Consider the following 144,179-nt stretch of genomic DNA (forward strand, 5'->3'; position numbering starts at 1 on the left):
ACAGTTCTTCAAGCTGTTGTTGCCTCTGGAGAAGAGCCTGTTCCCTTTCCTTAGCTTCTTGCTGCTGCTGTGCCATCTGTTTCTTCAGAAGCTTACACAACCTTGCTTCTCTGGTCAAGTAATCCGTTTCTAAGAAGAAAGGCTGGTTTGCCAGGAGCAGTGTAGAACTTCTTACTCTAAGACTCTGATTCAGATTTTCCATTAGCCTTCTGACTGAGGCTTGCTTGACTCTGATGCATTTAGCCTTGATCTCTTCAATAAGCTCAGCTGCCCGGTTCTGAAGAGATGCCCAGGAGTCTTCATATGCACTTGTGAGATCAATTGTCTTTCGTTGATCCACAAGATTATGCAACTGACTCAGGATTGTGAGAAGCTCAGCATTGATATATCCAGATTCCAGGATGTTTGTGGGTGGATGTTCAAGGGTTTCAAGATCAGAATCACTGATTTCCAGATCTTGAACAGGGTTAGGAACTGGAATGGTAAGGTGTGTTTGTGTGTTTGAAGATGAAGGCTGGGCAGAGGCTTGAACATTGACTAGAGAGTTGTCAACATCCATGGGAGTTGGTTGTGGGGAGTGTTCAATTTCAGTTGGTGGTTGTTGTGGTGAAGTTGATGTTTGAGTGTTGAGTTGGAGGTCAATGGTAGCTGTTGGTGATTGTGGGGGTGTTGTGGGTTTATGTGGTTCAAGTGTTTGTTGATGGGGGTTTTCTGAAACAACATTTTCAGAAGCAGCTGCTTCTGGAGTTGCTTCAGAGGCCTTTTCTGAAGTAGATTTGACTATGGGTAACTCACCTGAGTAGTGGAGAGCAAGATTGTCTAAGACAGAAGTGTCTTCTATTGGTTCAGGTACAGATGGTGAAGAAGGTGAAATGGGGATAGAGGTGACTGGAATCTGAATTACCTGATCTGCAGGGCCAGCTTCAGAAGTGATCTTCTGTGGATCAGCAGCTTGAGGAACTACTTCTGAAGTTCCCTCTTCTGGAGCATTTTCAAAAATGAGCATCATATCGTCTTCCTCATTGTCTTCAGTGGGCTTACCAGCAATGGCTCTTACTTCAGCCAATTTATCTTTGTAGAACCTATCACAGTCTTCCAATCCCAAAGCCTTGAGCTTTTCATCTCTTTGATGAGTGTATTGTGCTTTTAGATCCTTTTTGTCTGAAATAAGTTCAGAAGCACGTTCATCTGCCATCCTTTTCCTTATTGGAGTCATCTCAACCATAGGACTCACAAGTTGAAGGGGAGCCTTCTTCTTCTTCAGCTTGGGATCAGCCTCTTCTTTCTCCATTTCTTCAAGAGCTTCCTCCAGCTGCTCTTGAGTGGTTACCAAGTCTGCCTTACCTTTTCTTCTCTTCTGAGGAATAGAAGCAGCACCAATCTTCTGCATCTTTCCTTTATCCTTGATAGAAACAGGTTTAGCTTCAGACTTAGCAACTTTAGCAATAGCAGCTTCTGACTCAGTACTGGTTCTGGCCTTCTTTCCTTTAGTAGGAGCAGCATCAGATTCAGAACTAGTTCTGGCCCTTTTCCCTTTAGGTGCATCAGAAACAGCAGCTTCTGACACAGCAACTGCTTTGGCCTTCTTGCCTTTCCCTTTAGCAAGAGCAGCTTCCTCCTGAGACCTCGCATCTTCCTCCAAGACGTACTCAGCTACTAATCTAGCTAAGTGTTCAGGATTACTTTCCTTAACTATGGAAGGAAAGTCCCTGATAATCTCAGATTCTTCTGTGGTCAACTCCAACCATTTCTCATCTTTAGGAGCTGTCTTGAAAAAGTGCATTGAATGCAAAGTCTTGCTACTGATAGTCTTCTCTGCAGTAGAAACTTCGAAGCATTTATCAGAAGCATCCCTTGTTCTTCTCAACAAATCCAGCACTTTCCCTTGATAAAAGATCTCAGAGAGCAATCTTCCATAGGGCACTTGTTTCCTTCCTTTGACTGTGCTTTCATTAATAGCCCAGCAGAGATGATCCAATACATATCTTGGAAAGTTTATCTTTTCCAGATTGGTCATGAAATAGATTGCTAGCTTCTGTTGGTTGTTGGGTTGATCAGACCCACCTGCTCTTTGAAAGAAGCAATCGTTGCTGAATTTCACCAACATTCTATTGTGAATCTCCATTTCAGAAGGCTTAGCATCTTTGTTACCACCCAGAAGAGTGTTGTAGTAGTTTTGCAGCAGGACATCATCCTTCTTAACAATTTCTTGAAACATTCCTTCTGCATCCATTCTACAAGCTTTAGCAACTATCTCCTCTGTGATGATTACGGGAATACCCATCACTTCAGACCTTATCTCAAGGCTACTGAAGGAAGTGGGATTCAACTCAATCTCCTTCTTTCCTTTCTTCAACCCAGCTGGTTTATCTGCTGCCTTCACAGACTTTCTATTGACAATTTCAGCCCTTAACCCGAAATCTTTGACCAAGTTCACATATGTTGGCCCATTTAGCATGTTGAAGTAGCCAGACAGTTTCTGAGTTTCTACGTAACCTTCCATGTCCACTTCGTACTTCTTAAGTGAAGTGAAGTCCACTGGCGATTCTATTTGGACGATTAAGGAATTCCATGGAATATCCATAGTCTTCTCTTTGTAGATGGACCCAGATTCTGATACGCTTTGCTTGTTTGATGTAGATTCTGAAACTTTTGAGCTTGATGAATCCATTTGATGATTGACGAAGATTTGAAGAAGATGAAGATTTTAGGGTTCTAAGTTTGAGAGAATGCGCTTACTTCGCAAGAGGTTTGAGAGCAAATGTGTTTGTTGTGAGTGAGTAGTGTGTGAATTGTCAAAGTGTTAAAAGTAAAACGATTGCAATTCAAAAGAGACAAACAAACATAACATTAATGACAAAATTGGGGGCGCGTGAAAAGTACTTTCAAAGCTATTAAATCATCATTGCCCTTTTAGTTATACACCAACACATACAGGCCACGTAAGAAGTTCACAGAGTAACTACCAAATTAGTGGGCCAGAAGTTACTTTAAAAAGTAACTCCCAACGTTTCCACTAATTCAACTATTCAGAAGCAATAAATCCAGCTTCTGGACTTCAGATGCTGACGTCATCAGAAGCGAGTTTTCCTCAGAACCTCAATAAAGAGCTTCTGATGGACTATTGCTTCTGAACTAACTTCAGAACTTAAAATCCTATTCAGGAGCAAGCAAACATCTAATCAGACACGTAATGCATGTTCAAATTTTTCTTTATAAAATCAAATCTTTCAACAGTTAAAGGCTTAGTAAATATATCAGCCCATTGATTTTCAGTATCAATGAATTGTATATCTAAAATTCCTTTTTGAACATAATCTCTGATAAAATGGTGTTTGATTTCAATGTGCTTCGCTCTTGAATGCAAAATTGGATTTTTAGACAAACAAATAGCAGCAGTATTATCACAATAAATGGGAATACTGTTAGCAGTTATCTGATAATCTTCCAACTGATGTTTCATCCAAAGTAGTTGTGTACAACAACTTGCAGCTGAAATGTATTCTGCTTCTGCTGTAGACATAGCAATAGTTGTTTGTCTTTTGCTAGCCCAGGATATAAGATTATCACCCAGAAATTGACAATTGCCACTGGTTGACTTTCTTTCAATCCTATCACCAGCATAATTAGCATCACAGAATCCAATTAGCTTATAATCTAAGGATTTCCTATAAAGGAGTCCAAGATTAGTTGTTCCTTTCAAATACCTGAAGATTCTCTTGACAGCAGTCATATGAGATTCTCTAGGATCTGATTGGAATCTTGCACACAAGCATACACTGAATAAAATATCTGGCCTAGATGCAGTGAGGTATAACAAAGAACCAATCATACCTCTATACAGCTTCTGATCTACTTTAGCTCCTTCATCTTCTTTGCTTAAGGTGCACGTAGGGTGCATTGGAGTGTTCATCACTTTACAATCTTCAAGTTTGAACTTCTTCAGAAGCTCCTTTGTGTACTTTGATTGATGAACATAGACTCCATCTTTGCATTGATTGATTTGAATGCCCAGGAAGAACTTCAGCTCTCCCATCATGCTCATTTCAAATTCATCCTGCATTAACTCAGAAAATTCCTTGCAAAGAGATGCATTAGTAGAACCAAATATTATATCATCAACATATATTTGCACAACAAGAATATCTTTCTCAAGGGTCCTTCTGAAGAGTGTAGTATCAACATGTCCTCTTTTAAAATCATTTTTGATTAAGAAATTACTTAGTCTATCATACCAAGCTCTGGGAGCTTGTTTCAAGCCATATAGTGATTTCTTTAGTTTAAAAACATGGTCAGGATATTTAATATCCTCAAATCCAGGAGGTTGCTTGACATACACTTCTTCTTCTATGACACCATTTAGAAATGCACTCTTGACATCCATTTGATATAATATTATGCCATGATTAACTGCATAGGAAAGAAGTAACCTGATTGCTTCCAATCTTGCAACTGGAGCAAACGTTTCAGTGTAATCAATGCCTTCTTGTTGACTATACCCTTGTGCAACAAGCCTGGCTTTGTTTCTTGTTACTTCACCTTGCTCATTCAGCTTGTTTCTGAATACCCATTTTGTTCCAATAATGTTCTTGTGCTGAGGTTTGGGTACCAGATCCCACACATCATTTCTTTAAAATTGATTCAACTCTTCTTGCATGGCTAGGATCCATCCATCATCTGAAAGTGCTTCATCAACTGTTGTAGGTTCAATCATTGAGATTAGTCCAATCATTGACTTCTCTTGTCTGAAATGTGATCTTGTTCTTCTTGGACTATCTTTGTTTCCAATGATTAGCTCCTCAGGATGTGAAGACTTGTGTTTGAATGTGTTTCTGGGAGGATCTGCTTGATGTGAGCCATCTTGTGCTTCATCAGAAGCAGCTTCATCTTGTGCTTCTGATGTGGGTTCAGCTTCTGGACTATCTTCAGATTCAGCTATCTGATCAGGTTCTGGAGTAGCTTCAGGAACCTGTATCTCTGCAGAACTTTCACCTTGCTTTGAAGTTTTATCTTCAAGCTCCTTGTCATCAAATTTAACGTGCATAGATTCTTCAACACAAAGTGTTTCTGAATTATACACTCTGTATGCCTTTGACCTTTCAGAGTAACCTAAAAAGATTCCTCTTTGGGCCTTGGCATCAAATTTCTTTAGGTAGAGCTTGTTGTTCAGAATGTAACATGTACATCCAAATTGATGAAAGTAAGAGATATTGGGTTTTCTTCCTTTAAAGAGTTCATATGCTGTTTTCTCCAAAATAGGTCTAATATAGATCCTGTTTTGAACATAGCATGCTGTATTCACTGCTTCTGCCCAAAAATGTTTTGGTAAATTGTTTTCATGAATCATGGTTCTGGCCATTTCTTGTAAAGTTCTATTCTTTCTCTCTACAACCCCATTTTGTTGTGGTGTTCTAGGAGAAGAGAACTCATGGAAAATTCCATGTTTTTCACAAAAAGCTTCAAATGGCTCATTTTCAAATTCTCCACCATGATCACTTCTGACTTTCAAAATTTTTTATTCTTTTTCAGATTGAATTTGAGTGCAGAAGCTACTGAATACATCACACGCAACATCTTTACTCTTTATGAATTTCACCCAAGTCCATCTGCTGTAATCATCAACAATGACTAATCCATATCTACTTCCATATAGGGATGCAATACTCACTGGTCCAAATAAATCAATATGGAGTAATTCTAAAGGTCTTGAGGTTGAAACAATGTCTTTGATTTTAAAAGATGATTTCACAATTTTCCCTCTCTGACATGCACCACAGAGTGCATCTGAATGATAGTCAATGTCTGGTAGCCCTTTCACAAGTTGTAACTTACTAAGCTTAGAGATTAACCTCCAGTTAGCATGTCCCAACCTTCTGTGCCACATCCATTTCTTATCATTCACTGATAATAGGCAAACCACCTTCTGATCAGCCAGTTCAGAAAAATTGATTTTATAGACATTGTCAACTCTCTTTCCCTTGAACACAATGGATTTGTCTTCCTTGTTGATTACTGTACAGTTGGGTTTTTCAAAAAGCACATCATAACCATTATCACAAAATTGACTAATGCTCAAAAGGTTATGTTCAAGACCATCTACCAACCATACATTATTAATTGAGGTAGAGGAATTACCAATAGTTCCTGTACCTATGATCTTGCCTGACTGGTTGCCCCCAAATTTCACATTTCCTCCCTCTTTCATTGTTAGGCTGAGGAACATGGACTTGTCTCCTGTCATGTGTCTTGAGCAACCGCTGTCTAGGTACCATGATCTTTGCTTTGGCACTGCTCTTAGACATACCTGCATCATTGACATTTTTAGATTTAGGTACCCATTGTTCTATGGGTCCTGGAAGGTCAGTACTTAAGGCTTTACTCTTCACTTCTTGTACCTTGTGCTGTGAGTTGGGTTGCTTCTGATTAACCATCACCTTAGGTTTTGGTACTTCAGAAGCAGTAACTATCTTCTTCTGAAACTTAGACTTCAGAACCCCAGATTTTGGTTTCACCAGACTCTGAGGAATAGGTTCTGATCTTTTCAGGATCCTGACCTTTGAAGTCTTGGAATCAGATTTGATCATGGCCTTTGACTTAGAGTTCTTTGGCGTTGAAGTAATCTTAGCCTTAGGACTAGAAGCTTCAGGTTCTGATTGAACAACAGTTTCCAACTCAGCCCCTTCTGGTACAAAGAATGTTTTCAGACCTTCCTTGATGCATTCACAACAAGATTTTAGATTGGTTTTCTCAAGTTTCACTTCTGGAAAACCAATTCCTCTGCCGTTGTTCTTGTAAATGCTATAAATCATAGAAGCCACTCTGCTTCTGTCAATGCCAGATATAATAAAATCTTCAAGAGCAATTTCATGGTTACTTAAAGGTTTTTCATTACACTTTTCTTGTAGCTTCTGACATAAGAACCTGAGCTGATCTTCATATGTTTTACACATGAAGTCAAAGACCCTAAGTCCTTGTTCAGAAGCTTTCAGATCCAATAGAGTTGATTTTTGCTGTTGTACCAAATCAGCATATTTTTCTTTTAAATCCTTCAACTCATTGGTTCTTACTTCAAAATGTGTAAGAAGTTCTTTAAGTGACTCAACAAGTTCATCTCTGGGAATTTTGGAATATACCTCGTTTTCATCTTCTGAGTCTGAATCTGATCCAGCTTCTGAAGTTGCTGTTGCTACCAACCCAACAGCTACCTTTGCATCTTCATCAGCTTCCTCTTTATCAGATCCAGATTCACTACCCAAATCATCCCAGGTTGCCATTAAACTCTGCTTAATCTTCTTCTTGAGTTTGCTTGGTTTGAGTGTAGACCTCTTTGACTTGTCCTTTGACTTTTCTCTTTGAAGATCAGGGCATTCAGCAATGAAGTGTCCAGGCTTCTTACAGTTGAAGCATCCCTTCTGATCTTCTTTCTTTGAGCTTCTGGAGTTACCCCTTCTGGAGAGAAACTTTCTGTTATTCTTGGCCAGATATTGAAGTCTGTTTGAGAGCATGGCCATTTCAGCAGCATCTGGTTCAGAATCTGAACTTGACTGTTCTTCCTCTTCAGATTCAATTACTTTGAGAGCTTTTGATGACTTGCCTTTGGATGGAAGAGCTATTGATTTACTCTTCTTAGTAGACTCATGTTCATTAAGACTTAACTCATGAACTTTGAGAGAACTAACAAGATCTTCGACACTTAAAGTGTTTAAATCTTTAGCTTCCTCAATGGTAGTCACCTTTGGTCTCCATCTGGCAGGTAAGCTTCTGAGTATCTTGCTTACATGATCAGAAGCAACATAGCTCTTCTTTAGAATCTGTAGCCCAGAAACTAAGGTTTGAAACCTTGAGTACATCTCCTCAATAGTTTCATCATCCCTCATCTTGAATAACTCATACTGATGTACAAGCAGGAGAGCCTTTGCTTCTTTGACCTTCTTGCTTCCTTCATAATTTGAACAGAGAGAAGCAAACATAGCTTTAGCAGTGGATTTGTCACTCATCTTCATGTATTCTGCTTTGGGTATGGCAGTGACAAGAGCTCCTCTGATAATATGATGCTTCTTGTAAAGTTTCCTCAGTTCTGGAGTATGTTTCTTTCTATCCACAGCAGCTCCTTCTTCATCAAGGACTAAATCACCAACACCATCTTCCAGAATATCCCATAATTCTTCATCCAGGCTCATGATGTAACTGTAAAAGTTGGTCTTCCACCAAGAGAACTCTTCAGCATCTCCATTGAACTTTGGAACTTTTCCAACACTGGTTTTCTTACTATCACTATAATCATGTGAGACATGTTTATAGCTAGTATCACTAGAACCAGTAGGAGGAGGAGTAGACATGTTTTTCTCAGATCTTTGACTGTTGCACGGTTAAGTGTTACACAACAGACCAAGGCTCTAGATACCAATTGAAGGTGAGAAAAACACAAGAAGGGGGGTTGAATTGTGTTTTTAAAAATTCTTCGTTTCTCTTAAAAACTGAACACACTGATCAGAAGCTAGGTGAGACAGCTTCTGAAGTGATAATCAGAATCTAAATGCAGTGGAATAAAACAGAGAGAGAGAAGAAGAACGACACAAAGCAATTATACTGGTTCCTTCCACAATCCGGAAGTAGTCCAGTCCCCCTTGCACTTCCAAGGAGATTTCACTATGAGTAATATCTGATTACAAATGCTCAAGCACACAAGCAAGAGACTTCCAATGCTCAAGCACACAAGCAAGAGACTTCCTTTGCTCAAGAACACAATCAAGAGACTTCCTGCTCAAGCACAACTGCAAGAGACTTCCTAACTAAACAAAATTACACAGAAAATTGTTTAAGGTTGAACACTTGATATACAATCAGAGGTGCTCACAATACAAATCAGATACAGACTCAATGGACTTAAGAATTTCTAAGATATGACTTTGAGACACAAAAATTCTAAGTGAATGCAGAACAATTTCAGCAGAGGTTTGGTACTTGTGAAAATCTTGTGAGTCTTTCGTTTAGCGTTCTTGCATTACCAAATCTCTAGGTCTTCACTCCTTTATATAGAGGTGTGAAAGAGACGTTGTGAAATTGCCAGCACACCAAAGAGTCGTTGTTGAAGCTTGATCTTTCACCAATGATCTTTTGCCTGATTTGGTTGTTGTCCTATGAAGAACAAATTTGAAATCCATTCCTTATCCAAAGGAACATCTATGCAGGCGAGACCGTATTCTGGAGCTGTTTTCTTGTCCTGTAGCGTGGACACAAAACAGAGTAGTGGAGAACGTGGTTGTACAATTCGTACAAAGTACAATGTCAACGCTTTCGTCCAAATTGCAAACACGCGCCTTCAAACACCTTTGAAATGACCGTTGCAAACTCCACTAATCCTTTGTTTGTGTTTTCGAATCCAATAGACAGCTTTTGCAATGTAGATTCTTCAATCTTTGAATGTTCTTGCAAATCCAGTTGATCTTCAGCTTCTGGTGAAATAGCTTCTGATGAGGCAGCTTCTGATGATGCAGCTTCTGATGAAGTGACTTCTGCAGCTTCTGATGGTGCAGCTTCTGATGATGTGGCTTCTGGACCTCTTGTCTTCAGAAGCATTATTCTTCAGGAGCAGCTTTACTTCAGGAGCGGTATTTCTTCAGGAGCAGCTTGACTTCAGGAGCGCTTTGCCTTCAGAATCATCTAAGCTTCATTTTCTTTTGCTCTTTATTTGCTCATTCAGAACCAATGATGATGTAACTTTATAATTATGGTCATGTACACTTGAACAAATATTAGCTAGTCCAATTTACAATTTTTAATACCTTGTTATCATCAAAACTCTTTAAGGTTCATTGTTAAACACATTTTGTTCCAACAGTTTTCAGCTTACTCTCATAAATTCTCCAAGATAGCTTATAAAAATAACTTTTAGCTTATACAAAAATATTTTTAATTTATTTTATCTTTTTATGGAAACAACTTATACATAAGTGATTATCATATGATAAACACTTGTACTAATCAGCTGTTTATCCAAATGACGTCTAAGTTGTTTATACAAACAAGACCTATAACTTATACATATAAGTTTATATGTATCCAAATAACGTCTAAGTTGTTTATTCAAACAAGACCTATAGCTTATATTTTTTTTTTTAAGGAAGCCTATAGTTTATACATATAAGTTTATATGAATAAGTTAGTTCTTTTTTGTTTTGGGTACAAAAGAGGGCCAAAGGCCCTGAATAAGTTAGTTCTATTACTTAAGATAAAATAAAGTCAAATGAATACGCACGGAATAACGCTTCTGCCAATTAAGTTGTTTAGTGTCTGTCTGATAGAAAACCAAAAAGTTGCCTGGTTTTGTAATTGTTGTGGACTGTCTACATTCCTAAAGACACAAGTACCCTCAAGAAGGGTCCCCTAAAGCTTGGGCATTTCCCTCCAATAGACACTGCCCCCTAACAAACATCTGAAAACACAATAAACTCATGTGATTAATCAACCCCGGAAAATCATCACTTCGCCTTGTCCCAAATCTCGTGCTTGGGGGGTTGTGGACCGTCAATATATTCGTAAAGGGCCTAAAAGCTCTCTAGAAAGGCTTAGGTTCCCTTCAGAAGAGCTTCTGAAGCCTAGGCGCGCGTTTCCAAAGGCGCCGCCTTAGTCAACTTCTAGAAGCGTCTAGAATCGGATAAAAAGACTTGAAGCCCAGCTTACTTGAAGCTTAAGTCATGATAAAACAAGCCCACAAGGGGCTTTAAATACCACCGGTGGGATCATTCTCAAGGCATCTCATAAATAGTTTAAACCCTAGATACGATTATTGTACTCCTGCAAGTACATGTTGCTCTAGGGCTTTTGTTTCTATCTATCTAGGGACCAAATAGTAATAATAATCCCTTAAAAATAATATTAATAAACTTAAAAGAAATGACTCTTAAAAAAAAGTTAAGAGAAATGATATTTATAAATCGTTTTTTACAATTTTTTGGGATAATTTTCTCTTTCTTATTCTTATTATGTGTTTATTCTCTATTTCTTTTTCTATTGGTTTTGTCCAATAAAAATAGAGAAAAAAGATTGTCTCAAAAGTTACTTTTAGTAAGAGTTTAGCCTCTTTTTAAAAAATAAATAGGTTAAATTACACCGGAGGTCCAGTTTGAGTTTTGTAACAGATTGGTCCTTTAAGTTATTTTGGTCACACATAAGTCTATTAAGTTTGAGGTTTGTAACAAATTGGTCATTTAAGTTATTTTGGTTACACATAAGTCCTTTAAGTTTGTAACCGTTTTCAATTTAGTTCTTCTGTTAACCAAACATTACACAAACAATGATGTGGCAGAAGGATTAGATCGAAAACGTTTACAAACTTAAAGGACTTATGTGTGACCAAAATAACTTAAAGACCAATATATTATAAACTTCAAACTTAAAACTATTGTGTGACTAAAATAACTTAAAAAATCATTATGTTATTCAAACTTATAGGACACGTGATGTAATTTTGCCAAATAAATAATTAAAATTCAGGATGAGGAGAAGGTTAAAAATCATAGATTCAAAATCTATCTTTCTGCCATCCGAATAGTGGTAGATTTACTTTATTATTTTGAGAGAAGTAGCAGATTTAGGGTCTGTTTGGCAAGGCCATCAAACGAGCTTATAGTTTATAGCGGATAACTTATAATCTCGTTTGACCAAAAAAACTTTGTTTGGTAGTCTTTTCACCACAAGCTTATAACTTATTTCACGAACTGATTAGTAAATTCAGAGACGAAAATTCAAATGACTTATATTTGCAGGGACGAAAAATCTATTTAAGTTAAAATAAAACAATAATTAATGGTAGTATAATAAAGGGTTAATTATGTTTCTAGTCCCTATAAAATAGCGACCTTGTAAGTTTAGTCCCTACTTAATTTTAATAGCATTTTTAGTCCCTATAAAAAAAAAATTTACTTATAATTTTAGTCCCTGCTAAAACAAAGTTTGATTAATTATCCTTAAACTCTTAAATTTTTGAACGATTTTTTTGAGACAAGATTATAACACTATGAAAGGTTCGTTTACTAAAATTTAGAATTTTCTGACATGAAATGAATTAAATATGAATTTTTTAAAACGACAAAAGTTAAAGATAAAAAGTAATAAAATCTGGATGTAGAAATCAAATTTTGCAATAATTTTTTGCGGACGAACTTTTAGTAATGTTCTAAACATGTCTGCAAAAAATTGTTCAAAAATTTAAGAGTTTAAGCATAAATTAAACAAATTTGAATTGAGTAGGGACTAATACTCAGTGCAGAAAAACAAAATTAGGGACTAAAAATGCTATTAAAATTAAGTAGGGACTAAACTTAGAAGGTCGCTATTTTATAGGGACTAGAAACATAATTAACCCTATAATAAATGTGTCATTCATCACCCCTTTTCAACTTTCTCCTTCGGGTGATAGTCACTTTGGTCCCTGAATGTGTAATGATTAGTCATTTTAGTCCTTCATTGTATCAAAATTTCAAAATTGTCCTTGATTGTGCATTATGTTGGTCAAAATAGTCTTTGACACTAAAATAACCTTTCAATGCTCACAATAACTCTTTTCATGTAGGGACTAAAATGACAATAAACATGTACTTATAAGGACTAATATGATAATAAGTAAGTATACTGAAGGACTAATCTGACAATATTAATTAAACATTTTAACATCAAGGACTATTTTGACTAACAAAATGCATAATCATGGACTATTTTGAAGTTTTGATACATTGAAGGACTATTTTGACTACTCATTACAATTTCAGAGATCAAAATGACTATTACCCTTTTCTCCTTTCATCGTGTTCTGCACAAAAGTTTTTTCCGGTACAATCCGGTTTTTTTTCCGGTTTAATGACATCTTCATCGGTTTTTAAAACTCTGCTAACACAACACTGATCGAGTGGTATAAATAGGAAACCCTTACTGTAAAATTAGCGTTTTGAAGATGATAGAGAGCACGGAGGAGGAGAAGAAGAAGAAGAAGACACTGCCTCATCTTCCTCATGAATTGATTATTCAAATCTTGATGTGGTTGCCGGTGAAGTCTCTTATTCATTTCAAATGCGTTTGTAAGCTATGGTTTTCTCTTATCTCAGATCCCCAATTTGCAAATTCACATTTTCAACTCACCACCACAACGCACACTCCTAGAATTATGTGCATATCATCTCTATCTCATGAAATTCGATCTATAGGTTTTGAAGCATTTCTTAACGATGATGATCCTGCTTCACTGAACCTTAATTTTTCGCTTCCAGAATCTTATTTTCCGGTTGAAATTAGAGGTTCATGTAGAGGGTTTATACTTTTGTACCAACGTCCATACATCTACATATGGAATCCATCCACTGGAATTAAAAAACAATTACCCGTGTCTCCTTTTGATTCCAAATTAGTAGCACAATGTCGCGTTCATGTACATGGTTTTGGTTATGACCGGTCAAGAGATGATTACTTGGTGGTTTCATTGTCCTATGATCCATCCGTAGCTAATGCTGTTTCAACACATTTGAAGTTTTTCTCAGTTAGAGATAATACATGGAAAGTAATTGAGGGTACTCACTTCCCTTCTGCTGTTGTTCCTTATCACAGAAAAGGGTGTCTATTTAATGGGGCTATTCATTGGTTGGCTTTGCTTCCTAATTTACGTTGGAATGTAATTGTTGCCTTTGATTTAATGGAAAGGAAATTGTTTGAGATGCCTCTTCCAGGTGATTTTAAGCTTTTACTTAATTCTGGTTTTTGGGTATTTGGAGAATTTCTCAGTCTATGGGCTGTGGACTATGATAAGGATACAGTTGAAATATGGGTGATGAAAGAATACAAAGTGCATTCGTCTTGGAATAAAATTCTTGTTCTTTCTGTTCATGCCATTCCTGATCGCTATTTTCACCCTATACACTCTACAAAAAACGGTGATATTATTGTAAGAAATCTTAGTTATAGATTGGTCATGTATAATGATAAAGGATAGTTATTAAGGCATCACTCCTTCTTTAATAGTCCATCTGATGTTGTCATGTATACGGAGTCTCTACTTTCACTCCCTGGTGACAATGAGCAAGTTTAAGAAAGATCACACAAACAAGAAGACTGAGGTTGTGAAATATTCTCAACCATTTTCTTCATAATTATAGTTATATTGTATTATGAACTCTTAGGTAACTGCATTAGTAGAGTAATATGTGTTTGACTGTATTGGTAATTGCATTTGTAACATGAGCTAGTATGTAAATGAGCTGAACCATTATGTCATGGAATGTTTATTGGTTAATTATTTGTCATATGCTTATTGGAAATATTGACAACTTTGTTTGTGATGTGTAACTCAATCTGTCACTGCTTGAAATTGTTTTATATGGTAAATTAATCTTATGAGTTTATACATTTTGAAGGAAAAAATAAAGTTTTGTTCTCTAATATCAGTGGACTTGTCATTCTATTAACTTTGGCCCTTGCCAATTCTCTGTTTTAAACCAGGAAAACTTTCGCCCTTGCCAATTCTCTGTTTTAAACCAGGAAAAAAAGAACTAATTTATAAAATTAACGAGTTACACATGAATTCATGAAATTATAAGACTTTAGATCAGAAAAAACATCAATATTAAATCACCCAATGATCCAAAATAGTGCTACAATTACAAATTAAAGTCTTAACGGCAGACTTTATTCAATGAATAAAGCATGTATTCACTCTCTCTGATCTCCATGTATAAGTCAAGCTTGATAATGAGAACTTCAGTCTTCTTGGAGAAGAGAGCCTTAAATTGCCAAAGATTTCACCAACTTCCACCGATGGATCTAATGTTTGCATCAAAGTTCTTGCTAAATTGACATTTGGCCTCTAATATAGAAAGAGTTTACTCATAAATCATAGATTCTCTTGTAGGCTTTAACTTTCTGTTTTTTTTTTTTTTTTTGTGTTAGCCTGTATCATTATCATAACTTTCTTCATCAGTCACATTTTCTATTATTTGTATTTTTATCTACTGTAATAAAAGTGATTCAGATTCCGAGCCTTTTGTGGTTCTGAGTTCTGTCGTGCATTGAGGAGTTTGCAGTTGAAACTAAAGGTTTATAAATAATTCAGCGAGCAGAATTAAGGTTTTAGAAGTCTCTGCTGTGGTTAAGGCCTTGTTATTAAAATGTGATTCTATACAATATATCAAGCAGGTTAGTAAACATTCTTCTGCCTTATACTTCATGGCAGTATTGTTTAAATTGTTGACATTATGGCCATGTTGGTTGTTGGTTTTCATGACTTGACTGATTCTTTCTTTTTTGTTTGTATCTTTGGTATCATTGGTTTGAACTTTGAAAGGGATCAGGTCTAATTGTGAAGCTCTTTGGTCTTCACTTAGTGTTTGTGGATTTTATCGCACTTATTTCATGTTAAGTTTAAGGGTAAACTACACTAACTTCCCTTGAGAAATATCAAAATGTCACTCACGCCCCCTTTAGTTTTCCAAGAGCACTCTCATCCCCTCATTTTAACATACTGAAGTTTCCATTTGAGAAATAGCAAAGTACATGGATGCTCTTACCGCTCTTCGCAAATAACAGAATATGTGAACTTATTTCAGTACCATTGGTGATGCCTTTTAATTTTATAAACAAAAAAGTGCTTTTGTTTTTCATTTTTCTTTTGATGCAGAAAGTGCTTTTGTTGGTGACTTTCATTAACATATCTCAGTTTCATTGATAATGGCTTTCAAATAATACCTTATTATTTGGCAGTGCTTTTGACACTATGTCATATATTAGTTGCAGCCACATTGATAGTCACAATTTCACATTACAGGGGAGACTGTTAGAGATGCAAAAGAGACTTGTCTCCACACAACCATTGATTTGTTTTCATGATTTTCGATTCAGCTGGTATGTTCAAACGTGTAATGTTTTGATGATAAAAACATACCATGCATATTGATAAATGTCTAATTGACTTTAGGTGTTAACATGTCTCTATCAGAAAAAGTTACAGAACAAATTTTGGGTGAAAGCGGGGGAGTTAACAGATTATTAACGGTGTTAAGTTGTAAGGGAAGTGTGTGTCAATTTAAAAGAAAAATGAAGGCAATATGCTCTGGGATTGAATAATTCTTATGAGAAAATGAAGGCATCTTTTGTTCAAACTAATAATCCATTTTCTGAAAATCGTCTAATGGAAGTGTTACATTATGAGAAGAAAGAACCAGAAGGGGCTAATTATTTTATAATTTATAATAATGAAGGAACCAGATGGTTTTAATTTATTTTTTAATCATTGTCTTGTCACATTAAATTGTACAAAAAAATAATAATGTTATAGCCAAATCCACTGTTTGATGTGATATGATTCTTCCAATGTGAAATATCATTGAACCATCTTCTTGCTGTGATCGAACCGGAGAAACGCGACATCACGTGAAAGAAGTTAGCTTTGCTTCTTCTCATGCTCCATATGTTGGAATCAACACCAACATGTACTCAACAACTTCCTTCCTAAGAGGAGGTTCAGCTATACCAAGGCTCATTGCTACAATATTCATTGCTTGCTAACTTCAGCTGTCAAGTTGATTAACTGTGAAAGGTTTTAAATAATGCATCTTTTGGAGTAAAGGTTGGCCATAGATATGAAAAATGTTTGCCAGTGAAAGTGCAGTGAACCTCTCGGTATGTTTTATTGTCTTTCAAGCCTAATCCTTACCTTTCCAGTGATGATACTATTTTTAACCTTGATCTGCCTTCTAATATGGTTTGTCCCTTCTTCTGCATGAACTGGTTATCAGAAGCAAAAGGAGAATAAAAGAAGCAAAATAAACATATGGTAGTTATAAAGTTATTGTGGAAATGTAGACTAGGTGACTATGATGCATATGCATTAAAATGTTTAGAGACTTAAGCTTAATTAACCATTTGTATCAGGTTTAAAGCTTGAAGCTTTCATTTGATGACTTACAGCAGGATTAACTGACCTAAGCTTTTATTTTAATTGATTCCTAAGATTTACACATGAGCTTTGTTTGCAGGGAAGAATTCATCATTCATTATCTTCACTATATGTCAAGTCCCACCTTCAGATTCTTTCGCTCAGTATATTCAAAAGTTCCATCCACTTTAACTCTTCTGTTCTTCACCTCAGTATCCCATGTACATGGTAACTTTGCCCCTGGACATTCTCAAGGGGCTATAAATACCACTCGTGGGATCATTCTCCAGGCATCTCATAAACAATCTAAACCCTAGATACGATTATTGTACTCCTGCAAGTACATGTTGCTCTAGGGCTTTTGTTTCTATCTATCTAAAGACCAAATAATAATAATAATCTCCTAAAAATAATATTAATAAAATTAAGAGAAATGACCCTTAAAAAAGTTAAGAGAAATGATATTTATAAACTATTTTTTACAATTTTTAGGGATAATTTTCTCTTTCTTATTATTATTATGTGTTTACTCTCTATTTCTTTTTCTATTGTTTTTGTCCAATAAAAATAGATAATTTTAAAAAATAAATAGGTTAAATTACACCAGAGGTCCAGTTTGAGTTTTGTAACAGATTGGTCCTTTAAGTTATTTTGGTCACACATAAGTCTTTTAAGTTTGAGGTTTGTAACAAATTGGTGATTTAACTTATTTTGGTTACAAATAAGTGTGCTTTAAGTTTGTAACCTTTTTCAATTTAGTTCTTTTGTTAACCAAACATTACATAAACAATGATGTGGCAGAAGGATTAAATCGTAAACGTTTCCAAACTTAAAGGACTTATATGTGACCAAAATAACTTAAAGACCAATATGTTACAAACTTCAAACTTAAAGGACTTATGCATAACTAAAATAACTAAAAATTAAATTTAAAGGACTCCTGATGTAATTTAGTCAAATAAATACGTAAAATTCAGGATGAAGGGGGTTTAAACTCACATATTATCTTTTTACCATCCGACTAGTGGTAGATTTCTTTTATTTTTTTTGAGAGAACTATTAGATTTACTAAAAAAATATTCCCGTGAGCTTAGCTCAGTTGGTAGGAATATTGCATATTATATCAGAGGCCGAGGTTTGAACCCCGGACACTCCACTTCTCCACAATTTAATTGTGTGAGCTCTAGCCACTAGGCTACTTGACAAAAAAAAAAAGATTTACTAAAAAAATAAAATAATAATTAATGGTAGTATAAATGTGGGCAAAATCACACTTTTAATCCCTTAACTTAATTTCAGGTAATAGTTTGGTCATTTATCTTTTTTTTTCATTTTAATTTGGTCCTTTTTGTCCATTTTCATATACATTTCCAAGCTTCAAATTTAATATTCTTATGTAAACATAGAAAATGATCATAGATTTGAAGACCGAAAGACCATAAGAAAATAAAATCATGAATTTTAAGTTTAAAAATTCATATGTAAATGGATCAAAAGGACAAAATTGAAATAAAACAAAAAGATGACTAAACTGTTATCTAAAATACTCCCTCCGGTCTGAAATATAAGAAAAGATTCCTTTTTAAGGTTCATTGAATAATTAATGTATTTGCTTTACAATGTAGACTATACACCCTCCGGTCACTATTATAAGCAAAAATCAACATTTTAGATTCATTCATTAAATGATGTATGTGGTCTATAATAAAGACTACATACATCATTAATTGAATGAATGTAAAATGTAGTTTTTTTGCTTATAATAGTGACCGGAGGGTGTATACATTAACTACTCAATGAACCTAAAAAAGGAATCTTTTCTTATATTTGAGACCGGAGGGAGTAAAATTAAGGGACTAAAAATGTAATTTTGGCCATAAATGTGTCATTCATCACCCCCTTTTCAACTTTCTCCTTTCATCGTGTTCTGCACAAAAGTTTTTTCCGGTTCAATCCGGTTTTTTCCCGGTTTAATGCATCATCATCATCGGTTTTTAAAACTCTGCTTATATAACACTGATCGAGTGGTAAATTGGAAACCCTTGTTCTAAAATTAGGGTTTACGAGATGGTAGAGAGCTCGGAGGAGAAGAAGAAGACGACACTGCCGTATCTTTCTCATGAATTGATTATTCAAATCCTGACGTGGTTACCGGTGAAGTCTCTTACACGTTTCAAATGCGTTTGTAAGTTGTGGTTTTCTCTTATCTCTGATCCCCATTTTGCAAATTCACATTTTCAACTTACTGCCGCAACTCACGCTCCTAGAGTTATGTGCATATCATATCCATCTCATGAAATTCAATCTATAGATTTTGAAGCATTTCTTAATGATGACCCTGCTTCACAGAACCTTAATTTTTCGCTTCCAGAATCTTATTTTCCGGTTGAAATTAGAGGTTCATGTAGAGGATTTATACTTTTGTACCGTCGTCCAAACATCTACATATGGAATCCATCCACTGGATTTAAAAAACAAATACCTGTGTTTCCTTTTGATTCCAAATTATTAGCACATTGTCATGGTTTTGGTTATGACCAGTCTAGAGATGATTACTTGGTGGTTTCATTGTCCTATAATCCAACCATACCTAATGCTGTTTCAACACATTTGAAGTTTTTCTCATTTAGAGATAATGCATGGAAAGAAATTGAGGGTACTCACTTCCCTTATGCTGTTCCTGGTAATCACAGAAAAGGGTGTCTATTTAATGGGGCTATTCATTGGATGGCTATGCGTCGTGATTTACGTAGGAATGTAATTGTTGCCTTTGATTTAACGGAAAGGAAATTGTTTGAGATGCCTCTTCCAGGTGATTTTAACCATTTACTTAATTCTGGTTTTTGGGTATTTGGAGAATTTCTCAGTCTATGGGCTGTGGACTATGATAAGGATACAGTTGAAATATGGGTGATGAAAGAATACAAAGTGCATTCGTCCTGGAATAAAATTCTTGTTTTTCTGTTCATGCCATTCCTGATCGCTATTTTCACCCTATGTACTCCACAAAAAATGGTGATATTATCGGAGGAAATCTTAATTCTAGATTGGTCAAGTATAATGATAAAGGACAGCTATTAAGGCATCACTCCTTCTGTAATAGTCAATCCGATGTTGTCATGTATACGGAGTCTCTACTTTCACTCCCTGGTGACAATGAGCAAATTTAAGAAAGATCACACAAACAAGAAGACCGAGGTTGTGAAATATTCTCAACCATTTTCTTCATAATTATAGTTATATTATATTATGAACTCTTAGGTGGCTGCATTAGTAGAGTAATATGTTTGACTGTATTGGTAATTGCATTTGTAACATGAGCTAGTATGTAAATGAGCTGAACCATTATGTCATGGAATGTTTATTGGTTAACTATTTGTCATATGCTTATGGAAATATTGACAACTTTGTTTGCGATGTGTAGCTCGATCTGTCACTGCTTGAAATTGTTTTATATGGTAAATTAATCTGATGAGTTTATACATGTTGAACGAAAAAATAAAGTTTTGTTCTCTAATATCAGTGGACTTGTCATTCTATTAACTTTAGCCCTTGCCAATTCTCTGTTTTAAACAAGGAAAAATAAAACTAATTTAAAATTAATGAGTTACACATGAATTCATGAATTTATAAGACTTCAGATCAGAAGAAACATCAATATTAAATCACCCAATGATCCTAAATAGTGCTAGAATTACAACTTAAAGTCTTAACGCTAGACTTTATTCAATGAATAAGGCATGTATTCACTCTCTTTGGTCTCCATGTACAAGTCAAGCTTGATGAAGAGAGCTTCAATATTCTTGGAGAAAATTGCCAAAGATTTCACTAACTTCCACAGATGGATCTAATGTTTGCATCAAAGTTCTAGCAAAATTGAAATTGGCCTCTAGTATTGACATAGAGTTTACTCATTAATCATAGATTCTCTTGCAGGCTTTAACTTTTCTGTTATTTTTGTGTTAGCCTTCATCATTATCATAATGTTCTTCATCAGTCACATTTTCTCTTATTTGTTTTTTTTTTTTTGTTCAGTTTTATTGTCATTCCTTGATTATTGATTCATGTGTGTTTGACCCTTTTCTATGATTCACCTGTTTTAATTAAATAGTTATTATTTGTATTTTTATCTACTGTAATAAATAAAAGTGATTCAGATTCCGAGCCTTTTGTGGTTCTTAGTTATGTCGTGCATTGAGGAGTTTGCAGTCGAAACTAAAGGTTTATATATAATTCAGCGAGCAGAATTAAGGTTTTAGAAGTCTCTGCTGTGGTTAAGGCCTTGTTATTAAAATGTGATTCTATACAATATATCAAGCAGGTTAGTAAACATTCTTCTGCCTTCTACTTCATGGCAGTATTGTTTAGTTGTAAGGGAGGTGTGTGTCAATTTAAAAGAAAAATAAGGGAGGTCAGTGTTTACATAAAAATTAGAGGGGGGTGATTGTGCAGTTTAGAAAGACCTTAGGGGAGGTCAATGTAATTTTCCCTAAGTTTAATACATGAGTGGAAAATTTGGTATGGTGATGAATGAATGTTGTAAAATATACCATAATAATATACTAGGAACAACAAACCGACACTTTTCGAGAAATATGGAGATAATGGGAGAACCAGTTTTCAAATCAGTGTTGGTATGGTGATGAATTTGGTATTGGACATAGATATGAAAAATATTGGCTAGTGAGAGGGCAGTGAACCTCACTGAGTTGAAGCTCACCCATTTTCTTAACTCCATATTGGTGTAAAACAAGTGGATAAGAATTGGTGTAAGTTTTATTGGCTTCAAGTGTTGATATCCTAATCCTTACCTTTCCTATTCTTGAGTCTTTGATTGAATTGGTGTAAGTTTTATTGGCTAGATTATGTTTCATGCATGTCTTACTCATTTGGCTGTTTTTGGCATTCTTGGGGTAATTAATATACCACCTTCAGTTTTTTCAATTTTTATTACTCATCATTTCTTGATGCTAAATTAAGATTTTGAAAAGATCATGATACTAATGCACCAATTGTCATTGCCATAATAAATATATGCATGTCTTAACGAGGTACTTATTGCAAAAATTATTTGGACCGGATGGTGTTGGTGTAACCAGTGATCATACTATTTTTAACCTTGATCTGCCTTCTAATATGGTTTGTCCCTTCTTCTGCATGAACTAGGTATCAGAATTCAGAAGCAAAAGTAGAATAAAAGAAGAAAAATAAACATATGGTAGTTATAACGTTATTGTGGAAATGTAGAAGACTAGATGGATCACTTGGTACTACTATGATGCATATGCATTAAAATGTTTAGAGACTTAAGCTTAATTAACCATTTGTATCAGGTTTAAAGCTTGAAGCTCTCATTTGATGACTTACAGCAGGATTAACTGACCTAAGCTTTTATTTTAATTGATTCCTAAGATTTACAAATGAGCTTTGTTTGCAGGGAAGAATTCATCTTTCATTATCTTCACTATATGTCATGTCCCACCTTCATATTCTTCCACTCAGTATATTCAAAAGTTCCATCCACTTTTAACTCTTCTGTTGTTCAACAATTATCCTGTGCACATGGTAACTTTGCCCGGGACACTCTTGACTTTGGTTCCATCTTCAAGATACTTGGTTCCAACCTTTTAGGATAGCCCTCCCTACTCTATAAATTCATATCAATTCAATATAATTCATCAGAATATAATTTGAAACATTGAAACAAACAGAGGAAGAAGCGTAGATCACGACGGTCAGAGGAAGATGAAGTGTTTGTTGTGTTTTCGTGGCGACAAAAATGAGAGAAGAGAAAAATGTTGGAAATCCGCAAAATACCCTCCAACTTTTTTTTTTAAAAATCAGGGTCATTTTTGGTTTTTCCCAATTAAAATGAAATAGCGATTTTGGAATCGCTACGCAATTTTGCTATAGCAGCCGGCGCGACTGCTATTTCAAACCGCCACGCTACGATGCCAAATCTTAGTAGTCCGTCCCGACTATTGACTACTATGGATTAGAGGCATATCATGTAATCATCAACCAAACCCTAATTCTGCAGATCACACATTATAAGATTTAACTCGCACTATGAGAATGTTTGGAATGACTTGTCTAAACTTATCTACCGGAATAAGTACTTATGAGATTCTTTGAGGAAAACTTATGAAAACAATTAATGATGGATCCATAAAACTGTTTTTAACTTATTTTCAAAAGTTCTCCAAGATAGCTTATACTAAAATAATTTCAGTTTATTTTATCATATGAAATAGAAATAACTTATTTATACAAGATTCTATAATAAGGGCTTGTTTGGATTGGTTTATTTGAGTTTATCTAAAGACATAAGTTTTGTGATATTGTTTCAGAGAACTTCTTAAAACATCTTATGTCATTCTTCATAAGTTGTTTTCAGCTTACTCTCATAAATTCTCCAAGATAGCTTATAAAAATAACTTTTAGCTTATGCAACAATAATTTTAACTTATTTTATCTTTTTTTTATATAGAAACAACTTATACATAAGTGCTTATCATGATAAACATGTGTGCTATTCAAACAAGACCTATAGCTTATACATAAAAGTTTATATGTATCCTATTAACATCTAAATTGTTTATTCAAACAAGACCTATCACTTATACAAATAAGTTTATATAAATAAGTTAGTTCTATTACACAACATAAAATAAAGTCAAATGAATACGCACGGAACGTGTGCCTGCCAATTAAGTTGTTTAGTGTCTGTATGATAGAAAACAAAAAAGCATCCCTCAAAAAAAATCAAAAAAGCTGCTTGGTTTTGTAATTGTTGCTCTAGGGCTTTTGTCTCTATCTATCTAGAGGCCAAATAGTAATAATAATCCCCTAAAAAAATATTAATGAAATTAAGAGAAATTAACCTTAAAAAAAGTTAAGAGAAATGATATTTACAAACCATTTTCTGGGATAATTTTCTCTTTTTTATTCTTATTATGTGTTTACTCTCTATTTCTTTTTCTATTGTTTTTCTCCAATCAAATTAGAGAAAAACAAAATTGTCCCAAAAATTGTTTTTAGCAAGAGTTTAGCCTCTTTTTGAAAAATAAATAATTAAAATTCAAGATGAGGGGAGGGTTTAAACTTAGACCATCCACAATGACAGGTGCTTAACCTATTTAGTTAGCACCACATCAAATAGACACATTCATTGTGGAGTAAAACATATGAATGCCCATGGAGAAGGGTGGCTATGAAGCACCCTCTCTCTCTCTCTCTCTCTCTCTCTCTCTCTCTCTCTCTCTCTCTCCATTTTTTGTTGGTCCTATTTAATAAATCTTAATAAATTTTGTTGAAATGTAATGATATAGAATTATCTGTGGGACCTATTTAATAATTTCTCTTGAGTTGCTGAGTTGGAGAAAATTTGTGTTTATTAAGTTTTATGGTAAAATTAATGATGTAGACACAAGGGACTCATTTAAGCACCCAATTTGGGGTGCTCTGTTGTGGATGATCTTAGAAATTCAAAATCTACTCTCTCTGTTTCAAAATGAGTTCACTTTAGCAAAAATAATTTGTTTCAAAATGAATGTCATTCTCACTTTTCAATGTATTATTAATTACTTTTCAAAATGAGTTCCTCTTAATTATTATTATCCACACAACTTCCAAATATCATTTTATACTTTAATTTATAATGATGGCAAATGCATCAATAGCTAACGAGACTATTTTAGTAAAACTATCATATCTTTGGACAACATTATTTCATTGCTTACTCTGTGTGCAATTGGTTAAAGTGACACTCATTTTGAAACGAAGTGAGTTTATTACCATCAGACCAACTTTGTTTGGGAGTTTGGAGGGGAAGGGAGAGGAAGGCTTGGGAAAAAAGGAATGAGTAAGTGGAAGAAATAGAGGAAAATGGGAGAGGAGGGCTTTGGAGGGTTAACTTTTCTTCATGATACAAAACCCTCCTCATTTGGAGGAACTAAAAAATTGTATTGGAGGAGGGTTTTGGGGGGTTATGGAGGGTTAATAAGAATTTTTCAAATTTAATCTATGTTGTTATAATATTTTTAAAATTAAAATAAAGTAATCATATGCATTAAATTATCATTCTCTAAAAAACTACTCTTTTAAATTTTTTGAAAGATTTCTCTATTTTTCCTCATATTTTGCACCCCTCAAAGTCTTTCCTTTTCTTCCCCTACAAACTCTCAAACAAAGCCTTCGAGTTAAATAATTAGTGGTAGATTAACTTAAAAAAAATAATAATAATTAACTAGTGGTAGATACAGTATCAATGTTCATCGCCCGCCCCTTTTCAACTTTCTCCTTTCGTCCTCATGAACTGATTATCCCGATCTTCCTCATGAACTGATTATCCCGATCCTAATGTGGTTACCAGTGAAGTATCTCATACGTTTCAAATGTGTTTGTAAGTTATGGTTTTCTCTTATCTCAAATCCCCATTTTGCAAATTCACATTTTCAACTTACCACTGCAAGACACGCTTCTAGAATTATGTTTATATCAACTCTATCTCATGAAACTAGATCTATAGATTTGGAAGCATTTCTTAACAATGATGATCCTGCTTCACTCAACATTACTTTTTCGCTTCCCCGATCTTATTTTCCAGTTGAAATTAGAGGTTCATGTAGAGGGTTTATACTTTTGCACCAACGTCCAAACATCTACATATGGAATCCATCCACTGGATTTAAAAAACAAATACCTGTGTCTCCTTTTCGTTCCAAATTAGTAGTAGAACATGGTCATGGTTTTGGTTATGACCAGTCAAGAGATGATTACTTGGTAGTTTCATTGCCCTATAATCAAATCGTAACTAATGCTGTTTCACCACATTTGGAGTTTTTCTCGTTTAGAGATAATACATGGAAACAAATTGAGGGTAATCACTTCCCTTATGCTGCCATCTCTTCTTGCAGTTGCAGAAAAGGGTTGCTATTTAATGGGGTTATTCATTGGTTGGCTTTGCATTGTGATTTAGGTTGGTATGTCATTGTTGCCTTTGATTTAATGGAAAGGAAGTTGTTTGAGATGCCTATTCCAAGTGATTTTGACTACAGAGCATTAGTACATTCTGGTTTGTGGGTATTTGGAGAATTTCTCAGTCTATGGGCTATGGACTATGATAATGATAATTATACAGTTGAAATATGGGTGATGAAAGAATACAAAGTGCATTCGTCTTGGAATAAAACTCTTGACCTTTCTGTTGATGCCATTCCTGATTACTACTTTCAACCTATACACTCTACAAAAAACGGCGATATTATTGTAAGAAATCTTAGTTCTAGATTGGTGAAGTATAATGATAAAGGACAACTATTAAGGCATCACTCCTTCTTTAATAGTCCATCTGAAGTTGTCATGTATACGGAGTCTCTGCTTTCACTCCCCGGTGACAATGAGCAAGTTTAAGAAAGATCACACAAACAAGAAGACTGAGGTTGTGAAATATTCTAAACCATTTTCTTCATATTTATAATTATATTGTATTTTGAACTCTTGGGTGGTTGCATTTGTAGGGTAATATATGTTTGACTGTATTGGTAAATGCATTTGTAACATGATGTAGTATGTAAATGAGGTGAACCAATATGTCATGGAATGTTTATTGGTTAACTATTTGTCATATGCTTATTGGAAATATTGACAACTTTGTTTGTGATGTATTAGTTGATCTGTCACTACTTTAAATTGTTTTATATGATGAGTTTATGCATGTTGAAGGAAAGAGAAAGTTTTGTTCTCTAATATCAGTGGCCTCTGTCATTCTATTAACTTTTGCCCTTGCCATTTCTCTGTTTCAAAGCAGGAAAAAAAAACTAATTTAAAATTAATGAGTTACACATGAATTTATAAGACTTTAGATCAGAAGAAACATCAATATTAAATCATCCAATGATCCTAAATAGTGATACAATTATAACTTAAAGTTTCAACGCTAGACTTTACTCATTGAATAAAGCATATATTCACTGTGTGTGAGTGTGTGTGTGTGGTAAACATGGCAACAATACCCGTCCCCATGGATACCCGCCCAAACCCATCCCGATTTGACGGGTTTTCCCCGCTTTGACTGGGTTTGGGTATGGGTTTGGGTTTTCCCCGATTTCAAAACACGGGTATGGGACGGGTAACAGGGTTATATGTACCCACCCCGAACCCATACACATACCCGTCCCAAATGTAAAAAATTATTTTTTTTACCCCTTTTTATATAAATAGAAACACAATCCTAGATCATGTTATGTTATTTGGTTTAATAATTCCCATGTTATAAAAATTGCCTTTGATTTTTAAAGGAGCAACCAAATTATTATGTTAAGGAAATGTTAAAGGGAACATAATGCTTTACAAAATTGCCATTGGGGTTGGAAAAAAAAACTTTTTTTTATTAAAAAATAATTCACTGCGGGTACGGGGATGGGGATGGGATCCCCGAACCCGTCGGGGACGCGGGGATGGGGTTCGATTTCTCATCCCCATTGGGTATGGGTAGGGTAACGGGTAAGTATATGAGAATAGGGTATGGGGATGGGGAAGGTAAAACCCGTCCCCACCCCGCCCCATTGCCATGCCTAGTGTGTGTGTGTGTGTGTGTGGGGGGGGGGGGGGGGGGGTTAACACATCTGCATGTTTAAATTTTACACAACTTGAAGTCTTACCACTGTGGAAAGCTTTATGCATGATTCAGATTCCGAGCCTTTTGTGGTTCTGAGTTCTGTTGTGCATTGAGGAGTTTGCAGTCGAAACTAAAGTTTGAAAAGTAATTCAGCGAGCAGTATTAAGGTTTTAGAAGTCTCTGCTGTGGTTAAGGCCTTGTTATTAAAATGTGATTCTACACAATATATCAAGCAGGTTAATATACATTCTTCTGCCTTCTACTTCATGGCAGTATTGTTTAAATAGTTGACATAATTGGCATGTTGGTTGTTGGTTTTCATGACCGATTCTATCTTTTTTGTTTGTATCTTCGGTTTCATTGGTTCGAAAGGATCAGGTCTAATTGTGAAGCTTTGTGGTCTTGACTTAGTGTTTGTGGACTTTATCGCGCTTATTTCATGTTAAGTTTAAGGGTAAATTACACTAACTTCCCTTGAGAAATATCAAAATGTCGCTCACACCCTCTTTAGTTTTCCAAGAGCACTCTCGTCCCCTCATTTTAACATTGTGAAGTTTCCATTTGGGAAATAACAACGTACATGGATGCTCTTGCAGCTCTTTGCAAATAACAGAGTCTGTGAACTTATTTTAGTACCATTGGTGACACCTTTTAATTTTATATAACAAAAATGTGCTTTTGTTTTTCATTTTTCATTTGATGCAGAAAGTGCTTTTGTTGGTGACTTTCAATAACATGTCTCAGTTTCATTGAATAATACCTTATTAGTTGGCGGCACTTTTGACGCTATGTCATATATTAGTTGCAGCCACATTGATATTCACAATTTCACATTACAGGGGAGACTGTTAAGAGATGCAAAAGAGACTTGTCTCCACACAACCATTGATTTCTTTTCATGATTTTCGATTCAGCTGGTATGTTCAAACGTGTAATGTTTTGATGATAAAAACATACCATGCATATTGATAAATGTCTAATTGACTTTAGGTGTTAACATGTCTCTATCAGAAAAAGTCACAGAACAAATTTTGGGTGAAAGCGGGGGTGTTAACAGTGTTAAGTTGTAAGGGAGGTTAGTGTGTGCATTAAAATTAGAGGGGGTTTTTGTGCAATTTAGAAAGACCTTAGGGGAGGTCAGTATAATTTTCTCTAAGTTTAATACATGAGTGGAAAATTTGGTATGGTGAAGAATGAATGTTGTAAAATATACCATAATATACTAGGAACGAGAAACAGACACTTTAAGAGAAAAATGGAGATCATGGGAGAACCAGTTTTCAACTCAGTGTTGAGTAGGTTTAACGATTTTCCGCATCAAATTGGGACAACCTCTGAAACCTTAAGCACTATCCTTGAATTGAAATGCCGGCCTGAAATTAAAGAGTAAGCTTTGAGCTCTTCCATTGAAGAATCCTTGGAGGAAAGATACCATGATCTTGAATTTGTAGAGTTAATGAGGAGAATAGAGCAATATGCTATGAGATTGAATAAATCTTATCAGAAAATGAAGGCATCTTTTGTTCAAACTGATAATCCATTTTCTGAAAATCATCTAATGGAAGTGTTACATTATGAGAAGAAAGAACCAGAAGGGACTAACTATTTTTTAATTTATAATAATGAAGGAACCAGAAGGTTTTAATTTATTTTTTAATTATTGACTTGTCACATTAAATTGTACAAAAAAATAATAATGTTATAGCCAAATCCACTGTTTGATGTGATATGATTCTTCCAATGTGAAATATCATTGAACCATCTTCTTGCTGTGATCGAACCGGAGAAATGCGACATCACGTGAAAGAAGTTAGCTTTGCTTCTTCTCATGCTCCATATTTTGGAATCAACATCCAATATGTATTCTACTAATTCCTTCCTAAGACGAGGTTCAGCTATACCAAGGCTCATTGCTACAATATTCATTGCTTGCTAACTTCAGCTGTCAAGTTGATTAACTGTGAAAGGTTTTAAATAATGCATCTTTTGGAGTAAAGGTTGACCATAGATATGAAAAATGTTTGCAAGTGAAAGTGCAGTGAACCTCTTGGTAAGTTTTATTGGCTTTCAAGCCTAATCCTTACCTTTCCAGTGATGATACTATTTTTAACCTTGATCTGCCTTCTAATATGGTTTGTCCCTTCTTCTGCATGAACTGGTTATCAGAAGCAAAAGGAGAATAAAAGAAGCAAAATAAACATATGGTAGTTATAAAGTTATTGTGGAAATGTAGACTAGGTGACTATGATGCATATGCATTAAAATGTTTAGAGACATAAGCTTAATTAACCATTTGTATCAGGTTTAAAGCTTGAAGCTTTCATTTGATGACTTACAGCAGGATTAACTGACCTAAGCTTTTATTTTAATTGATTCCTAAGATTTACACATGAGCTTTGTTTGCAGGGAAGAATTCATCATTCATTATCTTCACTATATGTCATGTCCCACCTTAGGAGGACTTCATTAAGAGAAATGACCCTTAAAAAAGTTAAGAGAAATGATATTTATAAACTATTTTTTACAATTTTTTGGGATAATTTTCTCTTTCTTATTTTTATTATGTGTTTACTCTCTATTTCTTTTTCTATTGTTTTTGTCCAATAAAAATAGATAAAAAAAAGATTGTCTCAAAAGTTATTTTTAGTAAGAGTTTAGCCTCTTTTTAAAAAATAAATAGGTTAAATTACACCAGAGGTCCAGTTTGAGTTTTGTAACAAATTGGTCCTTTAAGTTATTTTGGTCACACATAAGTCTTTTAAGTTTGAGGTTTGTAACAAATTGGTGATTTAAGTTATTTTGGTTACACGTGCTTTAAGTTTGTAACCTTTTTCAATTTAGTTCTTTTGTTAACCAAACATTACACAAACAATGATGTGGCAGAAGGATTAAATCGTAAACGTTTCCAAACTTAAAGGACTTATATCTGACCAAAATAACTTAAAGACCAATATGTTACAAACTTCAAACTTAAAGGACTTATGTATAACTAAAATAACTAAAAATCAAACTTAAATGACTCCTGATGTAATTCAGTCAAATAAATACATAAAATTCAGGATAAGGGGGTTTAAACTCCCAGATTATCTTTTTACCATCCGACTAGTGGTAGATTTCTTTTTTTTTTTTTTGAGAGAACTATTAGATTCATAGTTTTAAAAACCGGACCGGCCGGTTGGACTGTGAACCGGTGGGGTGTCCGGTCCGAAAAACTTAATGGATCGGTTATGTAATTAGACCGGTGAGAACCGGAGCGGATCGATTAAAACCGGCCAAAACCGGTGACTCGGCCGGTTTACAGAACCGCCGGTCCAATGCTTCGCTTTGAAACAAAACAGAAACTGGAGAAGAAGAAAAAAACTGAAACAGAATGAAGAAAGGTCAGGAGACGGTGCAGAATCCGCATACTTTCAATTGAAACTCCATCTAAGACTCAAAGTAGAAGAACTAACAGTAACAGAGAAAGAAAAAAGAAAAACGTGTGGCGGCTGTTGTTTGTAATGATGTTGGTACAAGTTACAACTATTAGATAACTAGGGTTTTCACTTTTGGTTGATGGGCTTGTGAAATAAGCCCAATTCACATGTTTCATGAACGAGCATTTACAAAGCCCATGTCAAGAAAAATTGTTAAGCATCTTTTAAAAATAAAATCAAGGGGAATTCTTCCCTACCCATGCCATTATAATGGGTACCATACCCATCCTTATTTCTCAAACAATAAGTGGTCCACGTGAAAAGATTTTATCAAAAAAATGACAAAAACCTTTAAAACCAGTTTTCACAAAAACCGACTTAGAAAGTCTAAATTAAAAATAAAAATAAAAAAATATTGGTATATTAAAAATCCAAAAGGAAAAATTACTCGTCAACCTTTTATTCTAAATCCAAATTATCAAGAGATTACAATAGTAAAATCACAAATTAAATGGTGCAAAGAAACAGCTTTGTATTATTTAAAAGAAGATTTTAATTATTTCCTTTTTAAGGAATATGTAGAAAAACATGAGCTTTTAAAAGAAGGACTTAAAAAAAATTAGCTAGATAAATCATGTATGGGCTAATAAATCCGTTTGGAAAAGTAATACCCCAACCATTTATATTACGTCCAAATCACCAAAATATTTATTTAGCAAAAAATCAAATAAAATGGTGTAGAGATACAGCCTTTTATTTCTCAATAATTGACTATGATTATTTTTTATTCATAAACTTTGAGAATTTAGCAAATGAAATCGAAGAAAGAATAAAAAACCTAGTCAATGGCTAATAAAGAACACAACACTCTTTCAACAAGAGTTGAAGCTCTACTTGACGAAACCAAAAGATTAAATGAGAAATTTGAAAGACAAATTTCTTTTCTCGAAACCTTACCTCAAATCTTTAAACAAAATAGTTTATTTACAAAAGATTATGAGCAAGGATTAGAAAGACCACATGAAACCTGGGTAAACATGGAAAAGGATTTTTCATGTTATGAGAAAAATGAGAATCATAAATATCCTCATATATATCATTCTTTTAACCCTCAGTTAAACAATATAACTGACATGATTAATTATATAAAAATTGTTGTTGTAAACAACATAATTCTCTTCAACTAGAGAAGGGGAGAAGAATAAGGAAAAAATTGAAACATCTTTATTTACTCACTATAAAAAATGAGTATAGAAGAAAACATAGAATATCAACTTGAAAAATTAGACCAACTTATGGCTACTTTAGACATAAGTGAAAAAGATTCTATTAAGGAAGAACCTGAACCTAAGGAATTAGATAATTATGTCTATGATTTTAGTTCTGATGATGAATCTAAAGACGATGAAAATTTCGTCAAATTAGAAGAATTAGAAATGGGCGAAAGCTCAGGAACAAAAAGAGGACTTCCATATAATTGGAACATGGATTTCCATAGGGAATTTTCAAAAGCTAAATACCAAAAGGTACCAATGAATTATGTTCCAAAACATAGTGTTAACGACCGAAGCGGAATTCTAAATATTGACTGCGTTGACAATCTTGTCCAAGCTATAAGAAATTGGTATAATAGAAATACCATCTCATTACAATTAGATAATGATCTAAAGAATCTAAATCCAAAACAAATTTTTAATTATCTTTTGTGTAGAACAGAAGGTAATGCATACAAATTTCTGGCTGAAAAACCTGATGAAGAATTAATTTCAGAAAATAGTATGGGAATGATTAATAAAGTCTTTGAATGGCTTTTAGAAGAATTTAAAGGATGGCAAGATACGGTTGACTCTAATACCGCCTTTAATACTGAAAAAATATGGAGAATTATGAATTTATCCATATGCAACCCCTGTTACATAGAAAATTATATTTGTGAATTTTCACAATTATATTATGATATAAATAAAACAATTAGAGAAAGTCAAAAGATTGTTGATTTATTTTACCAAAAATTGCCCATGGCAATGTCTCAAACAATTCAAAATGAATTTAATAATGCAGTTTCTTCAGGAAAAGTTAAAAATACTCTAGGAGCTAGAATTTCTATTCTTAGAAATTGGATGCAAGAACAGTGCCTAAAGAAACAATCAAAACGAGATGCACGAATAGGATTGTGCTGTGATAAACTCCAAGAAAGAGTTGGAGCTTATGGATGTGAAAAAACTAAGAGAAAAAGAAAATATCCTAGAAGGAAGAAATTTAAAAAATTTACCTATGATAAAAGGAAACATAGGAAGAAGAAGTTCTATAGATGAAAAAGAAATTACCCTAGAAAGAATAAAACTTGTCCTAAAGGGAAAAAATCTTGTACATGTTGGCTATGTCATGAAACAGGACATTATGCTAATGAATGTCCAAAGAAGGTTTCTAAGGAAAAGAAACAAGTTTTAAACATGATCTATAAAATAGGTTATGAACCGGTAGAATCAGATTCAGACTCTGATTGGGAGCAACAAAGTTTCTATGAACTTTGTACAGACTCAGAAGAAGACCAAGATCTTGAGTAAAGGTAACCCTAGTGCTACCTTTATCAAAGTAAAACTTCGTAAGAAAGAAATTTTAGCCTATCTAGATACAGGCGCAACATTATGTTTTGGAAAACGAAACATAGCTAGAAACTGGGAAGAATTAGAAAAACCCAAAGAAATAATTGTTGCAGATAAGTCAAAACATCAAATATGGTTTGTTTTGAAAGACATTTCAATTACTATAGAAGGTTATGAATTTTTCATACCAACAATTTATCTCCATGATTCAGGGTTAGATTTAATCATTGGAAATAACTTTTTAAAGTTATATGCACCGTTTGTACAAAATGTCAAAACTATTTCTTTGCTTTGGAAAAATCTAGCAAACCCCAAAGAAAAGACAAAAGTTATAACAACAAAAATTATAACTAGAAATGAGATTATTCAATTAATCTCTGAAAATCTTATAAATCTAAAAAGTATTTGGGAAGAAGGAAAATTCTTTTTAAATCTTGAAGAAATAGAACAAAAACTTGATACTGTATGTTCAGAAGATCCTTTGGATAATCTGAAAAATACAAATCATGAACTTGTTACCATTAAGTTACGTGATCCCAATAAGGAGATCAATGTAAAATATAAAATGCCTTATTCAGTAAGTGATGAGTCTATATTTAGTCTATTTTTATGTATTATTTAGTTTCGTTTTATTTAGATTTAGTTTTATTTTATTTAAATATTGTTTCCTTTTTGAGCTATTTTACTTTAATTGCATATTTTATATTTTAGGAACGAATATTGGATGGAAGGAGTCTTGGAGCAAAAGAAAGGAGTCTGGAGCTGATTTGGAGCTAATACGAAGATTCGGAGACAAAAATAAGTCTCCCCCAAGTCAGAAGCTTGGCACGGCCCGTGCTAAGGTTGGCACGGCCGTGCCACCTCTCTGGATGACTTTTGCTGCTTTTGCTTTAGGCCCAAGTTACTCTGTTTTAGTTTTACCAAAAAGCCCTTGTAATTGCTTAGATTTTAAGTCGATTGTAAAGCTATAAATAGAGTAGCTCTCCATCACAAATATTCATCTTTTGTTCTTGGAATAAAAGTTCACTTTTATATTATTGTTCTTTTACTTTATTGCTTTCTCTCTTCTTCCCCCATGTCTACAATGAACGTTAGTGAGTAGACTCTTCTTTGTCTTGGGATTGTTGGATAAGTCTAATGACGTAATCAGGATCAAGCCAAGCCTTAAACCCTAATTATATGTTACCTTAATTCCTAATCTAAATTCACCGTTTTAACATGAATTAATTATTATCAAACTTTGGAAGCGAACGCGGAGGGTTTGATAATGGTTAATTCATCATCACAGATATCAATTCATAAAGCGAACGCGGAGCTTTGATATCCGAACAAGTGAATTTAGACAAGGTTTGAGAAACATGAGAATAGTCTAGCAAACCTTGGGACACATAAAGTTTCGATCTTCAAGGGTCCCAAAGGCAATCATCCATGAGAATAGGTGTGGTTGTTGGAGGGATACACTCACTGACTTCGAGAGAAGCTGTGATATGCTAAAGAGAAACTTGTCCTTAGAAATTAAGATTAACGCATAATTATAAGTTTAAGGCTTGCTTGTGAAAAGATTCGTTGTTATGATGAACCAATAATCCCAAGGCTCTTTTATTATTATTATTATTGTTATTTACCTTCAGCAACTAAACCTCCCTTTTTATAATCTTTCTTCTTTTCTAATCATTCTCTAAAAGTTAATCGAATTCATAACTCCCTAGCGGAACGATACTCTTTTACTACTATTACTTCGATAGACCGTGCACTTGCGGTTTGGCCTATCAGTAAGTGATAAATTAGAATTTCAAAAAGATATAAAAGAACTTCAAGAAAAGAAGTTAATTACTCCTTCTGCAAGTCCACATTCAGCACCCGCTTTTTATGTGACAAACCACAATGAAATAAAAAGAGGAAAAGCTAGAATGGTGATAAATTATAAGAAACTCAATGATGCTACAATCGGAGATTCTTATAAATTACCACGAAAGGATTATATTCTGCAGAAAATAAAAGGTTGTGATTGGTTTTCATCATTTGATGCAAAATCAGGATATTATCAAATACGACTTTCTGAAGAAACTAAGCCTTTAACAGCTTTTTCATGTCCACAAGGTCACTACCAATGGAATATTCTTCCATTTGGATTAAAACAAGCACCATCTATATACCAAAGATTTATGGATAATGCTCTTAGAGGATTAGAACATATATGTTTGGCATATATTGATGATATTTTAGTTTTTACAAAAGGAACTAAAGAACAACATCTTAAAGATGTAGAGATTGTTTTAAATAGAATTTCAGAAAAAGGAATTGTTATTTCAAAAAAGAAATCACAATTAGCTAAAAAAGAAATCAAGTATTTAGGCCTCATTTTTAAAGAAAATGGCACTCTCGATTTATATCCACATGTTCAGGAAAAGATTCAAGCATTTCCTGATGAATTACAAGATCAAAAACAAATTCAAAGATTTTTAGGATGTTTGAATTATATTGCTAATGAAGGATTTTTCAAAAACTTGGCAAATGAAAGAAAGATTTTACAGAAAAAGATAGCTATCAAAAGAAAAATTGAAGTTTTACCCAGCTTATACAATCCAACAAAAAATGATTTTTTAATTGTTGAGATTGATGCTGATAAAACAACCTGGGGAGGTTGTATGAGAGCTCTACCTAATGGTAAAGCGATACTGAATCTAAATGATTCAGGAGACTATGTTGATGATGCAACCCGTCAACAAGGAATAAAAGATACTGGAGCAACCCAGTACGCTAAGTCTGATAGCTCGAAAGAGAAATTAGACAAACTATCTAATTTATCAGAAAAATTAGTATCAAAAGATACTAAGATTGATTATTCTTATCAATATATTAAAAATAAGATAAAAGATAAAGATCTTTTACTTTGTAAATATGTTTCAGGATCATTCACAGACACTGAAACAAGATATCCAATTCATGAATTAGAAACATTAAGTTGTGTTAAAGTTTTAACAAAATGGCAAATGAAATTAATTCCAACCAGATTTTTATTAAGAACAGATTCCAAATATGTAACCGGATTTTGGAAATATGACCTTCGTGTCAATTATAAATATGGAAGACTTGTAAGATGGCAGATGAAACTCCAGCCGTTTCACCCATATATTGAATACATAAAATCTGAAGAAAAAAAAATTGTTTCGCAGATGCATTGACAAGATAATGGAAGCAGCTATAAAGACATTGCAGAATTCTCTTAGGCAAAAGCAGGAGCAAATCGCCTCTGCAAAAAATTGTCTAGAAACTCTTCTTTCTGAAGAGGGGGAGATGATATTAACAATACAAAACCTTGAGAAACTTTGTAAAAAAGAAACATCAACAGTTTCAGAACCTAAAAATAAAGAAAACTGGGATCTATTAGGACAAGATTCTGGAAAATATAACTACTATGTCAAATACACAGTCCCAAAAGAATCAGAAACCCCAATTGAGTCAATAGTATCAAGTGGATGGAATTCAACAGCTAAAGATCAGAAACCTTTAGAGAAAACCCCAACAACTGTCCTTGCAGATTTACCAAAGACATCTTGGGCTGATAAAGTCGAAGAAGATGAAAGAAAAAATGGAAAAGAAGAAGAATCCACCAACCAACAGATAAGCCGAAAAATTGACAGTCAACTTGGAGGCAAAAAGCAAGCTTATGTGATTTTTGATGGACCTATGAAAGGTATCTACCAAAACTGGGAAACCACAAAGTTACATACAAATGGCAAAAATGTCAGATACAAAGGTTATGAGACTCTTGAAGAAGCAAAAGCAGCCTACAACGCTGTCTACAAAGAAGTTGTAACAGCCAGCAACATAGTCCAACCATCAAAAATGGAGACTAAAAAGAAAATATCTGTAGATAGAATTATCTATGGAGAAAGCAAATTTGTTAAAGAAGTCACCATTGGAGACTATTACAAAAACTGGAGATGGTTAACCAACTACTTAAGAAGAATTAAAAATAGAATGTTTTTATCCTAGCAACAACGGGATAGAAGTAAAAGCTGTAACAGTCCCAGGTGTAAGTAAAGAATTAGTCAGATCATTCTATGATTGCGGAATGATTAAAACAATGTATCTTCAAGAAGATGCAGGAAGAAAAATCTATGAATTAGAACTTCTTCCAAAAGATATAGGCGAAATCGCTTATAAATTCAACAATAGCTTCGCAAAAGGTAAAGAGTTCTTTTTATCTTTTACTTCAACTTATCCATGGTTTGAAGACGATGAAGTTATTAAAGCCAGACACTTAATCAAGATTGGCATTTCAAATCATTCATATCCAACAAATGATGGAAGAGATGTGGATCCTAGACCAGAATGCTTTTTGCATCAAATGGAAAAAATTTATGATACTCTCATCAGATTTGGAGTAAAATTATCAAACTTCAGGGTAATTACTGCAAAGGAAAGTTTTCTAGTCTATAGTGATTCAAGAAAACAAGCAAGAGAAGAGCATCTTCAGCAAATTCTAAAGTTCGAAGAAAACTTTAGTGGGCTTGAAGCAGACTTGGGCCGTTTACCCGACCCAATCCAACAAGAATGCTGCCGACACTTTCAAAAATACAAAGGACACCAATGCAAGTGGTGTGCAAAGGACATGAAAAACGTGGCCGACAAAGAATCGTTGTATGACAGTGACGTATCACCAAACAACGAAGAAAATGTAGAAAGTTAGTGGGTATGAGACCCATTTAGAGATAAGTCTTATCTCTAAGGCAATTATGTAATCTACTTTTCTGTATTTTCTTTATTTCTTTTGTCGCATAGTAAGCTGTAGCCAGCTGTAAGGATGGAGACGTAGTACTTATCTGTGAGTTTCTATGCCTATAAATAAGAGCCTTGAAGCTCATTTGTAACCACCATGTTTTGAGATATTCAAGTAATATAAGTTTTTCATAAACTTTGCCTCTTAGTTTTTCTTTAAAACTAATGGTCCTATAGTGGTAAAACACTATAGTTGAGAATTCTTGAGGTAATACCCTGGAGGAATTCGCCCTGAGTTGGGATAAACACAACACAAGCAGAAAAAACTGCTGAAGAAGATCAGATTGCTGAAGCAAACCAACCCATATTTCTAAAGAAAAATCAGGTATGAATTTATTACATACTATTACAAAATATGTCTGAAGTTTCATATTTTGAAGGAACATCTAGTTATTATGCTGATAGCATAATAGATAATAAAATCGAAGAAGCAGATTTATCTTTAACTGCCGAAGAAAATTTTAAAAGAAAGTTTAGCAAACTTAAAGAATTTCTATCAAGAAAAATATTCTAAAATTTGGAATAATGGTAGGAGAGGAAGCAATTCCAATTGAAACAACTAATGGAAAAATAGTTATATCAACTATAGATAAGCAACAAATCGATAAAAGACCTGAAAAATTTTCTGAAAATGAAAGAAGAAAGATTGGTTATATTCATATATCAACCATTCAAATTCTAATCAAAAGTACCTTCATGAAAGGTATTGATTCACCTTTAGAGATAGCTCTAGAAGATTCTAGAATTAGAAATAAGAAACAAGCAGTAATTGCAAAAGGAAAATGTAATCTAAAATATGGAAAGATAAAATTTGATATAAATTTACAAATGGGATTATCCCTGAAAGATATAGATCTGAATAAATCTATAGTTTTTCATTATAAACTGGAAGACTCAACATTTATGAAAGAAGGTAATCATCCTTTTACAATTTACTACAGAATTAATTATGCTTAGAGTAATTCACATCATAGCATAGAATTCATAGGAAAAGATACCATTCATATTGATGAGTTGTTTACACCATTAATTACTTTGGAAACACCAATATTTAAAAATATCACAAGAAATAGTTTTTCTTTGATAGAAGCAGAAAAGAATCTGTTTGAAGAAACAGAAAAATCATTGTTTAGAAGCCAAAGTCTTCGAATAACATCACCAAACAGAGAACAAAAAGATTTTAAATCATTAAGCTCTCGAACTATATTTGAAGACGATGCTTCAACGTCAAATAAAATCTCATTCGAACCACCTAGAAAGGATTTCGAAATTAAAGAAGAAAGTGAGCTTAAAAAGCTACAAGATTCTATAAAAACCTTATCAATACAGGTTAACAATATAAACCAAAAACTATAAATAAATATGCATGGTTTAGGTCTCATAACAGAATTAAAACTCTTTAAAGAGAGATTAGAGAAAATAGTTTCTGATATAGAATTTTATCATAGAAGAATTGTCTTAAGGCAGACCCTTTTTCATTCTAAAGAGTTTGTAATATATCATATAGAATATATTGAAGATCTATTAAGAGAAATAGAAGATTTAGAAAATCTTACTCATATACAAAAAGAAAGAGTTAAAACACTCTTAAAACCTTTTCAAGGGTTAATTAAAATCGAACAAATGTTAAACCAAGTTCGATAAAAATCCGCTGAAAACTCCGCTGAAAACCCCACTCCAAATCTGGTATCAGAGCCAGTAATACAATCCTAAGGGAAAAACATGAAAATAAAAATAAAAATAAGAATATTTTATTTTCGAAAAAGGCAAAGACTTTTTAAAATTGCTTTTTGCTTAAACAAGCTTAAAAAAGTCTTATATGAAATCAGTTAACCTATTAACCGATGTAAAAAGTCTATGGGTACAAATACCCTGCCACGTCAGATGGGTACACAAGTTGTCACCTAAAATCAATAGTATATATATAAAGGAAGGTTTTTTATGCCACGTGTCACTTCCACATTCATTCTCAATATTTTTATTATTTTTTCTATTTTTAAAAACCAATATTTTATTTAACATAAATATCTCAACAAACTTTTTATCTTATGCACCCAGTATTTTTTATCTCAACAAACTACACATCAATCAATCAATCAATCAATAGTATGTATATATAAAGTAAGGTTTTTTATGCCACGTGTCACTTCCATATTCATTCTCAATATTTTTATTATTTTTTCTATTTTTAAAAACCAATATTTTATTTAACATAAATATCTCAACAAACTTTTTATCTTATGCACCCAGTATTTTTTATCTCAACAAACTACACATCAATCAATCAATCAATAGTATATATATAAAGTAAGGTTTTTTATGCCACGTGTCACTTCCACATTCATTCTCAAAATTTTTATTATTTTTTCTATTTTTAAAAACCAATATTTTATTTAACATAAATATTTCAACAAACTCTTTATCTTATGCACCCAGTATTTTTTATCTCAACAAACTACACATCAATCAATCAATCAATCAATAGTGTATATATAAAGTAAGGTTTTTTATGCCACGTGTCACTTTCACATTCATTCTCAATATTTTTTATTATTTTTTCTATTTTTAAAAACCAATATTTTATTTAACATAAATATCTCAACAAACTTTTTATCTTATGCACCCAGTATTTTTTGTCTCAACAAACTACACATCAATCAATCAATCAATCAATCAATAGTATATATATAAAGTAAGGTATTTTATGCCACGTGTCACTTCCACATTCATTCTTCTTACGGGACTCCGCCCCTCAAAATCCAAAATTTCATCGTTTAGACCCATTTTTCATTTTTATTAATTTTTCATATTCTCAGAAAAATCTGAAAAAATTTGCATTAGTTTTATTTGACTTTTAAAAATTTTTTGGTACTATTTTTATGATTTTATTTGACAGGTTTTTAGCATTTTTTTACTTAGTTTTTTTTGTTGTTTTTAAAAGCAAAACTCAAAACTGTTGAAATGTGAGAGAGTCTGATGGCTGAATATACATAAGAATTGTCCGGATTATAAAATCCGAAATAGTAAACAAGAATCCGAATTTTAAAATCTGGAATGCACAAGGGAATTTTTGGAAATTTTACAGGGCGCAGGAGAATGCAATAGGGTGGGAAAATAATAGTCCATGTTTAAAGGGACCCAAAACTATTACCACTTTGGACTAATTCATTATTGATTTTGCTACACTTTTTATTCTTGCATTGGACATTCATCTCATCATTTATATTTATTTTTAATTTTTTTTTGAAATATTTATATTTATTTTTATGATATTATTATAATTGTAAATTTAAATAAATTCAATCTAATATACTGACACGTGTATTCGTGCACACAAACTTATAAAACTTATTTAATATCTAATCCGGGCAACGCCGGGTCACTAAACTAGTAATATTATAAAGTAATGTTTTTGAAGAAAAAAATTATAAAATAACTTGTTATTTCTTATTGAATAATTGTTATTTATTGATATTCTATGGCTTTAAAAAATAAATTTAGTTTGATATATACTTTTAATATGTCAGTTTTTTAGTTTTTAAGTGGTCAAGTCATCGGTTCAATCCGATTTAATATGGATAAATATCTATAAAAATTTAATTGAAAGACCGAGTCATCTAGCCGAGTTATTTGGTTTAATCCGATTCAGTCATGCGGTTCAACCAGTGACTCAGTGGTTCGACCATTAACCCATTGACCCAGTACTCCTGCCGAGTCGATGACCGATCCAAGTTTTAAAACTATGATTAGATTTACTAAAAAAATATTCTCGTGAGCTTAGCTCAGTTGGTAGGAATATCAATAGTATATATATAAAGTAAGGTTTTTTATGCCACATGTCACTTCCACATTCATTCTCAATATTTTTATTATTTTTTCTATTTTATTTAACATAAATATCTCAACAAACTTTTGATCTTATGCACTCAGTATTTTTTATCTCAACAAACTACACATCAATCAATCAATAGTATATATATAAAGTAAGGTTTTTTATGCCACATGTCACTTGCACATTCATTCTCAATATTTTTATTATGTTTTCTATTTTTAAAAACCAATATTTTATTTAACAAAAATCGGGTTTTCGGGCTACTTAATCGGATTGCTCCGAAACATCCCCAGAAAATATCTCAATCAATAGTATATATATAAAGTAAGGTTTTTTAGGCCACATGTCACTTCCACATTCATTCTCAATATTTTTATTATTTTTTCTATTTTATTTAACATAAATATCTCAACAAACTTTTGATCTTATGCACTCAGTATTTTTTATCTCAACAAACTACACATCAATCAATCAATAGTATATATATAAAGTAAGGTTTTTTATGCCACATGTCACTTCCACATTCATTCTCAATATTTTTATTATTTTTTCTATTTTATTTAACATAAATATCTCAACAAACTTTTGATCTTATGCACTCAGTATTTTTTATCTCAACAAACTACACATCAATCAATCAATAGTATATATATAAAGTAAGGTTTTTTATGCCACATGTCACTTCCACATTCATTCTCAATATTTTTATTATTTTTTCTATTTTATTTAACATAAATATCTCAACAAACTTTTGATCTTATGCACTCAGTATTTTTTATCTCAACAAACTACACATCAATCAATCAATAGTATATATATAAAGTAAGGTTTTTTATGCCACATGTCACTTGCACATTCATTCTCAATATTTTTATTATGTTTTCTATTTTTAAAAACCAATATTTTATTTAACAAAAATCGGGTTTTCGGGCTACTTAATCGGATTGCTCCGAAACATCCCCAGAAAATCAGAAAAAATTCAAGGACCATGACTCCCATAGAAGGGACTTCTTACGGGACTCCGCCCCTCAAAATCCAAAATTCCATCGTTTAGACCCATTTTTCATTTTTATTAATTTTTCATATGCTCAGAAAAATCCGAAAAAATTTCCATTAGTTTTATTTGATTTTTAGAATTTTTTGGTACTATTTTTTATATTTTTATGATTTTATTTGACAGGTTTTTAGCATTTTTTACTTAGTTTTTTGTTGTTTTTAAAAGGAAAACTCAAAACTATTGAAATGTGAGAGAGTCTGATGGCTGATTATACATAAGAATTGTCCGTATTATAAAATCCAAAATAGTAAACATGAATCCAAATTTTAAAATCCGGAATGCACAAGGGCATTTTTAGAAATTTTACAGGGCGCGGGAGAAGGCAATATGGTGGGAAAGTAATAGTCCATGTTTAAAGGACCCAAAACTATTACCACTTGGACTAATTCATTATTGATTTTGTTACACTTTTTATTCTTGCATTGGACATTCATCTCATCATTTATATTTATTTTTATTTATTTTTTGAAATATTTATATTTATTTTTATGATATTATTATAATTGTAAATTTAAATAAATTCAATCTAATATACTGACACATGTATTCGTGCACACAAACTTATAAAACTTATTTAATATCTAACCCGGGCAACGCCGGGTCTCTAAACTAGTTGCATATTATATCAGGGGTCGGGGTTCGAACCCCGGACACTCCACTTCTCCACAATTTAATTGTGTGAGCTCTAGCCACTAGGCTACTTGACAAAAAAAAAAGATTTACTAAAAAAATAAATAATAATTAATGGTAGTATAAATGTGGGCAAAATTACACTTTTAATCCCTTAACTTAATTTCAGGTAACAGTTTGATCCTTTATCTTTTTTTCATTTTAATTTGGTCCTTTTTGTCCATTTTTATATACATTTTCAAACTTCAAATTTAATATTCTTATGCAAAGTGCAAACATAGAAAATGATCATAGATTTGAAGACCGAAAGACCATAAGAAAATAAAATCATGAATTTTAAGTTTAAAAATTCATATGTAAATGGATCAAAAGGACAAAATTGAAATGAAAAAAAGATAAAGTACTAAATTGTTACTTAAAATAAAGTTAAGGGAATAAAAGTGTAATTTTGCTTATAAATGTGTCAATCATCACCCCTTTTCAACTTTCTCCTTTCATCGTGTTCTGCACAAAAGTTTTTTCCGGTTCAATCCGGTTTTTCCCGGTTTAATGACATCATCATCATCGGTTTTTAAAACTCTGCTTATATAACACTGATCTAGTCTAGTGGTAAATTGGAAACCCTTACTGTAAAATTAGGGTTTACAAGATGGTAGAGAGCACGGAGGAGAGGAAGAAGAAGACACTGCCTCATCTTCCTCATGAATTGATTATTCAAATCCTGATGTGGTTGCCGGTGAAGTCTCTTACACGTTTCAAATGCGTTTGTAAGTTATGGTTTTCTCTTATCTCTCATCCCCATTTTGCAAATTCACATTTTCAACAAACCACCACAACGCACACTCCTAGAATTATGTGCATATCTTCTCTATCTCATGAAATTCAATCTATAGATTTTGAAGCATTTCTTAATGATGACCCTGCTTCACAGAACCTTAATTTTTCGCTTCCTGAATCTTATTTTCCGGTTGAAATTAGAGGTTCATGTAGAGGGTTTATACTTTTGTACCGTCGTCCAAACATCTACTTATGGAATCCATCCACTGGATTTAAAAAACAAATCATCCTTTGCTCACTACCTGTGTTTCCTTTTGATTCCAAATTATTAGCACCTTGTCTTGGTTTTGGTTATGACCAGTCAAGAGATGATTACTTGGTGGTTTCATTGTCCTATGATCCAACTGTAGCTAATGCTGTTTCAACACATTTGAAGTTTTTCTCATTTAGAGATAATGCATGGAAAGAAATTGAGGGTAATCACTTCCCTTATGCTGTCTTTCCTTCTCAGAGAAAAGGGTTGCTATTTAAAGGGGTTATTCATTGGTTGGCTTGGCATCGTGATTTAGGTTTGAATGTCATTGTTGCCTTTGATTTAATGGAAAGGAAATTGTTTGAGATGCCTCTTCCAAGTGATTTTGATTTTGACCATGCAATTGATTCTGGTTTGTGGGTATTTGGAGAATTTCTCAGTCTATGGGCTATGGACGATGATAATGATACAATTGAAATATGGGTGATGAAAGAATACAAAGTGCATTCGTCTTGGAATAAAACTCTTGTTCTGTCTGTTCATGGAATTTCAGATAACTTGAACGATTCCCCTATGTACTCCACAAAAAATGGTGAAATTATTATTGTAACAACTGATGATACTATATTGCTGAAGTATAATGATAAAGGACAGCTGTTAGAGAATCGCTCCTTCTGTAACAGTCCATCCAAAGTTGTCATGTATGTTGAGTCTCTGCTTTCACTCCCTGGCCCTGGTGACAACGAGCAAGTTTAAGAAAGATCACACAAACAAGAAGACTGAGGTTGTGAAATATTCTCAACCATTTTCTTCATAGTTATAGTTATGTTGTATTATGAACTCTTGGGTGGCTGCATTTGTAGGGTAATATGTGTTTGACTGTATTGGTAACCTCATTTGTAACATGAGCTATTATGTAAATGAGCTGAACCATTATGTCATGGAATGTTTATTGGTTGACTATTTCTCTGTTGTCAAACGCGGCCGCTCCCGGCGCTATCGCGGCGCGGAGCGGCCAAAATCAGCTTGCCGCGTCAGAACGCCACCGCGTAGCGCGTTTGTGAAAAGCGGGTTTCGCGGCCGCTTTTACGTGGAGCGGAGCGGGTCGATAGCGGGTCAAAGCGGCCGCTATTCCTGGTCGGATCACAAAACGAGTGGGAAAGAGAGCCAAAACGACTGTGTTTTGGTTTTTGGAGGTGGGTTCCTGTTAGATCTGAAGGAGAGAGACGACAGGAGGAAGAGGAAGGAGAAGGAAGAGGAAGGAGAAAACAGAACGACACCGTTTTGTATTGTATTGATGTAAAAAAATCATGTATTAGTCACGTGAATGCTGTACAGCTCACTTTCTCACTTTTTTTTTTTTTTGATAAAGCTCACTTTCTCACTTTAGTCACGTGAATCATGTAGTATTACCGTTTTTTAGGCACACAGCTGTAACCTACTATTATTTGTCATTTTGCTTTCTTATCCCTTATCAATTTTTTATTTTATTTAATTGAATCTTCTCTATTCATTTTTGTTTTTTATTTTCAATAATGATTAATAATTAATTATTAATGTGATTTAAAAAAGTCACACTCATATAATAATCATAATAATAATTTTTTTTTACAAGAATCGTAATAATAATTTGTATTACTAAATTAATAATAATAATAATACATGTTTTAAAGGAATAATAAATAATACATAGTGTAGTACATTGTTTTTAAATTATGGCAAGATATATTATTTGTCTTTTTTTTTGAACAAATATATTATTTGTCTTTATCAAAAAAAATATAGTAGACATATAATTTTTAAATTAATAAGTATATACAGTTAATTTGTTTCTTAAATACATTGTTTAAGGTATTTTAGTATTTTTTTTAGCATTATGGTATATAAGTATATTGTTTAAGTATATTATTTAAGGTATTTTAATATTTCTTTAAAAGAAATATTAAAATACCTTAAATAATATAAAAAATATTAATATGAATAATATTAAATATGAATAATATGAATAATATTAAATATGAATAATATTAATACTTGTGGCTTTTATTTCAAATTATGAATAATTCATAAATTTTGAGTAATTTTTAAGGTATTTTAATATATTTTTTGTATAGTATGGTGTTTTAATATTAAATATATTAATGTCCGCATCATGTAATAGCCCCCGCGTCGCGCCCGCATACGGCGCCGCGTCAATTTTTGGGGTGGCCGCGCCGCGCCGCGTTTCCGCTTTGACAACTATGGACTATTTGTTTTGCTTATTGGAAATATTGACAACTTTGTTTGTGATTTGTGACTTGCTGCTATTTATGCAGGTGTAACTTGATTGAATTTAAATGTATGATGTCACTGCTTGAGATTGTTTTATATGGTAAAATAATCTGATGGGTTATACATGTTGAAGGAAAAAAGAAAGTTTTGTTCTCTAATATCAGTGGCCTCTGTCATTCTATTAACTTTTGCCATTGCCATTTCTCTGTTTCAAACCAGGAAAAAGAAACTAATTTAAAATTAATGAGTTACACATGAATTCATGAATTTATAAGACTTTAGATCAGAAGAAACAACAATATTAAATCACCCAATAATCCTAAATAAGGATACAATTACAACTTAAAGTCTCAACGCTAGACTTTATTCATTGTATAAAGCATGTATTCATTGAAGTCTTAGCACTATGTGGAAAGCTTTACGCATGTTTTAGAGAATCTGTGACTTGCGCAATGAAACAAGACAAAACAGTAGTTTGATGAGAGATTGCTTGAAGAAACATATGTTCAACTCTCTCATTGCGCACCTCATGTGGAAAGTTTATATGCAAGCTGTCAACAATAATAAACTTGATTTTTCTTTTCTTGATTAAATAAGAAATTAAAACAAATTAATTTTCTTGGGAGAATAAAGCATTCACTATCTTTGGTCTCCATGTAGTTAGGGAAGTTATTAGTTAATGAGGTAGTTCGGTTTGTGTAAATTTTCTGAGCGGATCCAGGAACAACAAATTATTTCATTATTCTGAAATTTAGTACAAGGAATGAAAATTAAGCATGGTGGCTGGTGCACTCTTAGTGGTGATTTAATCGCAGTGGCAGCAGTAACTATGGAAGATTCTTCCCACAGTTCCATGTTTCAGGACTTGAATAGAGTTCCAGGAGATTGTGTGTGTGTTTGTGTTATACACACACATACATTATCACTGACTTGTAAATTATCATCTCAATGAGATTATCATTTTAGTTGAGAAAGCTATTGTATTGAATCATTTCCTCCCTAGTCTCATTTGATTTCTTATTCTTCATATTGTATTTCTTTGTAGCTATGAATCTGAGTTTATTGAGAAGATAGCCAGAAACACTAACTTTGCTGTATATATAGCATCTGGTAATCTCAATCTGTTGGCTACAATGTTAGCCAAGTCACATTATGAGAAAAAGGAACCTGGGGGGCTAGTTAATTCTGAAGTTGTAATAATGAACAAGCAGATTAAAGCTGGAAATGAATAAATTGCAAACTGTTACTATAAGTATACAACACAGATCACTGAAATGATATTATTATTTGTAAAAACAGATTTACAGTAAACTATCTGTTCTAGCAGGGAGCCTCTTGAAGAAATTACTCGGAACAGAAGGTAGTTTGTTCCTAAACTTTGGATGTCTCAAATTATACAAACCTGTCACCAAAACCACAACTCTAAATGGTGTTGCATAGAAAATCACAGCTGCACAAAGGCTAAACAACACAAACAGTGTAGTTCCTCTAGGGTCTCTCCAGCTCAGTAGAGACATAAACCTCTCCCCTTGTGTAGCTATGTCGCCAACAATTGTTTGAATCCTACCTGCAACGGTTCTAAGTCTATCGTACCTCATTCTCACTGCATCATGTGATCTTGATGTTGGAAATGTGTCAAACTCTTCGTCAAGTTCATCAGGATGAACAGACTCTGCCCATGAGAGTTTAGTATCCATGTGAGGCGGTTGTCTCGGACGAAACCGATAGTTCCATAAGCCAATCAAGAACATGTAGAGAAAACAAGTCGGTAGTATAAGTTCTGGATACCATATCAGTATCAAAAAGAGGATGTGAACTAGTATTGATGTAATGTGATTCTTCCAATGACAAACGTCATTGAACCATCTTCCGATTGTAATCAAACCGGAGAAAAGGGACATCACACGAAAGAAGTTAGCTTTGCTTCTTCTCATGCTCCATATATTGGAATCAACATCCAGCATGTACTCAACAACTTCCTTCCTGAGTGGCGGTTCAGCTCTACCAAGCCTCATTGCAACAATATTCATTGCTTGGTACCTTAAGCTGTCAATTTGATTAACTGTGAAAGGTTGTAAATAATGCATCTTTGGGAGTAAAGGTTGGCCATAAATATGAAACATGTTAGCTAGTGAGAGTGCAGTGAACCTCACTGTGAGTTGAAGCTCACCCATTTTCTTAACTCCATGTTGGTGTAAAACAAGAAGTGGATAAGAATTGGTGTAAATTTTATTGGCTTCAAGTGTTGATAGCCTAATCCTTACCTTTCCAATTCTTGAGTCTTTAATTGAACTTCCACTGGGAGCTTTTTCACCTAAATGACAATTGTCAAAAACACCTAGTGTTATGACAGTGCAAGGATCATAAACCTCCCATGTGTATTGCTCATTCCATTTGGGACTGAAAGTGTCTAAAAGTGTTCTGGTTCTGATCCATTTCTGACCATATTTAGCAACACAGTATGCATCTGTGCTACCATGACCATCCTTCATCTTCATAGGGAGAAGCCCTTTTGCTCCTAAGATGCCCATCTCAAGTATTCCAATAGGCTGCTTCCATAGCTGTCTTGCTGTTGGTCTTTGATCACTAATGTACAAAGTGGATTCATCTAAAACATGGTATCCACCTTCAAGGCAAACTCTAAGATGAATCCTACTTGAAAATTTCTGCTCATTTCTTCTATCACCTTCTAGCGCACCAAAACCAAATTTCTCAAGGCTAAACCAACGAGAATGAACCGGTCTGTGGTCTAGTCTCTTCTCAAAAAGGTTCAAAGGTAAGCTTATCCTCCCAAGTACCTCATCTTTTGAAGGTTGCACATGATCCTCCACAGTTATTGTCAACTGCTCCTCAAATGGTTCAGCTGCTACAAAAACCAAATCTTCATTCCAAAGTGGAGTAGTTGTTCTAGTGGAACAAATCTTGGTCTTCAGTACTTGGCAGCCTAATTGAGCCTTGACAGAAACCTCCGGTAAGCGGTTTCTGTCACTCGGGATGACATCTTGTGCTTCAATAACATTGACTCTTAAATACCATAGTTTTGGAGACACATAAACCTTTGATCTGATGTTGAAAACACCTTCACCGTAGACAGTAGCAGCATCAGAATGCCAAGCATCTGAGAAAGCTTCATCAGCTTGTGTTCCCATCCAAACTGCGAGCATAATGTCGCCTCTCACCATACCTTCGCCTCGCAAGTGTTGGAGTCTGTACCATTGAGGAGCCAGTGGACTATCTGGTGGAACTCTTGTTGGAATCTCATCGAGGTCGAAGATCACTCTTCCTAGATAATCATCTCTTCCTACCATTTCTTTATCTTTGACAAAGACTTCAAGAACTGAAGATTGAATCCGGTCTTTGGAAAAAGCAAATACTTGGTTCCACTCTGGATTCAATTTCTTCTCCAAATGCTTTGTTCTTCCTCTATAGTTCCCTAGCTTCACTTCCACATAAGGATCACAGCTTGAAGTGATTGTTCCTGGAGTAAGATCCTTTGCTTTCACTACGCGAACATAGAGATAAAACATCTGTTCAACAAGGTCATGTGTGCTGGTGAGTCTTTCACCACTACTCGTCCACTTTCTTCCATCATAAGCTCCACCACTGGGCCACTTTTCACCAATCTGTGGATTAGTAGTTTCCTCGACACTGTAGTTTTTGTCATTGCTAGTGTGGACTTGCGGATCTACACCGTGCCTTGGAGGTGAAGCAACATGTCGAGGTGTCTCTACTAAAATCCTTGGTTGTTGGTTGGTTCCCTTGAGATTGTATCTTTCATCATACCTAGGATGGACTTGTGGATTAACTGAGTATGTTGTTGATGAAGGTATACCTTGCGAATCTTCACAATGCCTTGGGGGTGAAGAAACATGCCGAGGTGTCTCTACTAAAATCCTTGGTTGTTGATTGGGTCCCTTGAGATTGTATCTTTCATCATACCTAGGATGGACTTGTGGATTAACTGAGTATGTCGTTGATGGAGGAATACCTTGTGGTCGCGGTCGTCTCTTGATTGAAATCCTTGGCTGCATGTTGGAGTCATTTCTGTGATTATAGTTTTCGGCACGGCTAGATTGAAGTTGAGGATCAACTGAGTGCATTGTGATTAGATTCTCTTGTGGTCTTTTCTTTATTGAAATTCTTGGTTGCTGATGAACTTGATGTTTGTCTAGTTTTTGAGAAGATATCTGTTCAACAGGTTCTTCGATCTCTATCTTTGGCTCTTGATCAATATCAATGCTACTAGACTGAGATTCTTCAATGGAGTAATTGGATGCAGCAACAGAATATACTTTTTCTACTTCTGTTGTTTCTTTTGAGGCATCAAGTGCAGAACCTTCTTCGTTAGGATCAGCTTCTAATGTTTCTGTGGTTGAGGGAGTACCGTGGAGAGGAGGAAGGTTAGTATCAGTGGATTCTGGTTCTTGTTTAGGAGTAGAAGGTGAGAGTTTTTCTAGTTTTGATGAGAAAATGGGAGAAAAATCTTTAGCTTTGGACTCTGATGCAATGTAAACTTTTAGGCCAATCTCACCCTTAACAGATGAAAAAAACCACTTATTTTCTAGTGGTAAAATCTGATACACTTCATCACCTTCTTTAACAATATTTGAGCAAGGAATTCTTACCCTTCCGAGGAAGTTTCGGCCAGGGATCGGTTGTCTCCTATCGTTGTAGACGGAGACTTCAATAGTTTTGTGATGGTAAGGTTTGGTTGTATCTAAATTAAAGACAAGTTTTTGATTCCAAGTAGGGTTGAGATTTTTTGGGACAGTTCTTGTTCTGCTTAATTGGTTTTCAAAGTCTACTTCAACAAAGGTACTAGCTGATCCTTCACCATCTTTTGGCATAAGATCATGAGCATTAATAACCTCTACTATCAGTTTCATATCCTTTTCTTTCTGGTGTTTATTTGCCACAAGTAGGTGCAGCTATGTGAATATCTATCAGAAGCAATTGGAAATTTGATTTTGAAGCAAAGAAGTTGTACTTAAGAATGAAATTGATAAAAGATAACAAAGTTTTGGTTAAGCAAAGAATAATTTCATGGAGAAGCTGCATGATTTTTAACAATATGAAGATGGAAATGAAAAAAGGAAATAGGAAAAAGTTAGGAGGTTATGTAACTTGAAGCTGACATTCTCCATGGTCTAAAGGTTATTTGTACTTGTTAAGATTCTATACCAATTCTTCAATGATCATAATTATGAAACTAATTTGTCCAAAACTATGAATGGTGATGACAAATGGTAATAACATAACTTTTTATTTTGTATTTTACTTTTCCAGAATTTTATATTTTTTATAAATCTCTTTTGTTATTTTCATATAATCAAAAAAATAGTCAATGTATTTATGTGTCTATATTGTCCAACTTTGACTTCTTATCTTCCAATACAAGTTAGTTATTTAGGAAAAATAATTAATGTAACTACTATCTAGTACTTATTTAAAATGAGACTTATATGTAGGGACAATTATTTTTCTTTCTAAAATGTGTTCATAATAATCAGGGGCATAGGTAATATTTGTCTGCCTTTAATTTTGATTTCATAGTATTTCTAATTTCAGTTTATGTTTGTATAATGAGATTCTGGAAAGTTTGTTTGATTCATAACTTGCTCAAACTGCATAAAGATTCTCAACTTTTTGTCATGTAATAGTTACTTAATGATGTAGATAATAACATAGAGGGACTAACTGAATGAAGAAAAAAAATGCATACTTAGTTATTATATGTGCATTTTAGTATCAATATATTACTTTCTTCTATGTACAGCAATGCCAAAGTGAATGAAAGACAAGGTGTGAAAGGCATAGTTGCAGTACCAAAAGCAAAGGAAGATTAGCTTAGGCTAGAGATTCTTTGCTTGTGCATAATTGTCTTCTTTTATAATTGTATCCTACTTTGATTTAATACATGTATGTTATATTAATATAATATTAATGCCAAAATTTGTTTGTCAAAAAAATATAAAAATAATCCCAGAATTTGATTCAGGAATACATTATTTGTTTCCAGCAAATATATATCACTAAAAATACAAAGGGATGCCAAATCTTGTATAAAAAAAAAAAGGGATACCAAATCTTTGTATGATCCATTTTCTTCTAATTTTACTTTTTTATTTTTTGTCCTTTTATTTAAATTATTTTATCATTCTTTACTCTTAAGTAATTGACTTTTTTAAATAACCACATACATTTTTTAATTGACAAAATTTTCCGAAAGGAATTTATATTATTTTATTGAAAAATTATAAATTCCACTATTTACCGTTTAAAACCTAGAAGATAAAAATCCACAATATTGAATAGTTAGTCGAAGTCATAGTTTTTAGAAAGAGAAAATGAAAGAAAAAGCGAGTGATTTAGAAAAGCAGTGAATATGTAAATAGTGATGACAAATTCATAATTATTGATTTTTTTTTTTTTTTTTTTTTTTACTCTCCGTATGTATAGTCTTCTTATAAACAATTGTTCAATTCAAATTCAAATATTTAAGAAGTAGGTAATTATATTTAAATTTCTTCAAGAATTAAAGAAAAACTACCCAATATTGTTCTTTGATATGTGTGACTCTTTATGTGAAGAGAAGAAGTTTAAGAAAAGTAGTAAATGAAATATTTATTTTTTCTTTTAAATTTTTTTGTATGTCTTGGTGGATATTTTTACCATTGTGGCAGATTATCCAAGGACTAAGAAGCAATCTCAAAAAGATATTAGGAGATGATTTTCTTCTCTCTCTTTTTTTTTATATTTTTTTTTTTACATATAACTCACATGAATTATCTACAAATTATCTACAATGAGAAACGGGCAATTGCAACTTGGAAATTTTACCTGTTAGAAATTTTTTGATCTTCCATTGATTTATAAAATTAAACATTGGTTGAATAGTATCTTGATGGGTCTTGAAATATCTATATTGTGATCAATAGATATTAGACATCACATGGTAGGTGTACTTGAATAATGTAGCCTATAGTTGAAAGAATCCATGATGGGTGGAACCATTCAACTCTTTATGAAAGGGTATGGTTTGATACCTAGTGACTATTCATGAAAGAATTGGTAGAACCATTGTAACCCTACATGAAAGGGTAGGTCCCCTCTCCACTTTCTCTATAAATATATCTTGGGGCATATGCAAAAGATCATCCATGTTATTACATACTTACCCATCAAAGTTTGAGAAAGAAGGAGAGGAAGATCCTATCCAACATAATTGGAATTCAAGATCATCAAAGAGCATACATACGCGTTGACAATCAATGGCTTCAAGAGGTAAGTCCTAAACCCTCTTATTTAATTTTAATGGTGTCCTAATTCATGCAACTACGACTGAAGTTTATTATTCATGATATGTAAATTATATTTCATAATCTGTGATAAAAATTAACATGTGGTATCAAAGCCTTAGTTGCATGTTTAGGATCCATATAAATGCTTGAATATGAAAATCATGTCTTTGAATCCAATACATTAATTTGGTTCACGTTCATTCATTGAAGTGTGACGATTTTCTTCCTGATTTGCATATTCTCGGCATTAAAAGTCAGCATATTTTTTGAATGCATGAATGATTTTCATATAATAATTTTGTTTCAATGCACATTCCATTTTCTAGATTATGTTTTCCGTTAGTCTATATCAATTAAAATTGAAGGCCACCCATATACCTTCAAAATAACAGAACAATAGATCATATGAATTATGTAGGAATTAGTGAGAAGACATTTGTATATAGAACCTTGAATATACGATAGACCTTTTTTTTTTTTTTTGAACTTGTAGGTTTTCTTATACCAATATTATACACGGTTTCCATTCCAAATCCTTTTCTAAATGATTCCAATTCATAAGAATATGAGAAACAATTCTCTTTCTGGAAAATTGAATTGAAATTTGGTGAAAAGTCGTGACTGTTTGCGAAAAGTCATAACTGTTCGCGAAGGGTTGCAGTGAACCCGTTTCTGAAACAATTTTGGTTTCATGAGTTTGAATCCATTGTTCTCCTTCCTGTTTGTTTTAGGGCCTAAATGTCATACATATTTAATCCTTAAATATTATATAATTGGTTCATTATTGTTATTAGTTTTTTTTTCTTTTCTTTTACATGTTTTTATCAATCTAAGAATGCTTCCTGTTATGAACTTATTCGATAGTCGCTGTCCATACATACTACAATAGCATAGGTCACTCTCCATGTGTAGTGCTTGAAATAAAAATGGTTAATATAAGTGATTAATTTTTGAGCAAATGTTATCCAATTTGGAATTCTATTAGTTGAAATGAGTGTATACCGCCACAGCGGCTCACTCATGAATATTGATAAAATTTCATGTGATTTTTGGATTGTTTGTTTCTTGAATGATTTACAATTTAATTTACCCACAGGAAATTAAATTGGATTTAATTCTTAAAACATGATTTATTGGGAATGTGTAACGGTTAAAAATTCTTTCTGCCCACAGGTGTCTGAATTTTTGTCACCGTTGTTTGTATAATATATGCTCCACCCACAGGGGGGGTTTATATTGTATGTGCTTAGATTCCCTGTTATTGATTATTTGCTCATGATATTAATCATTTTTATTTTTACTTTTCAGCCCCCATTTCCTTTTCCTTAAATAGTTCTGCAAACCAAATAGAGATTCTAACGAGGAATAACTATAAGAAATGGAAGGTTGATATTGAGTTAGCATTGAATTTATTGGACATTGACATTGCAATTCGAGAGGATAAACCTTCTGCCTTGACTGCAACTAGCACACCTGAACAAAAGACATATCATAAGGAATGGACAAGGGCTAATAACAAGGCCTTGATGCTTATTAAGAGATCCATTGATGATACATTAGTTAAAGCCATTCCAAATTCTGATGATGCTAAAACCTTTATGGCTTCTGTTGGTGAAAGATATGCCATTTCCGGAAAGGCTGAGGCAGGGCAATTGATGGATTCCTTTATTAACATGAGGTATGATGGTAGCAGTGGTGTTAGGCAGCACATCATGCAAATGATGACCATAGCCAACAAGCTTAGTGACCTTAAATGTCCATTAGCCGATAAGTTTATCATACACCATGCTATAAGTTCTCTGCCTAGCAAATTTGATGTTTTGAAAACCTCATATAATATTCAAAGTGAAGAGTGGGATATCAATACCCTCATATCTGTTTGTGTGCAAGAGGAAGAAAGAATGAATCATTTGAGTAGTGGAAGTGTGAATTTTCTTTCGCAACCTAACCATAAGAGTGGAAAGAATGGTTATTTTAAGAATAAGGGAAAGAAACCATTTTTTAAACAAGGAAACAATAAGAAGGGTGGACCATCCAACATGGCATCTAGTTCAAAACCCAACTTTAAGAAAAAGGGGCTGAAATGTTGGTTTTGCAACGGTATAGGACACAAGAAGTCAAACTGTCATGCCTATAAGAATTCAATCCAAAGTGAAACCCAAGGTAAGCCTTATGCTTTAGTTTGTTTTGAGTCTAACATGGTAGATATTCCTTTAAACTCTTGGTGGTTAGATTCAGGGGCATCAATTCATGTTTCTAATTCTTTACAGGGGTTCAAGACAAAGAGAAAACCAAGTGAAGTTAAAGTGAACCTGTTTGTAGGAAATGGAAATAGAATTAATGTGCAATTTATAGGATTAATAGAATTAAGATTAGAATCTGGTTTCATTTTGCAATTAAGAGATACTTTGTACGTTCCCTCTATGAGGCGTAATTTAATTTCTGTGTCAAAACTTGATGATTGTGGATTTTCTTTTAGTTTTAATAAAGGATTATGTTTGTTATCTTATAATTCCAAATATGTCGGAAAAGCTCATAAACATGATGGTTTATATAATTTGGAATTGGATTCTAATATTTATAATAGCCTACATGTTCAAAATATTGGATATAAGAGACCTTTATTAAAGGACACTTCACTCTCTTTGTGGCATGGGCGCCTAGGGCATATCTCCAAGGATAGGATTAATAGATTAATTAAAGATGAATTAGTAACTTTGATGAATGTGTGGATTGCATAAGAGGGAAATTTACAAGAAAAAATAGGAAGGGTTCTAATAGAAGTAGAGAGCTTTTGGAGATAATTCACACTGATATATGTGGTCCTTTAAGAGCAACCTTGTGTAGAAATAAGTACTTTACAACATTCATAGATGATTATTCTCGTTTTGGTTATGTCTACTTGATGAATGAGAAGTCTTTGTCCCTTGAAAAGTTTAAGATTTTTAAGACTGAGGTCGAAAATCAATGTGGCACAAAGATTAAGATAGTTAGATCGGATAGAGGTGGTGAATATTATGGTAGACATGGTGAGACTGGACAATATATGGGACCTTTTGCCAAATACCTTGAGGAATGTGGAATCATATCTCAATATACTATGCTCGGTACTCCTGAACAAAATGGTGTGACTGAGAGGCGTAACCGTACATTGATGGATATGGTAAGATCCATGATGAGTAATTCTAAATTACCAGCTTTCCTTTGGGGAGAAGCCCTTAAGGCAGCTATGTATATATTAAATAGGGTACCATCTAAGGTTGTACCTAAGACACCTTTTGAGTTGCTTAAAGGATGGAAACCTAGTCTAAATCATCTTCGTACATGGGGTTGTGCAGCTAAATTTAAAATTTATGATCCGACTGCATCAAAGTTAAGGCCTAAGACCACTAGGTGTTATTTTATTGGTTATCCTAATAATGCTAAGGGGTATAGATTTTATTGTCCTACTCGAGGAACAAAAATAATAGAAGCCATTAATGCAAAGTTTCTTGAGAATGATGTTGGTGATTCAATTGGTCATGAAACTGGAGAATCAAGTTCTAAAGGAGAAAAGGTTCTAATGCCTATACATATTATACAAGAAAGAGTTGAGATACCTTTAGTTGAGCAAACAACCGAGGAACCACAACCAACCATCATAGATAATCCACCCTCTCCTGCACCCGCTCCTGAGCATCATGTTGAAGCTTTACCCATTAGACGTTCTCAAAGAGAACGAAGACCTGTCAATCGTGATGATTACTATACTTTTCTGGGGGAGAAGGATTCAAACATAGGATGTTTTCCAGATCCAGAAAATTATAGTGAGGCAATTTGTAGTGATTTGTCCGATAAATGGATTGATGCTATGAATGATGAAATAATTTCGATGAATCACAATAATGTGTGGGAGCTTGTAGAACTTCCCAATGGTTATAAACCTATAGGATGCAAATGGGTGTTTAAAACTAAGAAAGATGCTAAGGTAAATGTAGAATGCTTTAAGGCAAGATTAGTGGCTAAAGGGTTCACACAAAAGGAAGGAATTGATTACAAAGAAACATTCTCTCATGTATCATCAAAGGATTCTTTTAGAATTATAATGGCTCTTGTGGCTCATTATGATTTGGAACTTCATCAAATGGATGTAAAGACGGCTTTCTTGAATGGTGATCTCTATGAGGATGTGTACATGCTGCAACCTGAGGGTTTCATAGAGAATAATAAAGAACACTTGGTGTGTAAATTGAAGGAGTCTATATATGGTTTGAAACAAGCATAAAGACAGTGGTATATTAAGTTTGATGAAGTTGTTGCTTCCATGGGTTTTGAGGAGAATAAGGTGGATCAATGTATATATCTCAAGGTCCGTGGGAGTAAATTTATCTTTCTTGTTCTCTACGTAGATGACATTCTACTTGCCAGTAATAACCTGGATTTACTTTTAGAAACCAAGAAAACCTTGTCCACTTCTTTTGATATGAAGGATCTAGGTGAAGCCTCTTTTGTCTTGGGTATTGAGATTCATAGAGACAGAAACCAAAAATTATTGGGTTTATCTCAAAAGGCATATATTGATAGAGTTCTGAAAAGATTCAATATGGAGACTTGCAAGCCTGGAGATGCTCCAATAGTTAAAGGAGATAAACTTAGTAAGGATCAATGTCCCAAGAACTACATTGAAATGAATGCAATGTCAAATGTTCCATATGCTAGCGCAATAGGCAGCCTGATGTATGCTCAAGTATGTACAAGACCTGATTTATCTTTTGCTGTGAGCGTATTAGGTAGATATTTGTCTAATCCTGGATATGCTCATTGGGTTGCTGCTAAGAAGGTAATGTGATACCTCCAGAAGACAAAGAACTATATGCTTGTTTATAGGGAAGTTGATGATTTAAATGTCGTTGGATATTCCAATGCTGATTTCGCTGGATGCCCTGATGATGAGAAGTCAACTTCTGGATATATCTTCAAGATGGCTGGTGGTGCTATATCCTGGAAGAGCGTTAAGCAAACTCTAACTGCCTCATCCACAATGCAAGCAGAGTTTGTTGCATTGTATGGTGCTACAACCCATTCAATGTGGTTAAAGAATTTTATCTCAGCTCTTGGTATAGTTGATTCCATTTCTCGGCCATTGAAGATATTTTGTGATAATAGCTCGGCTGTCTTCTTTACCAAAAATAATAAAATGACTTCTGCTTCTAAACACATAAGGATTAAATTCTTAGTTGTTAGAGAAATGGTGGAGGATAATGAAATTGAGGTTGAGCACATATCCACCGAAGAAATGACTGCAGATCCATTAACTAAAGGGCTTAGGCCGGTTATATTTACGAAACATGTTGAAAATATGGGAATTGTAAAGTCCTTTGATATTTTTAATTAGTGGGAGCAGACATTAATTGTATGTGTTCATCTTTTAAATTAATGAATTTATTCTCATTTTCTTTTTATTATTACTATCATGCTTAACATGCATATTTTTTTTAATGGAAATTTTATTTGAGATTTGTCTCTGATTTCTCTTGTGGAAATGATGTTTCATATGAAATGTGATTTTAATCTCTTTGGGGAGATTGTCATTTCTTTCATGAGAAAGAAATTGTGTTCCGTAATGGAATGTTTCATTTGAAACATGAATCTCTTTTAAGGGATTGATTGTACTTTCTTTGAAAGATACAATGAGGACTTGTACACAATAGTATACAATGATCACAATATATATATATACTATGATGTGTATTGCATTAGTACGCTTATTTGGTGATCATGACAACAAGAAATGTTAGTTATGTGGTTGTGGGTGACATAAACTCTTAATAGTTTAATTTTCACCTATAGCTCTAGCTGATAGGTTTTTTGCTTGTCGGCATTGATCATGGTTATTTGTGATTTTAGTCAAGATACAAAAGTGGCCACTATTATTCAACCAATGTGTTTTTTAAAGTTTTATTTTATTTTGGTTTTTTGTTTTGTTTTGTTTTGTTTTCTTTTATTTATCAAATCAATGTTGCCCAAGTGGGAGAATGTTAGAAATTTTTTGGTCTTCCATTGATTTATAAAATTAAACATTGGTTGAATAGTATCTTGATGGGTCTTGAAATATCTATATTGTGATCAATAGATATTAGACATCACATGGTAGGTGTCCTTGAATAATGTAGCCTATAGTTGAATGAATCCATGATGGGTGGAACCATTCAACTCTTTATGAAAGGGTATGGTTTGATACCTAGTGACTATTCATGAAAGAATTGGTAGAACCATTGTAACCCTACATGAAAGGGTAGGTCCCCTCTCCACTTTCTCTATAAATATGTCTTGGGGCATATGCAAAAGATCATCCATGTTATTACATACTTACCCATCAAAGTTTGAGAAAGAAGGAGAGGAAGATCCTATCCAACATAATTGGAATTCAAGATCATCAAAGAGCATACATACACGTTGACAATCAATGGCTTTAAGAGGTAAGTCCTAAACCCTCTTATTTAATTTTAATGGTGTCCTAATTCATGCAACTATGACTGAAGTTTATTATTCATGATATGTAAATTATATTTCATGATCTGTGATAAAAATTAACATTACCGACTTTATTTTAAGGTTTGATAATTTATGTTCAATTTGTAGGGTTATATGTACACATTGGCACTTATGCAATTCTTCAAACTCATTCAATATAAGTACAATTACGAAGACATGCATGTACTTCACAAATCACACCTATGAAACACAATATTCTTTTTTTCCAACACATGTACTCTTGTGTTTACTTCGGAAGTATATCTTTCAACAACTCAAACAATTTAGTGAAGTTCTTATCAATCTGACATCTACAAAGATAATAAACTAAAAATTATTATTAAATGAGTCTTATGTGCACATATTATTTCTTAAATAGATCCTTATTAAGTAAAGAACTTTCCATTAAAAATGTTGATATTTATCATATTTAGATCGAACAATTTTAACATTGTTGACAATCAAGTGAATTTTTTCACCTTAAGTACAAAGCCTAGTTTGTCTTTGTACAAATTCCTTCGGTTCAACCAATATTGATCATGCATTGTATCAACTAGTAATGGGTTATGTTTCAAAGACAATCAAAAGGTTCACTCAATATTTAAAGAGAAATGATATTCTAACAACCATTTTGTGACAACCTATGTGACAACTTTATCTCTCATACTCACATTATCTTTTTACTTTCTTTCTCTATTGCTTTGGTTTCCGTGTCACTATCTACTTTTCCTTTGAAAATTGGTGGTTGTCACAAAAGTTGTTGATTTTTGGTTGTTAGAATATCATTGCTCATATTTAAAAACTATATTAAAAAATATAAATTAAATATAAATATTTTGTTTTTGACACTTAAAAATTTATATTTAATTAATGTTTTGTTAAAAATTTCTAATTATAAAACATATTTTTGTTTATCTTTTCTTTTGTATTTTTTTTCTTCTAAGTAGTTCAATGGCTAGAGCTCACACAATCTTTTCTTTTGTATTTTTTTTGCCAAGTAGCTTAATGGCTAGAGCTCACACATTTTAATGTGGAGAAGTGGGGTGTCCTGGGTTCGAACCTGACCCCTGCATATAAAAGAAAACACTTGTATTTTAATAACCAACAAAACATAACACTTGAAAGTACAACCAACTAAACTAAACACTTGTTTGTGACATCACGTGGTAACCGTACACCACACACAACATCGACAACAGACGACGCTTCCAACTGTAACTCATCCTCGCTTCCCGGTTCTACTAGAATCTTCCAATTTCCATTTCCTCAAATTAATTAGGGGTTTTTCTAGGGTTTAACCATTCATCCCCAAAAATCCCCAATTCACCTATTCAATCAAAATCTTCAAAATTTCTCCTTCAATTCAATTCCCCAAATGATTCGTCCTACTGGCATCACCCTCTTCACTCACCTTACTCGTCGATCACTCTTTCGCGCCAATCATTCCGTACACATCTTTCTTCTTCTTCTTTTTTTTTTTTACTGACATTTTTGTTTGTATGAACTATGGTTTAACAAATTTGTGGAAAAAATTTCATTTTTTTGCAGGTATATCAAGTAGTGTTTCAAAGGGGTTATAGGACATTGAATCCATCATCTACTGTTATTGGTAGTAGTTATGCAACAAATGGTATGCATTCAAATTACTTTTTTTTTTGTGGGAAATTAAGCAACATCTATGAAACAAAAATACTCCCGGGGTTAGGCGTATCCCTGTGTCGGATTTGTGCCTCATTGAGCACCATGTTTTTATTTTTTACTAAAGATCCAATTTGGTCCTTCGTAATTTTATCGCGACTCAATTCAGTCCCAGATAAAAAATAATAGCTAAATAGTCGTTGACATTTTTATACAGGGGACAATTTGTCCCTCTGTTTATAACGTGTCAAAATTTACTGAGCTACTGATTTGTCCCCTGAATGAAACTGTCATGAACTATTTTAGATGTTATTTCTTGGCTGGGACTGAATTGGGCTGCTAGAAAATTGTGAGGAACAAATTTGATTTTTTGGTGGTATAGTTATTTTGGAAAGGTCGATAAGTTGCTAAAGTTATTGACTGTTAATCCTTTTCTTGTTTTTCTTACAATGTTGAATTTTAGTGTTGCCATCTTTTCCGAAAAAATGTTGTTAAGCTTTTCTTTTTATATATAGTTTTCTATTATAGTATTTTGATCACCTCCTCCCCTTGTCCACTTGCAGTTAGACATGGTGTTAATTTGAAGAACTGGTTGCTATTGGGAGCGGCTAATTCATATTTTGGGGCAACTAGATCTATTCATGGCTCGGGTATAAATTATTAAATCATGTGTTACCTCCATGTCTTGCTTTTTTTTTTTTTTTTTTTATTATTGCTCATGAAATCACACGGCATTGTGTTTGCGAGTTTTTTTTCGTCTTATTTTTTGTTTGTGTTATTTATAGCTTGGATATTGTTTACTACTTTCTATTGCATACTAGGATAGTAGATGTAGGCACGTGGCTTCAAGTTCGTGCATTTTTCATTTAAGTTTCTCCTTGCTTTCTTGTGCATAGTTGTTTATTGTCTCGTGCATGTTAATGACTTGTTTTGTTGCACTCCCAAACTATTTTGCAGCATCGTTGGCAAGGAGCTATTACGATGTTCTTGGTGTGAGTAAGGATGCAAGCTCTTCCGAAATAAAGAAAGCTTACTATGGGGTAGGTTATTCCTCATAATTGTCAAATACATGAATCTATGTATTGAAATATGGGTTTATGCATGTTTTTATATATCTAGCCCATTGCATTGTTAAACTTCTTCAATTTACTAAGTTACCTGAAAATAAAGTAATCATATATTTTGTGAGTGGAAACTCAACCATTTCCTATGATGTGGGATGAGAGAGGAAGAGTTTGTTTTATTTTGAGTAACTTTTACATTATTATATAATTGTGTTCAGAGAGACACTGACCTGTTATTCTGTCGGCTTTTCTCGAATACCATAGCTGGCCTCCATCATGGCAAAAATTAAGCTTCAAGTTGTTGACAAAATTTATTCATTTAGCATTGTTACTATAATTTTAATTTTTATAGTCTTGAATAAAAATTGATTAAAAACTAGGATTAGATTATATTTGATTTAAAATTTAAATTAGGCTTAGATCAAGTTTGATTCAAAATTGAAATTAGGATACAACAACCAGGTCTTATCCCACTAAGTGGGGTCAGCTTTTGTAAAGAATGATAAATTGTAAATAGAAGAGTTTAGAGTAGTGCTAACAACTCTCACTCTAACACTCCCTCTTTTATTGGGTGAAATACATGGGTCCCACCAATTTGAGGGGCCTAGTTCTAAAATGATGGACTTCATTTCCAAATGATGTTACACACATGCATTTCACCCAATAAGCGAGTGTTGAAAAGAGATTGGTAGAGTGAGTGTTGATAGCCCTACTCAAGAGTTTAAATGAAGGGTAAATTTGGAAGATGGTATCCCTTTGATATATAGGTATAGATGAAATCACATTTGCGATTTTTGATACGGAGTTGTGTTTTATGTGTTCTGGTTTTCATCAGATTATATAGGTTGCATTATATTCGTGTCTGCATCTACACACACTGTGTCATACAACAACAACAACAGCAACGATAACAATCAAGCCCTATTACACTAAGTGGGGTCGGCTACATGAATCAATCGCTGCCATAAATACTATGTTATACAATTTTAAAAATATCTCAGTCCCTTTACCTTTTCCCTTTCTTCTTTGACATGAACTTTTTAAGCAAGGCTGATTGACATATGAGTTATTCTTCTAAAATTATTTTGTATTTTTGTATTTTCTTATTGCCGACCCCACTTAGTGGGATAAGGCTTGGTTTTTGGTTGTTGGTTTGTATTGTTCTTCATTTCCTCTCCATATTCTGTAGCTTGCAAAGAAGCTCCATCCAGACGCAAATAAAGATGATCCTGAGGCTGAAAAGAAGTTTCAAGAAGTTACATTGGCATATGAGGTATTGTTGTTTTTGTTTGTCATACTTCCCAAAGTCAGATATCTATCTTAAGTATTCATATCCCAAATTAATGACTGCTGGTATATTTTCATTTTAATGTTTGTAGGTTTTGAAGGATGGGGAAAAACGTCAACAGTATGATCAGGTCTAATCCATTACTGCCTATTTTCTTTGAAACTTTGTTGAATTTGTTTTAACTACCTTTTCACTAAACTCAGATATAATATTGTAACAAAAAAGAAACTGAGATATATATGTGAATTCTAATGAATGAAAAAAGTGGACTGTAATGTGAAGTTTAATGCAGATGGAGGGAATAGTATGATTTAAGTTGTTGGCCTCTTTCATGGAGATCCGGAAATTTATTTTGAGCTACTTGATAGAGAAAGAAAGACGGAGGGATGAAGAAGTGCGAAGCTCGTTTTAGTTTTGCTTTCTTGTGGTCTCTTCTTACTCTGTTTACATTTCCCCCTAGGATTCATTGGAAAGAAGAAAACTTCAATACTAGGATTAGTAGATTGCTAGAAGTAGAAATTTTAAAGATCTACAGCAACGTTTCATATTTCGTTTGAATAAGAATGTATGTGTATTTGTTTCTATGTTTGTGGAGAACTTATGCTTAATGTGTTTTTGAAGTTGTGCATGTTTCTCAGCTGTTTGTGTATTTTATTGAGTGGGTTGTTGCTTTCTTCCTAGTATCTACTGCCTCTTTCATTTGATTTACTTTAATTTTTCATGAATGTGTAGGTTGGACATGATGCCTATGTAAACAACCAAAGTGGTGGTTTCGGAGGCAATGGTGGCTTTAATCCTTTCGAGCAGATGTTCCGTGGTGGCCATGTAATGACTTGCTACATTCTTCTATCTATCTTGTTAATCATGATTTCAGTAAATATTTCTTTTTTTTTAATTGTGTTCATACTTACAATTATAAACATTATCACTTAACTAATTTTTTAATTGTGTTCATACTTACAATTATAAACATTATCACTTAACTGTTAACTTCATATTTTGTCAAAAGAAACTGGTATTCATATTCTGTGAATACCATACGAGCAGATCCTAAGCAATCCTACACAACCATCATATTTTTAATTCAATATAAATCGTAAATAATTTTTGTTTTGAACATTTGTACATATGAATGTGCTGAAACTTCAGTCGGATCTTCCTGTTTAGATCTGTTTGATTACTGTTAAAGAGTTCCAAATCGGACAAAAGATGGCCTGAACATGTGTTTATAAGTGGGGGTAATCCTCACCCTACGAGCCGATTTTGTGGGGTTGTGTTAGGCCCAACCATGATTTTTAAGAGTTAAATATACGTTTTTTTTTTTTTTTTTAAATTGTAAACTGATACACTTGACTCAATGCATGTTATATATAATTATGTCGTCTGAAATCTGTGTTTTACAATTATGTAGTTTTTATTAAATATAAATAAAGAAATGTTTTAAAAATTCCGTCAAATTAATCCCAAATATGAATCTAATATTATTTCTCAATTCCTTTCATGGTGATCAGGATATTTTCAGCAGCTTTTTCCATCAAAAATTTGGCGGAGAAGATGTCAAGGTTTTTTTCTTCATATATTCAGACATTATTAAGCATATGCTAAGGGATTGTTTGATCAAAACCATATTAATAATCTTTATGATCACAGACTGTGGTTGAACTATCTTTCACGGAAGCTATCCAAGGGTGCACCAAAACTTTGTCATTTCAAACAGACGTGCTTTGTAATGCTTGTGGTATGTTTTTTATGAAGTTATGAATTGTCGTCCTTCACTGGTATTTTGTATTCTGTTGGGTTTGAATTCTGACAAGTCAATGTTCCTTGATATCAACACATCTCACTGTTGCCGAACTATTTCAGGTGGGAGTGGTCTTCCTCCTGGTACAAAACCTGAAACTTGTAAGCGATGCAAAGGGTCAGGAGTGGTCAGTATCGTGTTGGAATTAATTTAATTCTTGTTACAAGCCTGAGAAGTGTTGTTCAATTGATAATTTTTGAGATGTCCAGATGTTTGTACAAACTGGAATATTCAGAATGGAAAGTACTTGTGCTACATGCAAGGGAACTGGAAAAATTGTATCGGTATGGTACAAATCGTCTTCTGTACTATGCCATATTGATTTTCTTCTATATGATATAAATGATATATAAGTTTACGTAACTTGCTTAATGTTGTTCTTGTATCCATTTACGTGGCAGTCTTCAGTTATTGTTCAATCTACCCTTAATTTTTGTAAATAAATTCATGCTATGAATCATAGTAGTTAATAGCGGCGCTATAGCGGCCAATAGCGGCCGCGCGGTGCGGTGCGGTCCAGGACCGCTATGCAATAAGCCATGGCATAGCGTTATGAGATAGCGGCGCAATAGCGGCCGCAACACTGCATAGCGGTTTTGCACTCTTGCACCGCTATTTCATTTTACGTGAAAATACAAGATTCTCCTTGGTTTTAAATAAAAAACAAGGGTATTTTTGTCATTTTCGTCAAACCCTAATTAATAACTTCAGTTTCTCTCTTCCTTCTTTCATTCTTTACGGCGCCTTTCAGATCTGTACGCATCTGCTCTCTCAAAAAACTTCCTCTCTTCATTAAATCTTCTCTCAAAAGCATCAGATCTGTACCCTAAAAAGCATCCTCTGTTTTGTTCATCCTCTATTCTGCTCTCTGTTTCCTTATTTTTGTTGTTTTTGTGGACAACACAGTCATGGCAGCTTCCGCTTCTGGTGTTCAATCAAACTCTGTGTCTGTTGACTCATGTGCTCAAAGACATAAGTGGACTGGTGATAATCTCGACATTGTTTGGCAATTTAATCACTGGAAGGATCCCAGCTTCTGGTGTTCAATCAATCCTAAATACTTTTATAGCAAACCAGAAATTGAGACAGATCCCAAATTGCTGAGAGGTTTGCATAAATGCATTGAGACACTTTGTGAATGTAATGAAGTGGCAGACTTGGTTACAACTCAGTTGGGACAACTCAGAAGTTACAAGTGATATATGTTTGTTTATAATTTATAGTATTATTTATATTTTTTTTGAGAGAAGTTTATAGTATTATTTATATAATTTGTCCAAAAAGTTATATGAAATAGCGGTCATAGCGCTAGGCGCTATCCCGCTATAGCATTTTTGGGGTCGGCCGCTACGCGCCGCTATCCGCTATTAACTACTATGCTATGAATGAAACCATAGTCATTACCTGTTAACTTATGGATATGGTGGTCTTTCATACTAAAGTGAAATATGACTATATGGGAATGTACTGATGGTTTTTAATCTTTTGTTGTTGGTATCAGAGTTTCTGCAAGTCTTGCCAAGGTGCCAAAGTTGTCAAAGGAACAAAGACAGTCAAGTTGCATACTTATCCTGGTAATTATTATTTCGAATTGTTTCGAATCCATTGTTGTAACTTGTAATGTAGGCCATGGTTATATGGCACACAGAAAAAATTGTTTGATTAATGAGAAATTTCCATATTGATTTCTGTCAAACTTGGCTAAAACACTCTACCAAGTGAACTTAGCAACAGCAACTCAGTAATGTCGACTTCATCTCTTTCTTTATGTCATTTGAATTGGCTCCCTCGAGCCAAAGAATACACACATAAACACAACATACACATATCTGTCTGTATGTATTTGTATTTATTCTCTGCTGTTGGTAATGCACATCCCTCTTATTATTTCTTTTAAGGTTGCACTATGAAAAAAGTTGAATGATGTATGATTTTTTCCATTTGCAGGGATAGACAACAATGAGACCCTAAAGGTACATGGAGGTGGTGGAGCAGATCCTGATTCAAACCGTTCCGGTGATCTATATGCTACTATCAAGGTACTTCAGTAGCTTAATATTATTGCTATTTTTATTATTCTTTATATTTTAAAGTAAGTCAATTATATTTCTTTCCTCTATACTTTTTGCAGGTTAGGGAAGATCCTGTTTTTCGCAGAGAAGGATTAGATGTTCACGTGGATGCTGTTTTAAGTTTCACTCAGGTAATGTTTCATGAAGAAAATGTTGAGCAACGATTTTACTTGGTTTTCTGGTTGTGTATTTTTTTTCAGACCATGTGTGTATTTAATTTTAGTCATTAATTTATAATTTTTAGGAATTATCTTGCTTATCGGTATAGATTATTTTATTATAAGAGTAAATATCGATTTTGGTCCCTGTGATGTTTGAAATGAGCGAATGTGTGATCGAAGATAGCGCAAGGAAAAAAAGTACACAAATCAATGGTTTTCTATTGTTTGGAACTTGAAGAAAAAGGAAGTGAAGGAATTTGTAATGTTTGGCTCAACATAAGGTGGTTTCTGTCCAGAGGTTGCAGAAAAATCACTGAAGACAAGTTTCCCCTCTCTTACAATACTAACCTAATTATTATATCGTATCTTTTATTTAATTTTGGGATATTATATCATTTTGAAGGTTTTTTTTAAATGTTTCTTTTCTGTCTTTTCTCTACATAACCCAGTCACACAAGAGAAGATAAAAGCTTTAAACTTTCTTTCCTTTCAGTTTTTACCATCTTTCTTTTTACCCTCTTTCCTATCACTTTTATTCCTCTTAATTTCTGGTCACTTGTAGGATCCAATTCCTTCTCAGCCAAATCTTTTAGAGCCCTAAGTTGTAGTTTACTTTCATAAGAGATCCATTGACTTAAATCGTTATACACTAGTCACATGCAAGCACTGCTCCGTGTAGTTGAGATGTCTAAGTGGTATAATCCTTCAGTAGTATGTGTGTACTTCTTGATCTATTGAGGACCTTTGTAGGAGCAGCACACTGTGCAAGTTTTGATGGCATGAATTTTGTTTGCCACCTTCAGGGAATATTGACTTTACGTAGTAATTAGTTAGTATATATTTTATTACAAATTTAACTTGGCAGTGGCACTGAGCCTTTTGTTGGTGCTGGTTATTTTATCATAATACTTTGGATCCCGAACATTTTGTCTGTTTTTTTGACTCATCTCAAACAACTTGTTAGTTGTTTGTGTAAGGTTTATCGATATTATTAGTTATAATAACTGTAAATAACCTAAATAGCTGGAACTTTTGTTTTTCTTTTAAAAATTTGTTTCAGGCGATTTTGGGGGCAACTATTGAGGTCCCATCTTTTACTGGAAGTGTAAGGCTTAAGGTAAGCATTGCTATTACAATAGATAATCGAGAGGTGCTGGCAACACAATTAGATACTCTCTCTAACAGCCTAATACTATTATTGACTAAAATTCATATGGATTCTACAAGTTTATATGGGTCTCATTTCCTATATAGCGAAACACATTTTCAAAATAGTGGGATGCATGTGAATTTTTGGCAACAGTAGAAAAAGTGATGGAAAGAATGTGTTATTAGCACTCCTTTATATAATATTATTTCTTTTGGCATATCTAGTGACTAGGCAGGTTTGAATGATGAGTTCTGTTTGGCAGGTTCACCCAGGCACCCAACCTGGTCAGAAGGTGGTTATGAAAGGGAAAGGTATAATGAAAGGTATGCAAGTTGACATTATTTGGAGAAATTTATTTTTATTAAAAAACATTTTTTGGGAAAATACATTTGGAATAGTGTTGTCGATAGCGAGCAATATCAATGTGGTTCCTAGCGACCCCAAAGCAGTTGCATGTAGCGGCCACCATAGCACCCAGTGCGACCACTATAGAACCAGACCTTATAATGAAATAAGGAAATTCCAAAAAAAAAAAAAACCTTAAATTTAATTGCCGGGGGTTTTAATTGGGTAGTTTAGGAATTTTTCAATTAAAAAACATTTGACAGAATTTGGGCTTCTCTCACTCTGTCTCACTCGTGCTATCATATTTTAGCCTCTCATTGGTGAGTCACACAGCTAGTTGTTGAGTTTTTACGTACACAGACACCGTAAAATTTCAAAATAGGGGCTATCTTCTGTTGCGTTTTCGTGGTCGTGAATAGATGTACATGTGTTGCTGCTTGGATTTTTAATAGATGCGTGTTTCAGTAAACGGACTTCTTTCATCAATCTTGTCTTGTTTTTTCTTTTAACAGGAATAAATACTTTCAAATATGGGGATCAATATGTTCATTTTAATGTCAGCATTCCGACGTAAGTTTCTCATAATATTTTGCAGGGTTATTTATAAACTGTGTTTTTCTTTGTACTACTGCATGCTTAGGTTTCATATGTATATTTAGTGGTTAATTAGCATTTAAAGTGCCTTTATTTGATATTATGTAATTGGTATCGGACAATACATGTGACTCATATCGTGGTCTGAAACAAAACTGAACCGAACCATGTTTTACATAAATTGCTGCAGCATCAATCTTGATACATTTTGATGGGTCTGAATTCATTCTGATGAATTGCACTTTCCCTCTTAACTTTGTAGTTAGTTAGTCACTTTTTCTTGTCAATTTAATCTACGACTTGAATGTTGAATCATTTTGGAAGTCCTTATATATGTATCTTAGTTTTACACAATTGTTACATTTGTATCAACCATGTCTCTTACAAGTTACAATAAGATTCAATTCACGATGCAGAAAATGGATCTCTTGATTCGTGATTTGGTTTTCCGTTCAATAACCATGTTAGAAATGTTTTTACAGAAACCTGACAGAAAGACAGCGTGAATTGATCGAAGAGTTTGCCAAGGAAGAGCAAGAGAAATCAGATAAACGGAAAGCTGCTTCGGCTTCTAGTTAAAAGAGCCTCCACTTTTCATTATTTATTTAGTACTTACCAAGTCATGATCAACAAGGTGGGAACCCACTTGCTGATGAAGTTTTGTAGGTGCATTAATTAAGGGTTCACTATTTTAGGTTGGCCCCTTCCACTTGAAGAGTAACATAAGTGATGTTCACAATTCAAATTATAAAAGTTAGAACTTAGAAATCAATATTCTCATATGCTTGTGCATCTATAGATTTCTAATTAATGTTGTACATATTCTTAAACCGAAGTTGTGCAAGTCTCACTCAATTTCCCAATTCTTTTTGTACTTTCATTGCAACCATAGCTAAAACTAGGAGTCGATGGTTTGTGAGTCACTGAGGATTGCTATAAATAAATCCATAAATACATAAGTGTCCGAATAATATACTACTTTATTTTTTTCCTTACTTTGTCTTGGTGATGTGCTTTTCAATTTAAAAATCATCCATAAGATTCTTACTTCCATACAGATGGGTAAATCTCAGTTCTGTGTGAATGTTTGTTTTTTGGAAATTCGGTATTTGATTTAAAGACCGACTAATCTGATGGATCAATCACATTGCCCATTTAAAGCTAGAGGAGTTATGTATAGATTAACCCATAGAAATTGGCATCACGAGGGTTTGAATACAAGACTTTGACAAAAACATACTCCATGGTGAATCCATGTGAATTGTGTGAATGTTTGTTAATGAGCAACATGTCAGATTTTTTTAAAAAAAAAAATTGAAAAGGGGAAAAATTCACTAATTAAAGTGGGATATGTGTAGAATAATGTTTACCAAGAAAAGAAAAAATAGGCATAATGTTGCTTATCAAACCTGCAAAATAACGCTTAGAATTCAAATATCTCTACTACTATAGAAGATTCAAACATGTGAAGGATCATATGTGACTAGTGCAATGAATCTTTAGAAAGTAATTTGAATCCTCTAAATTCATTCAATGGCATATATTTTAAATTCCAAGTTTCTTTTTTATTAGTTAATCTGATGTGCATAACTTTTGGTATGAGTCTTGCGCTCAAACATCATACGCTCTTCTTTTGTCATTTTTTTGGTGATGATAAGAAACTCATTCACACGAATGGGAGGTCACTTGTTCAAACTCGAGACACCTATCCAACCTAACAATTTCAGCATGACTTTTATCAATTGAGCTAGCTAGGACTTATATTCCCTCTTGGCTTGTTTTTTGTAAATTTGTAATACGTAAAAACAAGGATTAAACTTGAGTATGAAAAAGGTGAACAATTTGAAGTTAAATAAGAGTTTTGAATGGACATTTGTGAAGTACTAGTGTAATTAAAAACATTTTTTATTTATTTACACAAAAGTGTTTGTGCAATTTAGATAGTTTACGATATCGGTAGAATCTGTACCATTTAAAGTTCAACGTTTTCTAGGTCGTGAAAGTGACGATGCAATATGGATAGCTCAATTGTCAGCAGCACAAATGGGACTACAACACTACGTTAGTACATTAATTTGTACATATCACCTTCATAGAACTTAATTCTTAGCTCCCTGCTATATGGAGACATTATACGGTCTCATTTGTTAAACATAGATTTGCATCTGAGACTTGTTCAATCAAATCATCAGCTGGGCATAAGGTTTGAATGGATGATCTTCAATATAACAAACGAAATGGGAAAAAATAGATAACAATTCACTTTATATAAAGTCAATAAAATTGTTTACTGAAATAGATAAAAATTCAAATCATATATAGTCTGGCCTTCAAAACCAAGGAGGACATTGCGTGGGGGAAAAATCTACATTTGGAGCATGAAGCATGAATTGGCTACTGATTCCTGCAACTTACAAAGATGTGAACAATTTTCAGCATCTTGAAGTAGCTTATACATGCTCCATTTTTGTCTTTTGCACAAGTACTAATGCAATTTTATAAGTGTAAAACTGCATGAAGACAAGAACAAGTACTTATTAGCTTGAACCGTTCCATTCGTCGTAGAACTCTTTGACAAACTCCTCCATGAACTTGTGCCTTCTCTCCGCCCTCCTTTGCCCAGCCTGAAATGGATAGCTTAAATCAATACTTCTTGACATATCGTATGAACTTAACATATAAATGTATTTTTTCAAAGAATGCAGCAGATAAATTTGGAACATGAAAAGAAATGAAAATTTCACGCTTAGTCTTTTTTTGGGTTAAAATTTGATAAGGTCAATAAAATTATAGTAGAGGTGTACCTTGGTTTTCATCATATCTTTAAGCTTGAGGAGCTTCTCATGAAAATGGTTAATTGTAGTTTGTTCCTCTTTGTTCATGTATTTTTCCTTAGATAGATCAGATCTTGGCAAAATAGCAGGATCATGCAGCGCCCTCTTCTTACTCCCGCCGAATGTGAAGCAACGTGCAATTCCTAATATTGAAGGCAAACAAAGAGAATAGTTTAAGTAAATCACGTTTTCATTTGAAGTGTTGGTGCTACATAGCCTCGAAGAGCTGTCATAATTCTGCATTCAAAGGGAATTATTCCCAATTTTCTAGCAATAGGATACAGACTTCTATCAAATACCTATAGCACCAATAGCATCAAGCCTATCAGCATCTTGGACAACATCAAATTCTGGACTCCGTTCAGTAGTTCCTTTTCCCGTCACCTCCTCTTTAAAACCTGAATATTGGAAGAAACATCAACAATGAGTAATTGACTAATTTCCAATAAATAAACAAGGATAAGTTGCAAACAAAATGGCAGGAATAAGTTACTGTTAAGAACACAAACAATTAAACAATTCAAAGACGTGCCAACTTTTGGAAGGAATTATACAAAAGATATGAGAAGGGTAGGAAGGAACCATGATCATCAGGGATAGTACTCGTATTCTTTATTAAAAAAACTATTATTTTGAGATGTTATTAGAGCTTAGTGTTCTTGAGAAAAGAGACACTAAAAGATCATGAGATTCATATTTACTGAAATCAAGTTGATTAAAAAGTGAGAAGCCATGAAACAGATTATATTATCATGCTCCGAGATCATGCATCAAAATTAAAAAGATGATTTACCTGCTTTGAAAGTCATGTCAAAATGTTTACCTAAATTAGTACTTGAAATTATATCTTTTTTTTTTTTTTTTTTTTTTAGTACTTGAAATTATATCAACTTTAATTAGAGAACAGAAAAGGTAAGAAGTGTAACTCTTACGTAAAATCTTTTACCTTATATTACTTTATTGAAATTATATCAATTTCAATTGAAGAACATGAAAAAGTAAGAACTTAGGCAAGAAACTGGTAGTTTTTTTTTTTTTACCAACTTACCCATTTCTTTGATGATCTTCAAAATCTTTGATTTCTTGTTCTCCTCAACTCCCTCTTCCTCAAGAAAATTTTCAACAGTTTTTTCTTCAGATGGATCCCTAAATGACACAGTATTAGCTCATATGAGAAGGGGAAAACAATATGAACAAAATGAAAAACAAAAGGAAGAAATTCGTAAAAAACAACCAAGCCTTGAAGTTGGCTAACAACACTACATGTGTACTCTATGAATGAAATAAAGACAAACATGAATCAACAAAGATGAATTAATCGCACACAAAGTATATTTATACTTACTAACCTCAGGTATTTGTAGTCACCTGCAGTTATCAACAAAGTAAATTTATTAGCAAACTACAATTGGTACTTAATATTTAAAATAAAAAACCACACACTACACGGACAAGAATTCTGCCTACAATTATAGTTGCTTACCTATATCATGGAGCAGTGCAGCAAGCTCTACCTAAAATGGAAAAATGAGAATGAGGCGACCATATGAAGGTTAAAAAGATAATGGTAATATAGAAATAGGAAGAAGGTAGGATAGTTACAATTTCCATGGAATGCGGGTCAGAAGAGAGGCCTTCCTCGGTGGCAAGGGAGAGAGCAAGGTCACGAACCCTCCAAACATGTGCCGCATCATGAGAAGCGTCATTCCCTTTCATCGCTTTCTCAACCAACGCCTCAGCCTTTCTTATTGTGTCCGTCTTTTCCATCCTCTCTCTTGTTACAACGCCTGAAACTGCACACCTCGCTCGCGAAATATATGTTCTTCTACTATCTTCGCAAAATAACAATTTGCACCCTAGTCCACGAAACAATCAGAACTGTCAATTAAACCAACCTAATTCAACTCAACTCAACTTTGACCCATGTTTGTCAAAAAGTAATCAAAAGCTAGACCAGAAGCTGGTTTCAAATTATTCAAAAACTATAACAAAAAAGTACTTTATCATGAAGTTAAGAAGTGGGCCGTAGTTAAAACTTAGAAAAGTAAGTACTTTGTCATCAAATTAACAAGTTCTTTATTACGTATCTACCACAAGTTGAACATAGTGTTGTCAAATAACAGTTAGTTATAGCGAAATTCGAACAGTATGGAGTCAAATACTAGCAGAATTCAAACAAAATGCTATGTCTTCAGTGAGTAAAATAGAATTCAGTGACATACTTGAATTGACAGTAAAGTAGTTTGTCTTCCTATGTATGTCGATGTTTCCCACTCGAGCCAACAAAAACGCAACTTTAGTATCCTGTAGAAAAGAAAGTATAAATCAAAAGCCTTGAGGATGTTTGTATCATTACAATCAGAATGAAAGCCTAAGCCAGTAGCTAACACATGGACATCAAATGGACTCTCCTAATCCTAATACATTGAATCAGGGCTGCACATAACGATCTAAATCGTCCATTCCGAATCCTAGATGGCACAACCCTGATCTGCTCACAAGTGTCCAGACCAAGGTTTTCAAGACCCTTAAACCCTGATTGACCACCATAAAGGCTAACTCATAGCCTTTTACACAGTACACACTTTTCTACCCTAAAACCTCACATACATTCTAACAAAATAACTTATTCACATAAACAACTTATTCCTAAACAAAAGTGATTATTTTGTATAGAAATAATAGTATAAAAACAGAGGCTTTAATTTAATAATCGAAATCAACAATGAATTTTACCTTACAGACAGAAAGCATAGAAGTGGTAACAGTGTGACGTAGCATGCAAAACAAAACGCAGGAACCTTTGACTGAGAGAAACTAATGAATGAATGAATGAATAATGAAAATATCTCAGGAGGTTTTATTGAAGAAGAGTGGAAAGTGTGATTAAAAGTTAAAACCATGAAATAAAATATAAAAAAAAATTAACTATTATTTTTGATAAAAAATTAATTATTATTATTATTGTGTTAGTTTTACACATCCATTTCAATTATGATTTTTTTTAAAGACCATTTTAACACTGATTTATCACATCAATTAATGAATATGAAAACACATCGTTGACAATACCAAATAAAAATTGAAAAAAAATGTCCCAAAATTGAAATTGAAGATTTTTTGTTTAGCGGACAAAACATTTCCGTGAGTTTTTCTTACTTTCTTTTGATACCATTCTTAACTTAATTAATGATGATTTCCTCAATCACAAAATTTTCTTAAAGTTTATTATAACAAAAGAAATTGTATATTTTATTGAATACCATATAAAAAGCACATAAATTTTTAGTTTAGAAGTCTGACCATAAGAAAAGTTTTTTTTAAGGAGAACATAAGAAAAGTTTGTTATCACTTTTCTTTTAATTTATCGATAAAATTTATTGATCCAACAATAAATCCTAATTTGTGCATGATGAACAAAATGAACAACTTGATTGTAGATTGGACACATCCAATCCAATTTCAATTAGAAAAATGTTATTTTAACAACTATTTAGTTTGTCCAACAACATATTTATATACCGTATAAATACAATTTTATTTTTTTATTAGTTTTATCTCTTTTCTCAAGTCAAATCAATAGTTATAAATTATGTATTTTATACGGTTGTCAAATAAGTTGTAAAATTTTGGTTGTTTAAATTATAGGTGTTCACGGTGCAATATAGAATCACTTGTTAAGATAGGCCGGGATCATTATCGAGGTTTCTTGCAAGAATCGTCTTTGTAAGCTACCTTAGCTACTACATATAGTTGGAACAAAAGTGATCATGTCATGTTTGAATTGCCTCTTATCTATCTTTTTACATTTTGAAACCTTAAGTTATTTTATGTTTTGATAGGCGTGTACGAGATTTAATAAACATCATTGTCTAAATCTCATGCTTTGATAGGTGTGTATCAGCTTTGATAAACATAATCACATAAATGTCATGCTTCAATAGACGTATACTAGGTTAGATAGGCATCATCATCCAAATATTATGCTTCAATAGACGTGTAGCAGCTTTGATATGCATTATCATTCAAATATGTCATTTTATTAACTTCCATATTATTTGTATATAAGTTTGGTTGTTTGAATAAATCATATACTATTTCAACTTAAGAAGTAAAAAATAAATAAAAATCTTAGTTGATCCTAAAGCTAGTATCCTAAGGTTTTCTAGGATCCACATCTTCTTCATTATGCGCTTCTATTTTGACTGAGTTTCCATTCTTCTGTTTGAATATTAACCACATTTTGTTTTTACCCATCACTAATTTTAACTTGGCAATCGTGAACCTCGAGAGAGTAGTACCCATGACTTAACCATGATGGTTGTGTTGAGAAACCGTTATAACAACTTGGCCTTAACCATGATGCAAGAAGTTCTTCCAAGTTGTAACTTTCCACTACTTTGAAAATCTCAATTCTGAAGGTGAGAAAAACACAAGAAGGGGGGTTGAATTGTGTTTTAGAAAAATTCTTCGTTTCTCCTAAAAACTGAACACACTGATCAGAAGCTAAGCGAGACAGCTTCTGAAGTGATAATCAGAATCTAAATGCAGCGGAATAAAACAGAGAAAGAGAGAAGAAGAACGACACAAAGCAATTATATTGGTTCCTTCCACAATCCGGAAGTAGTCCAGTCCCCCTTGCACTTCCAAGGAGATTTCACTATGAGTAATATCTGATTACAAATGCTCAAGCACACAAGCAAGAGACTTCCAATGCTCAAGCACACAAGCAAGAGACTTCCTTTGCTCAAGAACACAATCAAGAGACTTCCTGCTCAAGCACAACTGCAAGAGACTTCCTAACTAAACAAAATTACACAGAAAATTGTTTAAGGTTGAACACTTGATATACAATCAGAGGTGCTCACAATACAAATCAGATACAGACTCAATGGACTTAAGAATTTCTAAGATATGACTTTGAGACACAGAAATTCTAAGTGAATGCAGAACAATTTCAGCAGAGGTTTGGTACTTGTGAAAATCTTGTGAGTCTTTCGTTCAGCGTTCTTGCATTACCAATTCTCTAGGTCTTCACTCCTTTATATAGAGGTGTGAGGGAGACGTTGTGAAATTGCCAGCACACCAAAGAGTCGTTGTTGAAGCTTGATCTTTCACCAATAATCTTTTGCCTGATTTGGCTGTTGTCCTATGAAGAACAAATTTGAAATCCATTCCTTATCCAAAGGAACATCTATGCAGGCGAAACCGTATTCTGGAGCTGTTTTCTTGTCCTGTAGCGCGGACACAAAACAGAGTAGTGGAGAACGTGGTTGTACAATTCGTACAAAGTACAATGTCAACGCTTTCGTCCAAATTGCAAACACACGCCTTCAAACACCTTTGAAATGACCGTTGCAAACTCCACTAATCCTTTGTTTGTGTTTTCGAATCCAATAGACAGCTTTTGCATTGATAATTCTTCAATTCTTGATTCTTTGCAAATCCAGTTGATATTCAGCTTCTGGTGAAATGGCTTCTGATGAGGCAGCTTCTGATGATGCAGCTTCTGATGATATGACTTCTGCAGCTTCTGATGACGCAGCTTCTGATGATGTGGCTTCTGGACCTCTTGTCTTCAGAATCACTATTCTTCAGGAGCAGCTTACTTCAGGAGCGCTATTTCTTCAGGAGCAGCTTGACTTCAGGAGCGCTTTTTCTCTTCAGTAGCAAGTTGCCTTCAGGAGCGTCCAAGCTTCAAATTTTTGTTGTTTCCATAGCTCTTTATTTGCTCATTCAGAACCAATGATGATGTAACTTTATAATTATGGTCCTGTACACTTGAACAAATATTAGCTAGTCCAATTTACAATTTTTAATACCTTGTTATCATCAAAACCCTTTAAGGTTCATTGTTAAACACATTTTGTTCCAACAATCTCCCCCTTTTTGATGATGACAAACAAAAGTATTTAAAATTGATCAATTGTTGTTAATCTAATTAACAAGTTGACTTTGGGGTTCTGAGGTTTGTAAGCTCAGAATCTGAGGTTTGTAAGCTCAAACTCCCCCTGAGTCTGATAGTCTTTAAGGTGAGGTTTGTAAGCTCCCCCTAAGTTCTATCCAGGTTAATTAAATTCATTTTTCGCGCAATAATATTATCAGAGCTTAAAAACAAAATTGAATCATTGAAAGAATTAACTTATAGATAAGAAGAATGGTTCAATTAATTTTACTTGAATTTTGATACTCCTTCGTTCGTTCATAGCTTGTACCAATAAGGTAAAAAAAAATGATAGAAGGTTTTCAAAAATTTCAAATGCCATTAATGGGGCTCAGAGCCTTTAAATACTTGTCACATATACTCCCCCTTTTGTCATTATCAAAAAAAATTAAAATAAATTTAAGCATAAAAGACAAAAAGATATGAGAAAAACTCAAACAGGAGAGAGTATAAAAGAAAGTGAACTAAATAAGTCAGAGCAAAATATATGAACATGCATATCAATTGTCAGAAGCAGCTAAACAGTCAGAATCAGTAAGCATTCAGAAGCAAGAGAAATAAGACAAGATGGTTTCAGAAGCAAGGACTAAGAAATTTTAAAACAGACAACAAACAAAGAAAAACACAAGGGTGTGCAACTAAGGGTTGGTTTGTTGTTGTTTCTTCATCTCTTCCATTTCTTCAATCTTCTTCTTCAACAGTTCTTCAAGTTGTTGTTGCCTCTGAAGAAGAGCTTGTTCCCTTTCTCTAGCTTCTTGCTGCTGCTGTGCCATCTGTTTCTTCAGAAGCTTACACAGCCTTGCTTCTCTGGTCAAGTAATCCGTTTCAAAGAAGAAAGGCTGGTTTGCCAGGAGCAGTGTAGAACTTCTTACTCTGAGACTCTGATTCAGATGCTCCATTAACTTCCTGACAGAGGCTTCCTTGCTTCTGATGCACTTAGCCCTTAAGCTTTCAATTAGCTCAGTTGCCCGGTTCTGAAGTGATGCCCAGGAGTCTTCATATGCACTTGTGAGATCAACTGTCCTTCGTTGATCCACAAGATTAAGCAATTGACTAAGGATTGTCAGAAGCTCAGAAGTAATATATCCAGATTCCAGGATGTTTGAGGGTGGTTGTTCAAGGATTTCAAGATCAGAATCACTGATTTCCAGATCTTGAACAGGGTTAGGAAGTGGAATGGTAAAGTGTGTTTGTGTGTTTGAAGATGAAGGCTGGTCAGAGGCAATGTGAGTGGTAGAGGTTGAGGCTTGAACATTGACTAGAGAGATGTCAACATCCATGGGAGTTGGTTGTGGGGAGTGTTCAATTTCAGTTGATGGTTGTTGTGGTGAAGTTGATGTTTGAGTGTTGAGTTGGGGGTCAATGGTAGCTGTTGGTGATTGTGGGGGTGTTGTGGGTTTTTGTGGTTCAGGTGTTTGTTGATGGGGGTTTTCTGAAACAACGTTTTCAGAAGCAGCTGCTTCTGGAGTTGCTTCAGAGGCCTTTTCTGAAGTTTTGTCTATGGGTAATTCACCTGAGTAGTGGAGAGCAAGATTGTCTAAGACAGAAGTGTCTTCTATTTGTTCAGGTGCTGATGGTGAAGAGGGTGAAGTGGGGATAGAGGTGACTGGAATCTGGATTACCTGATCTGCAGGGTCAGCTTCAGAAGTGATCTTCTGTGGATCAGCAGATTGAGAAACTGCTTCTGAAGTTCCCTCTTCTGGAGCATTTTCAAAGACGAGCATCATATCGTCTTCCTCATTGTCTTCAGTAGGTTTACCAGCAATGGCTCTTACTTCAGCCAGTTTATCTTTGTAGAACCTATCACAGTCCTCCAATCCCAAAGCCTTGAGCTTTTCATCTCTTTGATGAATGTATTGAGCTTTTTGATCCTTTCTTTCTGATATAAGATCAGCAGCACGTTCATCTGCCATCCTTTTCCTTATTCGAGTCATCTCAACCATAGGACTCACAAGTTGAAGGGGAGCCTTCTTCTTCTTCAGCTTGGGATCAGCCTCCTCTTTCTCTATTTCTTCAAGAGCTTCATCCAGCTGCTCTTGAGTGATTACCAAGTCTGCCTTACCTTTTCTCCTCTTCTGTGGAATAGAAGCAGCACCAACCTTCTGCATCTTTCCTTTTTCCTTGATAAAAACAGGTTTAGCAGCTTCTGACTCAGTACTAGTTCTGGCCTTCTTTCCTTTAGTAGGAGCAGCTTCTGATTCAGAACTAGTTCTGGCCCTTTTCCCTTCAGGTGCCTCAGAAACAGCAGCTTCTGACACAGCAACTGCCTTGGCCTTCTTGCCTTTCCCTTTAGCAAGAGCAGCTTCCTCCTGAGACCTTGCATCTTCCTCCAAGACGTACTCAGCTACTGATTGAACTAGGAAATCAGAGTCACTTTCCTTAAAGATGGGAGGAAAGTCCCTGATTATCTCAGTTTCAGCAGTTGTCATCTCTAACCACTTTTCATCTTTAGGGGCTTCTTTGATGAACTTCATAGAGCATAAGCTCCTGCTACTGATAGTCCTTTCAGCAGTAGAAACTTCGAAACATTTATCAGAAGCACTCCTTGTCCTTTTTAAGAACTCCAGCACCCTTCCTTGATGAAAGATTTCAGAAAGCAATCTTCCATAGGGTACTTGTTTTCTTCCTCTTGTAGTGCTTTCGTTTATGGCCCAGCAGAGATGATCCATTACATATCTGGGGAAGTTTATCTTTTCAAGATTGGTCATGAAATAAATTGCTAGCTTCTGTTGGTTGTTGGGTTGGTCAGACCCTCCTGCTCTTTGAAAGAAGCAATCATTACTGAATTTCACCAACATTCTGTTGTGAATCTCCATCTCTGAAGGCTTGGCATCTTTCTTCCCACCCAGAAGAGAGTTGTAGTAACCTTTTAGCAGGACATCTTCCTTCCTGACTATTTCTTGGAATCTTCCCTCTGCATGCATCCTACAAGCTTTAGCTATAACGTCCTCAGTGATGATTATAGGAATGCCCATCACTTCAGACCTTATTTCTAAGCTATCAAATGATGTAGGATTCATATCCATGACCATTTTCCCTTTCTTTGACCCCGCTTGTTTGCTTACGACTTTTGCAGGCTTTTCATTGTACACTACAGCTTTTAACCAAAAGTCCTTGACCAAGTTCACATATGTTGGCCCATTTAGCATCTTGAAATACTCAGACATCATCTGAGTTTCTATCAAACCTTCCATGTTTACTTCATACTTCTTGAGTGAAGCAAAATCCACCGGTGACTCTACTTGAACTATTAAGGATTCCCATGGAATATCCATAGTCTTCTTTTTGTAGATGGACCCAGATTCTGATACGCTTTGCTTGTTTGATGTAGATTCTGAAACTTTTGAGCTTGATGATGCCATTTGATGATTTACGAAGATTTGAAGAAGATGAAGATTTTAGGGTTCTAAGGTTGAGAGAATGCGCTTACTTCGCAAGAGGTTTGAGAGCAAATGTGTTTGTTGTGAGTGAGTAGTGTGTGAATTGACAAAGTGTTAAAAGTAAAACGATTGCAATTCAAAAGAGACAAACAAACATAACATTAATGACAGAAATTGGGGGCGCGTGAAAAGTACTTTCAAAGCTATTAAATCATCATTGCCCTTTTAGTTATACACCAACACATACAGGCCACGTAAGAAGTTCACAGAGTAACTACCAAGTTAGTGGGTCAGAAGTTACTTTTTAAAAAGGTAACTTCCAACGTTTCCACTAATTCAACTATTCAGAAGCAATAAATCCAGCTTCTGGACTTCAGATGCTGACGTCATCATCAGAAGCGAGTTTTCCTCAGAACCTCAATAAAGAGCTTCTGATGGACTACTGCTTCTGAACTAACTTCAGAACCTAAAATCCTATTCAGGAGCAAGCAAGCATTTAATCAGATACAAAGTGCATGTTCAAATTTTTCTTTATAAAATCAAATCTTTCAACAGTTAAAGGCTTAGTAAATATATCAGCCCATTGATTTTCAGTATCAATGAATTGTATATCTAAAATTCCTTTTTGAACATAATCTCTGATAAAATGGTGTTTGATTTCAATGTGCTTCGCTCTTGAATGCAAAATTGGATTTTTAGACAAACAAATAGCAGCAGTATTATCACAATAAATGGGAATACTGTTAGCAGTTATCTGATAATCTTCCAACTGATGTTTCATCCAAAGTAGTTGTGTACAACAACTTGCAGCTGAAATGTATTCTGCTTCTGCTGTAGACATAGCAATAGTTGTTTGTCTTTTGCTAGCCCAGGATATAAGATTATCACCCAGAAATTGACAATTGCCACTGGTTGACTTTCTTTCAATCCTATCACCAGCATAATCAGCATCACAGAATCCAATTAGCTTATAATCTAAGGATTTCCTATAAAGGAGTCCAAGATTGGTTGTTCCTTTCAAATACCTGAAGATTCTCTTGACAGCAGTCATATGAGATTCTCTAGGATCTGATTGGAATCTTGCACACAAGCATACACTGAATAAAATATCTGGCCTAGATGCAGTGAGGTATAACAAAGAACCAATCATACCTCTATACAGCTTCTGGTCTACTTTAGTTCCTTCATCTTCTTTGCTCAGGTTGCACGTAGGATGCATTGGAGTGTTCATCACTTTACAATCTTCAAGTTTGAACTTCTTCAGAAGCTCCTTTGTGTACTTTGATTGATGAACATAGACTCCATCTTTGCATTGATTGATTTGAATGCCAAGGAAGAACTTCAGCTCTCCCATCATGCTCATTTCAAATTCATCCTGCATTAACTCAGAAAATTCCTTGCAAAGAGATGCATTAGTAGAACCAAATATTATATCATCAACATATATTTGCACAACAAGAATATCTTTCCCAAGGGTCCTTCTGAAGAGTGTAGTGTCAACCTGTCCTCTCTTAAAATCATTTTTGATTAAGAAATTACTTAGTCTATCATACCAAGCTCTGGGAGCTTGTTTCAAGCCATATAGTGATTTCTTCAATTTAAAAACATGGTCAGGATATTTAATATCCTCAAATCCAGGAGGTTGCTTAACATACACTTCTTCTTCTATGACACCATTGAGAAATGCACTCTTGACATCCATCTGATATAATATTATGCCATGATTAACTGCATAGGAAAGAAGTAACCTGATTGCTTCCAATCTTGCAACTGGAGCAAACGTTTCAGTGTAATCAATGCCTTCTTGTTGACTATACCCTTGTGCAACAAGTCTGGCTTTGTTTCTTGTTACTTCACCTTGCTCATTCAGCTTGTTTCTGAATACCCATTTTGTTCCAATAATGTTCTTGTGCTGAGGTTTGGGTACCAGATCCCACACATCATTTCTTTGAAATTGATTCAACTCTTCTTGCATAGCTAGGATCCATCCATCATCTGAAAGTGCTTCATCAACTGTTGTAGGTTCAATCATTGAGATTAGTCCAATCATTGACTCTTCTTGTCTGAAATGTGATCTTGTTCTTCTTGGACTATCTTTGTTTCCAATGATTAGCTCTTCAGGATGTGAAGACTTGTGTTTGAATGTGTTTCTGGGAGGATCTTCTTGATGTGAGTCATCTTGTGCTTCATCAGAAGCAGCTTCATCTTGTGCTTCTGATGTGGGTTCAGCTTCTGGACTATCTTCAGACTCAGCTATCTGATCAGGTTCTGGAGTAGCTTCAGGAACCTGTATCTCTGCAAAACTTTCACCTTGCTTTGAAGTTTTATCTTCAAGCTCTTTGTCATCAAATTTAACGTGCATAGATTCTTCAACACAGAGTGTTTCTGAATTATACACCCTGTATGCCTTTGACCTTTCAGAGTAACCTAAAAAGATTCCTCTTTGGGCCTTGGCATCAAATTTCTTTAGGTAGAGCTTGTTGTTCAGAATGTAACATGTACATCCAAATTGATGAAAGTAAGAGATATTGGGTTTTCTTCCTTTAAAGAGTTCATATGTTGTTTTCTCCAAAATAGGTCTAATATAGATCCTGTTTTGAACATAGCATGCTGTATTCACTGCTTCTGCCCAAAAATGTTTTGGTAAATTGTTTTCATGAATCATGGTTCTGGCCATTTCTTGTAAAGTTCTATTCTTTCTCTCTACAACCCCATTTTGTTGTGGTGTTCTAGGAGAAGAGAATTCATGGAAAATTCCATGTTTTTCACAAAAAGCTTCAAATGGCTCATTTTCAAATTCTCCACCATGATCACTTCTGACTTTCAAAATTTTTGATTCTTTTTCAGATTGAATTTGAGTGCAGAAGCTACTGAATACATCACACGCAACATCTTTACTCTTTATGAATTTCACCCAAGTCCATCTGCTGTAATCATCAACAATGACTAATCCATATCTACTTCCATATAAGGATGCAGTACTTACTGGTCCAAATAAATCAATATGGAGTAATTCTAAAGGTCTTGAGGTTGAAACAATATCTTTTGTTTTAAAAGATGATTTCACAATTTTCCTTCTCTGACATGCACCACAGAGTGCATCTGAATAATAGTCAATGTCTGGTAGCCCTTTCACAAGTTGTAACTTACTAAGCTTAGAGATTAACCTCCAGTTAGCATGTCCCAACCTTCTGTGCCACATCCATTTCTTATCATTCACTGATAGTAGGCACATCACCTTCTGATCAGCCAGTTCAGAAAAATTGATTTTATAGACATTGTCAACTCTCTTTCCTTTGAACACAATGGATTTGTCTTCCTTGTTGATTACTGTACAGTTGGGTTTTTCAAAAAGCACATCATAACCATTATCACAAAATTGACTAATGCTCAAAAGGTTATGTTCAAGACCATCTACCAACCATACATTATTAATTGAGGTAGAGGAGTTACCAATAGTTCCTGTACCTATGATCTTGCCTGACTGGTTGCCTCCAAATTTCACATTTCCTCCCTCTTTCATTGTTAGGCTGAGGAACATGGACTTGTCTCCTGTCATGTGTCTTGAGCAACCACTGTCTAGGTACCATGATCTTTGCTTTGGCACTGCTCTTAGACATACCTGCATCATTGACATTTTTAGATTTAGGTACCCATTGTTCTATGGGTCCTGGAAGGTTAGTACTTAAGGCTTTACTCTTCACTTCTTGTACCTTGTGCTGTGAGTTGGGTTGCTTCTGATTAACCATCACCTTAGGTTTTGGTACTTCAGAAGCAGTAACTGTCTTCTTCTGAAACTTAGACTTCAGAACCCCAGATTTTGGTTTCACCAGACTCTGAGGAATAGGTTCTGATCTTTTCAGGATCCTAACCTTTGAAGTTTTGGAATCAGATTTGATCATAGCCTTTGACTTAGAGTTCTTTGGCTTTGAAGTAATCTTAGCCTTAGAACTAGAAGCTTCAGGTTCTGATTGAACAACAGTTTCCAACTCAGCCCCTTCTGGTACAAAGAATGTTTTCAGACCTTCCTTGATGCATTCACAACAAGACTTTAGATTGGTTTTCTCCAGTTTCACTTCTGGAAAACCAATTCCTCTGCCATTGTTCTTGTAAATGCTATAAATCATAGAAGCCACTCTGCTTCTGTCAATGCCAGATATAATAAAATCTTCAAGAGCAATTTCATGGTTACTTAAAGGTTTTTCATTACACTTTTCTTGTAGCTTCTGACATAAGAACCTGAGCTGATCTTCATATGTTTTACACATGAAGTCAAAGCCCCTAAGTCCTTGTTCAGAAGCTTTCAGATCCAATAAAGTTGATTTTTGCTGTTGTACCAAATCAGCATATTTTTCTTTTAAATCCTTCAACTCATTGGTTCTTACTTCAAAATGTGTAAGAAGTTCTTTAAGTGACTCAACAAGTTCATCTCTGGGAATTTTGGAATATACCTCGTTTTCATCTTCTGAGTCTGAATCTGACCCAGCTTCTGAAGTTGCTGTTGCTACCAACCCAACAGCTACCTTTGCATCTTCATCAGCTTCCTCTTTATCAGATCCAGATTCACTACCCAAATCATCACAGGTTGCCATTAAACTCTGCTTAATCTGCTTCTTGAATTTGCTTGGTTTGAATGTAGACCTCTTTGACTTGTCCTTTGACTTTTCTCTTTGAAGATCAGGGCATTCAGCAATGAAGTGACCTGGCTTCTTACAGTTGAAGCATCCCTTCTGATCTTCTTTCCTTGAGCTTCTGGAGTTACCCCTTCTGGAGAGAAACTTTCTGTTCTTCTTGGCCAGATATTGAAGTCTGTTTGAGAACATGGCCATTTCTGCAGCATCTGGTTCAGAGTCTGAACTTGACTGTTCTTCCTCTTCAGATTCAACCACTTTGAGAGCTTTTGATGACTTGCCTTTGGATGGAAGAGCTATTGATTTACTCTTCTTAGTAGACTCATGTTCATTAAGACTTAACTCATGAACTTTGAGAGAACTAACAAGATCTTCGACACTTAAAGTGTTTAAATCTTTAGCTTCCTCAATGGCAGTCACTTTTGGTCTCCATCTGGCAGGTAAGCTTCTGAGTATCTTGCTTACATGATCAGAAGCAACATAGCTCTTCTTTAGAATCTGTAGACCAGAAACTAAGGTTTGAAACCTTGAGTACATCTCCTCAATAGTTTCATCATCCTTCATTTTGAATAACTCATACTGATGTACAAGCAGGAGAGCCTTTGCTTCTTTGACCTTCTTGCTCCCTTCATAATTTGAACAGAGAGAAGCAAACATAGCTTTAGCAGTGGATTTGTCACTCATCTTCATGTATTCTGCTTTGGGTATGGCAGTGACAAGAGCTCCTCTGATAATATGATGCTTCTTGTAAAGTTTCCTCAGTTCTGGAGTATGTTTCTTTCTATCCACAGCAGCTCCTTCTTCATCAAGGACTAAATCACCAACACCATCTTCCAGAATATCCCATAATTCTTCATCTAGGCTCATGATGTAACTGTAAAAGTTGGTCTTCCACCAAGAGAACTCTTCAGCATCTCCATTGAACTTTGGAACTTTTCCAATACTGGTTTTCTTACTATCACTATAATCATGTGAGACATGTTTATAGCTAGTATCACCAGGACCAGTAGGAGTAGGAGTAGACATGTTTTTCTCAGATCTTTGACTGTTGCACGGTTAAGTGTTACACAACAGACCAAGGCTCTAGATACCAATTGAAGGTGAGAAAAACACAAGAAGGGGGGTTGAATTGTGTTTTAGAAAAATTCTTCGTTTCTCCTAAAAACTGAACACACTGATCAGAAGCTAAGCGAGACAGCTTCTGAAGTGATAATCAGAATCTAAATGCAGCGGAATAAAACAGAGAAAGAGAGAAGAAGAACGACACAAAGCAATTATACTGGTTCCTTCCACAATCCGGAAGTAGTCCAGTCCCCCTTGCACTTCCAAGGAGATTTCACTATGAGTAATATCTGATTACAAATGCTCAAGCACACAAGCAAGAGACTTCCAATGCTCAAGCACACAAGCAAGAGACTTCCTTTGCTCAAGAACACAATCAAGAGACTTCCTGCTCAAGCACAACTGCAAGAGACTTCCTAACTAAACAAAATTACACAGAAAATTGTTTAAGGTTGAACACTTGATATACAATCAGAGGTGCTCACAATACAAATCAGATACAGACTCAATGGACTTAAGAATTTCTAAGATATGACTTTGAGACACAGAAATTCTAAGTGAATGCAGAACAATTTCAGCAGAGGTTTGGTACTTGTGAAAATCTTGTGAGTCTTTCGTTCAGCGTTCTTGCATTACCAATTCTCTAGGTCTTCACTCCTTTATATAGAGGTGTGAGGGAGACGTTGTGAAATTGCCAGCACACCAAAGAGTCGTTGTTGAAGCTTGATCTTTCACCAATAATCTTTTGCCTGATTTGGCTGTTGTCCTATGAAGAACAAATTTGAAATCCATTCCTTATCCAAAGGAACATCTATGCAGGCGAAACCGTATTCTGGAGCTGTTTTCTTGTCCTGTAGCGCGGACACAAAACAGAGTAGTGGAGAACGTGGTTGTACAATTCGTACAAAGTACAATGTCAACGCTTTCGTCCAAATTGCAAACACACGCCTTCAAACACCTTTGAAATGACCGTTGCAAACTCCACTAATCCTTTGTTTGTGTTTTCGAATCCAATAGACAGCTTTTGCATTGATAATTCTTCAATTCTTGATTCTTTGCAAATCCAGTTGATATTCAGCTTCTGGTGAAATGGCTTCTGATGAGGCAGCTTCTGATGATGCAGCTTCTGATGATATGACTTCTGCAGCTTCTGATGACGCAGCTTCTGATGATGTGGCTTCTGGACCTCTTGTCTTCAGAATCACTATTCTTCAGGAGCAGCTTACTTCAGGAGCGCTATTTCTTCAGGAGCAGCTTGACTTCAGGAGCGCTTTTTCTCTTCAGTAGCAAGTTGCCTTCAGGAGCGTCCAAGCTTCAAATTTTTGTTGTTTCCATAGCTCTTTATTTGCTCATTCAGAACCAATGATGATGTAACTTTATAATTATGGTCCTGTACACTTGAACAAATATTAGCTAGTCCAATTTACAATTTTTAATACCTTGTTATCATCAAAACCCTTTAAGGTTCATTGTTAAACACATTTTGTTCCAACAAATTCATAACTAAATCTTGTTCTTAACCATGCTTTACCATATGAGATCTCTAAATATTTTTTTATTTTAAATTTTACTTTTCTGTTGAAACCTTGAATAGTTTATTTTGTTTTTGCACAAACAAGTTTTCTCGTTGAAAAGATGAAGAAAGTAACAACGCCACAATCCCTGTGAGTTTGATTTTTTATACTATTATCTGAGACAATATACTTACACTATTTAGATCTTGAAAATATAATAGTGTTTTTAGAGCTACCAGTCGCACCATCTCTTGTGTCATATAGCCTACTGCAGCAATAATTAGCGAAAGAGTTGTGAAACGACCTCTTGTCTCTATTGAAAAATCTAGTGTTTGATACGTAGATAATAAGGTAATAACATTGCGAAAGTCACCATCATCACATATAGACTGTCAACGATTATAACCACATGTGTAACTATTAGTGGGTTGGTTGATATTTCGATGAATTAACATTTTAATTCACCACGTGTCGAATGATCACGTTCTCCAATATCCATGTATACAGGGATAATATGTTATGACCTGTCTTAAATGTAAATTCTACTTGTGTCAGCTATTTCTTTGTCGAATCTAGACCCGTCGTCGTGTCTGTATGTGTTTCAGTAGATTTATGACTTGTTTGTTTATAAAATCATCATAAAAATTTAGACATGGCATTGACTTCAACACCCTTCTAGAAACTTTAAATTTCACCCTATCATTTATCTACTCTTTATTTATGATAGAGATAAACAAAAGTGATAGATTACTGGGACACATACCCATTTTAATAAGTAACTAAGTAAATAAAGGATATATATCTGATAAAATAAAGATAGATAAATAAATGGTAGATAATTAAAACACATTTATTCAACTCAGCAGCTTAACGACCATATCAACCGAATCAGACACTTCCAATTCCATTTCCACAAATAGGGGGTTTATGTAGTAGGGTTTAAGCATTCATTCATTCATAAATTACCCATTCTCCTTCAAACAAAATGCTTCGCCCTAGTGGCTTCTTCACCCTCTCTTCCCGTCTTACTCGTCGATCATTTTTTCACGCCAAATATTCTGTAAAAATCTGTCTTCCTCTGTTTTTTTTTCACTCACATTTTTGTTTGTATGAACTGAACTATGGTTTAACAATTTAATGGAATTATTTTTTTTTGGCACGTCTATCAAACTGTGTTTCAAAAGGGTTATAGAACAGTGAACTCAACGTGGAGTGAAATTAGTGGTAGTTATGCACCAAATGGGTGTTTATTTATTTATTTTGTAATTTTACTTGTATAGATATTTAGGTAAAATCACTTTTTATATATTTAATAATTTTCATCTCTAAATTTATCAAAATTGTAAATACATGTGTTTGTTTGTAATTTTATGGACTGAACTAAGGGTGTGTTTGTTTTATAATTTCTGTTGGAAAAAACCTATTTTTTATTTAAAAAAATCACTTTTGTCATTTCCAAATGTTTGTTTAAGATTTTTTTTTTTAAAAATTATTTTTGACTTTTAATTGAAAAGATATTAGGATTAGCTTTCTTCAATTTGTTTTTTTCAAAATCAAGGAGGTAACACATGAATTAGTTAAAAACTATGAAGCACGGACACAGACACCAGACACACAGTTAAATTTTTTAGAAAATCACATAATTCAGTGTGATCATATGTTTCGGTGTCGTGTCGGTGTCGGACACGACACGTGTCTCACACAAGGACACGTCTTATCCGATTAGTGTCCGTGCTTCATCAGTTAAAAATCTTTTTTTTTTAAATTGATTTTTATGGGCAGTAAACTATCAAAAATAGCTTCAGATTTTATATAAAATCTCTAGATTTTGTTAACATAAAATATATAATTTTTTTTCTAAAAAAAAGGAAAATCTATTTTTTCTCAAGCTGAAACAAACGCAACCTAAATTGACTAACGAAAAAGAACATTTGAGGACCAAAATGAAAAAAAAAAAAAAAAAAAAAAACCACATTTGAGGACCAAAATAACTAACTAAATAGACGACTTGGACACATTCATTGACTATAATGACTGTGCTTCATATCAAAATGATTGTTTACCCATAGTTATTTTGAAAAGATCAATAAAATATTGCTAAATTAATTGATTATTGATCTTTTTTTTTTTTTTTGAGGGAATTATTGATCCTTTTCTTGTTTTCTATTATATATGATATGATTCTGATCACCTCCACCCCCTTGGCCATTTGCAGTTAGAGATGGTGTTAATTTGAATAACTGGTTGCTATTGGGAGTGGCTAATTCCAATTTGGGAGCTTCTAGATCAATTCATGGCTCTGGTATAAATTATTAATTAACTCAGACGCTTCATGCATACCTGCTTCATGTATTTTTTGTTAAAGTCTCTACTTGTGCATAGTTGTTTATTGTCTCATGCATGTGACTAACTTGTTTTTTGCACCCCCCAAAACTATTTTATAGCATCATTGGCAAGGGACTATTATGATGTTCTTGGTGTGAGTAAGGATGCAAGCCCTTCTGATATAAAGAAAACTTACTATGAGGTAAGTTTTTTCTTATAATTATCAATATAGATGAATTTAGGTATTGAAATATAGATGAATTTAGGTATTATATTCATGGCTGCATCCACACATTACACAATTTTTAAAATATTTTAGCCCCCTTACCCTTTTTCGGCTTTCTTCCTCGACATGAATTTGTTAAGTAGAGCTGATTGGCATATCAGGCATCCTTCTAAAATTATTTTGTATTTCTGTATTTTCTTATTGTTCCTCATTTCCTTTCCATATTCTGCAGCTTGCAAAGAAGCTCCATCCAGACGCAAATAAAGATGATCCCGAGGCTGAAAAGAAGTTTCAAGAAAGTTACATTGGCATATGAGGTGTACTATTGTTGTTTTTGTTTGTCAGACTTCCCAAGTCAGATATCTATCTTAAGTATTCATATCCCAAATTAACTGACTGCTGGTATATTTCCATTTTAATGTTTGTAGGTTTTGAAGGATGGGGAAAAACGTCAACAGTATGATCAGGTCTAATCCATTACTGCCTATTTTCTTGGAAATTTTGTTGAATATTTTGTTGTATCTACCTTTTTCACTAAACTGTGAATGAAATATATTGTAGGATAAGTTCATCTGAATTCTAGTGAATGAAAATAACTGTACTGTACTGTAATTTGAATTTTAATGCATATGGAGGGAACCTCAAAAAGTTGATGGCCTCTGTTTCATGGAGAACTCAAAATTTATATAAAGCTAATTAATAGAAAAAAGAAAGATGGATGGAAGTAGAAATGTGAAGTGTTAGTAATAGGCCTCTTATCACTGAGGATCTATCTTAGAGTGAAGCATAGATATACAATTAGGCCTGTGCAGAAGTTATATAATGTTATTTAATTTTTTCTTTAGTATATTATAGGCTGTTTGTTTAATTATTAGAAGAAAACTTTAAATTATAAGCATAGAGATTGCTAGAAATTTTAAAGATCTACAACAACATTTCATACTTCGTTCGAAATTTTTTTATGTGTATTTGTTTCTATGTTTGTGGACAACTTATGCTTAATGTGCTTGTGAAGTTGTGCATGTTTCTTAGTTGATTGTGTATCTACTACCTTTTTCACTTGATTCACTTTACTTTCTCATGAATGTGTAGGTTGGACACGATGCCTATGTAAACAAAAAATGCACTGGTTTCGGAGACGAGCCTGACTCTAATCCTTTCGGATATGTAATAACTTACTATTTTCTTCTCTGTATTTTATTAATCAAGCTTGCAGGAGATATTTATTTTTCAACTATGTCCATACTTATTAAAATATATATTATTTTTCATCGTTTAACTGTTAAATTCATATTTTTGTTCAGTAAAAATGAAAAATGATATTTCTTTTGAACATTTGTACATATGTATGTGCTGAAAGTTGCAGTCACATCTTTCCGTTTAATTTAATTGAATGATATGTTTTGTCACGTATCAGTTTCTTGTTTCTAATTGTAAGCTGATATACTTGGCTCATTGCATGTTATATATAAATATGTCGCCTGAATCTATGTTTTACATATTTTTTAGTTTTTTTTTTTAAATATAAACAAATGCTCTAAAGCTTTTGTCAAAATGAATCCCTAATTCGAAATCTAATATTATTTCTCAATTCCTTCAATTGTGATCAGCATATTTTCGATATGAGGGCTGACGGGGAGGATGTCAAGAGTGGCGGGGAGGATGTCAAGGTCGTTTTCCTTCTTCCTATTCAGACATTATTAAGCATGCTAAGTGATTGTTTGATGAAAACCATGATAATAATCTTTCTTATCACAGACTGTCATTGAACTATCTTTTATGGAAGCTATTCAAGGGTGCATCAAAACTGTGTCATTTCAGGCAGATGTGCTTTGTAATGCTTGTGGTATGTTTGTTAATGATTGTCAACCTTCACTGGTATTTTGTATTCAGTTGGGTTTGAATTCTGACAAGTCAATGCTCCTTGAAATTAACACATTTCTCACTTGCAAAACTATTTCAGGTGGAGTGGTGTTCCTCCTAGTACAAAACCTGAAACTTGTAAGCGGTGTAGAGGGTAAGGAAAGGTCAGTATCATGCTGGAATTGATTTAATTCTTGTTACATGCTTGAGAAGTGTTGTTCAATTGATAATTTTTGAGATTTCCAGGTAATTATACAAACTGTGATAGGCGGAGTGAAGATTCCTTGTATTAACTGCAAGGGAACTGGAGTAATTGCATCGGTATGGTACAAACTGTCCTCTGCACTTTGCAATATCGATTCTCTTCTATTTAATATGTTAGTTATAAGGGTTCAGAGCTTCAAATATGATACACAAACTTCCTGTGTCTATGTAACCTGCTTATTGCAATCTGCCGTTATTAGTTTGGTCTACCCTTAATTTTTCTAAATAAAATCATATAGCAGGCAATAAATGACACTATATTCATTACCTGTATTTCTATGGACATGGTGGTCTTTCATACTAATATGAAATTGTGGGAAAATATTGTTGATTTTTAATCGTTTGTAATTGGTATCAGGATTTCTGTAGGCCTTGCAAGGGTAGGAAAGTTGTCAAAGGAACAAAGTCGGTCAAGTTGGATATTATACCTGGTAATTATTATTTTTCAATCTTTTTGGAATGCAGTGTTGGAATTTGTTATGTAGGCCATGTTATATGGCATACAAAGAGAAAAATGTTACATGAGTGAGAGATTTCCATGTTGATTTCTCTTAAGGTTCCACTCTGAAAAGGTTTACTTATGTATGATTTTTTCCATTTGCAGGCAAAGACAACAATGAGACCCTAAAGGTGGATGGAAGCGGTGGAGCAGATCCTGATGGAGATCATCCTGGTGATCTATATGTTACTATCAAGGTACTTCACTAGCTTAGAAGTCACTGCCAGTTTTATTATTTTTTTGTATTTTAAAACCAAGTCAATTATATTTCTTTCATCTATGCTTTTTGCAGGTTAGGGAAGATCCTGTTTTTCGCAGAGAAGGAATTCTGTTTTAAGTTTCACTCAGGTAATGTTTCTTGAAGAAAATCTTGAGCAAGAGAAGATAAAAGCTTTTTTAAACTTCCTGTCATTTCATTTTCTCTTCTAACAAATAACTAAAAAATTATCCCAATTTTTACTATCTCTTTCTTTATACTTTGTTTCCTCTCACTTCTTTTCTTCCTAATTTCTGGTCACCATTAGGATCCATTTCCTTCTCAACCAAATCTTTTAGGGACCTAAGTTGTAGTTTACTTTCATAAGAGATCTATTGATTTAAATCGCTATACACTAGACTCACATGGAATGCTCCAAGAAATGTAGCCCTATATGGAGTTGAGATGTCTAAGTGGTATAATCCTTTGGTAGCACATGTATCTCTTGATCTAGTTGAGGACCTTTGTAGGAGCTGCCACGCTGTGAAAGTTTTGACGGCATGAATTTTGTTTGCCACCTTCTGGTAGAATTGATTGTCTATAATATTTAGTTGGTAAATACTTATTTCAATTTGGCAGTGGCACGGAGGCTTTTGTTTGGCTAGTTATGTTATCATAATATTTTGGATCCTGAACATCTTTTTTTTTTCTCATCTTGAACAACTTCATAGTTGTTTGTGTAACTTTATTATTAGTTATAAATTGTAAATAAACTAAATAGTTGAAATTTTTCTTTTAAATATTTATTTCAGGCGATTTTAGGGGCAATCATTGAGGTCCCATCTTTTACTACCGGAAGTGTAATGATTAAGGTAAGCATTGCTATTTCAATACATAATATAGAGATGTGACAACACACTACTCCTTCTAACAGCCTAGCACTATTTATTGGCGAAAAAATTCATGTGGATTCTGCAAATTATATCGGTCTCATTTCTTATATAGTGAGACAGATTTTTAAAATGGTGCGTTGCATATGAATTTTTGGAAACTATAGAAAAAGTGATGAAAATAATGTGTTGCTAGCACTTCTTTACATGATATAATTTCTTTTGGCATGTATAGTGACTAGGGAGGTTTGAATGATGAGTTCTGTTTGGCAGGTCCACCCAGGCACCCAACCTGGTCAGAAGGTGGTTATGAAAGGGAAAGGTATAAGGAAAGGTATGCATGTTGATATTATTTGGAGAGATTTATTATTTTTTAAGAAAGCATTTTGGGAAAATACATTTGGAACAGTGTTGTCAATAGTGCGCATTTTTGTGGTCGTTGACAGCACTGATTTGGAATATATGAACTTGTTGCTGCTTGGATTTTTAATAGATGTGTGTTTCAGTAAACTGACTTCTTTCATCAATCTTGTCTTGTTTTTTCTTTTTACAGGAAAAAATACCTTCAAATACGGGGACCAATATATTCATTTTAATGTCAGCATTCCAACGTGAGTTTCTCATAATATGTTGCAGGGTTATTTATAAACTGTGTTTTTCTCTTTGTACTACTGCATGCTTAGGTTTCATATAATGTTTAATTAGCAACTAAAGTGACTTTATTTTATATCATGGCAGTCGGTCTCGGACATTACATGTGTGACTTGTATCTTTGTTTGAAACAAAACTGAACCCAACCATGTTTTACATAAATTGGAGCAGAATCAATCTTGATACATTTTTTATGAATCTCGATTCCTTATGATGAATGACACTTTTCCCCTTAACTTTGTGTGGTTAGTCATAAAATTGTTACGTTTTATCTATATCTTACAACTTACAATAAGATTCAATTCATGATATGGAAAATAGGTCTTTTGATTCATGATTTGGTTCTCTATTCAATAACGATGTTTGAAATGTTTTTACAGAAAACTGACAGAGAGACAGCATGAATTGATCCAAGAGTTTGTCAAGGAAGGGCAAGAGGAATCGGATAAACGGAAAGCTGCTTCAGCTTCTAGTTAAAACATTTGCATATTTAGTAAAATCAATACATGCTCAACAAGATAAGAATCCACTTGCTGATGAAGTTTTTGTAGGTGCATTCGTTAAAGAGTGGATGGTTTCTGGAATCAATATTATGAGTTTTTTTTAATCACACGAGATGTTCACAGTTCAAATTATAAAAGTTAGAACTTAGAAATCAATATTGTGCATATGAAGGGATTCTAGTTAAAGTTGTACATATTTCTTTAACAGAAGTTCTGCAAGTCTCAAATTATTTTTGTATTATCTTAGCTAAAATTACTGGTAATTAACGTCTGTTGTTTTGCATGAAGGTGAGAAGGATATATGGGTTTGGCTGTTAAATTCTTCTAAATGCTTTTATGTGAGTAATGTGTATGAATACTTGATTTCCACGGATAGCAATGTTACTCTTGATAATAATAATAATGATAATGATAATATTTGATTAAAAACGCTTCCGTTCAAAGTTTCTTTGTTTGTTTGACGTCTACTTTGAAACCGTATTTTAACAAAGACAATTTGTTTAGGAGAGTAGTTGTAAAGATAATGATTGCATGTGTATAGTAGGTTGTGGTGTGATTGAAGATATATAGGAGCCTTTGTTTGTTAGATGCGACGTCTTTTATGGTCTTTGGTGGCAGATTGTTTAGAATTTGAATGTGTGAGACACAATTTGTTTAATGAGCTGTAATTTGGTGCTTTAGCATGTTTTTCAAAATATTGTATGGATTTCTACGGTTTGGACAATATGGAAAGAATGCAATGGCTGTATTTTTAAGCATAAGGACAAAAACATGAAAACGTTAAGCGAGAACAACTTCAAACTTATTAGTGGTTGAAATTAAAATACGGTACTTTTGATTTTGAGTACCAGCTTTGAAGGTTGCATCCTTGTCAATGTTTGTAATGTTTTTTTTAGTTCCTTTACTTTTTCCGTTTATGTCGTTCATTGATAATCTTTATGACACGTCTTATGTTGTTCAAAAGAAATAGTTTTAAGATCAAACACAATAAAAACTAAAGTTATGTTGTTTGGTCCTTTATTTTTGGGCAAATCAAACACATCCTTTATTATTCTATTAGAATTTTGTCATAAAGTTTATCAAAAATAAAAAATATTCTCTAAATTTATGTTGTTTGTCGATTAATACAAATACACATTATTCTTATTCCAATTCTCTACCTATCTATTAGATTTGTATCTCATTAAATATCATTTTATGATTCTAATACTTACATGAGAACCTTAAGTTGTTGTACACATTTTTTGTGATTCATATCTTGTAGGTCGAGCAGAGGTTGTTATAGAACATTTCATAGGTTGCAAATCCATGTTCAACTACAGATGTGCTAATTCACTGCTGGGTTGAAGCCGGAAAATACTTGGGTGACATTAAGTCACCGTGACATTAAATCTGGGCCACACAAAGGTGTTGTGTTCGGTGGCCCAGATGTGTTGTATGTGTTGTGTGGCCCAGATGTTGTGTGACAATGTGTGTTGTGTGACCCAGATTTAATGTCACGGTGACATAATGTCACCCAAGTGCTTCCCGGTTGAAGCCATTTCTACGAATATTTGGGATTTAGATTCGACGCTGAAGTCGACTCATACTGTCCAATCAAATCCGTCGGATCAAAATTTGATGGTTTAGAGGTGATTGACTATATATTATATAGTGTAGGGACTACCTAACAAATTAAGTAGAAAATCCTTCTGCGTTGTCGTTTTGAGGTAGTAGTACCCACCGAGTTCTTTCTCTCTCTCTCAGCCTCTTTCTTCTTCTTCTTCTTCTTCTTCTACGCTTTGAATCTTCTTATTGAATTCTAATGTTGTTTTCTTCGGTGAGGTACAGCAGTATCATTCTTCAACGCCACTGCAATCTTCTTCCGCCACGTGTCTCTCTTCTTCTCAGATTCTTTGCCTCCTCTGTTCCACCTCCAACTCCAATGGACAACAATCGCGCCACTCCGACGAGGTAATTAACTGTTTATTCAATCGCCATTCAATACTATTATTCATAAGTTTGAATTGTTGATTGCTTTGCATTTTATTCAGTAGTTTCTATTACAGAGTTTTATGCTTATTGATCATATTTTGTGTGCAGTAGTTCTGGCAATGGCAGAGGAAGAGCTTTTGATACAAGAACCGATAGAGAAAGAACAAGAGGCCGTGGTCGTGGTGGTGGAAGTGGGCCAAGTGGCTCAGGAAAGGATAAAATTGATGCTCTTGGTAGGCTCCTGTAAGCATTACTTGACCCTCTAATACTTTTTTAATTTCATAAACATTTCTCTTTTGAAAAAACATATGTATTTTGTTTGCATGTGATTGGAGCAACAAAGTGGATGAACTCTATGCTGTTTTGTGCTTAATTCTGGTACTAAGCAATTCACTCAAATTATGCTTTTCTTTAATATCTGCAGGACACGGATTTTACGTCATATGGCATCTGAGTTGAAATTGAATATCAGGAATGATGGTTATGTGAATGTTAATGATTTACTAAAGCTGAATTTGAAGACATTTGCTAATATTCCTCTACGATCCCACACTATTGATGACATTAGGGAGGTTAGTTGATCTAAATTTAATACACGTTTGTTTTCTTTTTGTTTGCTCACACGCTCATCCCGTTTTATATGCTGTTCTTTTCTGTCTTAGTTAGATTCTCGTGTCTCACTATTCGAGAACCATTTTGATGAAAATATACAAAATAAAGTCATAGCGTTGATATTAGTCAGACTCCAATATGCTGTTATTGTCATTGTTATGATGAATCATTGCATTGAGTTCAATGACACTTTCAACATTGAACAATATTTTACTTGTTTTGTTTCCATAGAAATTTCCTTTTTCACCCCAATCTTGAAGATCGGTTCTTTCTACTCGTCTTACCCTTGGATAAATACTCAGACTATGGATTAAAAGATTTACGTATCCATCCTTTCAACGACTTATTACGTTATAAATTAATAATTTAGTAAGTTCACCAGGAACATTTACATGTTTGTATGACTGGCTTAGTATTCTTGTAAATTTTAACCTTGTTCTGCCTGTGCCAATACTTCTTTTGAATAATTATTATTCGTGCTTATATAGCCTCTTTTATCTGTGAATTCAACATGAATGCTATTTTTATTTGTTAGGTACATGTTTATTGTGTGAGACATATTCTTAACTTGAATCAAGGGAATGGTTACCAAGGGAACATTTATTCCTTTTGTAATCTGTTTTATTTTGTAAAACAGTTGTGTTGATTAGAGGCATCATAGAAGAGATTTTCTTTCCTAATTTTGTTGTACTCCTGTGTCTTAACAGGACCTATAGCTTGTGTATGAGAAATATGATAAATATGAAATACATAAATACGAAATACAGTTTTCTTCTTTGATATTTGTTTGATCTAGTTACTAATATGAACACTTTTCTGTAATGTTCATTTCATTTTCATATGAATTTCCCGAAGAAAATAATTTAATTCTAAATTATCTAATGGTTATTCTCAGGCTGTTCGAAAAGATAATAAGCAACGTTTCAGCCTCATAGAAGAAAATGGGGAGCTACTAATACGGGCAAACCAAGGCCACACAAACACGGTAAAATATACCTTGTTCATCAATCTTGACTCATTGAATTTGCCTATTAAGTTATGTTTAATGGAAGTGATTGAAATTTGAAACTGTACCCTGTAACACATTCAAATGACAATGCACCTAATTCGTTGTTTAACTTTGGTCGTGCTCAGATGCCATCAATGGAAAACAATATGTAATACTCAAATGGTTAAGAAAGTGTATGTTAAGTGGCGTAAGAGGGGAAATGAGAATGGCCAACAACTTGGTTGTATAGCTTACTTTATAAATAGCTTAGGAAACAGAGTCATTAGGCATTTAAGAAGTAAATCATTATGTTAAGAGAGAAAAGGTGCCTCGAATACACCTTGTGATTGCTCCCATTCCCTGAAGGGCTCAGTCCCTATTCTCATGTTCTGTTGTTCTTTATTTCTTTCATGCAACAGTTGATTCCATGTTGTTCTTTATTTCTTTCATGCAACAGTTGATTCCATCAACTCGTCAAGTAGTTAGCATGTTATATGCCCTTGCACCGGTAAGGTTGATGGAGGCAGAAGACCAAATGAGTTTAAAGGAAAGTCTAGTTTGAAAACTGACAAATGTTGATGATAAGTATCAATGGTTTTTTATTTTTTATGAATTGAGATAAGTTGTAATATGGAGGGCGTTTCAGGTGCTTTTAGTTTTTTGACAATGGTGAAATCGGTCAGCAGGTGACTGACAAAATACTGGAGATGGAGAGGGAACGAAGTGGGGATTATGATTGTGTTCTGATGTCCGTCCAATATTTTTGCTGGTATTGGAGATTGGTCAAGGGAAATGATAGATAAAAGAAATGTCTTCAAATTTCCTGGTTACAATTTAGGCTAAATGATATCAATATAAGATATATGTGATACATGTGAAGCGGATAGATCATTGTTCTGCTTTGCTATGAGAGAGGTGGTAGAAAAGTAGAAATTGAATCTGTGACCACAGGAGAAGAACCTTGTCAGGGCCACTCACCACTGCTCCAAAGGCCTATTGGCAGATAATAACTGCTCTTTGCTTCAGATGTTCTGATCTAGCTCCATCATGACATTACGATTATACTTACTGCCTGTTACTTTGTCCTTCAATAGATCTTGTGTCTAGAAGATGCATATAAAAAGCTTAAAAACATTATTTGAATTAATATAGATAAACTCTTTAAATATGTCTTGTGTCAATGCATCAGGTTCAATAAAAGAAAAAGTTGCAATCAAACTTCTGGAAAACATTATGTGGATAATAAGTTATCAATTGTGTCTTCTATGGATTGAGCTAAACCATCTTTTACTATTGTCTGTATATTTCCCTTGGTGGAAGATATTTTTAAAATTAACTTAGTAAAGGAAATGGAAAACGTTTTGGTGTCTACCTTTTGCCCTTTATCAGATTTGTCACTATTACTGTATGTTTACAATGGCTAGTCTTATTGCATAAGTATCAGGTTAATGTTCTTGCTTATGTTGAGCATTTGGTTGTGAATTATTCAATAGTCTTTGACTTGATTTGCAGGCTGTTGAAACTGAAAGCTTATTGAAACCAATTCTTTCAGCTGAAGAATTTCCAGGTGCATAATTATTGAATTGTGTTGCCATAGAGTATAGACTTTATTCATGTTTAACATGATACTTATCAACATATTAACTATCAAGTTATATACATATTTGCGAACTACAAATTGTCTTTTGAATAGTGGATATGTTGGCATATATGAAGTTTATCATAACACACTTCTATAACAACTGAAGAGCTGTATACTGTTTTTACCAATCATATTTTGTTTAAAAAAAATTCAATATATTGCTATTTGATTTGTTTCATATCTTGATTTTTCCACAATATGCAGTTTGTGTGCATGGGACATATATAAGGAACTTGGACTCGATTCTAGCATCTGGTCTGAAACGCATGAAGAGATTGCATGTTCATTTCTCTCGTGGTTTACCAACAGATGGAGAAGTAATAAGTGGTAATTCCCTCAAAAAAAAAAAAAAAAAGTAATAAGTGGTAATGTCATATATTATTGAAAGAATCCTATTTACCTATCAAAAAGTTTAAATCTAGATATATTTTGTCTCATTATGGTTAGGCAAGTTGATTTCCTTTCTTGAATATTAAGGATACCGGTCGGGTTCAAAATCCAGAAGGATTGATGAAAAGATGAAGTCTATTGTGAATCTGTGATTGATAATCTAGCTTTGAAACAAATGTGGAATCTCAATGAAATTTTTCCTGATTCTGTTGCTTTCTACTTAAGGCCTGGATAGTTGAAATAGTGAACTTATTGCGTAGGAATGGTTCAAAAAGATTCAAATAACCATAGTCAATCATCCAGAGTTTTAATGTGGGAGTAGCTAAATTATTGGTTAGTAAGTAGCTCGGAACCAAATGCATGTATACTTAATTGATGTGTCAAGTGTCCATAACCCATTATTTCTCTGCAAATGATTTGTTCAATTTGTAGATGATTGTTGTGATTTAGCAACCACACTCTCTCAGAAATACTAATGATAAACACAGAAGCACCCAATTTGGACCTATTGGTACCCCTTTATTGCTTCATAACTTATCCGGTGGACCTTTGAATTTTGCTTGTGTGAGAATTTTTATGCAGTCTGAAATTTGTTTAAGAATATTCAATAAGATGGTCTTGTCTTATGAAGAGAACTAATATATAGCGATGTTTAATAGTTTTCAGTTATTAGATGCAGCTGCCTAATTACTTCCCTATTTCTTTTTTGTTCCCAGGTATGAGACGAGATGTCAATGTTCTGATCTTTCTTGATGTTAGAAAAGCTTTGGAGGGTATGATAATTTTCTAAACATGTTCTGAATGTGAAATCATTTCATCGTTAGTCCCCAATAAGATACTACTGTGGAGTAAAACCGCTTTTTTTTTTGTTAAATCTAGAACTAAAACAAATACTACTAACTTAGCATACTAACAACCAACAACTAGCATTTGTCTGAGTATATAACATTCAAATCAAAATTTTGTCGCTTTTATAAAATCAAAAACATAGTTAAACTATTTGTATATTTAAACTAAAGATCTTCTCCAAACAAGAAAATTGACTTGTGTGTTGCTTCTTTCTATTATGTTGGATCCCATTTCAGAAGGTATGAAGCTATACATTTCTGACAACAAGGTGATCTTGACGGAAGGTTTTGATGGTGCTGTTCCATCCAAGTATTTCCAGAAGATAGAATCATGGCCTGGAAGACAGCCCATTCCTTTTTAAAATCTATGGCATATTTTGTTCTTACTAATGTAAGGTTATTCCAAGTTGAGTATTACTAAATTGTGTATATCTGTCTCAAATTTTTCACAAACTTCAATTCAAGTTATTATTAGATTAAACTGATTTGACTGCCTACTTATTTCATGATTTAGACGATCTTACTTTGGATTAGCACAATAATTTGTATAAGCATGTACAAAAATCAGAGGAGATTCGATTTTTGCTGAAAACCTCTAAGATTAAAGGTTAAAACACTGAAGAAGACTAAGTCCTCTAAGGTTAAAATGAAAACCTCTAAGGTTAAAACACTGAAGAAGACTAAGTCCTCCCAAGCTAATCCCCCAAGGACCAACAAAAATACGGGTACCTAAGTGTGAAATTGTTTATGTTCACGGCACATGATGGGAGAATAACATGACATATTTTCTTGTCATTAAAGCCTCGTATTTTCTTTCATCGGAGCTATTTAATCTATTGATTATGCACTACATTGTTTGATCATAATGATGCTTGTTTACGAGTTTAGAGTCGTTTATATTGGAAGCGTTTTCTGAGGTGTCGCCTTCTCTATTCGATGTGATGGGTCTGGTGTCTCCATTTGATTTAATATAATTTTTTTAGAGGAATAAACTTATCATATCCAAATTAAACCATATAAAATTATATCAAATCAGTTCAAAATATCTATTTAGAAGTCATACAAACAAGTTGAACAACGAGTATTTAACTTTTTGAATTAGAACCGATCCAAACCAAACTGCAAACACAATGACACTATGCTTCAAAACAATGTATGTTTTATGTGTCAACTGCAATTACCCCGCGAAGTTCAGACTTTTTCAACTCAAACAACGACAAAAAACAGAACATATATAATTTCCAGCATAACATGACCTGTTTAACGTTGCTATTAACAAACAATGTCACATATGAAGTTGAATCGCCATGTTTCATCCTGTATTGGAAAATCAATATTTCATAAAACCATTCATCAAAATCCCAAACCAAAGCACCCACAACACTTCCTCTCTCTTCTTCTCAACAACCCTTCACCTCACCACCATTTTCTCCAACAACTTCACTCTCAAATCATCACTTCTTCACTCTTCCACCATTACCCTTTTCACAATAACCTTACTTCATTACTCCTCTTCAACAACCTTATACGTTCATATTCTCTCTCCCTTTTCCCTCATGAATCCCTTAAATTCTTCACACACACTCTCAACAACCTCACACACACTCTTTCACTTGATTCATTCACATTGACCTTTTTAGCTCATGCTTGTGCAAATTTAAACACAACCCATTTTGGTTTTCACCTTCATTGTGTTGTTATTAAAATGGGTTTTGAGAATCATGTCTTTGTGCAAACTGGGTTGCTTCATATGTACTCAAATTGGGGTTTTTTGGTTGATGCAGCTCAGGTGTTCGGTGAAATGCAGGAGAGAAATACGGTTACTTGGAATGTTTTTATTAGTGGTTTGATTAAATGGGGTCAGCTTGAGTTTGCGAGGTCGGTTTTTGATCAAATGGTGGTTCGGAGTGTGGTGTCGTGGACTCTTGTGATTGATGGGTATACGAGGATGAATAAGCCTTTTAAAGCTTTGGCTTTGTTTAGGAAAATGATTGAGGTTGATGGGATAGAGCCTAATGAGGTTACTCTTTTAACTGTTTTTCCTGCTATTGCTAATCTTGGGAATGTTGAGGTGTGTGAGTCGGTTCATGGGTATGTGGAGAAGAGAGGGTTTAATGCGGTTGATATAAGGATTTTGAATGCGTTGATTGATTTGTATGCTAAGTGTGGATGTATAGAGAGTGCGAGTAGATTGTTTTCGGAGATGCCTGACTGGAGGAGGAATTCGGTGTCGTGGAATACGGTTATGTCTGGTTATGCTATATTTGGGATGGTGAGGGAGGTTGTGGATACTTTTGAAAAAATGGAAAAGGCTGGTGTGCGGCCGAATCATGTGGCATTCCTCAGTATTTTGAGTGCTTGTAGTCACAGTGGATTGGTTGAGGAGGGGCTTGAGTTTTTCGGTAAAATGGTGAATGATTACGGACTTGTGCCGGATGTCAAGCACTATGGTTGTGTGATAGATATGCTTGGGAGGGCAGGGAGGTTAGAAGAAGCTGAGCAGGTTGCTTTGCAGGTTCCCCGTGAGGTCGCGAATGATGTTATTTGGAGGACGCTTCTTGGTGCTTGTAGCGTTCATGACAATGTTGAAATTGGTAAGAGGGTGACCAAGAAGATACTGGAGATGAAGAAGGGACATGGTGGTGATTATGTTCTAATGTCCAATATTTTTGCTGGTGTTGGGAGATTCAAAGATGTTGAGAGGTTAAGGGAAATGATAGATAAAAGAAATGTCTTTAAACTTCCGGGCTACAGTATAGTCTAAATTTCATGTGATATGTACAATACAACCATATAGCCATATAGGTGATAACATTTGATACAGATAGATCATCGTTCTGTCTTTCTTGCTTGGAGAGAGGTGGTAATGAACATAGGAGAAGTACCTTGTAAGGGTCACTAACCACTAGACCAAATGTCTCTTGGCAGGTCATTGCTCTTTTGCTTCAGATATTCTGAACTAGCTCAAGTCATCAAATTGAAGTAATATTTACTGCCAATTACTTTGTCCTTTAATTGATCCTGTGTCCTGATGCATATAAGAATCCTTAAAATATCATTTGAATTGACATAAATTATGTTTTGATCCGAAGCATCAGGTTTGATTGAAGAAAAATTATAATCGAACTTTTGGAAGCAGAAAAACCTTATTTTATTTTATTTTTTGATTAAGAAAAACCTTATATTTTGTTGTAAAGTTCCATACATCAAACCACCTTTAGCAAAAGCTTCATAAGCTGTTCTGATAAACTTTGCACTGGCTTTTTTTGAACTGTTTATATAAGCTATCCTGAAGAGCATATCAAAATAAGCTCGAACTTATAGCTTCTATAAATATTATTTGAGTAAGCTATGTCACAAGATCTTATTGCCTCAGATAAGTTAAAATGGGATTTTCCAATCACTCTTAACATTTCTCTTTTATGTCTGAATTTGCAGTTTGGGAAAGATGAGATCATCTTTATCATCTGTTCATGAATATTGTAAAAACTTTTTATGATTCTAAGTATTAAACGGACCAGCAAAGTCGTGGTCGGGATACCATAGGGGACTTGTTTGGATCACAGTTTCTAAAATAATTTTTGTTTATGAATCACAGGAAATAGTAAACTATGTGAACATAACCTGCCATGTGAACTCTTGAAAGCTTTTGGTTCAGTTTAATGATGTAGTAGGCTTGGTTTCGTTACCAGTGTTGCAAAATGTGTATTAGTTTTGTTAGTGGATAGTTTAATTACTATGTCATTTGGACTATGCAGAAACTATTTGCGCATATTTTGTTGTAAAAGTCTAGATTGTTTGAGATAGAGACATATATGTTTTGATTTGCTTTTTAACATTTTCTTTGGTGTCCTTTCTGTCATGAGGCCATTTGTGTTCTTAATTTCTGCTACTACTTATCTGTCATGTTTCCAACTTTTATCCTCCCACTTCCTGTTTCTTCTTAGTAATCACTTCTACTATTTCACTTGTGTTGTATTCATTGTATGAGTTGGTATTTGCATGATTATGCAGCATCCTTTATCTTTTTTTATTTCTTATAATCAGTGGTGATTTTATGGGATTATGAAAGATTCACATTGCAATCTTTCTCAATTCTCATGATTACATTTGTATGGTAACGTTGCAATTGAGGTAGATTCTTAACCTTAACGATACTATCAAACACCTTATCTTGCTCCTTTCCACTTTTCATTGTTCACGACCTAGTTCTTCATTGTTCTCATTGATCTCAATTCCCATTTACCATGACCAAACAGCAAGCTAATTTTTGGCAGAGCTGAGAAGTGTGTAAATGGCTTCTGGTTTTCAAGCTGATGTAAAAGCTTTGCAAAAGGGTTTGTCCGCTAGGTATTTGGTGAGTCCAAGAATCTTAACACTTTTACAGAAAAAATTACTATTTATATTGCAAACTTTTTCAAGACCGCTAAGCACGTGAGAAACTATATTGCATCTAACTATCTTCAATTTCCTGGTATCTATTGTGTCTGGAAGCTTCTCTTTGTTGATTACTAGATAGTAGGACCTGTTATCACCTCAATACAGGCCTTGGTATTTAACACGAATATAGTAATAGTATTGCCTGTGCTCCATCTTACTCATTTCTTGGTACCTTTCAACTGATTAATCCTTCCTAATCCTAATACAACATTTCAGTGCTTTTTCGTTTCTCATTTCTTGGTACCTGTTAGTGTTTTCGTTGTTTTTTGAAAAATTGCAATATATTGTCTATATGAATTAGTTAATGTGTGCATTTTAAGATTCATGAATTATTGAATATAAAATGTTTTTATTAGTGTTGTTGAATGAGAGAAAACAAAGGCATAATGTTGTAAAACTGTGGTTCAACTTTCAACAGCACATCAGAGTCTATTTTAAGATTCATGAATTATTGAGTATAAAATGTTTTTATATAGACTCCAGGATATTATTCCTATTTACAAGATATGATATGCCTGTATAATAATCTTATACAATAAATATAAAGATCCTACTATATTTTCAACAATTAGAATGGTGTGCTGGATTGTTTTGATGATACTAAATGCATTGGGTTTAAGGTTAGAGAAATGATATTTGAACAACCATTTTATAACAATTTTTTTGACAACTTTCTCTCACATACTCACATTACATTTTTACTTTCTCTCTCTATTACTTTGGTTTTCGTGTCAATACATGTTTTTCTTTGTAAAAATATGGTTGTCTATTTGGTTGTCAAACAAATAGATGTTCAAATAACACTATTCTAATATATTGTTCAGTACCATCTATTGCTCTCTTATATTTTATCTTGGTCATTTTGTTATGTTTTTAAGACCCTTTTACTACTATTTGTTGAATTTTGCTCTCCACCCAGCACTTTTCGCTCCCACCCTGCAACCAGTCCGAAAATACCCCTGCGCTAGTTAACTAGCGCAAGTGTAAAAAAGTGTAAAAAAAGAGGGACTTAAATTTTACACTTGCGTGACTTAAGTCACGCGGCGTGAGTTAACTCACGTAGAAATTAACACTTACGTGAGTTAACTCACGCAAAAATTAATACTTACGTGAGTTAACTCACGCTGGTATTGTTTTTCTAAACTCAGCCTTTCACTGTAATGAGAAAGAATAGTGGGGACCACAAGCAAGAGAAGGGAGAGTGTTGATGAAGAGAATAGTTTCTTTCTGTTCATCTTCAATTAATCTAAAGTATTCCCACTAAAGAATGGTATTGAGCACAGGTTCAGCTTGGAAAGCAACCCAGTTTGCTTTCATGGATTCCACAATACTCCCACTAAAGTATTCCTTTTCTTCACTCTGCAAATTCCCCATCAACCTTGGATTCTCCGTTACACATATATCTTCATCACTAGAATATCGCTTCTCCTCTTCATCAACACTCTCCCTTCTCTTGCTTGTGGTCCCCACTATTCTTTCTCATTACATTGAAAGACTGCGTGAGTTTAGAAAAACAATACCAGCGTGAGTTAACTCACGTAAGTGTTAATTTCTGCGTGAGTTAACTCACGCCGCGTGACTTAAGTCACGCAAGTGTAAAATTTAAGTCCTTCTTTTTTTACACTTTTTTACACTTGCGCTAGTTAACTAGCGCAGGGGTATTTTCGGACTGGTTGCACGGTGGGAGCGAAAAGTGCTAGGTGGAAAGCGAAATTCCTATTTGTTTGTTTTCTGTTTGTAGGAATGAGCATGGAGCCAAGTGAAGGTTTTGATCCAATAGTGATGCTTCCAAGCCATACAAGTCATACCTCTCTTGTAGTTTTGGGGTTTAGGGGAATCCAATGATTGAATCTTCTTAAACCCATATTCTCTCTTCTAGTTATAAATTGAGTTTCTAATTCAAACTTGTGTTTTTATAATGTAAAAAAATATGAACTATGGATTTGCATAATCTTAGATATTAATTAAGAAATGAAAATGAAGATTAATATTTATTGCCAATTACTTTGTCTTTAACTAATCATGTGTCCCGGTGCATATAAGAATTTTTAAAATATTATTTGAATTGATCTAAAATATGTTTTGATCCGAAGCATCAGGTTTGATTGAAGAAAAGGTATAATCCATTTTCTAGAAGCAGAAAAACCTTATATTTTGTTGTAAAGTTCCATACAACAAACCATCTTTAGCAAAAGCTCCGTAAGCTAAAAACGTTGAGCTTTCTAATGATCAAATATATCTTTATTTGGAGTGGCCCTTTGGATAGATGTGGTTATGTTGCACTCTCGATTTGCTCGTTTAGTAGTGATCCTTATGTTAATGTAGCTGATATGTGGAGGTAAGGGTGGGGAGCGGATGAACAAGGGTGGAGAAAAGATTGTTTGCCTTAGAGGACCAGTGGGCAGAGTGTGTTACGTTATTGTTTTGCAGGATATCGTTTTAGACAAATGGGTTTGGAAGCATGACCCTGTAGAGGGCTATTCAGTCAAAGGAGCTTATCAGATTCTCACTCTTAACTATCAGCTTGATAATGATATGTATTCCGACGTTATTTGGAACAAAGTGTTGCCTCTAAGTGATGTTATTTGCTTGGAGAGTTACTAACAAGTGAATTCAAATTCAGGACAATTTGATTCGCCAGGGGGTGGTTATATCATGTTCGTTGCTGTGTTCGGGAGGCTGTGGGAAAGAGGAAACGATCAACCCTCTCGTCTTGGAATGTGACCTTTTTAGTCAAGTTTGGCATCTTGTTCTTAGCTGCCTTGAGATTTCTACTGTTCTTCCATGTGATATTGGTTCTCTTGCATTACAGGTCAGCGGCGCACATGTTCACAAAGGATATCCGCGTCTGTCTTCAGGTATTTTGGTGGGTAAGCATCTGAGTCATATGAAAGGAATGCAACGATGGAATTTTCAACAATAAGCATATGACTTTGGATCAGCTGCTTGAGCGCATTAAGCTTCATTTATGATGGTGGTTAAAGAACTTCAACTCGGGTATTTGTTGTGATTTTTACTCATGTTGGTCCAATCATTATTGGCTTTACCACAAAAATTTTGCTCTCCACCCAGCATGTTTTGCTCGCACCCTGCACTGCTTCCAAATATACCCTTGCGTTAGTTAAGTCACGCAGCGTGACTTAACTAACGCACGTTGTAAGCAATTCGTCACTTAAGTCACGCACCACTGGCCTATGCGCGAGTTAACTCACGCACGTTGGCCGTGGTCTGTCCTCAAGAACACACATTTTTGTGGACGGTGGTCACATTTTCAACCTTCAATCCACACGTTTTTAACAAACTTTAAACGTTTTTTTTACCACATTTTTGGTAGTTACAACCTAGGCTCCCATTTCTACCTATAAATACTCCTCCATACTTCCCTAATTCCTCACACCATACTACTTTCTCCCCCTCCTCACTCTCTCCTCTATTTCTCTTCTTTCTTTCTTTCTTTTGTTTTTTTTTTCTTTCTATATTCTCTTTGTGGTAAAAAGTGATCAATTTTCGTTGGGGTAAAATAGTGAGTAGCCGACTTGGGGAAGTGATCGACCCTTGGGATAATTTTAAACCTGTTTTTTTAACCGAAGAAACTTTTTAGCGTGGGTAAAAAGAACTTCTTGTGGTAAAAAAAAAACAGATTTAAATTTAGTCCAAGGGTTGATGATGTATTTTCCCCAAGAAGGCTGCTCACTATTTTACCCCACGAAGATTGTTCACTTTTTACCCCAAGGAGAAAATAAGTAGATTTAGTGAATAAGTTCAAACTTATTATATGAATTAATGTAATGTATGAATTATTAATAAAATGAGATATTATTTATGCCTCAATTTTGTTCCTTTATTTTATATTTGCTTTTAGTTATGAATTATTGTAATGTATGAATTATTAATAAAATGAGATATTATTTATGCCTCAATTTTGTTCCTTTATTTTATATTTGCTTTTAGTTTCTAATATTGTATTTACCTTTATTTATATTTGTATTTATTTAAAGAATAATATCGAATCAATAATTTAGAATAAAATTAAGAAAATAATTTAGATTAATGTAAACAAAATAATTTCAAAATAAAGTTAATAAAATAATTTAGAATAAAGTTAATAAAGTTAAGAAAATAACATAATTTGAATAAAGTTAATATAAAGAAAATAATTTTGAATAAGTTAATAATATAATTTGAAAACAGTAAATAAATTAAAAAAAAAAAGTACCCTTGCGCCACTTAACTTGCACCACGTGAATTAACTTGCGCAGTAATTTACACTTGCGCAAGTTAACTAGCGCATGGGCATTTTCGGCATGGCTGCAGGGCGCGAGCAAAATGTGCTGGGTGGAGAGCAAAATTCTTACCACAATGTAGTGGTAGCTCTTTTGTTATGTTTAGGGATATTTTAACATATCGCTTTCTGCTTCTTAACAAAAATCCATAATTTGGGATTTGAGGAGACTACACGAAATCTTAGTTTCAAACTCCATTGCGTTGATTGTTAAATAAAATACCATCTTATTTGGTATAGTTAATTAAGTGGGGCCACAAATATAAGTTAGAGATGATTCAAGACAATATATCTTCATATCATTCCTTCCTGATTGTGTGAACTTTGTAATCTAATAAAAAAGTATTGCAGGTTACAATGCACTAACAACAATGTTTTAATTGGTTATGCTAATTGCTTATATGAATCTTGCATAAGTTTATTCATATAGTAGTATCTTGAGATGCCCATCCTTTCTTCTCCAACTCTTGTCGCAATGCCTGTCAATAAGCAAGATGTACTTTTGTAAGATAATTTTGTAATCAAAGACACTTTCTGCATACCATATAGAACATGTCAACTTATTATTTAGAGATTAATTAATAGAATTTAATTACTATACTCTGTCAGTGTACAATTATTTTACACGTGTTCAATGATGTGTTGCCACGTCAACTAATAAACATGAAAAGATATGAATTGTCATATTCATTAATTGACGTGACAACACATAATTGGATGCATGTGTAAAATAATTGTACACTGACAGAGCATACTAATTAAACTCTAATTAATATGCAACAACGGTGTAAAACTGTTTTTACACATGTATTTGATCAAAACACAATATAACCCTTTGTTATGTTGATCTATAAAATATCTGCTTAAATATCTATAAAGTGAGATTTGATTAAATGTACATATAAAAAAGGTTTACACTGACGGTGCATACAAACTAAATTATTTTTTTAAACAAATTTGTTTTTTTGAAGTAAGTGATTAGCATTGAAAAAACGTTTATTGGGACTCAAATTTTTAGTTAATCACAGAAAACAATGAATTAAAAAGTGATTAACAATGAATCTGTTAGACCTCTTATCATGACAGTACTCTATTGTGTGTAATAATGTTTCAGTTGTAAACATATTCTACCATCAATAAAAGTTTGTTTCTACAAATAAATTGTACTTTGGTGGTACTAGTTTCTAACAGAATCACCCTATCTAACATAACAATGGAGAAAGCAGTAGAGCAAGTAGATATGAGTGATGGAGTTTTACCTTTATTCTTTTTCTATTCACATCAAAATCAAAGTTTCCCAACCTTGATGCAGATCGATACTCCACGATTGAGCCCTTACCCGGTGGGAACCAAAACTCAACATCGTCTACAAACTGTTTACATGGCAATGTGAGGAGGAGGTGATTAGAACATGTTCATCGAATCATATAAATGTATTAAATGAAAATCAATATGATGATTTTATTTCATACATACCCCCAAGATTGAGCTTCGATACTCAACTCGAACATAGTCTTCTTTCCTTTCAACTATTTTTGGTGTAAACTTGTCTGGTCTTGTTAATTCTATCTGTCAAATTATCAACAACTGGTTTTCAGCTTCACTTCAATGATTTGAGAAGTGCAAATAACATGTATTACAACTCAAATAGAATAGTTTTTGAGTGAATCCCGAAATTAGTCCCTAAAATTAAGAAATCGACGGCATTCCAAAATTGTAAATTGTTGATTATTTTAGTCTACTCATTACTTTCTGTGACTAATCCATAAAATAGGATGTTTCTAGAAAAATTATGTTTGAATGTCAAATTACTTCTATTAGTTATTAACTAAGAGTCTAAGACTCAAAATGTTACTTATTTAACTAAAATGATTGACAATTTCCCATTTGTGATTTATTAGGGACAAACATGACAACATTCTATAATTTTATGGACCAAAATAAGGTTTCACTCAGTATTTTCAGTTTCAATAGATTTATTACCGCTTCTATTAGTTCCTCCATTGCCTCTTCTCTGCTCACTGGACTTTTCCTGCCTTCAGGGTTATAGTTCCTGTACAATGATTAATTTTTTTTAATAAAGTGACACCACTAATGATCAATAGAGTTCATATTTTAATTGAAGGACCAAGCTAATGAAAAGTTAAAATAATAATAAATAAATAAATAAACAAACAAACAAACAAAACGTTGCATTACTTCCACAGTCCAGAATTGAAGTCAACATTCAACAGTGAACAAGTCAAGTCAACATTGGTTGGTACAAAACGTGTTAAATTATTTGAAGTAAATTATTGCAACATGATTCACACATATATATGCTATAGGCTCTTTTTGGACTAAACCTCATATTAATAAGTTATATACACTTGAGGTGCTAACTTTGTTGTAAGAGCTTACAATTGTAACTTCAAGATACAAAGTTCAAATCTTCCTAGGTGCGGTTGTAAAATGGTCATTAGTACAATTTTAATTAATAAAAAAATTGATTATATCTCCTAAATCTGGTTTAGCAGCTCCTCCTCAAAAAACAATGTATTGGAGATATCTGATAAACATCACTAAACCTTAAATGAAAAACATAAATCATAGATAATTCATATAGTTTCAGAAAACTAAGGTTAAAATTAACGTGGGAAAAGGAAACTTTACCAAGGAGGAGCATAATGAGTAAGATCATTGACATTCTCAGAGGTTGATACACAATTCTTAGTTGCTGGACACAGAGCCAATGCTGATGAGTTTTTCTGAACTCCAAGATATTCAGGCTTCTTCCCACTGTATCGGAACACATAGCAAAACAACTTAATTAAGCCCTTATAAAATAACCATGGTATATCATCTGTTGCTACAATTCAACAGGAAATAAGGTAAACTCACAGTGATAAGTTTTTCCTAAAAGTTATATTATCCAATTTCCTATAATTTGTATTGATTTTTCATAGGTTTCTTCCATTGGAGGTAATCGTGTTCAAAGTTCTTCCATACGTTAAACATAGGCCATTCTCCCAACAACAACAACAACAACCAAGTGTTATCCCACTGAGTGGGGACTGCGGTCGGCTACATGGATCAAAAGATACCATAATGTTCTATCATATGTTCATATACCGTATTTATATCTAACTCAATAATTTATAGGGCTTTGTTTGGTAACAATAATGGATAACTGGTAGTGGATAAGTTAGTTGATTGAATTTGTAGTCTTTGGTAAAATTAGCCGTTGAAGTAGCTTGTAGATATGAAATGACATAAAAATATATATTTAATTAATATTTATTGTTTCCAATTATCATTCCAGGGATGAAATTGAGATAAAAAGTGATAAGCTAAAAGCTACTTGAGTTAGCTTATTGAAAAATGTTATAAGCTATAAGCCATGTGAAAATGACAGTTATAAAACGAGTCTTTTTTAGTCATCATACGAGCTTATAAACTATAAGTCATAATCTTTAGTTCAAACATGTGTCTTACCAAACAAAGCCTAGAACTTTCCAAGTCTTCCTCTGCCTCTAATGATGTGACTATCTTCCATCTCATCTACTTTTGTTACTTAGAATCCACGGGTCATATCCAAACCACCTAAGTCTAATTTCCACAATTTTTACTATAATATAAAATATTGAATGAAAAACAAAATATCATATTGACATTCAAAAAGCAACATTTTTATTTGGTTCAAAGAGAGAGGAAAAACATGGTACCTGAAATTGAAGATGGCACCAATGGTTGCTATTTCACTGCTCCTCAATATGAGTTGTCTTTAATAAAATAAAATAAAAAATGAAGTGTAAGAGATTTGAGAATATGAGGAACAAATGAAAATATATAAGAATTAGGAAGTAGAAACCTTCGGTTGATTTGGTTGGTGTTGTTGTCGTGGTTGTTCTCCTTCACCTCCTCCTGTTTCATGTGAAGAATACGAGGAAGAAAGGAAGCATTGTTGTTTTTGTTGTTGTTGGGTCTTTTGGAATGGAATTTGAGGTTGCAGAATGTAGTTGAAGATGATGATGTTGATGCCATTGGTACTTGGTAGGGACTTGAGTTGAGAGTATCTTAATTATATAAGAACGATGAAAATCCAAAATCTGACCCACCCAGAAATATAATATAAGAATGAATGAAACGTGTGATATTAATGGTCGGAGTGGGGACGGTCGGTGAGGGTCTCTTCTCTGGTTTCCACATCCATTTTCTTTTGACTAAGATTTCTGCTCTTCACCTATAAAAAATTGGTCGTTCTTAATCAAACTTCCAAAAATACTCCAAGTTACGCTCACGTAGGTTATAAACCCTGCGTAAATTAACTAACTCACTTAGGTTATGAACTAGGCGTGAGTTGACTCATGTCGAGGGTTTAGTGTGAATTTTTTGCGTGAGTTAAGTTATGCTGAGTTTGGTTGGGAGTGAGTAAATCTTGTTGGAAGAAGAGCATAATTCTTTGACTGAATAGTCCCAAAGGGCAAATATACATATAATTGTAAGATGATAGTGTAAGGGAAATGTGATAAGCATTATGTTGAACTTAACTCAGTTAGTATGAATATTGTATATATTATATGCAGAGTTGGGGTTTAAATGTTAGACACCCACATCCTCGTATTTAAAATGTTGAACTATAACCACCGGGCTATTTGTAAAAAAAAAATAGATAAAAGAGTGTAATTTTATTTAATCTTTAATGCTTTCATAAATGTACTTATATTAAGCCATAAACAGTGGCGGATCTTGAGATATTTTGTTGGGGATGCCAAATATTGATAGAATATATATTAAAGAGTTTCAAAAAATTGCCAGGATTATGAATTGTTGTGGTGGTTTGTTTGCTTGAATGTTGCATGGAGGGCACTGGTTCAACTCCCACCAGGACTGTTTTTTGAATATAAAATATAAAACTTTAAAAATACAAATAAAAATATAAAAAAAAATATAAAAAAATATAAAAAAACAGGGTGTGAGAGTGTTTTTTGAATATAAAACTTTAAAAATACAAATAAAAATATAAAAAAACAGGGTGAAAAAAAAATAAAAAAACAGGGTGTGAGAGAAAAAAACAGGGTGTGAGAGGTGTGAGAGAATCAAACTCACGGCCAGGAGATGGATGAGGGGGTGTTTGACCACTACAACAGCCGTTAAACTGTGATATATTATTACTAATATGATATTTATAGAGAAGTTGGGGGGTGCAGTGGCACCTGAGGGTCTCAATAGAGATCCGCCACTGGCCATAAAAGTCTCTTAAAATATATATATATATATATATTAAGGGATAAAGTAAAAGTGAAAAAATTATTTCCGTCCATGTTTCTAGAGTCAAATATACTAACTACAACCAAAATTTCAAAAAAAAAAAAACGACGTTAACAAACCAAAATTTTAATTACAACCAGACTAATTTCTTTCACACATGATCAATAGTGAAGAATAATTTGAGATCCACGGTCTTTTATTTCATCTATTTATATATATGTATGCATGTGTGTATGTTGCAATGTTTACCCGTATCGACCACATGTAGTCTCGAAATGACAATTCAAACACATATTGACAAGTCATTTGTAAAGATGAGAGAATTCTAAATTTGACGATAGTTACAATAAGTGTCGTACAAAAAATTTGATATCAGAAAAATGGGTTACTCTCGGGCATTTTAGCTAACACATGGGGTACAAACTTGAAGCAAATTAAAAATAACGATGAAACAAAACCAAAGAATCATAAAATGTAAGGTTAAATATGTTTTGGTTCCTATAAATATACTAACTTTTCGTTGTAGTCCCTCTAAAAAAATTATTCGACTTTTAGTCCCCAAAAGTTTTCCATCTTCACTTTTGGTCCCACCTTTTAAATAAACTCATGTAGAATTCATATTTTTGAATAAAATTTTTAAAAAAAAAAGTTAGATTTTTTTTAACAAAACGTGAATTAAATATGAATTTTTATATTTTGACGGTTAAAAATTGATATTTAATTCTAGTTTTATTAAATAATTATAATTTTTTGGAGACATTTTTGCAATATTCTACACATTTCTGCACAATTTCATTACAAAAATACATTAGTTGACTTAAAAATAAGGACCAAAATATTGATTGAAAATTTAATAAAGACTTAAAAGTAAAGAATTTTTTTAAAGAGACTAAAACGAATAGTTGATATATTCATGAAAACATATTTATCTTAAAGCGTAAAATATCAACGCCACATCAAAAGTTCTCAAGTGGAGCAGTGATGGAATGCTTAGGGGATGTAGGTCGATTATGCAAATGAGACCATATCATACAGCCAAGATTAAAAGATGGTGGATGAGGTGGAAGATAAATAACAACTACCTCCGTCCCAATTTAATTGACACAATTTTGTTTTTCACATATATTAAGAAAAATGTATAAATAAAGGGGAAAGTGGAATATATTGTATTGAGAATGATAAAAGTAGTATTATTTAGTGTTATATTGTATTGGGAATGATGAAAGTTATATTGAAAATTGAAATGAGTCAGTTATTTTGGGACACTTTTTTTTAGAAAATGGGTCAGTTATTCCGGGACGGAGGGAGTATAAGAATTATGTTATTCTCCCAACACAAAGCACCCGCACCTAACTGAATTTTTCAGATATACTCCTGCGTGACCTTATAGCTATGCGTGACTTAACTTACGCACCACTGGCATGTTCGCGAGTTAACTCACGCAGGTTGGTCGGTTGGTCAGAGCTCAAGAACATACGTTTTTTGGACTTTGGTCAAGTGATTTTAATTGGTTTTGCACGTTTTTTATTATGTTTTACACATTTTTTTATTATATTTATGGTAGATATAACCTGTTACAATTTCCCCCTATAAATACACCTCCAAACTTCCCTATTTCCTCACACCATCTCACATTCTCACTCTCCTCCTCACTATCTCCCCCTATGAATCTCCTTCTCCCCCCTATGAATCTCCTTCTTTTATATCTATTATTTTTAGGGTTTGGTGTAAAAAGAGCTCAACCTTGGAGTAAAAAAAAAGATTGGTGAGTAGCCTTCTTGGGGTAAAACTAAATGTGCAGATTTAGTTTTACCCCAGGGAGGTTTGTTTTCTTATGGTTTTTTTAGTTTTACCACAGGAAGCTAGATTTTCTGGTGGTTTTTTTTTTTAGTTTTACCCCAGGTAGGTAGGTTTTCTAGTGGTTTTTTTTTCTTCCGCACATTTAGTTTTACCTCATTGTAAATGTAATAAGAATTATATTAATAAAATGATATTTTATATCTATTATTTTTGTTCCTTTATTTTTGTTAATTTTTGCATTTATTTTATGATTGCGTATTGAATAAATAAATTTGAATAAAGTAAATAAATAAACTCGAATAAAGTGAAAAATAAATTAGAATAAAGTAAATAAATTAATTTGAATAAACTGAATAAATAAATTAGAATAAAGCAAATAAATTAATTTGAATAAAGTGAATAAATAAATTAGAATAAAGTAAATAAATAAATTAAACAAGTAAATAAAGTAAATAAATAAATAAATAAATAAATAAAGTAAATAAAAGAACTCTGCGCAACTTAACTCACGCTGCGTGACTTAAGCTGCGCAGATTTTAACACTTGCGTTAGTTAATTAATGCAGGAGCAGGGGCGGAGCCATGTATAAGAGACTGTGGGCACATGCCTGCACTTGATTTAGGAGAATTTGTTTAGTAGTTATATATTTGTCCAATATGACTTACATCCATCACTCCACCACTAACACAAATAACACACCCCTTTAGTCTTATTTATGGTGTTATAAAGTGACTAATACTCTCCATTCGCCTATATACAAAAACATTCTTTTGTTTCATAATAATTATAGCAAACCAATTTGTCTCAATATTTGTTATTTTTACAATTAATTACATTATTCCATTATTGATCCCCTTCTTATAGATTTCACTTTATTTTTCCATCTATTGATCTTCTTAGAGGAAATCCCCTTCTTATAGATTTCACTTTATTTTTCCATCTTATGCAATTTATAATTTGTTTATTATTATAATGAGATTCGTTATACTGTATATTAAACAAAATAAATCTATCAATCTATTATACATCTATAATGCTATAAATTGATATATATGGTGTGTCTGCTATTCAAAAATTTTGGATCTGCTACCGTATATAATGCCCCCACTAGTAAAAATTTCTGGCTCCGCCACTGCAGGAGTATTTTTGTTATTTCAGTTGGGCACGAGCAAAATGTGTTGGGAGAAGAGCAGAATTCTAACTATAAAAGGCTTGTAACATACAAGGCGTCTCCTCCTCATCTACTTCAACCAAGTTTTGTTCATTGCTTTTTTTTTTTGTTACAGTTTTGTTCATTGCTTTGCTTCAGTTTCTTCACGGAAACGAAAAAAAAAATAGCAAAATTACCCCCTTATAAATAATACTCACAAGAAAGGGTGTCATATTTAAAAATAAAAAGTTAAAAATTTTATAAGAAAAAAGAAAAGATAAACAAGGTTATAAATTATTGTTCTCTAAAAAAAAAAGGTTATAAATTATTGAGATAAATATTTTTAAAATGCATTATAAGATCAATGTCTTTTCAACATTCATTCTAAACACTTTATTCTCTTTTTTTTTTGAGAGACTAACACTTATTCTCTTATGGAGTAAATAGTATCACTTAGTAAAACAACAAAAATGTTACTCGCACTCATCTAATTTTAAATATTAGTGTTTTATATAGAACATATTATCTATTACATTTTTTTAAGGTCATGTTCTTTAAAAGATAAAAAATTGGAATTTTGTATTGAAAACAATACATTTTTTTAAACATTGACTACACACTCACCATTAATGATTCTCTATGAAGCCTGGATACTTGATACGATATGGAGATGGTACGCTACCTATACGACGTTGCTGAAATTAAAATTTCAAAATTCAATATACGATATGGCTGGGATGCTTTAATAAAAAAAAGTTAATCTTTAAATTAATTATCTAAATACAAAATATATAAATATAAGTAGTATTGATAATAAAAAAAAAGTACAATTAGTCGGTTAGATACATTCGAAAATGATAACATCGTTACTTAGTCAATTACATATATCCCAAAAAAAGAACATCATTTAGTGCTATATTATATCACAAAAAGAACATTCTTATGCAATGTATACTATACTATAACCTATGAAGCCCGGATACGAGATACGATACAGATACGATACTGCACCAATACGTTGATACGGAAAAATTTCAAAAATCAATATACGATACGGCTGAGATACGTTAATACAAAAAATTATATAATTAAATGTACAATATAATTATAACCATTTTTTTAATATGCAAATATATTAACAAACAAAAGAAACCAGTCAAATCTCTAAAAAAAACAGTCATAGGCTCGAAACACATCAACATAAGTATAAATAATATTGACGATTAAGAGAGTGACGATTAGTCAATTACATACACAATATATCCCAAAAAGAGCAGCATCAGTGCTATACTATATCCAAAAGGAACATTATTAGTGCTATACTATATCGATCCAAAAAAGAAACACTATATCCAAAAAAGAACACATCAGTACTTAAGAGTTAAGTTATTTTAGTTAACATTAATTGGGAAATATCGGGGTAGGTATCAGTGCAGGATAATTATCAGATACTCTCCTTATACGTATCGGGAAGTATCAGATAATTATTATTTTTTAAAAATAAAATTTAATCTTTGGATACTCTCCTTATACGTATCGGGAAGTATCGGACAATTATTTTTTTAAAAAAATAAAATTTAATCTTCGGATACTCTCCTAACACATATCGGAAAGTATCAGACATGTATCGGTGTAGAATATGCAGGGGATACGGTACGTCATCCATTTTGAAGTATCGGGTTTCACATACTATAACATTTTTTTTTTCATTTTTATTATTTCATTTAAAGAAAAAAAAAGAAATTAGAAAAATCATGTTTCATTTTTTAATTTTTCTAGTCACACCCATGTTTTTTTATACACCCAAATTTACTTAAAATTTTACAATCATACAAAAATTACTCTTTCATATAAATTTTCACAAAACCCTGGTTCATTGTTACTCTAAACATTCACGCTTTTTTACCTACAAACAATCATGGATATTCAATCAATCTCAAGGTAAGATTAAAGAGTGAATCATAGGGTCATTCATCCATGATTATTACATATATGTAAGTGAATTTCTTATTTTTTTTAATGATGCTGAGTTTCTATTTTTCTTCTTGTTGTTCAACATGTTGGAACAAAATGTGTTTAACAATGAACCTTAAAGAGTTTTGATGATAACAAGGTATTAAAAATTGTAAATTGGACTAGCTAATATTTGTTCAAGTGTACAGGACCATAATTATAAAGTTACATCATCATTGGTTCTGAATGAGCAAATAAAGAGCAAAAGAAAATGAAGCTTAGATGATTCTGAAGGCAAAGCGCTCCTGAAGTCAAGCTGCTCCTGAAGAAATACCGCTTCTGAAGTAAAGCTGCTCCTGAAGAATAGTGCTTCTGAAGTCAAGAGGTCCAGAAGCCACATCGTCAGAAGCTGCGTCATCAGAAGCTGCAGAAGTCATATCACCAGAAGCTGCATCATCAGAAGCTGCCTCATCAGAAGCTATTTCACCAGAAGCTGAATCTCAACTGGATTTGCAATAGATTCAAGAATTGAAGAATTATCAATGCAAAAGCTGTCCATTGGATTCGAAAACACAAACAAAGGATTAGTGGAATTTTGCAACGGTCATTTCAAAGGTGTTTGAAGGCTTGTGCTTGCATTTTGGACGAAAGCGTTGACATTGTACTTTGTACGAATTGTACAACCACGTTCTCCACTACTCTGTTTTGTGTCCACGCTTCAAGACAAGAAAACAGCTCCAGAATACGGTCTCGCCTGCATAGATGTTCCTTTGGATAAGGAATGGATTTCAAATTTGTTCTTCATAGGACAACAACCAAATCAGGCAAAAGATCATTGGTGAAAGATCAAGCTTCAATAACGACTCTTTGGTGTGCTGGCAATTTCGCAACGTCTCTTTCACACCTCTATATAAAGGAGTGAAGACCTAGAGATTTGGTAATGCAAGAACGCTGAACGAAAGACTCACAACATTTTTACAAGTGCCAAACCTCTGCTGAAATTGTTCTGCATTCACTTAGAATTTATGTGTCTTAAAGTCATATCTTAGAAATTCTTAAGTCCATTGAGTCTGTATCTGATTTGTATTGTGAGCACCTCTGATTGTATATCAAGTGTTCAACCTTAAACAATTTTCTGTGTAATTTTGTTTAGTTAGGAAGTCTCTTGCAGTTGTGCTTGAGCAGGAAGTCTCTTGATTGTGTTCTCGAGCAAAGGAAGTCTCTAGCTTGTGTGCTTGAGCAAAGGAAGTCTCTTGCTTGTGTGCTTGAGCAATTGTAATCAGATATTACTCTTAGTGAAATCTCCTTGGAAGTGCAAGGGGGACTGGACTACTTCCGGATTGTGGAAGGAACCAGTATAATTGCTTTGTGTCGTTCTTCTTCTCTCTCTCTGTTTTATTCCGCTGCATTTAGATTCTGATTATCACTTCAGAAGCTGTCTCGCTTAGCTTCTGATCAGTGTGTTCAGTTTTTAGGAGAAACGAAGAATTTTTCTAAAACACAATTCAACCCCCCTTCTTGTGTTTTTCTCACCTTCAATTGGTATCAGAGCCTTGGTCTGTTGTGTATCACTTAACCGTGCAACAGTCAAAGATCTGAGAAAAACATGTCTACTCCTCCTCCTACTGGTTCTGGTGAAACTAGCTATAAACATGTCTCACATGATTATAGTGATAGTAAGAAAATCAGTGTTGGAAACGTTCCAAAGTCCAATGGAGATGCTGAAGAGTTCTCTTGGTGGAAGACCAACTTTTACAGTTACATCATGAGCCTGGATGAAGAATTATGGGATATTCTGGAAGATGGTGTTGGTGATTTAGTCCTTGATGAAGAAGGAGCTGCTGTGGATAGAAAGAAACATACTCCAGAACTGAGGAAACTTTACAAGAAGCATCATATTATCAGAGGAGCCCTTGTCACTGCCATACCCAAAGCAGAGTATATGAAGATGAGTGACAAATCTACTGCTAAAGCTATGTTTGCTTCTCTCTGTTCAAATTATGAAGGGAGCAAGAAGGTCAAAGAAGCAAAGGCTCTTCTGCTTGTACATCAGTATGAGCTATTCAAGATGAAGGATGATGAAACTATTGAGGAGATGTACTCAAGGTTTCAAACCTTAGTTTCTGGGCTACAGATTCTAAAGAAGAGCTATGTTGCTTCTGATCATGTAAGCAAGATTCTCAGAAGCTTACCTGCCAGATGGAGACCAAAAGTGACTGCCATTGAGGAAGCTAAAGATTTAAACACTTTAAGTGTCGAAGATCTTGTTAGTTCTCTCAAAGTTCATGAGTTAAGTCTTAATGAACATGAGTCTACTAAGAAGAGTAAATCAATAGCTCTTCCATCCAAAGGCAAGTCATCAAAAGCTCTCAAAGTGGTTGAATCTGAAGAGGAAGAACAGTCAAGTTCAGATTCTGAACCAGATGCTGCTGAAATGGCCATGCTCTCAAACAGACTTCAATATCTGGCCAAGAAGAACAGAAAGTTTCTCTCCAGAAGGGGTAACTCCAGAAGCTCAAAGAAAGAAGATCAGAAGGGATGCTTCAACTGTAAGAAGCCTGGACACTTCATTGCTAAATGCCCTGATCTTCAAAGAGAAAAGTCAAAGGACAAGTCAAAGAGGTCTACATTCAAACCAAGCAAACTCAAGAAGCAGATTAAGCAGAGTTTAATGGCAACCTGGGATGATTTGGGTAGTGAATCTGGATCTGATAAAGAGGAAGCTGATGAAGATGCAAAGGTAGCTGTTGGGTTGGTAGCAACAGCAACTTCAGAAGCTGGATCAGATTCAGACTCAGAAGATGAAAACGAGGTATATTCCAAAATTCCCAGAAATGAACTTGTTGAGTCACTTAAAGAACTTCTTACACATTTTGAAGTAAGAACCAATGAGTTGAAGGATTTAAAAGAAAAATATGCTGATTTGGTACAACAGCAAAAATCAACTCTATTGGATCTGAAAGCTTCTGAACAAGGACTTAGGGGCTTTGACTTCATGTGTAAAACATATGAAGATCAGCTCAGGTTCTTATGTCAGAAGCTACAAGAAAAGTGTAATGAAAAACCTTTAAGTAACCATGAAATTGCTCTTGAAGATTTTATTATATCTGGCATTGACAGAAGCAGAGTGGCTTCTATGATTTATAGCATTTACAAGAACAACGGCAGAGGAATTGGTTTTCCAGAAGTGAAACTTGAGAAAACCAATCTAAAATCTTGTTGTGAATGCATCAAGGAAGGTCTGAAAACATTCTTTGTACCAGAAAGGGCTGAGTTGGAAACTGTTGTTCAATCAGAACCTGAAGCTTCTAGTTCTAAGGCTAAGATTACTTCAAAGCCAAAGAACTCTAAGTCAAAGGCTATGATCAAATCTGATTCCAAGACTTCAAAGGTCAGGATCCTGAAAAGATCAGAACCTATTCCTCAGAGTCTGGTAAAACCAAAATCTGGGGTTCTGAAGTCTAAGTTTCAGAAGAAGATAGTTACTGCTTCTGAAGTGCCAAAACCTAAGGTGATGGTTAATCAGAAGCAACCCAACTCACAGCACAAGGTACAAGAAGTGAAGAGTAAAGCCTTAAGTACTAACCTTCCAGGACCCATAGAACAATGGGTACCTAAATCTAAAAATGTCAATGATGCAGGTATGTCTAAGAGCAGTGCCAAAGCAAAGATCATGGTACCTAGACAGCGGTTGCTCAAGACACATGACAGGAGACAAGTCCATGTTCCTCAGCCTAACAATGAAAGAGGGAGGAAATGTGAAATTTGGGGGCAACCAGTCAGGCAAGATCATAGGTACAGGAACTATTGGTAATTCCTCTACCTCAATTAATAATGTATGGTTGGTAGATGGTCTTGAACATAACCTTTTGAGCATTAGTCAATTTTGTGATAATGGTTATGATGTGCTTTTTGAAAAACCCAACTGTACAGTAATCAACAAGAAAGACAAATCCATTGTGTTCAAGGGAAAGAGAGTTGACAATGTCTATAAAATCAATTTTTCTGAACTGGCTGATCAGAAGGTGGTTTGCCTACTATCAGTGAATGATAAGAAATGGATGTGGCACAGAAGGTTGGGACATGCTAACTGGAGGTTAATCTCTAAGCTTAGTAAGTTACAACTTGTGAAAGGGCTACCAGACATTGATTATCATTCAGATGCACTCTGTGGTGCATGTCAGAGAGGGAAAATTGTGAAATCATCTTTTAAAACCAAAGACATTGTTTCAACCTCAAGACCTTTAGAATTACTCCATATTGATTTATTTGGACCAGTGAGTACTGCATCCCTATATGGAAGTAGATATGGATTAGTCATTGTTGATGATTACAGCAGATGGACTTGGGTGAAATTCATAAAGAGTAAAGATGTTGCGTGTGATGTATTCAGTAGCTTCTGCACTCAAATTCAATCTGAAAAAGAATCAAAAATTTTGAAAGTCAGAAGTGATCATGGTGGAGAATTTGAAAATGAGCCATTTGAAGCTTTTTGTGAAAAACATGGAATTTTCCATGAGTTCTCTTCTCCTAGAACACCACAACAAAATGGGGTTGTAGAGAGAAAGAATAGAACTTTACAAGAAATGGCCAGAAGCATGATTCATGAAAACAATTTACCAAAACATTTTTGGGCAGAAGCAGTGAATACAACATGCTATGTTCAAAACAGGATCTATATTAGACCTATTTTGGAGAAAACAGCATATGAACTCTTTAAAGGAAGAAAACCCAATATCTCTTACTTTCATCAATTTGGATGTACATGTTACATTCTGAACAACAAGCTCTACCTAAAGAAATTTGATGCCAAGGCCCAAAGAGGAATCTTTTTAGGTTACTCTGAAAGGTCAAAGGCATACAGAGTGTATAATTCAGAAACACTCTGTGTTGAAGAATCTATGCACGTTAAATTTGATGACAAGGAGCTTGAAGATAAAACTTCAAAGCAAGGTGAAAGTTTTGCAGAGATACAGGTTCCTGAAGCTACTCCAGAACCTGATCAGATAGCTGAGTCTGAAGATAGTCCACAAGCTGAACCCACATCAGAAGCGCAAGATGAAGCTGCTTCTGATGAAGCACAAGATGTCTCACATCAAGTAGATCCTCCCAGAAACACATTCAAACACAAGTCTTCACATCCTGAGGAGCTAATCATTGGAAACAAAGATAGTCCAAGAAGAACACGATCACATTTCAGACAAGAGGAGTCAATGATTGGACTAATCTCAATGGTTGAACCTACAACAGTTGATGAAGCACTTTCAGATGATGGATGGATCCTAGCTATGCAAGAAGAGTTGAATCAATTTCAAAGAAATGATGTGTGGGATCTGGTACCCAAACCTCAGCACAAGAACATTATTGGAACAAAATGGGTATTCAGAAACAAGCTGAATGAGCAAGGTGAAGTAACAAGAAACAAAGCCAGGCTTGTTGCACAAGGGTATAGTCAACAAGAAGGCATTGATTACACTGAAACGTTTGCTCCAGTTGCAAGATTGGAAGCAATCAGGTTACTTCTTTCCTATGCAGTTAATCATGGCATAATATTATATCAAATGGATGTCAAGAGTGCATTTCTAAATGGTGTCATAGAAGAAGAAGTGTATGTCAAGCAACCTCCTGGATTTGAGGATATTAAATATCCTGACCATGTTTTTAAACTGAAGAAATCACTATATGGCTTGAAACAAGCTCCCAGAGCTTGGTATGATAGACTAAGTAATTTCTTAATCAAGAATGATTTTAAAAGAGGACAGGTTGATACTACACTCTTCAGAAGGACCCTTGGGAAAGATATTCTTGTTGTGCAAATATATGTTGATGATATAATATTTGGTTCTACTAATGCATCTCTTTGCAAGGAATTTTCTGAGTTAATGCAGGATGAATTTGAAATGAGCATGATGGGAGAGCTGAAGTTCTTCCTTGGCATTCAAATCAATCAATGCAAAGATGGAGTCTATGTTCATCAATCAAAGTACTCAAAGGAGCTTCTGAAGAAGTTCAAACTTGAAGATTGTAAAGTGATGAACACTCCAATGCACCCTATGTGCACCTTAAGCAAAGAAGATGAAGGAGCTAAAGTAGATCAGAAGCTGTATAGAGGTATGATTGGTTCTTTGTTATACCTCACTGCATCTAGGCCAGATATTTTATTCAGTGTATGCTTGTGTGCAAGATTCCAATCAGATCCTAGAGAATCTCATATGACTGCTGTCAAGAGAATCTTCAGGTATTTGAAAGGAACAACTAATCTTGGACTCCTTTATAGGAAATCCTTAGATTATAAGCTAATTGGATTCTGTGATGCTGAGTATGCTGGTGATAGGATTGAAAGAAAGTCAACCAGTGGCAATTGTCAATTTCTGGGTGATAATCTTATATCATGGGCTAGCAAAAGACAAACAACTATTGCTATGTCTACAGCAGAAGCAGAATACATTTCAGCTGCAAGTTGTTGTACACAACTACTTTGGATGAAACATTAGTTGGAAGATTATCAGATAACTGCTAACAGTATTCCCATTTATTGTGATAATACTGCTGCTATTTGTTTGTCTAAAAATCCAATTTTGCATTCAAGAGCCAAGCACATTGAAATCAAACACCATTTTATCAGAGATTATGTTCAAAAAGGAATTTTAGATATACAATTCATTGATACTGAAAATCAATGGGCTGATATATTTACTAAGCCTTTAACTGTTGAAAGATTTGATTTTATAAAGAAAAATTTGAACATGCACTTTGTATCTGATTAAATGATTGCTTGCTCCTGAATAGGATTTTAGGTTCTGAAGTTAGTTCAGAAGCGGTAGTCCATCAGAAGCTCTTTATTGAGGTTCTGAGGAAAACTCGCTTCTGATGACGTCAGCATCTGAAGTCCAGAAGCTGGATTTATTGCTTCTGAATAGTTGAATTAGTGGAAGCGTTGGGAGTTACTTTTTAAAGTAACTTCTGGCCCACTAATTTGGTAGTTACTCTGTGAACTTCTTACGTGGCCTGTATGTGTTGGTGTATAACTAAAAGGGCAATGATGATTTAATAGCTTTGAAAGTACTTTTCACGCGCCCCCAATTTTGTCATTAATGTTATGTTTGTTTGTCTCTTTTGAATTGCAATCGTTTTACTTTTAACACTTTGACAATTCACACACTACTCACTCACAACAAACACATTTGCTCTCAAACCTCTTGCGAAGTAAGCGCATTCTCTCAAAACTTAGAACCCTAAAATCTTCATCTTCTTCAAATCTTCGTCAATCATCAAATGGCATCATCAAGCTCAAAAGTTTCAGAATCTACTTCACGGATGGTCCCTGAATTTGACTACAAAGGAAGAAGCATGAAATTGGAAAAATGGGAACTACAGGTTCAAATAGAAAATCCGGTGGATTTTGAATCACTCGCCTTCCATGAGTGTTGGATCAGAAGCTATTATGAAGAGCAGGAACTTATGCATTGAAGGTGAGAAAAACACAAGAAGGGGGGTTGAATTGTGTTTTGAAAAATTCTTCGTTTCTCTAAATAACTGAATACACTGATCAGAAGCTAAGTGAGACAGCTTCTGAAGTGATGATCAGAATCTAAATGCAGCGGAATAAAACAGAGAGAGAGAAGAAGAACGACACAAAGCAATTATACTGGTTCCTTCCACAATCCGGAAGTAGTCCAGTCCCCCTTGCACTTCCAAGGAGATTTCACTATGAGTAATATCTGATTACAAATGCTCAAGCACACAAGCAAGAGACTTCCAATGCTCAAGCACACAAGCAAGAGACTTCCTTTGCTCAAGAACACAATCAAGAGACTTCCTGCTCAAGCACAACTGCAAGAGACTTCCTAACTAAACAAAATTACACAGAAAATTGTTTAAGGTTGAACACTTGATATACAATCAGAGGTGCTCACAATACAAATCAGATACAGACTCAATGGACTTAAGAATTTCTAAGATATGACTTTGAGACACAGAAATTCTAAGTGAATGCAGAACAATTTCAGCAGAGGTTTGGTACTTGTGAAAATCTTGTGAGTCTTTTGTTCAGCGTTCTTGCATTACCAATTCTCTAGGTCTTCACTCCTTTATATAGAGGTGTGAAAGAGACGTTGTGAAATTGCCAGCACACCAAAGAGTCGTTGTTGAAGCTTGATCTTTCACCAATGATCTTTTGCCTGATTTGGTTGTTGTCCTATGAAGAACAAATTTGAAATCCATTCCTTATCCAAAGGAACATCTATGCAGGCGAGACCGTATTCTGGAGCTGTTTTCTTGTCTTGAAGTGCAGACACAAACCAGAGTAGTGGAGAACGTGGTTGTACAATTCGTACAAAGTACAATGTCAACGCTTTCGTCCAAATTGCAAACACACACCTTCAAACACCTTTGAAATGACCGTTGCAAGCTCCACTAATCCTTTGGTTGTGTTTTCGAATCCAATAGACAGCTTTTTGCATTGATGATTCTTCAATTCTTGATTCTTTGCAAATCCAGTTGATATTCAGCTTCTGGTGAAATGGCTTCTGATGAGGCAGCTTCTGATGATGCAGCTTCTGATGATGCAGCTTCTGATGAGATGACTTCTGCAGCTTCTGATGATGTGACTTCTGGACCTCTTGTCTTCAGGAGCACTATTCTTCAGGAGCGCTATTTCTTCAGGAGCAGCTTGACTTCAGGAGCGCTTTTTCTTCAGGAGCAAGTTGCCTTCAGGAGCGTCCAAGCTTCAAATTTTTGTTGTTTCCATAGCTCTTTATTTGCTCATTCAGAACCAATGATGATGTAACTTTATAATTATGGTCCTGTACACTTGAACAAATATTAGCTAATCCAATTTACAATTTTTAATACCTTGTTATCATCAAAACTCTTTAAGGTTTATTGTTAAACACATTTTGTTCCAACAATCTCCCCCTTTTTGATGATGACAAACAAAAGTATTTAAAATTGATCAATTGTTGTTAATCTAATTAACAAGTTGACTTTGGGGTTCTGAGGTTTGTAAGCTCAGAATCTGAGGTTTGTAAGCTCAAACTCCCCCTGAGTCTGATAGTCTTTAAGGTGAGGTTTGTAAGCTCCCCCTAAGTTCTATCCAGGTTAATTAAATTCATTTTGCGCGCAATAATTATTATCAGAGCTTAAAAGCAAAATTGAATCATTGAAAGAATTTACTTATAGATAAGAAGAATGGTTCAATTAACTTTACTTGAATTTTGATACTCCTTCGTTCATTCATAGCTTATACCAATAAGGTAAAAAGATAGAAGTTTTTCAAAAATTTCAAATGCCATTAATGGGGCTCAGAGCCTTTAAATACTTGTCACATATACTCCCCCTTTTGTCATTATCAAAAAAAATTAAAATAAATCTAAGCACAAAAGACAAAAAGATATGAGAAAAACTCAAACGTGAGAGAGTATACTAAGCAATGAACTAAATAAATCAGAGCAAAAATCATGTATATTCAATTGTCAGAAGCAGCTAAACAGTCAGAATCAGTAAGCATTCAGAAGCAAAGAGAATTAAAACAGAATGGTTTCAGAAGCAAGGACTAGGAATTCAAAACAAACAACAAACAAAAAGAAAAACACAAGGGTGTGCAACTAAGTGTTGGTTTGATGTTGTTTCTTCATCTCCTCCATTTCTTCAATCTTCTTCTGCAACAGTTCTTCAAGCTGTTGTTGCCTCTGGAGAAGAGCCTGTTCCCTTTCCTTAGCTTCTTGCTGCTGCTGTGCCATCTGTTTCTTCAGAAGCTTACACAACCTTGCTTCTCTGGTCAAGTAATCCATTTCTAAGAAGAAAGGCTGGTTTGCCAGGAGCAGTGTAGAACTTCTTACTCTGAGACTCTGATTCAGATGCTCCATTAACTTCCTGACAGAAGCTTCCTTGCTTCTGATGCACTTAGCCCTTAAGCTTTCAATTAGCTCAGTTGCCCGGTTCTGAAGTGATGCCCAGGAGTCTTCATATGCACTTGTGAGATCAATTGTCCTTCGTTGATCCACAAGATTAAGCAATTGACTAAGGATTGTCAGAAGCTCAGAATTGATATATCCAGATTCCAGGATGTTTGTGGGTGGATGTTCAAGGATTTCAAGATCAGAATCACTGATTTCTAAGTCTTGAATAGGGTTAGGAACTGGAATGGTAAGGTGTGTTTGTGTGTTAGAAGATGAGGGCTGGTCAGAATCAATGTGTGTGGTGGAGGTTGAGGCTTGAACATTGACTAGAGAGATGTCAACATCCATGGGAGTTGGTTCAGGAGAGTGTTCAGGTAAAGGTTGAAATTCAGTTTCAGATGGTGGTTGTTGTGGTGAAGTTGTTGTTTGAGTGTTGAGTTGGGGGTCAGTGATGGCTATTGGTGATTGTGGGGGTGTTGTGGGTTTTTGTGGTTCAGGTGTTTGTTGATGAGGGTTTTCTGAAACAACGTTTTCAGAAGCAGCTGCTTCTGGAGTTGCTTCAGAGGCTTTTTCTGAGGTGGACTCAACATTTTCAGGAGGAATCATGTTGAGAGGTTGAATGCAAAGGGGTTGAGGGTTAAGGCGAAAGATAGAATCAATGACTCTTTCTCTCTGCACAGCCAGTTCAGCTAACTTCTCATTAACTATGTGGCCAACTGGTTCATAAGAAGTTGACGAAGAGGGCTTATCGTTGGTTTTGGTTGATGTTGATTGGCTTTTTACTGGTTTTTGAAAAAGTTGAGCTAAGGGTACATCATCATCAGAATCATCAGAATCTGATAATGATGCGGATGCGGAATCTGAAGATATATTAATTACCTTTTCTGGTTCAGGATCAGAATCCTCTTTAGCAGATTCACTGGACACCTGCAACAGTTGCTTGGCTTCTGAAACTACAGACTCTCGTAGCTCAGCAGCAATTTCCAGAACTTTTTCAGCGGCTGCTTTCTTCTCTTGTAACTCTTTTAACTTCAAATCAGAAGCAGCTTGAGCTCTTAAGGTGATATGAGGAAAATCCTTGGTTCTCCTCAAGGCTGGCTTTCTCTTCCTCTTTGGTATAGCAGGTTGATCAAGAGAAATGTCAACACCCATGATCATCCTGGAGTCCATGTCTTCAATGGCTTCTTCAATAGAAGGTACTGATGAACTACCAATTTTGAGCTTGTCAGCAGCAACTTTTGCCTTTTTAGTAGTTTGTTCAACCTCTAGATATTGCTCTGCAGTCATCTTCCTTTTTGACTTTCTGCCTCTGGCTCGTGGCAGAGCACCACCATACATTTCCTCTGGAATATCTTCCAATCTGATTCTCTCATTGGTTGCCTCAAAATGTTCCTTGATATAGTACAATTGCACTTCAATGGGATCCTTCTTGCAGATGGGTGGAAAGTCCTTCATAAGATCAGACATAACAAGTGATTCACTTAAATCAGTTTGAAGTTTGGTGACTTCACTGATTAGCTTCATATTCAATAGAGTATGAGCATTAATGAATTTTCCAGTTTTTGTGTCAAGTAGCTGATCTGTGAAGCCTTGAGATTGACTGAGACTGTTCAAGATACCTCCTTGATAGAATATCTCTGAGAGGAGTCTTCCATAAGGAACCCAGGGTTTATCCAGTAGCTGACTCTGCTTCAAACACTCTACCAAGTACTTGAACACGTATTTGGGCACATTCACCTTTTCCTTCTTGATGAAGTGCTGGAGAAGGACCTTCTGAGCTAGATTTGGTTTCACACAGTCACCACTTGGAAACAGGGTCTCATTCTGAATCTTCAGAAGCATCTTGGTTTCCATGCTCAATTCAGCATATTTCTTCTCCTTCTCAGAATTGTAAATCACCAAGTTGGCTTGCTTTTTCCAAATGCGTTTTTCAGCAGCATCTGAAAGATCAATTCCAGAGTAGTATCCAGAGGCTGCAGCCTTGAGAACATACTCTATGTGCCATTGTGCAATTCTTATTGGAATACCACAGATGCTGGATCTGATTTCATCTTCAACAAATGGCGCAAGACCCATTTCTTCTCTTGTTTTCCCTTCTAATTCAGGATACATTAGCACCATTTGACTTTCCTCAGATAAGGATGCCGCTTTGTTGTAAAATTTTGCTCTTACCCAGAAGTGTCTAACCAGAGCTTCATATGTTGGTCCATTCAACATTCTGAAATAATCCATGAGTCCTTGCTCTTCATAGTAACTTCTGATAGAACACCTATGAAAATTCAGAGAATCAAAGTCCACCGGATTCTCTATCTGAACTTGCAAATCCCATTCTTCCAATTTCATGCTTCTTCCTCTGTAGTCATATTCAGGGACCATTCTTGAAGTAGATACTGAATCTTTTCGTTGCGAGCTTGATGATGCCATTTGATGATTGACGAAGATTTGAAGAAGATGAAGATTTTTAGGGTTCTAAGGTTGAGAGAATGCGCTTACTTCGCAAACGGTTTGAGAGCAAATGTGTTTGTTGTGAGTGAGTAGTGTGTGAATTGACAAAGTGTTAAAAGTAAAACGATTGCAATTCAAAAGAGACAAACAAACATAACATTAATGACAAAATTGGGGGCGCGTGAAAAGTACTTTCAAAGCTTTTAAATCATCATTGCCCTTTTAGTTATACACCAACACAAACAGGCCACGTAAGAAGTTCACAGAGTAACTACCAAGTTAGTGGGCCAGAAGTTACTTTAACAAGTAACTCCCAACGTTTCCACTAATTCAACTATTCAGAAGCAACAAATCCAGCTTCTGGACTTCAGATGCTGATGTCATCATCAGAAGCGAGTTTTCCTCAGAACCTCAATAAAGAGCTTCTGATGGACTACCGCTTCTGAACTAGCTTCAGAACCTAAAATCCTATTCAGGAGCAAGCAAACATTTAATCAGACACGAAGTGCATGTTCAAATTTTTCTTTATAAAATCAAATCTTTCAACAGTTAAAGGCTTAGTAAATATATCAGCCCATTGATTTTCAGTATCAATGAATTGTATATCTAAAATTCCTTTTTGAACATAATCTCTGATAAAGTGGTGTTTGATTTCAATGTGCTTAGCTCTTGAATGCAAAATTGGATTTTTAGACAAACAAATAGCAGCAGTATTATCACAATAAATGGGAATACTGTTAGCAGTTATCTGATAATCTTCCAACTGATGTTTCATCCAAAGTAGTTGTGTACAACAACTTGCAGCTGAAATGTATTCTGCTTCTGCTGTAGACATAGCAATAGTTGTTTGTCTTTTGCTAGCCCAGGATATAAGATTATCACCCAGAAATTGACAATTGCCACTGGTTGATTTTCTTTCAATCCTATCACCAGCATAATCAGCATCACAGAATCCAATTAGCTTATAATCTAAGGATTTCCTATAAAGGAGTCCAAGATTAGTTGTTCCCTTCAAATACCTGAAGATTCTCTTGACAGCAGTCATATGAGATTCTCTAGGATCTGATTGGAATCTTGCACACAAGCATACACTGAATAAAATATCTGGCCTAGATGCAGTGAGGTATAACAAAGAACCAATCATACCTCTATACAGCTTCTGATCTACTTTAGCTCCTTCATCTTCTTTGCTCAGGTTGCACGTAGGATGCATTGGAGTGTTCATCACTTTACAATCTTCAAGTTTGAACTTCTTCAGAAGCTCCTTTGTGTACTTTGATTGATGAACATAGACTCCATCTTTGCATTGATTGATTTGAATGCCAAGGAAGAACTTCAGCTCTCCCATCATGCTCATTTCAAATTCATCCTGCATTAACTCAGAAAATTCCTTGCAAAGAGATGCATTAGTAGAACCAAATATTATATCATCAACATATATTTGCACAACAAGAATATCTTTCCCAAGGGTCCTTCTGAAGAGTGTAGTGTCAACCTGTCCTCTCTTAAAATCATTTTTGATTAAGAAATTACTTAGTCTATCATACCAAGCTCTGGGAGCTTGTTTCAAGCCATATAGTGATTTCTTCAGTTTAAAAACATGGTCAGGATATTTAATATCCTCAAATCCAGGAGGTTGCTTAACATACACTTCTTCTTCTATGACACCATTGAGAAATGCACTCTTGACATCCATCTGATATAATATTATGCCATGATTAACTGCATAGGAAAGAAGTAACCTGATTGCTTCCAATCTTGCAACTGGAGCAAACGTTTCAGTGTAATCAATGCCTTCTTGTTGACTATACCCTTGTGCAACAAGTCTGGCTTTGTTTCTTGTTACTTCACCTTGCTCATTCAGCTTGTTTCTGAATACCCATTTTGTTCCAATAATGTTCTTGTGCTGAGGTTTGGGTACCAGATCCCACACATCATTTCTTTGAAATTGATTCAACTCTTCTTGCATAGCTAGGATCCATCCATCATCTGAAAGTGCTTCATCAACTGTTGTAGGTTCAATCATTGAGATTAGTCCAATCATTGACTCTTCTTGTCTGAAATGTGATCTTGTTCTTCTTGGACTATCTTTGTTTCCAATGATTAGCTCCTCAGGATGTGAAGACTTGTGTTTGAATGTGTTTCTGGGAGGATCTTCTTGATGTGAGCCATCTTGTGCTTCATCAGAAGCAGTTTCATCTTGCGCTTCTGATGTGGGTTCAGCTTCTGGACTATCTTCAGACTCAGCTATCTGATCAGGTTCTGGAGTAGCTTCAGGAACCTGTATCTCTGCAAAACTTTCACCCTGCTTTGAAGTTTTATCTTCAAGCTCCTTGTCATCAAATTTAACGTGCATAGATTCTTCAACACAGAGTGTTTCTGAATTATACACTCTGTATGCCTTTGACCTTTCAGAGTAACCTAAAAAGATTCCTCTTTGGGCCTTGGCATCAAATTTCTTTAGGTAGAGCTTGTTGTTCAGAATGTAACAAGTACATCCAAATTGATGAAAGTAAGAGATACTGGGTTTTCTTCCTTTAAAAAGTTCATATGCTGTTTTCTCCAAAATAGGTCTAATATAGATCCTGTTTTGAACATAGCATGCTGTATTCACTGCTTCTGCCCAAAAATGTTTTGGTAAATTGTTTTCATGAATCATGGTTCTGGCCATTTCTTGTAAAGTTCTATTCTTTCTCTCTACAACTCCATTTTGTTGTGGTGTTCTAGGAGAAGAGAATTCATGGAAAATTCCATGTTTTTCACAAAAAGCTTCAAATGGCTCATTTTCAAATTCTCCACCATGATCACTTCTGACTTTCAAAATTTTTGATTCTTTTTCAGATTGAATTTGAGTGCAGAAGCTACTGAATACATCACACGCAACATCTTTACTCTTTATGAATTTCACCCAAGTCCATCTGCTGTAATCATCAACAATGACTAATCCATATCTACTTCCATATAAGGATGCAGTACTCACTGGTCCAAATAAATCAATATGGAGTAATTCTAAAGGTCTTGAGGTTGAGACAATGTCTTTGGTTTTAAAAGATGATTTCACAATTTTCCCTCTCTGACATGCACCACAAAGTGCATCTGAATGATAGTCAATGTCTGGTAGCCCTTTCACAAGTTGTAACTTACTAAGCTTAGAGATTAACCTCCAGTTAGCATGTCCCAACCTTCTGTGCCACATCCATTTCTTATCATTCACTGATAGTAGGCAGATCACCTTCTGATCAGCCAGTTCAGAAAAATTGATTTTATAGACATTGTCAACTCTCTTTCCCTTGAACACAATGGATTTGTCTTTCTTGTTGATTACTGTACAGTTGGGTTTTTCAAAAAGCACATCATAACCATTATCACAAAATTGACTTATGCTCAAAAGGTTATGTTCAAGACCATCTACCAACCATACATTATTAATTGAGGTAGAGGAATTACCAATAGTTCCTGTACCTATGATCCTGCCTGACTGGTTGCCTCCAAATTTCACATTTCCTCCCTCTTTCATTGTTAGGCTGAGGAACATGGACTTGTCTCCTGTCATGTGTCTTGAGCAACCACTGTCTAGGTACCATGATCTTTGCTTTGGCACTGCTCTTAGACATACCTGCATCATTGACATTTTTAGATTTAGGTACCCATTGTTCTATGGGTCCTGGAAGGTTAGTACTTAAGGCTTTACTCTTCACTTCTTGTACCTTGTGCTGTGAGTTGGGTTGCTTCTGATTAACCATCACCTTAGGTTTTGGTACTTCAGAAGCAGTAACTGTCTTCTTCTGAAACTTAGACTTCAGAACCCCAGATTTTGGTTTCACCAGACTCTGAGGAATAGGTTCTGATCTTTTCAGGATCCTAACCTTTGAAGTTTTGGAATCAGATTTGATCATAGCCTTTGACTTAGAGTTCTTTGGCTTTGAAGTAATCTTAGCCTTAGAACTAGAAGCTTCAGGTTCTGATTGAACAACAGTTTCCAACTCAGCCCCTTCTGGTACAAAGAATGTTTTCAGACCTTCCTTGATGCATTCACAACAAGACTTTAGATTGGTTTTCTCCAGTTTCACTTCTGGAAAACCAATTCCTCTGCCATTGTTCTTGTAAATGCTATAAATCATAGAAGCCACTCTGCTTCTGTCAATGCCAGATATAATAAAATCTTCAAGAGCAATTTCATGGTTACTTAAAGGTTTTTCATTACACTTTTCTTGTAGCTTCTGACATAAGAACCTGAGCTGATCTTCATATGTTTTACACATGAAGTCAAAGCCCCTAAGTCCTTGTTCAGAAGCTTTCAGATCCAATAAAGTTGATTTTTGCTGTTGTACCAAATCAGCATATTTTTCTTTTAAATCCTTCAACTCATTGGTTCTTACTTCAAAATGTGTAAGAAGTTCTTTAAGTGACTCAACAAGTTCATCTCTGGGAATTTTGGAATATACCTCATTTTCATCTTCTGAGTCTGAATCTGACCCAGCTTCTGAAGTTGCTGTTGCTACCAACCCAACAGCTACCTTTGCATCTTCATCAGCTTCCTCTTTATCAGATCCAGATTCACTACCCAAATCATCCCAGGTTGCCATTAAACTCTGCTTAATCTGCTTCTTGAGTTTGCTTGGTTTGAAGGTAGACCTCTTTGACTTGTCCTTTGACTTTTCTCTTTGAAGATCAGGGCATTCAGCAATGAAGTGACCTGGCTTCTTACAGTTGAAGCATCCCTTCTGATCTTCTTTCCTTGAGCTTCTGGAGTTACCCCTTCTGGAGAGAAACTTTCTGTTCTTCTTGGCCAGATATTGAAGTCTGTTTGAGAGCATGGCCATTTCAGCAGCATCTGGTTCAGAGTCTGAACTTGACTGTTCTTCCTCTTCAGATTCAACCACTTTGAGAGCTTTTGATGACTTGCCTTTGGATGGAAGAGCTATTGATTTACTCTTCTTAGTAGACTCATGTTCATTAAGACTTAACTCATGAACTTTGAGAGAACTAACAAGATCTTCGACACTTAAAGTGTTTAAATCTTTAGCTTCCTCAATGGCAGTCACTTTTGGTCTCCATCTGGCAGGTAAGCTTCTGAGTATCTTGCTTACATGATCAGAAGCAACATAGCTCTTCTTTAGAATCTGTAGACCAGAAACTAAGGTTTGAAACCTTGAGTACATCTCCTCAATAGTTTCATCATCCTTCATTTTGAATAACTCATACTGATGTACAAGCAGGAGAGCCTTTGCTTCTTTGACCTTCTTGCTCCCTTCATAATTTGAACAGAGAGAAGCAAACATAGCTTTAGCAGTGGATTTGTCACTCATCTTCATGTATTCTGCTTTGGGTATGGCAGTGACAAGAGCTCCTCTGATAATATGATGCTTCTTGTAAAGTTTCCTCAGTTCTGGAGTATGTTTCTTTCTATCCACAGCAGCTCCTTCTTCATCAAGGACTAAACCACCAACGCCGTCTTCCAGAATATCCCACAATTCTTCATCTAGGCTCATGATGTAACTGTAAAAATTGGTCTTCCACCAAGAGAACTCTTCAGCATCTCCATTGAACTTTGGAACTTTTCCAACACTGGTTTTCTTACTATCACTATAATCATGTGAGACATTTTTATAGCTAGTATCACCATCAGGAGGAGGAGTAGTCATGTTTTTCTCAGATCTTTGACTGTTGCACGGTTAAGTGATACACAACAGACCAAGGCTCTAGATACCAATTGAAGGTGAGAAAAACACAAGAAGGGGGGTTGAATTGTGTTTTGAAAAATTCTTCGTTTCTCTAAATAACTGAATACACTGATCAGAAGCTAAGTGAGACAGCTTCTGAAGTGATGATCAGAATCTAAATGCAGCGGAATAAAACAGAGAGAGAGAAGAAGAACGACACAAAGCAATTATACTGGTTCCTTCCACAATCCGGAAGTAGTCCAGTCCCCCTTGCACTTCCAAGGAGATTTCACTATGAGTAATATCTGATTACAAATGCTCAAGCACACAAGCAAGAGACTTCCAATGCTCAAGCACACAAGCAAGAGACTTCCTTTGCTCAAGAACACAATCAAGAGACTTCCTGCTCAAGCACAACTGCAAGAGACTTCCTAACTAAACAAAATTACACAGAAAATTGTTTAAGGTTGAACACTTGATATACAATCAGAGGTGCTCACAATACAAATCAGATACAGACTCAATGGACTTAAGAATTTCTAAGATATGACTTTGAGACACAGAAATTCTAAGTGAATGCAGAACAATTTCAGCAGAGGTTTGGTACTTGTGAAAATCTTGTGAGTCTTTTGTTCAGCGTTCTTGCATTACCAATTCTCTAGGTCTTCACTCCTTTATATAGAGGTGTGAAAGAGACGTTGTGAAATTGCCAGCACACCAAAGAGTCGTTGTTGAAGCTTGATCTTTCACCAATGATCTTTTGCCTGATTTGGTTGTTGTCCTATGAAGAACAAATTTGAAATCCATTCCTTATCCAAAGGAACATCTATGCAGGCGAGACCGTATTCTGGAGCTGTTTTCTTGTCTTGAAGTGCAGACACAAACCAGAGTAGTGGAGAACGTGGTTGTACAATTCGTACAAAGTACAATGTCAACGCTTTCGTCCAAATTGCAAACACACACCTTCAAACACCTTTGAAATGACCGTTGCAAGCTCCACTAATCCTTTGGTTGTGTTTTCGAATCCAATAGACAGCTTTTTGCATTGATGATTCTTCAATTCTTGATTCTTTGCAAATCCAGTTGATATTCAGCTTCTGGTGAAATGGCTTCTGATGAGGCAGCTTCTGATGATGCAGCTTCTGATGATGCAGCTTCTGATGAGATGACTTCTGCAGCTTCTGATGATGTGACTTCTGGACCTCTTGTCTTCAGGAGCACTATTCTTCAGGAGCGCTATTTCTTCAGGAGCAGCTTGACTTCAGGAGCGCTTTTTCTTCAGGAGCAAGTTGCCTTCAGGAGCGTCCAAGCTTCAAATTTTTGTTGTTTCCATAGCTCTTTATTTGCTCATTCAGAACCAATGATGATGTAACTTTATAATTATGGTCCTGTACACTTGAACAAATATTAGCTAATCCAATTTACAATTTTTAATACCTTGTTATCATCAAAACTCTTTAAGGTTTATTGTTAAACACATTTTGTTCCAACATGCATTACTTCAAGATGTTGAATGGACCAACATACGAAGCATTGGTAAGACACTTCTGGGTAAGGGCTAAGGTTTATGACAAAGCTGCGTCTATAACTGAAGAAAGTCAAATGGTGTTGATTTATCCCGAACTGGAAGGGAAGACCAGAAAAGAAATGGGACTTGAGCCATTTACAGGTATTGAAATCAGGTCAAGTATTTGTGGTATTCCAGTGAGAATTGCGGAATGGCAGATAGAAGCTGTACTCTGTAGAGAGGCCTCTGGAAAATACTCTGGAATTGATCTCTCAAATACAGCTGAAGAACGCCTGTGGAAGGAAAAAGTAAACTTGGCACTGTACAACTCAATGCAAGCAGGAAAGTATGCTGATCTAAGCATGGATAAGAAGCTGCTTCTGAAGATTCAGAATGAGGACTTACTTCCATGTGGTGGTAGTGAGAAACCCAATTTGGCACAAAAAGTCTTTCTTCAACACTTCATTAAGAAGGAGAAAGTGAATGTGCCAAAGTATATGTTCAAATACTTGATAGAGTGTCTGAAACAGAGTCAGCTGCAGAGTAGAACCTGGGTACCTTATGGAAGACTCTTGTCAGAAATATTCTATCAAGGAGGAGTCTTGGACAAGCTAAGCAGTGCTGAAGCCTTCACAGATGAGCTGCTTGATACTAAAACTGGAAAGTTCATTAATGCACAAACCCTCAAGAATATGAAGTTGATCCCTGCTGTCACCAAGCTTCATACAGATTTGAGTGAATCATTTGTTAAGTCTGATCTTATGAAGGACTTTCCACCCATCTGCAAGAAGGATCCCATTGAAGTGCAGATGTACTATATCAAGGAACATTTTGAGGCAACCAATGAGAGAATCAGATTGGAAGATATTCCAGAGGAAATGTATGGTGGTGCTCTGCCACGAGCCAGAGGCAGAAAGTCAAAAAGGAAGATGACTGCAGAGCAATATCTAGAGGTTGAACAATCTGCTAAAAAGGCAAAAGTTGCTACTGACAAGCTCAAAATTGGTAGTTCATCAGTACCTTCTATTGAAAAAGCCATTGAAGACATGGATTCCAGGATGATCATGGATGTTGGCATTACTCTTGATCAACCTGCAATACCAAAGAAGAAAAGGAAGCAAGCAGTAAGGAGGACCAAGAACTTCCCTCATGTTTTTAAAAAGACTGAAGCTGCTACTATTGTGTCAGAAGCTATTGGAAAAGCTATGGAGATTGCTGCTGAGCTACAAGAGTCTGTAGTTTCAGAAGCCAAGCAACTGTTGCTGATGACCAGTGAGTCTGTTAAAGAGGATTCTGATCCTGAACCAGAGAAGGTAATTAATATATCATCAGATTCCGCATCCACACCATTATCAGATTCTGATGATTCTGATGATGATATACCCTTAGCCCAACTCTTTCAAAAACCAGTAAAAAGCCAGTCAACATCAACCAAAACCAACAAAAAGCCCTCTCATTCAA

The 144,179-nt window shown here is 34.4% G+C and overlaps 7 protein-coding genes and 5 pseudogenes across 15 annotated transcripts; 9 read left to right on the plus strand and 3 right to left on the minus strand.

Moving 5' to 3' along the window:
- Positions 1 to 12,861: 12,861 nt before the first annotated feature.
- On the plus strand, positions 12,862 to 14,291 carry LOC146927043 (F-box/kelch-repeat protein At3g23880-like; annotated as a pseudogene). Its single transcript, XR_015005582.1, has one exon. The product of XR_015005582.1 is annotated as an F-box/kelch-repeat protein At3g23880-like (transcript).
- Positions 14,292 to 18,824: 4,533 nt separating this feature from the next.
- On the plus strand, positions 18,825 to 20,341 carry LOC146927044 (F-box/kelch-repeat protein At3g06240-like; annotated as a pseudogene). The gene has a single exon (XR_015005583.1). The product of XR_015005583.1 is annotated as an F-box/kelch-repeat protein At3g06240-like (transcript).
- A 4,875-nt stretch (positions 20,342 to 25,216) lies between these two features.
- LOC146927045 (F-box/kelch-repeat protein At3g23880-like) lies at positions 25,217 to 26,668 on the plus strand. Its single transcript, XM_085700449.1, has one exon. The coding sequence runs from the start codon at positions 25,280 to 25,282 to the stop codon at positions 26,330 to 26,332; it is 1,053 nt and encodes a 350-aa protein (XP_085556575.1). The 5' UTR covers positions 25,217 to 25,279; the 3' UTR covers positions 26,333 to 26,668.
- Positions 26,669 to 44,473: 17,805 nt separating this feature from the next.
- LOC146927046 (F-box/kelch-repeat protein At3g23880-like) lies at positions 44,474 to 45,858 on the plus strand. The gene has a single exon (XM_085700447.1). The coding sequence runs from the start codon at positions 44,515 to 44,517 to the stop codon at positions 45,649 to 45,651; it is 1,137 nt and encodes a 378-aa protein (XP_085556573.1). The 5' UTR covers positions 44,474 to 44,514; the 3' UTR covers positions 45,652 to 45,858.
- A 2,520-nt stretch (positions 45,859 to 48,378) lies between these two features.
- Positions 48,379 to 52,287, minus strand: LOC146927047 (FT-interacting protein 1 pseudogene; annotated as a pseudogene). The gene has a single exon (XR_015005581.1). The product of XR_015005581.1 is annotated as an FT-interacting protein 1 pseudogene (transcript).
- Positions 52,288 to 54,295: 2,008 nt separating this feature from the next.
- LOC146927048 (uncharacterized) lies at positions 54,296 to 56,797 on the plus strand. Its single transcript, XM_085708119.1, has 3 exons — positions 54,296 to 54,450; positions 55,776 to 56,630; positions 56,738 to 56,797. The coding sequence occupies exons 1-3, from the start codon at positions 54,438 to 54,440 to the stop codon at positions 56,764 to 56,766; spliced, it is 897 nt and encodes a 298-aa protein (XP_085564245.1). The 5' UTR covers positions 54,296 to 54,437; the 3' UTR covers positions 56,767 to 56,797.
- A 5,362-nt stretch (positions 56,798 to 62,159) lies between these two features.
- Positions 62,160 to 72,088, plus strand: LOC146927049 (chaperone protein dnaJ GFA2, mitochondrial-like). The gene is made up of 18 exons (XM_085700453.1): positions 62,160 to 62,427; positions 62,529 to 62,610; positions 63,182 to 63,268; positions 63,576 to 63,658; positions 64,872 to 64,955; positions 65,062 to 65,100; positions 65,703 to 65,795; positions 66,482 to 66,532; positions 66,621 to 66,708; positions 66,834 to 66,898; positions 66,981 to 67,055; positions 68,273 to 68,345; positions 68,719 to 68,810; positions 68,903 to 68,974; positions 70,065 to 70,121; positions 70,417 to 70,477; positions 71,012 to 71,069; positions 71,576 to 72,088. Exons 1-18 carry the CDS (start codon positions 62,356 to 62,358, stop codon positions 71,670 to 71,672), a joined length of 1,329 nt encoding a protein of 442 aa, XP_085556579.1. The 5' UTR covers positions 62,160 to 62,355; the 3' UTR covers positions 71,673 to 72,088.
- Positions 72,089 to 73,341: 1,253 nt separating this feature from the next.
- On the minus strand, positions 73,342 to 76,921 carry LOC146927050 (Metal-dependent phosphohydrolase). 2 transcript variants are annotated; one of them, XM_085700450.1, is made up of 9 exons: positions 76,664 to 76,921; positions 76,150 to 76,231; positions 75,530 to 75,783; positions 75,411 to 75,441; positions 75,277 to 75,295; positions 74,976 to 75,073; positions 74,227 to 74,325; positions 73,898 to 74,070; positions 73,342 to 73,717 (listed from the first exon to the last, which is right to left on the minus strand). In XM_085700450.1, exons 1-9 carry the CDS (start codon positions 76,706 to 76,708, stop codon positions 73,631 to 73,633), a joined length of 888 nt encoding a protein of 295 aa, XP_085556576.1. In that variant the 5' UTR covers positions 76,709 to 76,921; the 3' UTR covers positions 73,342 to 73,630. The 2 variants fall into 2 exon arrangements, with proteins under 2 accessions (XP_085556576.1, XP_085556577.1); XM_085700451.1 differs by lacking the exon at positions 76,150 to 76,231 and having other exon boundaries at positions 76,664 to 76,754.
- Positions 76,922 to 91,624: 14,703 nt separating this feature from the next.
- LOC146927051 (chaperone protein dnaJ GFA2, mitochondrial-like) lies at positions 91,625 to 98,135 on the plus strand (annotated as a pseudogene). The gene is made up of 16 exons (XR_015005584.1): positions 91,625 to 91,682; positions 92,674 to 92,760; positions 92,903 to 92,985; positions 93,242 to 93,326; positions 93,438 to 93,476; positions 94,102 to 94,176; positions 94,620 to 94,679; positions 94,768 to 95,036; positions 95,119 to 95,193; positions 95,495 to 95,567; positions 95,741 to 95,832; positions 95,928 to 95,983; positions 96,644 to 96,703; positions 96,995 to 97,055; positions 97,275 to 97,332; positions 97,753 to 98,135. The product of XR_015005584.1 is annotated as a chaperone protein dnaJ GFA2, mitochondrial-like (transcript).
- A 1,458-nt stretch (positions 98,136 to 99,593) lies between these two features.
- Positions 99,594 to 104,814, plus strand: LOC146927052 (uncharacterized). 3 transcript variants are annotated; one of them, XR_015005587.1, is made up of 8 exons: positions 99,594 to 99,828; positions 99,958 to 100,092; positions 100,274 to 100,421; positions 101,357 to 101,446; positions 102,962 to 103,016; positions 103,296 to 103,456; positions 104,198 to 104,254; positions 104,567 to 104,814. XR_015005587.1 is itself a non-coding variant. In XM_085700454.1 (8 exons), the coding sequence occupies exons 1-8, from the start codon at positions 99,680 to 99,682 to the stop codon at positions 104,689 to 104,691; spliced, it is 882 nt and encodes a 293-aa protein (XP_085556580.1). In that variant the 5' UTR covers positions 99,594 to 99,679; the 3' UTR covers positions 104,692 to 104,814. The 3 variants fall into 3 exon arrangements, 2 of the variants coding, with proteins under 2 accessions (XP_085556580.1, XP_085556581.1); XM_085700454.1 differs by having other exon boundaries at positions 103,296 to 103,418; XM_085700455.1 differs by having other exon boundaries at positions 99,961 to 100,092; positions 103,296 to 103,418.
- Positions 104,815 to 105,431: 617 nt separating this feature from the next.
- LOC146927053 (pentatricopeptide repeat-containing protein At1g09220, mitochondrial pseudogene) lies at positions 105,432 to 110,770 on the plus strand (annotated as a pseudogene). Its single transcript, XR_015005585.1, has 2 exons — positions 105,432 to 108,686; positions 110,511 to 110,770. The product of XR_015005585.1 is annotated as a pentatricopeptide repeat-containing protein At1g09220, mitochondrial pseudogene (transcript).
- A 2,463-nt stretch (positions 110,771 to 113,233) lies between these two features.
- On the minus strand, positions 113,234 to 117,153 carry LOC146927054 (uncharacterized). Its single transcript, XM_085700456.1, has 7 exons — positions 116,902 to 117,153; positions 116,756 to 116,812; positions 115,704 to 115,829; positions 115,035 to 115,104; positions 114,528 to 114,620; positions 114,311 to 114,424; positions 113,234 to 113,530 (listed from the first exon to the last, which is right to left on the minus strand). Exons 1-7 carry the CDS (start codon positions 117,072 to 117,074, stop codon positions 113,474 to 113,476), a joined length of 690 nt encoding a protein of 229 aa, XP_085556582.1. The 5' UTR covers positions 117,075 to 117,153; the 3' UTR covers positions 113,234 to 113,473.
- Positions 117,154 to 144,179: the final 27,026 nt, after the last annotated feature.

Source organism: Medicago sativa, chromosome 4 (genome assembly GCF_051527215.1).
Source record: "Medicago sativa cultivar Bolivia chromosome 4, Bolivia_mono, whole genome shotgun sequence".
NCBI lineage: Eukaryota > Viridiplantae > Streptophyta > Magnoliopsida > Fabales > Fabaceae > Medicago > Medicago sativa.

Excerpts from the sequence above, each read along its gene's own strand:
- LOC146927045 (XM_085700449.1), top strand. The coding sequence starts at position 25,280 with ATGTGGTTACCAGTGAAGTATCTCATACGTTTCAAATGTGTTTGTAAG.
- LOC146927046 (XM_085700447.1), top strand. The coding sequence starts at position 44,515 with ATGGTAGAGAGCACGGAGGAGAGGAAGAAGAAGACACTGCCTCATCTT.
- LOC146927048 (XM_085708119.1), top strand. Across the intron at positions 56,631-56,737 it reads AATCCAAAGTGAAACCCAAG|GGGTTCAAGACAAAGAGAAA; the intron begins GTAAGCCTTATG and ends AATTCTTTACAG.
- LOC146927049 (XM_085700453.1), top strand. The coding sequence starts at position 62,356 with ATGATTCGTCCTACTGGCATCACCCTCTTCACTCACCTTACTCGTCGA. Across the intron at positions 62,611-63,181 it reads TAGTAGTTATGCAACAAATG|TTAGACATGGTGTTAATTTG; the intron begins GTATGCATTCAA and ends GTCCACTTGCAG. Across the intron at positions 66,899-66,980 it reads GATGCAAAGGGTCAGGAGTG|ATGTTTGTACAAACTGGAAT; the intron begins GTCAGTATCGTG and ends TGAGATGTCCAG.
- LOC146927050 (XM_085700450.1), bottom strand. The coding sequence starts at position 76,708 with ATGCTACGTCACACTGTTACCACTTCTATGCTTTCTGTCTGTAAG. Across the intron at positions 75,784-76,149 it reads CTACTTTACTGTCAATTCAA|GGTGCAAATTGTTATTTTGC; the intron begins GTATGTCACTGA and ends TTCGTGGACTAG. Across the intron at positions 73,718-73,897 it reads AAGATATGATGAAAACCAAG|GCTGGGCAAAGGAGGGCGGA; the intron begins GTACACCTCTAC and ends TATCCATTTCAG.
- LOC146927052 (XM_085700454.1), top strand. The coding sequence starts at position 99,680 with ATGTTGTTTTCTTCGGTGAGGTACAGCAGTATCATTCTTCAACGCCAC. Across the intron at positions 100,093-100,273 it reads GATGCTCTTGGTAGGCTCCT|GACACGGATTTTACGTCATA; the intron begins GTAAGCATTACT and ends TAATATCTGCAG. Across the intron at positions 100,422-101,356 it reads CTATTGATGACATTAGGGAG|GCTGTTCGAAAAGATAATAA; the intron begins GTTAGTTGATCT and ends GGTTATTCTCAG.
- LOC146927054 (XM_085700456.1), bottom strand. The coding sequence starts at position 117,074 with ATGGCATCAACATCATCATCTTCAACTACATTCTGCAACCTCAAATTC. Across the intron at positions 114,621-115,034 it reads TGGAGGAACTAATAGAAGCG|ATAGAATTAACAAGACCAGA; the intron begins GTAATAAATCTA and ends ATAATTTGACAG. Across the intron at positions 113,531-114,310 it reads TGAATAGAAAAAGAATAAAG|GCATTGCGACAAGAGTTGGA; the intron begins GTAAAACTCCAT and ends GCTTATTGACAG.